Source organism: Lagopus muta, chromosome 13 (genome assembly GCF_023343835.1).
Source record: "Lagopus muta isolate bLagMut1 chromosome 13, bLagMut1 primary, whole genome shotgun sequence".
In the NCBI taxonomy this organism is placed as follows: domain Eukaryota; kingdom Metazoa; phylum Chordata; class Aves; order Galliformes; family Phasianidae; genus Lagopus; species Lagopus muta.
In genome coordinates, this window is record NC_064445.1 from 17,175,525 (window position 1) to 17,319,703 (window position 144,179).

General features: G+C 46.9%; 3 protein-coding genes and 1 long non-coding RNA gene across 5 annotated transcripts; 1 reads left to right on the forward strand and 3 right to left on the reverse strand.

The window, feature by feature from the left end:
- The first annotated feature begins 14,165 nt into the window (after nucleotides 1–14,165).
- On the forward strand, nucleotides 14,166–19,082 carry LOC125699932 (uncharacterized). Its single transcript, XM_048959978.1, has 3 exons — nucleotides 14,166–14,177; nucleotides 15,641–16,329; nucleotides 17,139–19,082. Exons 1-3 carry the CDS (start codon nucleotides 14,166–14,168, stop codon nucleotides 17,221–17,223), a joined length of 786 nt encoding a protein of 261 aa, XP_048815935.1. The 3' UTR covers nucleotides 17,224–19,082.
- Nucleotides 19,083–50,374: 31,292 nt separating this feature from the next.
- Nucleotides 50,375–51,978, reverse strand: LOC125699726 (testis-specific serine/threonine-protein kinase 6-like). The gene has a single exon (XM_048959557.1). The coding sequence runs from the start codon at nucleotides 51,203–51,205 to the stop codon at nucleotides 50,375–50,377; it is 831 nt and encodes a 276-aa protein (XP_048815514.1). The 5' UTR covers nucleotides 51,206–51,978.
- Nucleotides 51,979–70,036: 18,058 nt separating this feature from the next.
- On the reverse strand, nucleotides 70,037–74,902 carry VMA21 (vacuolar ATPase assembly factor VMA21). The gene is made up of 3 exons (XM_048959657.1): nucleotides 74,769–74,902; nucleotides 73,019–73,128; nucleotides 70,037–71,833 (listed from the first exon to the last, which is right to left on the reverse strand). Exons 1-3 carry the CDS (start codon nucleotides 74,822–74,824, stop codon nucleotides 71,691–71,693), a joined length of 309 nt encoding a protein of 102 aa, XP_048815614.1. The 5' UTR covers nucleotides 74,825–74,902; the 3' UTR covers nucleotides 70,037–71,690.
- Nucleotides 74,903–83,695: 8,793 nt separating this feature from the next.
- LOC125699892 (uncharacterized) lies at nucleotides 83,696–88,903 on the reverse strand. 2 transcript variants are annotated; one of them, XR_007379729.1, is made up of 3 exons: nucleotides 88,802–88,903; nucleotides 88,331–88,416; nucleotides 83,696–88,093 (listed from the first exon to the last, which is right to left on the reverse strand). It is a non-coding gene; the product is annotated as an uncharacterized LOC125699892 (long non-coding RNA). The 2 variants fall into 2 exon arrangements; XR_007379728.1 differs by having other exon boundaries at nucleotides 83,697–87,955.
- Nucleotides 88,904–144,179: the final 55,276 nt, after the last annotated feature.

A 144,179-nucleotide genomic window follows, 5' to 3' on the forward strand; every position in this document is an offset into this window, starting at 1 on the left:
TACCTTGTTACCTGTGACAGATTTATGACTACGTTCATTATAGCAGCAACAGCTTCAGACAGAAGCTAAGAGGAGCCCAAAGAAAATGGATTACAGAAAACAATTACACCACAAAGAAGGCTGTATCAGAACAGTGTGATTCAGCACAAAAACGAAGCGAAATGAAAGATATGGGGAGGAACAATGCTGCTGCAGGTTTTCTCTTTATTTTTTTGGTTTTGTGTTTTTTTCTTAACTAGGATATGCTGTCTTCTGACAAAGGGAAAGGGAAGAGAGATTAAAAACATGAACAGACACTTGAAAAGAAGAGATGATTACTGGAACATCGTGTTCTCTAAGATTTCTGTCAGATCCTGGAGAAAATAGCCAGCCAACTTTGTTCTGTTCCAGCAATTTGCGAAGCCTGGAAGGCTAAAGATACAACTCCAGAGAAGATTATTTAAAAATCTCCAGGGTTTCTGTAACAAGAAGAGCATGCATTTAATTAATTCTATCAATTTGTCTAATAGCCTCTTAAGATTCTCAAAACACTGCCAAAGGCAGGAATGCCCGTTAGCCCCAACAGCACAAAACCACAATTCCACTGCCATTAGCAGGGGAGGATAAAAATGAGTATGCAAATAGCCTTTCTGCAGTCGTGGATGAGTACCTGTGTTTATCTGCAGTTACTACAGGAAAGGGGAATGTCTGGTGCACTAGAAAACGCTGATCATGCATCTAACCTATAAATACGTCGCTAACACACCTGGCTCATTCAGGCACTGTACTTCCAGACCCGAACACTTAGAGCCAAATAATCCTCAAACAATAACACACAGGCAGTTCTCCCTGGTGTGGAACAGTGGCAAAGGCAGTTGTTCACGACGAATTCTCCAGCAGAAATTGAGACGTGTTCTCACGTGACTGTTTCCAGGAAAGGCACATGAAGACCAAGATGCAGTAAGACTGAAATCTCACAACCAGAACTCTTTTGAACAGAACGTTCTCCAAAATTTCCAGAAAACACGCAATTTCTTAAAGTTCTGGTTTTGTCTTTGATCCTGACAGTGCAAGGGCCTGTGGGGATGCACAGACACACAGACATATGGGGGTACTTCCATCATATTCACTTCTCTGTCAAATCACAGAAGGTAATTATTCTGTGTGTGTGGAGACCAACCAACAAATTTCAGCAATGATAAAAGCAGCTCCAACAAGCTAAAATCAACAACAAAAAACCCAAAACAAAACACCAGCTTGATTCTGCAGCTTAAGCAAGAGGGGCAACATCTGGTCATAGACCCATAGCTCAGGTTCTGGATACAGTCATAGTTTCATTCAGCATAGGTTCAGAGCAAACCATCTTGACACCTTTTCAGAAGAACCCAATGGTGTCTGGTAGCCAGGCAGTGCCAGACCTGTGCCCATGGTGGTTGTGCACAGCCCCACGCTGCCTGCTGGGCCAGGGCTCAACCTGAAGCAACCGTCCTCACGACTGACAGAAGTCACAGCGTGCTTCTTGGGTTTGGTCTGTTGTGGCAGCTGTGTAAGTACTAAGGCCAACATGCCAAAGCTGTCCTTTTGGATGTGTTACCCTTAAATATCACTCAGATTTCCAGGCTGGATGGGGCTTTTGGCAACCTGGTCTGGTGGGAGGCGTCTATAGGCACCTATAGCAGGGGGGCTGGAACCAGATGATCTTAAAGGTCCCCTCCAACCCAAACCATTCTATGATACTGCTTTCTTCACTATGGTTGAAACTCATCCCATGAAGTTTGCATGTCATTGAACTAACTTCTCTGAGGCCTTGTGCTCTCCCTGTGTGCAGAATAAATGCAATCAGTACACAGTAAAGGAAATCAGCAAACTGGTCAAGCTGAATACCTTCCCCTATACTTCTGCCAGAAAGAGGCCAACCCCCAACAACGACCAGTTTGCCGAATGAGAATAGAACCATTCATGTACTTAGCTGTTCTCTTTTTCTGCTCAATACATTCTTTTGCTTTCATTTCTTTGTAGTTCTCAATCATATGTACAAAATGTGTTTCAAGTGATGGTGGATGGTACAGGTGAGGGGATGAGCATTTGGGCTTTGTGTTCACTTGTGCTGAATGTGAATGATGAAAAAATAACAGTGAGGGCTGAGGGCTGCTTGACTTGCAGAGTAACAGCAGAAGCCTTCTTAGAGGACAGGTGTGTGTCCATGATGTTCCAGGACAACACTCCCAGACTGCTCAGCTCTGGAGAGGTGAAAAATGGGCTGCAGGACATTCCTTCAAAGCCCATCTGCGGCAGACCTTGGAATCATAGAATCTTAGAATCACCAAGGTTGGAAAGGACTTCTAAGATCATCCGATCCAACTGCCCTCCTTCCACCGATGGAACTTCCTCCTTCCCACAACCCCATGTCCCTCAGTATAACATCTAATCATTTCTTGAACAGTGAGTCCACGACCTCCCTGGGCAGCGTCTGACCACTCTTGGAGTTTGGACAGCTGCAGAAGTGAGGTACCATCCTGTCACTTGTGAAAGTAAGATGGATCTACCATCTCTTTGACAAGCAAACCTTGGGGTGCTGCCTCAGGAACAAACTAGGTGGTGCCAGATGAACAGTGGGAGACCTTGGAAATCTGGTTCTTGTGCAGTTCCCTAGGATTTTCTATTAACCATATCTACTTTTCTGATGCTATGCAGGTGGCTTGCTGCCATCCCTTTCCTCCTCTACTGCTTTTACAGTGCAGTCTATAAACACAGTTATTACTGTTGTACAAGCAAGGAAACAAGGGCACACATTTCACTGCTGTCTCTTTTTAAGAGTGTACCAGTTTTGAGAAGTTGGATTTAAAACAGTAAGCATAGTTACAGCCTAATTTTCAGTAATGCTGAAACCTAGCACAAGTACCTACAAACAAGGCACATTTTGGAAAAGCTTGACCTAAATCATTGACCAAGGTCAGGCAGCAGAGTTAAGAAGTGAATCCAGATGTCCCGACGATTAGCCCTGTCTACTGGCACTCAGTCAAACCTTCCCTCCTAAAAAAAGCTTCCTGAAGCATCAGGCTGCAGTCTTAGAATTCCCTTAAATATGCAGTACTGATAAGAACTGATTTTCAAATGAAATAGGGAAAAAAAGCCAGCACAACAGTTCATTATTTTTTCCTCAGGTGACTGCTGAGTGAGCAGTGGAAGGAGAGCTCACTGACCCCAAACTCCTTCCAGTTAAAATAAAAAATAAAAAAGAGATTCTTCTTCCCTTTTAAAACAACACGAAGAAAAAAATTGTTCTGCCTCCATAATCTTAGACCTGAGTAATTTAATCTGCTCTCTGTTGCAATCTGTTTTTCATGTGCATCACCAGCCTGGAATTTCTGGAACTCAATACATAAGGAAGCTATTAAAAAAAAAAAAGGAAATATTATGACAAAAGGATTAGAGATAGGTCTAAACTAGATTGAAAGCCTCCCTTCAGAAGAGGAGAATTCAGCTGCTGATCCAAACTTACTGCCTTCAGCCCAGATCTCCAACTGAAGCACTGCCAAGGCTGGCATTTCCCAGCGCCAGCCCACCTCTCTGCTCCTCTTTGTGCAGAAGGAAGGAGAGAAGCCCTGGGGCCATGCAGTGCTCCAGCAGCAGGAGCGCAGCGGCACTCATCATCTGAGCAGTGGTACAGCCCTACGTGAGAAATCTGCGAGAAAATTATAAAGAGCTTTAGTAGTTTAAATTCAAAGTCTCGCATGCAAGCTTGCCTAGAGTTTTATCTACTTATCCATTAAATGAATATCAAAGGATTCGCTGCGGCTGAGCTAACTGACCTCATTTTATATCTTTGGCTTCACGCATCCGAGTTCAAGCCTAAGAAACTTCCTTCCCCTCTCAGTGTGTTCAGTTCCGCAGTGTTCCAGGTATAATGTGCATAAGTAAAAAGGAATTTAAACAAAGCGCTTACATTTCAAAATTTCATCTTATCCTCATTTGGCTCTGAGAATTTCAGCTGCTTCCCTGAAATGATCTGCTCACATCTGCTCTCCAGCTGAGCTGTGTTCATGCCCCACTGACCTTGCCGCTGCCATCGCTGTAATCTTGCGGCTGAGAATAACCAGCCACGCACCCCGACCCTGCAAGCGCCGAGAGCCTTTCCGAACAGAGGAGGTACAAAAGAACCGACTTTTATGTAAGAGGGAAAGAAGGAGTTCAGAGAAAAAGCTCACTCAGGTGAGTGATGGGAACCACACGCCACAGCAGCCCCGCCTGCCCCCTGGGGAAAGGGAACCGGAGGCGTCAGCATCTTGCAGGATTGTGCGCTGCAATGGCAGCTGGCAGATATTCTCCCAGTGCAGAGTGCAGCGGCACCGTTCACACTCACTGGATTCTATTTGCTGCCGTTCCTATTCAACCCTGACTAATCCGATCAAGTTATTTCTTGGCCTGTGACTTAAAGCCGAGTAAGTAAACACTTTTCATAAGGTCTGAGCCCAATTGTTTCAAGTGTATGATTAAGCACTGGACATCAGCATTATTGTGAGAAAACTCATCTCGTTACTCAGAGTTTCCAAAACACCCTGTAGTAGTCTTGAAGCGGTAGTTTTCCATCCATGTCTTACTTTCTGCATACAAATACGTAATACGGTTACAACGGGGTCCCAAAGACCAAGCACAGGTTTGTTCTTCAGCTAGCTTTAAGAGCAGCTCTTCTGAGCTGAGAATAGCGAGTAATTGCCCAGTTGGACTGCATGATGCAAAGCATCTTCCGAGACTACCAGACTTTCTCCTTGCTTACTGTGAAGAAGACAGACGGATATTAAACACAGGCAGTAACTGCATACTGGACCAAGTAATGCTCATTGGTAGTATCAGTTTTCAGTAAGACTAGAAGACTTATGAACCAGCAAAGCTGCTGATCCAACTGTAATTCCATTATGGTTACACCAAGGATGGATTTGAGTTCTTGAAGCCTATACATTTTTTTTGCAAGAAGAACTGCTGCCACGTACACTGCTGAAAGTGCTAATAATATAGCTGGCTTTCCTTCCTTCTTTAGAACAACCTCCACACCTTCTCTTTCTCTTCTCTGAGTCACACTTAACTTCATGTCCAACATTCTCCTGTGATGCATCTTGCCTGTGTCACTTCTGAGCCAGCTCCTCAAAAGGAGTGATTTGTTCTGAAAGCTTCAGGAATAAAGAATATTTAAACAATTAACCACAACCATATTCCTCATTCTGCAGAGTACTGCAAATGTGCATTGGAAATTAAATGAGAAAGCAGGATTTTTGCCCTGAGAAAAAAAAGGAGAGGATACACATCAACATCTCTCTCTCTCTGTTTTTACTTGCTACCATTTTTAGACTACAAATATGACAGCCACTGGAGCACTTTAATACTGGGTCATTATTGTTACACATACAAAGACCCAAGTCCTCATTCTGTCATACAGATAAGATATTCACACACATTTTTTCCCTTGCAGTTTTTTTGCATGGCTGGCTGGATAATCATCCAAAATAACAAAATATGACTCAGCACGGCTGAATGTCCGCTTGGGTTTGGGGATTCTGTTGGAGGCCTTTTTCTTTAAGCTCTGTAAGACCAGAAAAGACGTGTTCCTCCCAGATGACGTCCAAGCAAAAAAGATGTGAGTAAACACAGAGACTCTGGGGAGAGGAAGGGATCAAAAAGACACGTTCCTGCTGTTGACCCCTGAAGTGGCTTGGTCTGACCCACGCTCCAGTCCTTATGCTACAGGAGGAGAGGCAGGGCGGCCACTGACGCTCTGACCCTGCCGGAGAGCACACAGCCCCTCATTACCTGCAGGCTGTCAGGAGTTCCTCACCCCTGGCAGAGGAAGGATGTGGGACAGAGATTTGGAAACATCCTAAAACGATGAGAGACCATGAAATTAGCCATGTGTGTTTTTTCTGGGCAACAGAGTGCTCTATGTTGATTGCAACAATAGTGTGAGCATGCAGAACATTTTAAAATATGCTTTATTTCAAATCTGCATTGGCCTAGTATTAAGAACCCTCTTACTCTGAGTCCAAACCAGGACTCAAACACAAGCAGCAAGTAAAACGCATGGGTCCATCCCTCTAAGGGTAGCTCTCCTCTAGGCAGGAGCTAATGGCAGCAGCGGTGGGCAATGCCCTCCTGCAGAGCATCCTGGCTGTGCGGGCAGGGCTGCAAAGGACAGTGGATCCACACCTTCGGACACAGGCGCTTCCTGGCTCTCAGGTTAGAGACCTGGCCAGCTGAAATGGCTGTGGCATCAGATGGCATCTCCCTGCAACAGACTGCAGTGTGCCGCAGAATGCAGGCCTTCATCTAGGAAGATCCGTTGGCACACCGCTCTGTGTAACGCCGGGGTGAAGGCAGAGGAGTTGGCTTGTGCCTTTCAGAATGACAGACACAAATCTGTTACTCGGAGCTTCCCTGACTGAAGTACCCTAAGCCACATAGACCAGCAGGGTCCACACTGTGTTTTACACAATAAAATCAGGCTGTCTGAGAAGATAAACATCAGAACCAGCTCATGGAAAGAAAGGTACTGCCGTGTACGTGCCCACAAACCATACGGGTTAAAGGGGATCTTGTTTCTGTCGAAGTCAGACTACGTAACACCACCAAGGCCAGCACGACCCCTGACAAAGACTTACGCAGTGGCATGAAGCCAGCTGCAGAAGTTAAACGTGTCCGTGACCTTTAGCTGGCAGTCCCAGTTTCCTCAGGATTTCACACTGTGCTGGAGAGGCAAATATCATCTGTACTCACAGCCTCCTTCTTGGTGCACTGCTGCCGTGTATGTCTCCTACAAACCACGAGCCAGCTTCACAGTGGTTTAGACTAAACTCAAGTGGGGAAAACAATCAGTTAGGCAAAAAGAAAAACAACCTCCCTCCTTCCTTCTCATCCTCACAACAGCTCCTCTGCAAAAGGTCAGCAGTAAAACTCCCTGTAAGCTCACAGAAAGCAGCATCACATCCTTCCTAGCATGAACGTTTCTTCCAGTTCCATTTATTTTTGTTGTCAATAAGTGAGAATTGACAACTGCTCATGAAATTAAAGCCGTACCCCTAATTACTGCTTAATTACCACCGGGAGCAGCGGCCGCTCTCCCTGTCACAGCCCAGCACTGGTGCCAGCGATGTCTGGGTGCTCGGATGGTCGCTGTCATGCTGACATGGAAACCTGTGCCACGACTGTGCAGAACATGCCAGTGGCAGAACATGCAGGCCCTGCATACAGCCAAGATGCCACGGCGACCCACGGACCCACACGGCTTCCTTCAACACTGAAGTGTAAACGAATGAGAAATCAAGTGCAGTACCACAAAATGCTTCTGGTCAGTGGCGGAAGCTTGTTTACCACCGCTGTAGTAGCTGAGCTGCTGAATGAAATATTTACAACTATTCACACCATCAAATTCATTTTCCTTAGGAAATAACTGATTAGGTATCTCACATCTGCTCCTGACAATGATTTCAGCCTGTGCCTATCCATTTCTAGTCCTGACACGAATGCTAATGCTTTAGAAACAGCCATCCTTAATGGAAGGGCGATGACAGGCTATCCGACGCCGGTGACTCGGGCTGTGCTGGGGACAGCCTGCAGCGCCAGGTAAGGATGGCAGCATCAGCCCACAGTTCTCTCTAACCTTGTGACCTAGGGCTTCAGGAGCCTGTCAGGAGATAGAAGCTGGAGCAGAACTTGATGTGGAATTATCTTGGGAATTATCTCCCTATAGCTGTCATAAGTTTTTAACATCTCACACCTGTTTGCTTCCTCTATGCAGAAGAGCAATCCTGCTCTGTCAGACTCCGGCATTGCACATCCTCCTTCCAGCAACACCTCCTTATCAGTGCTCTCTTCTGACTGAAGATACTGCAAGTGTTGCAAGGCTAGGAGGAAAATCAGCTGCGAGTAAAGTTGACTCAGATGGTTCCTTAATAAAACACGACATTTGTGTCAGAAAAGGCACCAAATTAAATGCCACACTTCTGCTGTTCTATGAGCAGTCTCTCAAAGCCGTGGCACTGTTAAAAACATAGGAAGAAAACTAATGCTTGGTTATTCTGATTTAATTAATCCAGCAATCCTCTTTTCCACAGTAAGTCCATCTCAAACACTTAAAAAATGGAGAAAAAGAAAGTATTTATTGGGGTGCCTCTAATGCTCTTCACTATTGGGTGCCATGCTCTTCACTATTGCAAAGACCTTCTTAAGTCAACTGCAGATCTCCTCAGTGCCACGGCGAAGATGCCAAAGACAAAACACAATTGATATTACTTCTCCTGCTGGTACTGGGCAGTGCTTGTGCTGGCAGTCAGGTCAGAAGAAAACTTTCAGCAACACCAATAATGGCTGCGGATTTTACTGCACAGTCAAGGAAGCAAATAAAAATAACGGAAGGAAATTTGCCTGCATTTGCTTGCAAAGGACCTTGAGGAGCTGTAGGTCAAACAAACAAAAGTCTATGTATCTGTCTGAGCAGTAAACTCTGGAACAGTTAGAAATGCCTCATAAAAAGTACATTTCAAACACAATCTAAAGAAGATTAGACTGACAATTTATCTCTCCTAGGACTTCAAGACACTACAAATAAGCACTACGTCAAGCAGTTCATCATCCAATTTATTCACTGATATATCTTCTCATTTGAACAACGCAAACTGGGCTATATTGGAAAATCCCAGAATAGCCTCTCGGTACAGCAGCTTTTGAAATAAGATTATTTATATTTGTAAAATTTTACTCCCTGTGCAATCAAATTCACATCGTTCACACAATTGTTAACAACAGCTTTTAAGATGCTATTCCAGCTGGATCACTTATTAATATTTATATGCTTTCCTTCAAAAATAAAAATAAAAACAAAAACATAGAACATTGTCATCCTCTTTTGAGTTAGTATTTGAGAGAAAACAGAGATTCTCCTCTTGTCACAACAGCCTACCATCAGCCATCAAATCAGCCAAAGACTTGAGATCTTAACTGCTCTATTAGCTGCAGTTCCAGCTAGGAATACACTCAAGAAATTCAGCTCTGTATTCTAAACTGTGCTCTGGGCAAGACGGAGTTGTGATCCAGTCTCATTTCTTCTTTCCAAATGGTTCAGTGCCAATTTTTGTCCATTGCACTTCATCTTCTCCCATTTTTGGCATGGGATCTTTGTCCTGTGTGGACAGTACACCTGGACTGCTGCAGTTACATTTCCTTTCCTATTTGACCCTCTTCTGGGATACTCTCCTTCCAAACTGAATAATTTCCCAAAAACAGAACACCAGAACTGCACACAGTCTCCTCACATAACAGAATTTTCAGCAAGGGTTCCTGAATTGCACAAAAGCTTTCCTGAGTCATGGACTTCTGCTCCATCCCCAGTGAGACACAGCAGAAGGACCAAGGCTCAGGTGATGAGGATGCCCCAGCTAAGAAAGGCAACAAGCTTTGTGCAGGCAGAATGAGAAGGACTGGCCCAGGGGCCAGCACATGTCCGCTCTGTGCTGCACAGCTCCGTATCACTGCTGCCATGCAGGAGGCCAACCCCAGAGCTTCTGATAGAACGAAAATAAAGTAGCTCAATTTTTCTGCGTTGACTCACTGTCTCCAGCAAATGACGAGACTCGGCTCCCTGCAATAAGCAAGACTGAACAGAAAATGTAGGTGTTAAGATTAGCACAAAGCGTTTGTTTTGTTAAAACTTCCTACTGTGTCCCTTCCATCGGAGGCCAGCCCCAAATGAAGCCATTCCAATCATTGTGAGTGAAAAGCCAACCACTCCTCTTTGACATACCCAGCAGCAGCGGAGCTGACCAAAGGCCCATCTTTTTGCCACACATCACTCACTTAATTAATACATCACCTAATAAAGTGTGATTAGAAACAATTTGATCAGAGTATTTCTAATTTACTGTAAGTCATGGATGCACACGCTGCACTTGGAGACGGGACAAACAGGTTTACAGCCAAACTTCCTCAGCGTGGCTGTCACCTCCCCAGCTATTACTGCCTGTCTAATTGCTGGTTGCTGCAACAAGCCAACACTGGGCCAAACACACAGCATCCTCCTCAACCCATAACGACGTATGTTGGGATTGGCACCTACTGCGCAGACAGAAGTGCGAGCTCAGCCCTGGCCTCCGTGGGGCCAGTCAGCTCAGCCCTTTCAGACACAGCCTCTGCCTTTGCTTAAAAGCCTTCTTAGAGTGCCGCCGTGTGTATGCAAAACAATTAATGCCAAGGGAGCTGTTATCAGCTCATCTATTGCTTATTTATTTCTCCAAAAAATGGTTTACCCAGCGTGGTGCCTATGGTCAAAACTTTATGGTCCTGAAGCAAAGTGCCATGCTGAGCTGTGAGATGAAGTCAGATTAAAGTAGGCTGAGCCCAGAAGAGAACAAACAAACCTTACTAATTTCTTTTACGCATGTGTGTATGCGTGTGTTTGTGGGCTGAACGGATGAAGCAAGAGAGGAGATTAGCATTTCTATGGATATGATTCCTGCCATTGCTACACACTTGAAAATCTTGCTTAGGCTTGGGCAGTTTGTAAACAAGAATAAATACACCTACAAATATCTCTGCATTTAGCTATTAGTCAATCAGTTAATCGACCGATGCCTGGCACCCAACAAAGCACCTCACACTGACTTATACATCACTTACAGGGCAGAGGGAACAATAATGGTGGGGAAAGAGAAGTCTGGACAAAGAGCCTGTTGAGTTGTCATGCTGCTGCGGGGACCAGAGGGGCCTGCCTAAATCCTAGCCCAGAGCCAGGGCTGAGGGCAGTGTGGATGGCAGCTGCTGACACCAACACTGCAGACCGAGCTCAGGGTGCTCAGGACCATGGGTGTCCCCTGCCTCTGTCAGGTGGCACAGCTGCCTCTGTCCCACCTGCTGTGCAGCAAGTAGCTGTTGGCCAAAGCCAGCTCCTGCATGGCTGCCAAGCAATCCCATCAGTACACGCCACCCCAGCTCCTCCCTGCCTCCTTCCCAAGGAAAGGTGCATCTTGCAGCGCTTTCTGGGAAAGTGTTACCATGGTTTTGGCTGAGATAGAGTTAATGTTCTTCGCAGAGGCTTGTATGATGCACTGTTTTGCATTTTTGATGAAAGTAGTGGTGATAACACGCCAATGTTTCAGTTGTCACAGAGCAGCGCTTACACAGAGCCAAGGACACCCAGCTCCGAGTGCTGCCCTGCCAGGAGAGGGAACAGAACCAGGACGGCTGACCCAGAACAGCCAAAGGGGTGTCCTGCACCAAACAGCATCATGCTGGGGTAAAGGGGGAGGAAGGGGGGACATCCATAGCAAAGGGGTTGGTCTTCCCAATAAGCCATTATGCGTGATGGGTCCTGCTTTCCTGGAAGTGACTGAACATCTGCCTGCCCATGGAAGGGTGAATGAGCCCCCTGTTTTACTTTGCTCGCATGCGTGGCTTTTGCTTTACCTAGGGAACTGTCTTTACCTCAACCCATGAGCTCTCACACCTTTACCTTCCCTATTCTCTGCCCATCCCACCTGGGAAGAGGGCATGCTTGCTTGTGTGGTGCTGAGCTGCTGCTCTGCTAGAGCACAGCCAGTGTTTGGGGAGCCTCTCAGTTACCATAGCGCTGTGCTACAGCAATGTCGGCAAATTAATCAATTATACAATCGTGTTTGCTAAGAATACAAGGCACAGTCAGATGATCCAACGCATTTCAGCAGCTCTGTGCAGTTGGGTTAGCACACTTCCTCGTCTGCAATCTCCGTGTTATCCTCATCTGCACCGTCATTTTTCCATATTTCAATTTCTCTTAACAGGCAGCTTATCAGCTATGGGATCTCTGCTCCAGGCTAAGTCAAGCTGTTTTCCTTCTTGCTTTCCTGCTTGCTTTCTGTCTTTTAGTCTTCCCCTTCCTTTCTTTTTCTTGGAATATGAAAATGTAATAAAATGCACATTATTGTACACTGACTTTCCTATAACGGAACTGTCCCATTAAAAATACCAACTCATCCCTAACGGCCCACAACCTCCTATTTTTTTTGCACAATTTACAGTGTTTTTACAGCGCTCACTGTAAGTCCAGCTTTGCAACAAATTTTCGGAGCATCAGGTAGCAAGGGAGCAGCGAGGACATCAAGATGAGCTCTCTAGCCTCAGCAGTCAGAGCTGTTAGGGCTGACTTGACAGCGTCTCCTCAGCCTTCAGCCAGGAGCCCCAGAACACATCCTCACACCCTAAACAACAAAGTTACACCCTATGAGGAAGTTCACCCCACCTCCCAAGAACACAGCAGAAGCCGTAGTGCGTGGGGTCAGTGCAGCACTACCAACAAAGCCAGGTCCACTCTCCTTGCAACCTAACATTAAAAATACAGAAATAGCAGAGACCAAAGGACTAACTCTGCAAACTTAATTTCCTATCTCCAGGAACTCTCTCTCCAACTTAACTGTGTAATCTCCTTCATAAGATTATCAAGATCTATCTCAAAACCACCCTAATTGAAAGACCATTACACAACTTCAATTCTTACGTGGTTGGAAGCTTTCTTCGAATTTCCCATTCAAATTTACTCACAACCAACCTACAGAATTTAATCTTGTGTGGTTGCTAACTTTTGGCTTATACAGGTTTTCCACCTCCTTGCTATTGAGTCCCAGCTGTGCGTAAAAAGACTTATTGTAAACCGTCCCCTCATTTGTTCAATTGGCCGGAGCTAAACAAATTAAGCTGTTTACTCTCACGTCATACAATGCAGAGCTCGTTGGTGTGACCACACCTCTAGCCCTCCTACTGTTCTAACTTAACATTTTCTTGCCTTGGGTCTCCAGAGTTAAGCAAGATCCCATTGGGCTCCTGCATGGGCAGCAGGAAGCTCTCGCACAGTGATAAAACCACCCTTCCTGGAATCTCCCCGTGACTCTCCTCAGAAACCCACAAATGGTGTCCCCGACAGTCCCACCACCTGCTCAAGGCAGCCCTGGCCAGCCAGTGCCACGTGTCTCTCCATCCTGCTCCCGTCACAGCGAGCTCTGCTTCACACTGGAAATTCTTGTTGGTCCATACGTGCAAAACTTGACACTGCTTTGCACGCAGCGCTATTAAACGTCACGTCATTTCTATCGCTCCAATCAACAAAGTCATCTGAAATCCTTTCACACGACAGCCTGGTGCTGTTCTGTACGGACCCCATCTTCCCAAGCTCCCCATGCTCCCCCTCGCTGCAGGGCCCAAAGCAGCAGCGCTGTGTGCTCTCGCTGCCGGTGCCTCCCAGGCTCTGTGAGCACCACTCCCCATCCATACAGCTTTATTTGGATATAGCTGCCATACCTTCTGCTTGGTCATCACCACTCAGCTCCTGCACTGAGCCACTGCTTTCATTTTATGCAACCGTGTCCTGTGGGGCATGGTATCAAGTGCTTGGCTCTACATAAATCACATTCCTGCATTACCCCACCTAAGAAATCTGTTATATAAGAAAGATGTTAGATTAGTCTGCCACAATTCATCTTCGATGAAATCTCACTGCAATTTCTAATTCTTCCTCATTATTTCCATGTCTAATTATTCTTTCCTACAAAATATGTCATGAGACACCATGTACTGCTGCATTCAGGCCAGCACGCCTAGCATTCCCTGCATCACTTTTCTATTTCTTAGCCATAATGGGACTGTGAGTACAGGATGCAAACACTTCCCGTCTCTGCAGCTGAGCAGCCCCAGGACAGCCGTGCTGTAAGCCTGGTGCACTGCTTTTAGTTTCCCAAAACCAAGATCACTGGGACTCCTTCCTTTATCTCACCAAGACGTTTCAGTTTTTCTTAGTTTGGTTTGGTTTGATTTGTGGGGTGTTTTTTTTTTTGTCATTGTCGTTTTTGCTTTGTTTTTAACTTTGCCTCAAATAGCTGCTGGTCTCCTACAGCTTTGTTGAACACCACACTCTGCTCCAGATCCTACAGAAGGCCCCTTTCATGCACAGGTTGTGTCATTATACACAGACACAAGTTCTCCTTTCAGTTTGGGCATGGTTTATTTCAGTTCTGCCTAAGCTGACAAAAGACAGGTTTTGGTTAAACCAAAATAAGTTCATTTACACCAAAATAAGAACGCCCATGCGTGAGGTCACATCAGGTTAATCAAATCACTTTAAAAATGGACTTCAGGTCAACTGATGTAATCTGTCTGTGTAGGCAAGGCCAAAGCCAATAATGGAACATGAAGTAGGTTGAGTTCCCTCATTAATTGCACGTGCCCCTGTTTTCTGACCAAACCCGACGGCTCTGAGGTGGCAGGGCTTGCTGCAGACACAGCTGGCACGGGGCTTTGCCACCACCTGGGGCTCAGTGCAGCACTGCAGGGCTTGGGGGACCTTGGTGACAAAGCTCTGTCGGCTGGCTCGGCACAAGGCCATGGGTTGCACACAAACAGAAACAGCAGAGAAACAAGGAAACAGGAGGTGTGTAAGGAAAACAGAGTTGGATCATCTTAATAATACCAGCAGTACTCTTCCACACGATTTGCATTTTACTGCTCTGGTTAAAGATGTTATTCCCTAGGAGTCCCTAACGACCCCAGCACAAGCTGGATTCAGCATTCTCGTACAGGCACACAGCTCATTCCTCCAGTTCAGAAGGAGCACGCCATGTCAGCGTTAAACCCTTTGTATCATTCTTGGGCAGTTGCATAATTCAGGCCAAAACAATGCAACTTGTGTGCATAGACAAGCCCTGCTTCCAAACTGTGGACATGGCACCATTTTCTGACATTACTGATGAGCAGAAGTTGGAATTGACAGCAGTATCTCTGAAATCTAATGCTGCTTCCAGCACGATGCGACTTTAATTAAGACCTACCCACTCGCTACTTTCAGTGCTTAACCTTGAGCTGTTTTTGAGTACTCGACAAGTGAAATGATTTGAGATATAAATGGAGTGGCGAAGAAACAGGAACCATTGCAGGCCTTTCTGCCCGGAAGTTTGTAGTTTAGCAAAAAAACACTCAAACCAATCCTACTTTTTTTCTAGATCAAATCATTCTAAGCCACTGCTCTGAACGAACAGAAGGACAGAAATAACCACTCTTACAGCCATTTACTTTTTCCTATAACATCATCCAGAAAAACTTTCAGGACTCAGCAGTGAGCACAAGGTCAGCCCAAGAGGTACCAATGCCTTCCACTCATACAGCCTCCCCACCTGGCTTCCCCACAAACCTCCCCTCTGTGCCATGGGCCAGCACTTGGGCAGCCCTGCAGCCTCGCCACGCTCTCAGCGCTCAGGATGCTCTGCTCCTCCGCACCACATCACCAACCAACACGCTGATCTGCTCCGATTAGTGCACAACAGGAGAAGTCTCCTCTTGGTTTTGGAATGTATTTTCCAGAAAACCAGAAACCTAAATGCATTTTTTTTCCGAGCGGATAACTACAGCAAGGAGCTGCAGCTCGGGAAGTGTGTAAAAATTGAACAGATTCTCCAACAAAACGGTACAAGGTGTTGCACTATACTGAGAACAAGAGGTTCACATTGCATCCTCATGAAGCAGCACCCATAGGACCGACTTATGAAGACCGCACAAGCCACAAACGCTGCTCCTTTAAGGCAAGTTCCCGTATCCACATGTTGAGGATGGGTGAGCAGCGATCCAGTAAATTAAGGAGACAGGGGAGCCGTCGTTCTGCTAGAAGCAAAGCGGCTCTTCGCACACCGAACAGCGCACGCCGGGAGCTCCGGCAGCCCCGCCGCTCTCCGGGCACACGGGGCAGCCCTTGCTGGGCACAGCTCTGCCCGCGGGGCACCTGAGCGGCTCTGGCCGCGGCCACCGCATCCTCACGGGCTCAGCCCCGCCGCAGAGGCACCCGACGGAGCGCTCGGCGCCGGCTGGCTGTTCTCCACCGCGCACCCTGAACGGGGCGGATCGGCTCCGCTCCCGGCCCAGCGCCGGCCGCCTGTGGAGTTACCTCTCGCAAAGCCAATTCGTGGGCGAACCGCACGAGGAGCTCTCAAATCCTCCCGAATTTCTGCTTCTCGCGGAAACACTTCGTAAAACCGAGTGCTCCCAGGGCCCCCGTGAGAAGAGTAACTTTTCAACCTGGCTTTTACGTTCTACGGTTAGGCGCGAGATTCAGTTCCGAGCCGTTCTTCAGCGTATTTTCAGAAAAACGCGTTTCCAAACTGACCGAAATTCACAGCAGAACGAGGAAACTCCAATGGAGCCCACGGCAGCCTGCAGCGAACTGACTCCCGCCGGCAGGACGGCGCAGCCCGCATCCCTACCGGCTCCCCGCATCCCCACCGGCTCCCCGCACCCTCGCCCCTCCCGCTGCAGCCCCAGCCCCGCGCCGCTTTTTGGGAACGAGACACGACTTCGGCGGTAAGTTGCCGCTGGATATCTCCCATCTCCCCGAAACTTCTCCGGGACCGCCGGGGGGTGTCGGACGAGGGCAGAGCCGAGCGGGGCTCCCCCGCAGGGGCTCGGGGACCCTCCGCCCTCGCCGACGCTCGGCGGTCCCGCAGGGTACGTACCGTCCGGGAGGAGGATGCGCGTTCCGGAGCCGCTCTCAGTGCCATGCCCGGCCCCGGCGCGTCGCCCCCGCTGCCTCGAGGGTCACCGCCCGGCCCGGGGCGCCGCTGCCCGCGGGACGCACGGCATGGGGCGGCCGGGGGGCGGCGGGGCGCGGGGCGGTGCGAGCTGCCGGCGCGCTGCGGCGGGACTCGGGGAAGAGGCCGGTGGCGGCGGCCGGTTGTGTAACGCGGCGGCGGGCAGAGCCCGGCCTCCCGGCACTGCACAGGCGCGCTCCTCCTCCCGCCCCGCTGCCACCGGCGGCCGCCCGCACCGCCACCCGCGGAGCCCGGCTCCGCCCCGCACTCACGGGACGGCACGGGACGGGGAAGCGCGCAGGAGGAGCGCGGCCCGCGTGGGGCCGGCGGAAAGTGGGTCAGTGCCGCCCGGTGGGGCTGAGGTACGGCGTGGCCGCAGCCCGGCACGCACCGCCCGCGGGACCCACGGGGAACGCACCGGAGCGCTCCGGCCGCCGAGCCCCGCTGGGCACCGCAGCGCTCCGCCTTCTCCAGCCGGCTTTCGGCACCGAGTCCATGCCCCAAACAAGCTGCTCTTTGACGTGATTAGTCATTCCGCACCATGAGTCACTGATTTAACATTTGCCGCTTCCTTCCTCATAGGACTGCTTTTTTCCTTCCCTTTCTCCGCCGTGAATCTCTCCCCTCCTCCCAGGACCAGGGGCGGCTCGCGGCCCCGTCCCGCTAGCGCAACATCCCGTGCGACGGCGGGGGCATCGGGCCGGGGCGCTGCGGCCGCTTCCCTCGCGTTCCTTCGAGTAACGCTAATGGACGGGACTTCAATGCCGCTTCTCTTTGCTCTGGGAGCACCTGAAGCGTTGGCACGAAGGCTGAAGGCATCGCTAGGGTCCCAGAGTTACGCCCCACCCGCTGCGGGCATCTGCGTCGTAAAAGCCCCCTCCAAGGCAGAACGCTCACACCAACAGGTCGGCTACTGCTACCTTTCAGCCGCGTCGTTGCGGTGCTGCAGACCCGGGCGTTGCTGCCTGCTATGCTGCCCACGACGGTACTCGATTCCCAGCTCAGGGCTCCCGCTCTGCACTGCTCCATTCCCCTGGCACAGCTCTGGGGGCAGAACGGAACCCAAAGGAGGCTCTGGACAATGGACTCTGCTACAGGAAACCTAATGCCACCACAGAAAGGGAAGTGATGTTACAGCGATAACCCTGAGGAGCATCTGCTGTTATTGATGAGGGCAAGGGAGTGGGTACCTCTGCATTCAGTTATTATTTCTGCTCTTTTACTGGAGAGGAAGCATGGTGTGGCTATGTGAACTGCCGCAAGTGGCAAAGCTCATTTTCCCACTGAGAGCTGGTGCTTTGTGGGACCACAAGCTGGTCCCATGAAAGAAGGCAACCTTTCTCCAGTCTACGTAGCAAAATTCCTTCCCACTTTCTCTCAGGAAAGGTGCAAGTAGCCGCCAAATGCGGGATCCCTCTGCTTATCACTTGAGCTGGGATGTGGCTCTGCAGAGCAGCCCAGCTAAGTGAGCAGCAGCCACTGGGAGGATGCTGTTGCCTGCACAGTGCATCATGTGTGGAACTGGTTCCATCCCAGGGAGAGCACCGCATGCTCTGCAGGTGTGATGCTTAAAGCTGAGTCCCCACAGAGGGATGCTGTGGGCTGCACAGCCCCAGAGGGCTGGGTTGCCTGCAGGCACTGCACACATGGGGACAGCTCTGGATCCAGCTGCAGGGTGCCTGCTGGTTCCCCCTGCAGAGCAGGGTCAAACCCGGACAGCCCATCCTGTGAGCCCGGTGAGCTCAGCAAACTCCAACACTGCTACAGTGCAGCAAAACCCTGTGGGATGTCATGGCATGTATTAATCACAGTAATGTGATGGTCTGACCAGAGCTTGTGTTGTATTTGCAGCGTTTGAATCCAGACCCCTGGCAGGTAGAGCCGCAGCAGGGAGCAGGCTGAGCGAGCGTTGGGGCTGCCCTCCCTGTGGCAAAGCTGGAAGAGTTTCCACGTGGATGGCTTTAATTACCTCATTCCAAAGAACGCACTGTCTGCTAACATCTCTCCAGAAGTTAAACAGGAGCAGTGAGGCAGATGATGGCACAACAGAACCCGTGCACTGCTCGGCACACCATGGCTGTGGCTGTTCTCTGCACTGGGTGCCAAACCCTTGGAGTGGTGGCTATTATTTTTTGACAGTGCTGCGTTGCAAGGACGTGTCAGCAGCTATAAAGCCAAAAGGTGACTGAGTTTTGCTGTAAAATAAGAACAGCAAAGAAAATATGTGTTTACATGTTTACAGCCTGTCCCTGTGGGATGTACCCAGCACTCAGAGGAACCTTACACAGTGCCAAGACCCAAACCAGCACCCAACCCTGTCTCACTGCAAAGCATGCCTGTAATTTCAACGTGATGCTCTGTTTTTTCGTGCAGCAGCCACTGGGAGGCTTGGGGTAAGCCTGGAGGAAAACAGAGGCAACAAAGCAGAAGCAGCACCCTTGCATGGATCCACAGGGGCTGGGGCAGTGCAATACACGCTGGGGCCTGGGATGTGGCTCAGGTGCTGCGCTCTGAGACTGGCAGGACATGGGGAGTATCATGCTGGCACAATGCTGGTACCTCGATACTGTGCCAAGTAAAGAATTTAAGCTCCTTCTTCTTTAGTTGTCCTTCATTTGTTTGAGCTGTGCCTGAGAAACAGAGCTATTGCACCCCTGTGTTCCAATGTACACATGTTTTTATTTGTGTCACCGAGGAGACTCGCTGTCTTTCATGATGGTGATGGTGGGCGCAGAGGAGTGAGCAGGCACTTCCCTCTCAGCCTGGCAGTGTTCTGGTGCCTTCGTCACATTTCCAGATCTCTGCTTTCCAAGATCTCTACAGGTCCTTGATCCCGGCACTGGGGCTTAGGTTAATGCATGGGGACCTATATGAAGCGATAGGCTGATTTGAACACACGCTTCATTTTTTTCTGGATCAAGAGCTGTAGGTGTGTGCTTAACACTGCTGAAGTCACTTTGATCTTCTCCGAGGACAGAATTTTCTGCAGATTAAGTTCTCAGCTCCGAATGATGGTATTGGTTATTTAGCAAAACCGAAGTTGGGAGATGATTAAATAATTAGTGGGTTGGATTTAAAGAATATAGCTAACGTTTCTGGGATATTTTAGTCACATTTACTTGTAATATACAGAATATATCGAGCCTGTCAATGTGCAGCCCTGTGCTGCCCCACAAGTATTAGTGTGCTTCTCCCTCTGTAGATGCATCTGTTCTCGGGGCCTACACAGCTTTGCCTTCACTTTTCCTCCTTCAAAAAGACTAAAATTAAACCTCAGGTTTGCACCACAGTCATATGAGAAGATGGGTAAAATCCCACTCTCATTTAGGCATAGAAAAGGGAATGGAAACTCCATTAGAGGCAGAGAAAAAAAACAACCACATTCATTCTAGTGTGAACGGGATTCCCCTTTGGTGTCCAACCTGGCAGGAGCCGCTTGCTGTCCCACCAAGCACCTGAGTGCTGCTTTGAAGCTTTATGCAACCTCTTAAAAGGATTGGGAATACAAACGAGTTAATCACCATTGAGGACAGAATGCCAGCTAAGCTTTAGGGAACCAACCGTCTTCTTTTTTGTCATCCAGCACCTTCTTTTGTAGAATCTAGTTTTGGGTGGTTCATGTGGAAGCAAGAGTGATATCCAGCTCCTCTGTAACCATGTCAAATGTGTTTGTACTCATTTGGAAACCTGAGAGGCACCAAAGTCAGAGGTCAGGTCAGGAAAAGGAACAGAAGAATATTTTAATGAGGCCAATCATACTTTGGACAATTACTATTATTTTTATAAAGAAAAAAACTGATAGTGTCTGTTGTAAATAAGAATCCTCATGGTCTGCTATTCTGACTGACAGAAGTGTGGAAAAAGCTTTGCAAAAGCAAAAGCAGGGCCACCCCCTTCTCTCCTTATTGTTCCGTGAGCATCCACAGAGTCTGGAGCTCCTCCAGCTCCATCTTAGTGGGATCCTGTACCATAACACTCCTGTGTGTTAATTTGCTTTGATCCTGGGTTTGTATCTTCTGGAAGCTGCACTGAAGACAAATTCAGGCTGCCGCACTTAAATATGGGCTAAGTGGGCATAGGCAATAGTCAGCTCTGATTAGTATAATCAGCTGCTGAGGGGCCTGAACTGGCAGAGAATGAAAACTCAATAACAATTTTGTTAAAGGGACAAACTCCCCTGGATTCCACAGTGCAAACACAAGTGTGCAGAAGGAGCACTGAGAGATGCAGAGGCCAGAGCATCACCTGTGGCTGAAAGCACAGAGGCACAGCTCTCCAAACATCTGCAATGGCCTTTTAGGACACATGCAGGAAAGAAAACAGTGTGTGTCCCTGACCCCAAGTCAATCTGGTCCTTGGGTGCTTCCCACTGTTTTCCTTCTGTCCTTTTACTGATTTAGTTGTTTTTACAAGCACAGAGATCTTCTAAATAAATTCAGATGAATGCATAAAGTAAATGATCAGATCTTCCCCAGAGATCTGATCCTCAGAGTGAGACAGACAGAAAGCACCAGGCACTGCTGGTGCCATGATGCTGTGCTCATACCTGCCCAAAAGCAAGTTAAAATGCAAGTCTGGGAGACTTTGTCACAGAGCTTACCACTAAACAATACTGAAATGTGTCAAGAATTAGACAGAACTGCGTGGGATGCACTCTACTCACAGAAATGTGCGTTTTTCTGGGCACAGAGGAGGTGCTGAGCACCATCAATGAACTGACTATAATGCCGGAGGCAAATATGTGACGGATTTCATTTACCAGCAGGGTGGCAAAACGTCAGTCCAAAGAAGTGCCAACAACGCCCGCCGACCTGCTGAAATCGGCCGGTGCCATGCAGCTGCACGTGGTCACACCTTGTGTTTCGACAGAAAGCAAATGTGCGGCTGGAGTTTCCTTATCCAAGTAGGAATACCATCACCTTTGGTCAGGGTTTGTGAGCGAGGGATAAAGAAGCAGCGGTCTGATGCAGCCTCTTGCCATGGAACTCGGGTCATTCTGCAGAGGCAAAGACGTCTGGGAAACAGACTGGGTTTTTTTCCTTTGGACAGCTTGTCTCTGTCCAAAGTATGGTGCCGCATGGGACTGCCACCTCTCACCCAGACCCTGGGGCTGCACATCGCATCCCACCTGGCTGGGCACCTCCGTGACGCCTCCAGTCTGCCCACAGCGAAAGGGTTCAGACACACGGTTTGTTTTGCACTAACCATCTGCCAGCAAGGTTCTGTGTTACTCATGAAGGCCATCCACCCCTGTACTCAATTCTGCCTTCAGCACCACATACACACAGCCTGGCTCTGCAGACCCAGCCCAGAGCTTCTCCAAACATCATCACAAACCACTCTTTGGGAAACGGTTGCTTACAACAAATTTATTTCAACGGAAACGAAAAACCCTCTTGTTTTGGAGCACAATTAATGAAGAGTTGAGGCTGTGTTATAAAGCATCTTTTATTTCCCCTCATCTTTCATCCCCACCCTGCCCACATCTGCCTACCTCTGAGACTGACGGCAGTGCTGGTTTGCAGAATAACAGTCCTTTCAACTGGGGAAAAACAAGAGAGAGACGCTCAGACAATAATTCTAAAAGCGCATTGTTTCTGTAGAGCCTCGGTCCTTTCACTCCCAGAACTCGGGCTGACCTGCATTAGGCAGTGCTTGCACACAGCGCCATACGAGCGGCCCTCCCTGCGGGTTTGCTGCCCCGTCATCCTCTCCTCGGGCCCATCGAGGCGGCACGCAGCAGCGCGCGGCACAGAGCGTGTCACTGGCACAGCAACCAGTGGGTGAATCATAACGAAACTATGAAGAGGAAACATGTCACAAAGGAAAGCTCGCTTTTCACTGGAGTGCTTCATCTACAGAAGAGTGCTCAAGTTAAGGATGCCGATGAGAGAATTAACTTGTGCCCTGGTCACTTAAGGCAGCGTTTTATGCAGTTATTTACCCGCTCTGTTGCTATGGGAAATGTGAATACTTGCCATGACAACTGCAGCAGATCGTGGCACGCAACCCACTTCAGCGCTGTGTCTTCGTAAGGAAACGCTCCCATTCATACGTCCTACAAATTCTGTGTCCTTGACAGCAGCTCAGCGTGGGGTTTTTAGGCGCAGCCATTGCTTCTCTGTGTTTTGCAGCGGGGTATTGCCTGGTGTCTAAAATTGGTTATTACCTGTTTCTTAGCTAGCTCTTCAGTATTAGACCTTAAAGCACTTTGCAAATGTAATCCTTAAAAGAAAACAAGCAAACAGCAGCAACAAAAAACCCTCTGGTTAACTTGATTTACAGATGAGAAAATCAGGCAGTAAGTTTATATGTGCCCCCACAGCACAACAGTACTGGGACTGGTGTTTACAGCCATGTCACTTAGACAAACACCAGGAGAACAGGAGAATGCCTTACTTTTATTTATTTATCTATCAGAAATGAGCTGTGTTTGTGTCTGAAAATGCTACGGGCAGCACTGGGCCTGGCCAGCACGCCCCAAGTGATTTCTGGAGGGGAGGAAATAACGCATCAAACTGTTGTCAAGAACTGTGGGTAACCTGGAACACAAATAATGAGTTGAAATGAAATACGTGGCTGAGCAAACCATCAGCGAACCAATCTGTAATCATTCTGGCTATTTACTTCCTAACCTTTCCAAACACGTTCAGAAGTGCTTAACAAGTGACATCTCTTCTTTATCACACGGCTTAGCCTCGAGGGAAACTCTTTTAGTTGCCGACGTTAACCATGTTGCTTTTGGCACTGGATCTATTACTTTGCTTTAAAAAACAGCATTGACAACTTTTTTCCACTGTTTAATTTGTGCAGTCACAGTAATTAAATAAGAATCTCCAAATATTCCCTGACATATTGCAGATTTATCATCATTGAAGCACTCTTCTGCACATTTCCATAATTGCTGCTGTTCAGAACAAAATGGTTGCGCACAGAAAGGCTGACAATTGTCTCCTTTTTGTTAAGTTCCCAGTTGTTTGCCCTCTTGGCAGTGGCGTACAGCAGTTTCATTCCATAATTAAATTATTTTCCATTGACATACAGAGGCAATAGTTTGCTCTCCAATTTTTTTCCCCTTTGTTTTGCATTGTTTCTAAAGATGTGCACTCCAGTACGTCCCGTGGGGACCCAGTGCATCCTTTCACAGCATCTTACAAAGCACTATTCACGTGCCGCTCCGGCTGAGTAACAAATACAATATTTATTTTCATTTTTAACAACAACAAAAACACAACAAATAAAAATACACAGCCCCTGGGTGGAGCTGAGGTGAGAGCCACGATTTTTCCACAAGTTTCCTCTAAAACAAGGGCCCACAGCCACAGGGGCTGAACTCACAGAATCACAGAATCACAGAACTGTAGGGGTTGGAAGGGACCTCCAGAGATCATCGAGTCCAACCCCCAACTCAGCCACCTCCTGCTTGCCGTGGGCAAAACCCGCTACCCACGTGGGCATCACCTACTGCTGGAGTGCCCACTGAGGGCCAGGGATCTCAGAGCAAGGTGCCCTGCTCCTCCTCCTCCCTCTGGAGGACAGCGGAGATCCTTCATGGTGCAGTCAGTGCTCGGCTGTGTTTCTATTTCAGGGCTGGGCTGCTGGAGCTGGCTGGCTGGCTGATCGGCTTACCTGCTGCCTCGCAGTATTGGGGCCTGAGTGAGGACAAGCTGGCCATGACCCCAGCCCAGGCAGGTCTGGGGTTGTGCTGGCATGTGTGTGGAGAGAAGGAGCTGTGAGAGCTGTTCTCCAAAGGAAACTTTGCTTCTCACTGAGGTTTGAGACCCAGCAACACTGGTGGACTGGCTTCTGCCTGATCGCTTATAGCAAGAATCAAGGATGGATGATGGTTCGTTTTTCTGTAGGTTTGGGGGCTTTTTTTTTTTTTTTCTTTTTTTTTTTTTTTCTTTTTTTGCAGGCTTGCTTTGGGGTTTTTTTTTGTTTGGTTTGGTTTTTGGGAGGGCTGCTTTTCTGGATTGCCAGGTGGTACCTCGTCTGTTGAACACGTGTCTTTCCTACACCAAATCATATTGAGAGTGGGCTTCAAATGTCAAGGCTGGGGCAAGGCAAGCTTTCCTTGGCCAGCTTGAAGCAGTGGTCTGTGTGCTCAGCATCCCCTGTTCACAAAGGCTGCAGACCTGAAGGGCTGCACAAGAAATTAAAAAGAAGAGGCAAAAACATTTGCATTCTGAGTGCTGGAAATGTGGATGTCCACAGCACAGAGTTCAAACCCATCCTGAGTCTACCAGGCAGATGTGAGGCATCAGAGATATCACTGACCTCTCAGCCTTGGATGGGTCATTTTCCTCTCTGTGTAGGGTTTCCATTGCTCACAAATACAAAGGAATTGAATGGCTCTGTATCAGGACCCTTCCTCTTAAGGACGAATATAAACAGTTGAAATTTTTCATTGATCTAACGGACAAAAGCCTAGAGAGAGTGCTAGAAGCAAGCAGAATCCATTGGATGGGGCTCACTGCCTGCTCATGATGGTTGACTTGAGAGTGACCTGTAAGACTGAAAAAAATTGCCTTAGAGAGCACTGTGTAATGATATGTACTGTAAGGAAAGGACATCAAGATTTGCTGGTCCGACAGTTGTACAAACAAAGCTGGACAAACTTTGTTTATTTTATTACAAAACTGGTATTGTTTATGCTTCTCAAAGAGAGTGGGAAGGTGTCCCTTGATGATGTCTGGTGAGGAGAGAACTTCCTCACATTTTCTAAATATCCCTTCAGAATGGCAACACGGGGCGCTGTTGCTTGTGTGTCCTCATAAAATGCAGTCTGGGCAGTGCTGCAAGGGGAACGAAGCCTTTGTGAATATCAACTCACTTCTGCAACGATTGCATGGCAATAGCTGTGTGCTTTTTTATGCTACCCTGTGTGCTAGAGCACTAAACTTCAGTCTGGGCACCTGCAGAGCCTGAGCTGTATTTTTAGAGTAGCTTGGAAGGTAAAACTCGAGACTTTCAGCCAAGCATATGACTGTGATTTGTGTGCAGTTTACAAATGGGAGAAATTAGTGCCGTATTCTTTGAGTGAACAAAAAGACAAGAGAAATCTTCAGGCAGAATCCTGTGCTCAGATCTACCCACGCTGCATACATTGATGTTAAAGAAAGCCATCTCTGTGCAGCTCATAGAATGCAGCATGAGAACAGATGCCCAAAGACATATCTTAGAAGAACATATTTAGCCTCCAAGTATCTCACACTGAGGAGTGATTGTGCAAAATATGGTTTTTGTGCCAGCATTATTTTTGTAAATAATGAGGAAAATCTCATTCTTCTCACTACTGTAGATAATCTGGTTAAAGTCAGGAGGAAGGAATAGCTTTGGGTATGCATTGGTACGAAGAAGTTCCATGAGAATTAATATACTCAGGTTCTTGGTCCTTCATTTCAGAGTGTAGGGGAGGTACGTGGAGCAGCTGGCAGCATCCAGTCCTCTCTGGAGGGAGGGATGGGCAGAGCCAATGGGTCCAAAACTTGCTCAGTGAGTTTATCAGGTGGAAATCTGCCAATTTACATGAAAAGTGATACATAAAACTTCCCAGGTTTGATTGTGTTGCTTAATGGAACTACGCAAGCACGTGAAACATTGAATACAATAGATGGAGTCCAGGAGATTTTAAAGAAGCCATCCCAAGGAGAGAGGAGACGCTTGAGGCTCCCACTGGCTGTGCTGTGGATGCACTGAGCACAGCACATAGCCTTTGGTGCTGCCAGGATGTTGGTGCACAGCCACCAGCACCTTGCAGAGCCCATCCATCACCCTGCTGTTACCACCACACCACAGAGACTTTTATTCTCACTCATTATCCCAGTCAGGAGTTGGTCACTTCTGTATCTAGAAAGTACCTCCACAATGTACAACTCTAACGTTGAACACAGCACTTTCATCTCCAGAAGTATTCAGGATTCAACCCATCATTAACATTTGTGCTGTAATGACTACTGAGCTATTCTTGTGTTGGGAAGTACTCATTAACACCAATAAAGCATTGTGAAGATGGAAGTTACTGTTCCCAAGACTTGTCACTGGCCTCAGTCCAAAATTATTAGGGGTGATGATGTGATCTCCCATAGATGCAGGACAGATAAAGACTTTCAGAGTGAATTTTGCTGAAATGTAGTGGGGCATTTTCTATGACGTTTCACAATGATATTATTATTTTGCTAATGATAACAAATAATTATTAATAATATTGTTGCTATCATATGCCAGCTGCGTGCAAATTCAAATCAGGTTAAGTTCTGTTAAAAGGAAAAAAAGCTCCACAACATTGAGGCTTCCATTATTAATGCAATTACAAAATTGAGCTAAATGACTGCATTTCATTCAAACAGTCCAGACTTTGCAATTAATGAATAATTACGTTCATTTATTTTATTGCTTTTGAGGTAGAAATTTAGTTAATGTTATTCATTTTGAAGTTCAACCCGGTATCCTCAATTCATAGCTGCTGCCCTCTGATGTAAGCTCAATTTAATATCTCTACTTCACACAAATCTAAAGCTCAAAAAATAATGGCAGTGCCGTTGCCCTCTGTCTTTCTAGCTCTTTTCATTTTATATAACCCAGCAGCACAAGCAGGCTGTTCTATTGATAAGGACTCCAGATGTGGCACAGCCGTACCTATGACTAACACACTCAACAATACCATTCACAGAATATGTCGGTCAGGAGGGCAAGCAAGCACACAGCACTGGCCTGCATCACCTCTGGACGTCAGCATCTGTGGAATACAGCCCTCTGCTTGTGGTGAAAGCACAAAAGAGGGAGATGCACCCTCCACAGCCACCGTTACACGGTGAACAAGAGAAAGCCACCTTGGCATTCCAGCCTTGGAAGAGTGCAGTCACTGAATAAGAAAAATCAGGGTGGTAGAGTAGTTTGGATCTTGATCTGTACTCATCAGAGTCATCCTCACAGCAGCAATCAGCGTTCCTTACTTTGTACCTCACCTCAATCACATGCTTCGCTACATCCCACGCCAATGTGGTAATGCTTCTGGTTTTCTTATTAAAAGTATTTTCATCATCATCAGTAAAGTGCAGTTGTAGATAAAGACACGAGAAGAAAAGTGATACTGGTTTCCTGTGGCAATAACTTAACTTGCGTGCAGTACCCTGCGCGGAGCCTGGACTCCCCTCCTTGGGCCATAACAGCACAAATTCAGCAGTGAGGAGGCAGTGCTCTGGGAAAGCTGAGTTGTAGGCATGAGGAACATCACTAAACATCTTAGCAACTCAGCCAGACTGGGGGAACATCCCTTCCTCTGGTAACAGATGAATAGGTGAGGTTTGGCCTGATAAAATGTGGCTGGCTGTTTCAACAAATACACTGTTTTGCCCAGAGGAGCTGACAATTATATTTTATCACTCATTAAACATACTGCTCAAAGTCGCTTCAGTCGCTGTCTCAAGAGATGCTCCCTCAGCCTGCTCAGGAACCTCTGCTGCTGAATTTCCTTGCTTCAAACCAGGAGCCCAGCTCCACTGTAGACTTTGCAAAACCAGAGCGTTTGGACAGTGAGGGAAGTGGAGCCGTGTTTTCTCTTCCTTTGCCAGGTCTCTGGAGATCTCCATCTCCACATGCCTGTTAAGTCAAGGGAAGACAATGGCACTTGGCAGGGAAGTCCTGCGCTTGCCCTGCTCTGCACCCATTGCACTTGGGCAGTGTCCCCACCAGCAGCACCGCTCCCTGAGCAGGTCTCCAAACCCAGTGTGCTGCAGCTCATACCAACAGCTGTCAGCCGTCATCTGCTGAGTGCAGGGTGGTGGGCATGCAGCCCGTTTGCCTCATATCAGAAATCACCTGGCCTGCAGGCACTGCAGCACGCTTTGCAGCAGCTTTGCTCTCACTGGCTGCTCAGGGCTGCAGCAGGGGATGTGCAGTGTGCATAGCCTGAGTGGGGGCATCGTGGGGCTTGCAGCGTTTCCTCACCTATGCCCAAAGTCAAACAAAGAACTTGTGTTTGGGCAGATCTGTATCTGGACAAAAAGATCACAGTGAAACATCAGGGTGGGGAACTGTGCACAAATCATCACATGAGGCATAAGCAAGTGATTGCCAGCTTCACATATTATAACATACAACTTGCTGACAGGCAGAACTTCCTTTCCAGAGCCAATTTGTCTCCAGGACAAACTCCTCCTCTGTGAGGATTCTGCAAACTCTTTCTTCCCTCCTTGGGAAAGAGAAGGAAATCACGCATCAGGAAGGCGACAACGATACACATGGTTAAAGCACTCTGTCTTGCTTCCCATACAGTGAAAGACACAAGTTCCCACAGTAAGTTCACAAAGCTCTGCTATAATAATGAAGAACACAAATCAGAGGAGCCTTTTCCTCACAACACCACTGCAAATTGCTTCCTGTCTATCACATGGTTCTGTTAAAACTAGTTTTGCTTTGGATACAGCCACTAGCAGGATGACAGTCTATGCTTCTCTCTTTAATTTTCCTGGCACGTTCAGTTGGCCAGAGTTTAATGAAAATTAATACTAGATTAATTCATGCCTGAAATTCTGAAGGAATGAGAAAACTGGAAGAAGAGCATTCAAAATAAGGACAACAACTAGATTCATGAGATCTTTTCTCATTTCTGCTGTCCAAAATTTCTTTTGAAGCTTCCAAACCTTTCTGACTTATCCAGATTGGAATTTGGAGTTAAGTTGGTCTCATGAACACATTGGGAAATAATACTTAATAATGGGCAAAACCAAATCAGTGAATCCTGCCAGTTCCTTTGGGATGTGGGTTGGCCACAAGAGCCAGCATTGTGCAGCACGCTGGCAGAGCAGCTCATGGCCCACTGCAACACCAAGGGCAGAGTCAAGGGAGGTGGCCACTTCTGCAACTTGGAGTGTCCAGTCCAAGTCAAATTACAAAGCTCCCTCAGCTCTGGGCAGCAGCTGTGCAAGTGACAACACCACAGTGGCCCGCACCGGCTTAAAAAACTACTGCTCCTTCTCACATTCCCTCTGTTTGCATTGTTGGTTTTCATATGCAAGGATATAAACCTCCCCAGCGGGTGAGGGACCACCTACACCACTCACACGTAACAACAGAGTTGGTTCTGCCACCAGCAGGCTGGGCGCTTCAGTGCACTGCACCGCTGCACAGCTCCCAGTCCAGTGCGGATTTCCAGCCACAACTGAGTGACATCTTCGTGAGATAGGAACCTGGGTTCTCACCTTCTGTAGATCACAAGGGGCTGCATTCATCAGAGGGAAGGAACTTACATGCTTCTGAGGAGGAATCTGAGTGGTTTGGGGAATGCCACACATCATTCTCTTTTCCAAGTGCACTGAGGTACAGCCAGAGAAAGTACTATGGAAAACTGTGGCCGTGTTGAATAACTGTCTAGCCAAGAGTGACTCCATCGAGTTTTTCAGATATGCCCTGTTCACACCTATCAGCAACTAATTGCAACATGACTGTAAGATCACCAGGACCACATTGACATGTAAGGAAGTGATTAAGAACACAGAGCTTCCTGAGAAGCAAGAGCTGTCCCACTTTTCACAGTGATGCTGGAGAACAGATATCTCTGCGGAGCTCTAATGGGCTACAGGGGTGAGCTATCAATAAGCACTCTTTAATTAAGCTCTTTGAGAAAGTCAGGCTCCCACTGGGCTTGTTGTGAGAGCAGCAAAGCTCTTGATTTATAGCGATTCAGTGCCCAAGCTTTCTAATGCTGATGTAGGACACCAAATCACAGAAACCTCTCCTGTATAATTAAAGGCAGGATGTGCTCGTGGTTATCACAGTTCTGAGTGGGAATGCTGGTGAGTGTATTCTTGGGTTAATTCCTGGAATTTATATAGTCCATGTTATATAATAGATTGCACTGATGACATAAAAGTGGAGTTAATTAGAAGTGGAGAAGAAGTAGTGATGGGAAGATTAATCAGGATCTTCTGAGCTCAGATCATGCCACAGACTTACTGCAAAGTGTGGAGAGGCCTCTTCTCTTCCTCTGTTAGATTAAGTGGGAAAGGTAATTAAGTTTATGGCTTGATTTTCATAAACGCAAATTTAAACTCTTTGCTGGGGCTCTGTATCTTTGAAAATCAGGCCAAACAGCGTTATATTTCTTCACAGCACTTATGAAGCTAATATTGTTCCTATATTCTAAATCCATCTTGGTTGGCTCGCCAGGACTCTGCGCCTTACTGCAGTACATACGATGCCTGGATTAAGCCCTGCCTGAACTTCTGCTCAAGCACTCTGTGTTACACCAGTGGCATGAGAATGCTGACCACTACGTGCTACCTGCACCAGTTGGTGCCAGAGCTGGTGCTGCCGGTGGCTGGGAGCATACTTCAGCTAACAGCCATTGGCACTTTGGAAAGTCAGTCTGGGCTTGCAGCTGTTCTGCACAGGAGGATCTGACCCAGTCCTTCAGTAACCACATGCTCTGTGCAAATTTAATTGATTTGGGAATTCTCCTAACTTCACTTCCTACGCACTGGCCCTCATTGTCCATTTATCTGCTAAGCAGAACTCCTTATTACGCCTTGTTGAGAATATTGGCTCCTTCCAGGCTGCAGTCGAGTCACCCCTAGACTTTTTCTCCGCAAAACCAATCAGGTAGTCCTGGACTCCTTCACCAATATACATATTTTCCACTTCCTCACACTCTTTAAGTCTTTCGCAGCATTTCATTATCTTTCTTGAATTAAGGGAAGTCTTGCATCAGCATTGCCATGAGTGCCAAAGAACAGAAATAATATAGCTTAATATCCCTGGCTGTATTCCTTCCAACTACAGCATTGTGGCTATTTAACAGTGACTATTAAAATCTTGATCATTGCTTTCAATCCTGTGGGTGCATCTATCCAGCTTTGGCTTTCAAAGAACAGCTCTGTTAATCCATGCTGAAACAAGAGCAATGTATTTGGCATGAGTAGCCACCCCCTCTGCATTGCTTTATGGGGCTAAATGGATAAAGGAAGAAAATAACCACAAAATTTGACTTGTCGTTACTCTCACATTTTCATCAGAAAAGCTATGTCAATATTTCAAAGAGAGAAAAGAAGGGAAAAGACAGGAAAAAGATGAGAGAGGAGAGGAGAGGAGAGGAGAGGAGAGGAGAGGAGAGGAGAGGAGAGGAGAGGAGAGGAGAGGAGAGGAGAGGAGAGGAGAGGAGAGGAGAGGAGAGGAGAGGAGAGGAGAGGAGAGGAGAGGAGAGGAGAGGAGAGGAGAGGAGAGGAGAGGTTTCCCACCAAAGGTAGGTCATTCTTTTACTCAAGACCGAATTTCAGTCTATGTGTGTATCAGATGAACAGGATTTGGTTCAAGAAAAGAGTCTGAAGGGAAATTTTTTCAAACTGTGATTTTCAAAAACACTTGACCCATCATGAAAAAAGACATGAAAAACACAATAGAAAAATCAGAGGTATAAAGGAGGAATAAAGACATCCTTTGGGATAAGGCAGTGGAGTATATGGAGGTGGAAAAGCACACAGGAGAGATATGGAAAGTATTCAAAGAGAAATTACTGTATGCCCAATGGTTATGTGTGCCATTGAGCTATAAATACTTCAGGACTGGAGACAAGGGTAAAATTTATACAAGGAAGTGGAAAAAATCATCTTATGTAAGGAAAAGCCCTCTAAAAGCAAAGGAAAATAGAAAAAGTTGAGGTGTAGAATAGAGAAAAAGACAGTTAATGAAGAGAAGAGAGCATGTCCAGAGACACACGCTGTTCTTCCATGCATTGTTCTCTAAGTGCACGTGTTTATGAAGGCCTGAACATTACCAGTCATGCCATCAGTTATGAAGGTGCATTTCAGGAGCTGGCTGTACTTGTCTCTCCCACAGAGGCTTAGTATAGCCCCTCTGCAAACCTGCTGGCCATCTGGCACTTCTCCTGTCACTGGGTGGCCTCCTGTTGCTTCTCATGCTGCCCTACACTTGAACTTCCACCAGGCTCTGACTGCTTTTCTGTTTCGTGTTTTGTCAGCACCAAAAGGGCCAAGTTCCTGAATGTGCTCTGAGACCAAACACAGTTATGAATCACAACATGAGAGCCAAGACCAGCTGCTTATATTTCCAGTGCTGATGTGCATTCACTTCTGTTGGCCCAGAAGCATCCCTGTCTGTTGGCACTTACAAGCAAGAGCTTCACATCTGCAGGTGATGGATGTGAGTATGCAAGCAAACTGTTGCATGTCACTACCATGACACATTTGCAAACCACCTACAAGACCTGTGCCATAGGCATGAACTGCCTTCAGCAAGGGCAAGTAGTTCTCCATGGCCTTAAGGAATGTAGGTTCCGCAGGGCAGGATTCATCTCACCTTGCTTCAGTTAGTTGAAAATCACGATGCTCATTCCTATTGTCAAGTCTAGAAAGAGTGGAGGAAATGAAGCTCCTTCAAAGGGCCCATCTCTGACACACAGATGAAGGTGATGAAGTGTTCAAAGCCGGGTTGCACAAGTTTTTGAGCAATCCGATCTTGCCAAGGATGCGGCTGTGGCAGCAGGATTGGACTTCAAAGCACCTCTTCCAACCCAAACCATTCTGTGTTCTCTCGCCATGACCTGTGGCCAAACGGCTTGTCGGGCAAAGTGTGGGTGGCTGCCAAAGAACTTCAGTCCCATTGTAGGCAAATCTGTTTCCCGTAACAGAAATGGTTACGTTACAATATTTTGAGGAGGAGGGTTGAGAGCTGAGAAGGAAAACTTTAATAGGGTGAAAATGCACCTTTAAAACTCCCTTTGATCTGTCACAAGTAGCTGTACGCTGAAGCCCTGCTGAAAGTTCATCCTAAAGGGAGACAGTTCCATTGCTGTCATCATTTCACAGTGGGTGAGTGTTGGCTTTCTTTTTAACCACACAGTGAGATCAGCCCCTGGCAGAAGGGGCATGAACCACACGTGCAGCTGTACCCCGAGCCTGGCTGACCGGGTCTCTCCCTTGCCCTACTTGTTTTGCCATAATTATTACATAAGCAGCATTTGCCTGGCTCCTACTTTCTCATTTCCTTTGCTCGTTTTCGTTTGATTTTTAGGACAGCCTTTTGCTCGAGTTACACTGACCTCTTTTGAGAAGAGGGTAACACATTTTCTTACTAAATCCTCTTATCTGTGAGTACCCGGCACATTTACTGCCCAAGTCAACAATTGGACTTGGGAATTATTTTAATTAGAAAAGCGACCACTCTAATTGATAGTGAAACCTGAAAGCCTCATGTAACAGAGAAGTAGCTATGCAGAAATCTAGACCATCCTCAAGTAAGACAGATACCTACAGCAACAATCATACTGATTTTTTCCTTTCCATTCAGCAGCGGAAAATATGTGAACATACTGCATCCCAACTCCCCCAGATACGGTCACCTGCGAGTTCTGCTTTAGCTATGGCGGAACAGAACACGGCAGCGCAGCCGGTGCTCAGGCCTGCCAAGCATCACCCCTCCATTAAGCAACGTGGTATCAGTCAGCATATCCCAAAGTGCTCCCTTCCCTCCTGCCACTGTGGTTTCACCCGGCGGCTGTGGGAGACATCAGCAGTGTGGTGGCTTATCTGCCTTCCTTAGGAGCTTGCAAAACACGAGCAGAGGGTTTCCTCCTGAGGTGTGCAGATTCATTGCATGTGGCAGCTGGTATAATGGTGCAGATAGCCAAGCTCCTTGCTAGCCAGCTGGCACAGCGAAGGAAGGATTTTTCTCTTTAACCCATGACAGAGCCCATTGCATTCAGGATATGAGAAAACTTGTCACATGGAGAGCCGGGGAGAAAAGCAGAGCAGAAGACATGTGGGGGTTAAACCAGGAGGTAGCCAAATCCACAAGGTCCCTCTCAGCCCACACGTCCCACCCTCAGCCTTCTGCAAGGGCAGCACAGAGGCACAGTGCAGGCAGGGAACATGAGTAGTGCCCTGTGTGCATCTCTGGGATGCTAGAGGACTACTGTAAAATCTTTGCAGGAGCTATGGGGCTCCTACAGATAGGATCTGGTCCCAGCATTAAGCCAAGCAGGCTCCAGGGCCTTGGCCAAGGCTGGAGTCGGACTCAGGCATTGCTTCTGGCAGCCTTGGTGCTGGGCACTGCCAGCAGTGGGCACCATGCCTGTTGTACACAGCTCAGCACTATGGTGCTTCCCTTGTCAAACCGAACAGAAGATTAATCAAATGTTACAAATTACTATTCAAAAGACATTCAGTGTCATAAATATCCAGCCTGCCAGCAGCACACGCAGCAGCATGTCCACAACCCCCTTCCTCTTTGTGAGAGGAACAGAAACTGCTTCTCAAACAGATCAGAACGAGACCTTTGTTTTGTTTTCTTACAAAGAGAAATCAACTGGTGCAGCAGACATTTGAAAAAAAAAACCCTGCTTAATTATAATCTTTCTGGAGCAACCAGGATGGCTTCAGATTATTTTACATAACTGTGTTAAATCCCCCTGAGAATTATTTGCCTCCTACACGCCAGGGTGCCTGAGCTTAAAAGATGGCCAGTTATTTAACAGGCTTGTGAATGGCTTAGAAGTGTACCAGCTCTTGCTGCAAAGGAGCAATTGCTGGCGGGTTCACTTTGTTATCTTCACAGCCCCTCCGTGATGGGAGGGAGGTTGTGCTTTGGTGGTGTGCTTTATTTTGAGATGTGTATTGATTTGTCCTGCTGTGTATGCAAATTGCAGATTGAACTTAAGAAATACATTTATAGCCAAGGACTGAATCTCATTTCAAGCAGCATTCCCCGTAGTAACCTTGCAAAACTTTAGTAGTCAGCTTGCAAAAAGACAGCACTTTTTGCTTCTGTAATTTGGAAAAAGAAAGAACATCTTTTTCATATTGCCTTCCTAGAAAAGGAGAAGCAATCTGATGAATGAACAGAGCAGTACTTCTGTGATGACTTAGAAATGCATCTGAATGCATCAGAAATGGAAAGGAAAAGGTGGCAAGATATGGAGCCAGTGATGCTGTTGTCATTCCTTCTTGAGTTGCATTTCTTTCTTGTCAGTGTTTAAGGTACATTTTCAACAGCAAATTCTCAATGTTAACCTAGCATAAATCAGGAAGATAAATAAAAAGAGAGGACAGCATGGCTGCTTCCATGAAGATGGGAGAAGTATGAAGCCAGAAGCAGTACCCCTTTCTCATCAGCTGGTGAGAAAAAAGCAACTCAAATATTCTCCAGAGGCATTAATGGGGGTTGAAGCCATTCCTGAGCATCCGCCACCAGCAGTACTCCTGGCCTGCACCCAGCGCTGCTGCCGAATCTTTTCTGTCATTATGTGAACATGAACCCCACAGAAGCAGCACCACACTGACAGCAGCTTGCCGGCCCCCACACTGCCTTTGGAGGGGCACTCAAGCAGCCTGCCCTGCTCCCAACCCTCCCTGAGGATTAGAAGTGCTGACCCATGTTCCTCCCCAGCCAGAGGGCTGTGAGGGCTGCAGTTATTGCTGCAGGGTGAGAAGGAGCGCAGCCCTCAGGCACCAGCCCTCAGGCTGGGAAAGACAGAAGCCCAGCAGTTGACGGGCACAGCCAGCAGTCAGCAGTCCTGAGGGCAGGTTTAATGATAGGGTATGGTGAAGCTCAATGCAAAGCCAACTGTACAGGAGACAGAAGGGTCACGTCTGCCGCAGGGAATCCCTTGGCACTGCAGCACTGCAGAGCAGCACCGTGCTTCCGTTCACACTTGGGTGAAGCTGTTCGAGAGGATGTGCCAAAACATGAATCTCTGAGCTCAAAAGGGAAAGGGTACAAGCAGAGTTCAAGCTGATAGAGATCATGTCACGTCAGTGAGACGAGCTCCAGGACGAATGGAAGAGGGCACTGAGGTGGGGCAGTCCTACAGTGGTGGCTCAGAGGAGCAGCCGGTGGCTGAAATGAGGCCAGTTTCTCCTGAAAGCGCTTTGCAGAGCTGGAGGTGCACGGGCCTGTAGAGAAATGGCAAGAGGAGCAGACCTAAGGCAAAACCATCACCTCCACATGTGTTGGTGGTGGTGGCTGAAGCCCAAATACATCCTGCCCCACAGCATCCTCTCTCTCGCTTCACTCCTGCACCAGACCCCTGGCCATGTGGTGCTCTGCCCCATACAGGTGACAGCAGGTCACTGCCCACCCTGCTCCTGGCCAGGGCTCTGCACCTTTTGTGTCCCACCACCCCTACAGCTGTGCCCAGCTCCAGGCAGCTCTGGGAGACAGGCAGGAAAGAGGAACTCCCATCCCACCTCTCTTTCTCTGTATATGTAAATATTTTCTTCTGAAATAACATTAGCAGACTCATCTAGAAACAAGACAGTCAGCTTTCCGAGAACACTTGAGAGAGACATAGATTTCATCAAACATGAGGGTGTAAATCTGGGCTTTGTGACTTCAGCAGAACTGTTTAGAATTTGTCCCATATAACGAAGATGGCCATTTTTGAGTAGAAATGGAAAATACGATCGCTGTGAAATCCTTGCAATCCCACTGGAGAGGGCTCTGTATTTCAGAGCTGGGATAAGTGCCGTCACCATCTGCTGTCAGTACAAAAGCTGCACGACTACCTGGTATTGCTGTGCAGAACTGTCAGCGAGGTACAAACCTTATCTTAATTGCTGCAAAGAAAGTTAAGTGTTGAGTTGATAAGCTTATCTTATTCACCTTCTGGGTTCACCAGTTAGTTCAGGGGAATAAACATACATTATTTACACTTGTAAGTACACTATGTCCTTTTTTCCCCTTAAATAAGCCCCAGCAGGGAGCACTGCAATTGAAGTGCCAAAAAGGAAACCTGGGAAAAAGTCAAAACACACAATTTAAAGCCCGAGTACATTAAAAATCTACAGTGTCTGCATGACAGATCTGTGTTTTATAAATCAGGGTCTTCAACCAGCTTTAAAACATAGATGGGTCCATCCCAACCACCGCTTCGAGCAGGAGTGGGTGTCAGAACAGAGCAATGCGCAGAGCGGGGCAACCCCAGCCCTCCCCATGCTGGGACATGGCACTGCCAGGGCCTGCTGCCACCAAGAACGGGGGAGAGAACGGGGGCCTGGAAATATCACGGCATGGGGACATTTCTACTGTGTTCCATAGCTTCTCACAAGATGTTTCAGCAGGGCTTGGAGCACCAGGTCCAGCTGTGACGGTGCAGAGCAGCACGGCGCCAAGTGCAGGTGCCCAGCCTGTGAGCATCGCTGTGACCCAGGTCTATGGGCTCTCTGCTCTCACTTGGGCAATATGGAGAAGGGATGCCAAGCACAGAGTCTGTATGCCAATGTGTGTATCACCTACAGGCAACCCCAAATTGTCTGGATGTCTGAAACAGACCCCATAGCTGGCACTGGAGTAGATCTTTTCTGGCACAGAGGTTGTTGTAATAAGTACCAAGGAAAAAGAATTCCAAGAAACATCCTACAATAATCCTTGGGGGAACCAAACCATTCTCCCTTTCCGACCACACGGGATCATTTCTGCAGCACAAAGGAGTGCTTGCCTTTCTGCAGCACAACCAAAGGAAAATGGAGCTGAAATGCTCCTGAGCACGGGTGATTAGGGGAGGAGTAGGCTAAGCAAGTGAGATTCCCATGGAAGATAAAAGGTACTTAAGGTTTATGTAAGTTAAACACTGCTGCTGTTCAATGAACTGTAGAAATGAAAGAGTAAAGAAAACCAACAACAAAAAAAAGCAACGTATGAAAAAAGCTGCACCGAGCCATCTGTGCCTCTTGTCTGTTAGCGCGGGGCAGAGCCTTAACAGGGAAAGACCAGAGTGTGGAAATGGAAAGAAGTGTGTGACAGAAACATGCAAATCAGCAGCAGGACTGCAGAGCCACAGCCAGGCCGGCTCGTGCCGTTGGTGTGTCTGCAGCTCAGCGCTGAGTGCTGGCATCAGCTGAAGCTCCTCACCTGCGGGCAGGAGGGCAGAGCGGGGCTGCAGCAGTGCTGCGGGGCTGCAGGAGGGCGTCGGGGAGAGCAGGAGAGGTAAAGAGAACCAGGGAACTGGGACCCCCGGCCAGGTGCGTGCCACCACCCAACTCCCCCAAACCTTCTGCTCACATTTCTCACTGGAAAGAAACGCAGGGATGTGCAAAGCGCCCCACTGCTTTTCTCCCTCACACAGCTCTGACCTCAAAATTCCCCGAGGGTTTCGTCCTCGACCAGGACCTGTGTTTTCCAGGAGAACGTCTCTTAAAAAGCATCTGAAAGCTGACTCTGGCTAATCGGTTTGCAACTTAAGGGCCACTTCTTTCCCTGCTTTATTTTCACTGTTGTTTATTCCCTCTCCTTACTGTTTCCTACACATCCACATTTTCTGATTCTTTCCCATTCCCCTCTCTGCAGTCACTCCTCAGTATCAGGGTGAGCAGCAGGGGTGACCCACTCTTTGTTTCTGTGCTTTTGTGCTCCATGAGAAGAGCAGAGGAAGCAGCTCTGATCTCAGAGCACAGAAATGCCCCTGTCTGGAAGAAGGGAATTTTCCTAAATGCTGAGGCAAACCCAGAACGTCGGAGCTGTTATTAATGGGTTGGGATAGCCTGGAGAAAGCTCACAGCATGTGCTTTATAAATGTGCCTAAGTGCTCTGGAGCCACGGATCCCTATTTTTAGTGGGCTGTGGGCAGTTCAGTAAGCCCTGCCTGCGGAAAACCCCAACCCACAGAGGACAGAATGAAATAATTTCCTATGCAACCGAAGCAGAGGCTTTCAGTAACAGGGAACACCCTGAGCACAGTGGAACTCCTGATGGACAGCCAGCCAACAGGGGCAGCGCCATCACCACGGCAGGCAGAAGAGAGGGGCACACGAAGGACACCACCCAGCACCTTGGTGGTGCAGAAGAGCAGCTCTCTGTAGCCATAATAATCATAAGCTACAGGCACAGAGATAGCCTGCTGGGGGCTCCTGGACATCACTGCCAGCCTGGTGCCTAACTGCATGATCGTTCCCTGTCGCGGCAAAGAAGTCTGCTCTGGAGTTCATTTGCCTTCATCGCTTTCCATTCATAAGGATAATTTAGGGTTGAAAATATACACATACATAAGTGTATGCACAGTTCAGAGAATGTGGCTGATGCTCCAGCTTGCCTACATCAGTGTAATCTAGCAGAAGAACAGGTGTGAATGTGATCTGATCATCTCACAGCCCTCTTCACCTTTAAAAGGAGTTGAACATTTTATGAAGGGCATCCAAGTGGATTTTTGCTGTCCTTTTGCTGTCCTTCTGTGCACAGAACAGGTGCTTGTCTTCATAGCGTCTCTGCCTGGCTCAGACTATAGGAAACAAGTGCAGCAGTCAGAAAGCGAGAAGGTCAGCTCCTCATCTCATTCGAAGTGGAGATTCTCAGTATGTCTCCCTTGGTACTTCCCAAATTTGAAATACTCGGGGAAGATTTTGCCCTGCAGATCTGTTCACTGCATCCTATCATGACTCCCTCCTGCCCCACAGACCAGCTGTGTCCTTTCCAGCAGAGGGACAAGAAGCTGTGCTCCCTGCCCCAGCATCGCCCCTGTGGCTGAGAGCTGCACAGGAAGCAACTGCTCAGAGCTCAGCATCACCTCTCCTGCTCTTTGTCCACCTCTCCAACCAGGGATGTTTCACAGGTTTCACAGGAGGAGCAGGAAACACACTCAGGAGCTGCTAGGGGTGGTGATGGAGGCTGGCACTGCAGTGCCCTGCTCTGGTCTCGGTGCCTAGCTCTGGGCTGAAGGAAGGCAACTGTGAGCAGCTGTGGGGCCTTTCACACTCACAGCATGCTTTCGGATGGAAAAAAACATCCCACAGCTATGAATGGATGGGAAAGATATATATAATATAAAGCCTCATCATAATGAGTGGGATACAAACATGTCTGTCTGAGTGAAACTGCAGCACTAAGTAAAGCTTTTCTTCATCCTCTCCCATTTTTCAAATAATTACTGAAAGCAAATATTTTGGGTATTTCTCATGTGCGAGAAAGAGAAGAAACGTCTCATTCTTTACAGGCTTTTGTTTTATTATCCCAACATAGCTACTGAATTAGGACGCTAGGAGAGCTCACACAACAGTGTGTTTAGCCCCAAAACAAACTCGGTGTGCACAGAGCCAGTGCTGGCTGCTCTCCAGAGGACTTTGACGTACTTCAGCTCTGCTTTGCACAGCCATGCACAGGGGAGGAGAATGCTGCAGCCGGGCCGGTGCCAGCTGTGTGCTGGGCTAATGAAGGCACGTGGCAGGGACAGGGGACAAGAGACACTCTCTCCTCCCCCCCAAACAAAAGAAAAGGCAGTAAACCTGGAACCCCAAAAGTGACACAGTGGCTCTGGAGCTGGGACTCATTTTGCACAGGCCTTGGGCAGGCATCGGGTGGTAAGATGTTCTAATTGCTGACGGCCCGCTCTAAGTGCTGATGGATGCACTGAATATCAGCACATGGAGATAAAGGACTCTGCATCCTATTATCAGTTCCTGAGCAATTGGTACGTCTTATTTAGTGTAACTAGATTCACGGGTCAGAATCCCACACACACAGAGCGCACACCTTTCCTTTGACTGGAAGCAGAATATTACGAGGGCATTTCTTCGCCATAACAGTGGTTTGCCAGTTCCTCAGCAGAGCCTTTATGTCATACTTTGATATTTTTACTTTCAGGCCACAGCTGCTGCAGCGACAGTGGCAGGCTGGAGAGCTATCTGTGCAGCAGGGCTGCAGAAAAGAGACAGATTCCTGCTCTTTATTGTCACTTCTAACCCAGAAAGTGTCTAGGTGGAGGTGCTCAGTGAGCACAGCCAGCAATTAGGGCTGAGGAATTGGGGCTGAGGGCAGCGGTGGGCTCTGGGTAAGGTCCCCCAGGAACATGGTGCAGGATGGGGCAGGCTGTGATGGGCAGCCTGCTGGGACGTGCTGTGATGCTGCTGTCACACTGCTCCCCACACAACACACTGCTCTCTCTGCCCTGCTATGTCTGCTCTGGCAGCAGGGAGTTCTCAGCGACTGAAGCAAACATTCTGGGAGGTGCAGCCTTTCCTCAAATACTGTTGTTTTTTTTTTTTCTTTCCCTTTTTAAAATTCTTTTAGATGAGTTTTCAGAAGCACTGAGTGCTCAATGAATCACTTGGCTGAATGGCCCACATAGTTTCCTCTTAAGTCAGCTTTGGCATCGAGCCACCGCTCATACCCTGCAGCTTTGCTTCGAGTAACATTTTCATTAGTGAGGTTATCCAAGTATTTGCAGCCAGGCCATCCAGCCCCGATGAACCCCACTGCTAGCACTCAGCAAGGGGGAGGAGAGCTCAGGCTTTATTAGTCAGGGCACAAAGGCATCGACCAGAAAGAAGCTTGCCTCCTGCACAGAAGGAACCTCCCTCAGATGTCACGTTGCATCCAGGGTAGCCCACCTACATCCCCTTGCTGTCTGTGCTGGATGGGGCCACTGGCATCCTCCAGCACCCAGAGGAAGTTGGGCTTGCCCACAATTAGCTCTACTTTTCCTTTCCAAAGAGGATGCCACCATGAAGAGTGCGTGCTGCAAACCAATAATCTGATGCAGGTCCAGAAGGACAAGTTCAATCAAACATCTCAGTGTTTTAGAGCACTGCCTGTGTTCATTTTAGACTCATTTTAGCATGGCAGGTCACAGCAGTATAAACATTGTGGGGAAAAAAAAAGGCCGAGCTGGCAAACAGTCAGAACTTGCTGTTCCTGACCCAGTAACCTACTTTTTGAGTACCACGTAACATGAAAGCCACCCCTAGCTCAGACCACAACGTCACCTCTTACTTAACTTGGAGGTAAATAGTGGGTCTGGCTGGGAAGAGTTAGATGACGTGGTCATCATGTATTTCATTCTGGGCACAAAAACCATTTTAGGCTAAACAGGAATATGAAGGGCAGTTTCTGGCCTTGTGTCATCCAAAGCCACTGCAGCACGGTTTGGAGCTGGGTGTCCAGGCTGACACCCACACTGACACACAGGAACAACCAGAAAAGCTGTCTGCAGCACCGGTGCCACCATCGGCACAAAGAAGCGGTCCAAGGGAGCAGCACACGAAGGAGACCTGTTCTTCCTCCATGACTCCGCTTAAGGTATATTCACTCCCCTCTCTCATCCTGACCTGATGTGATAGCTCAGAGATGATAAGATCGGTCACTGAAAGTGGAGAAGACTTCAGGACCTCTGTGAAAAGCAAAAGCAGCTCACCAGCCATCGCCCTGCTCCTCTGTTCTCCCTTCAGCTGAACAAGAGCAGCAGCCAGCAGCCCTCAGGACGGCACCCCGCCTTCCTCTCCCCTTCGCAGACCCACCTGCAGCCCCTGAAACGTGTCATGTTCTTGGGACCATGCACAGCATGCAGATGGCATAATGGGAAAGCCACTGGGAGCCCAGCAAAACGAAATGGTTATCCCAAGACTTCAGCAGGCATCAGGGTGTCTCAGCCCACCTACAGCATTTCAGGGCAGCAGAGAGCTCACTGAGGACCCAGCTCTGCAAAACTTGGGATCTTGGAGGTGTTTTGTTTGACTAAAGCCAGTAGGAGGTTTCCCATCAGGATGTAAATGGAGAGGGACTAGGCTTGAGTGAAGTTTCCAGAGAGTTTTCTATTAGGAATAAAGGAGGCAGCGAGACAGAAAATATGTATGCTCATTCTGTGGTGCCTGAAATTGTGTCTCTCCCTCCACGATCATCCTTAGAAATCAGTGTTTAATGCTAAATTATAATCAGCAAAAGATAAACAGAAAGGCTAGATATACGCTTAGTACTGGAAAGGACTCGTGTTTTGCTGAACAGGCTATCAGGGAAAACAAACAAGAGTGTTCAGGCAAAGAAATTACAGAGGGGCTCTTTAGGGAAATGACGGGGACTGATTCTGCGTGGAATAAGGCCATGTGGGCTCACAGTTGCTGCCAATGTGTCTCTCAACTGAAACACGCACAGAATAGAAAGAGGTGGAGAATGAAGGACATAATCAAACATTCCAGCTTCCTAATGATAATAATAATAAAAAGAAATATATATATTTATAAGTGAATGAAATGATCAGAGGTCTTGAAGTTGTTCAATTTCCCAGCTGACTTGGATTTTATTCTTGTTGATCCTCTGGCTTCCCCACTGCAAAATATCTTACAAATTCTAGCTACGTTTCCTTGTGCCATCACAAACCATTTTCCCACCATCTCTTTTACCAGCAATTTTAACTTAACCTAAGATTAAAAACATGTGGAAGTATTTCAGACTAGCTGGCATAAGCACAACACAAAAGTAAATGTTCTAATAGACATAAGAAGTCATTTTTCTTGACAACAATGTCTAATTTAGATCTCTGAAATTGTAAAATTAAAAACTATTCTAATCCATACTTACACAAAAATGCATTTCTAGCAGATTATAATATCTAACCGCTCATTACACGAAATCTTGGAATGACCATATTGTAAAAAGAATAATTGCCTAATTATGAAGTCCTGATGATAAAGACACCATTGTCACAGAAACATCTGGGCTACCAGCTCCCCAGGGTGGGAGAAATTTCAATAGGCAGAGAACAACCAGCAGGCAGATAAAAGAGGTCCGGAGCAAAACCATCTCCCGCTGCCATTGCTGCGTGGAAGCGCGGTGACGGCTTCCAACAAACAAACCAGTAATAACCTATTCACAGCAGCACAGCAGTTGCACGTACATGGAGATGAGGGGCAATTAACAAATGTTATGTATATTCTTGCCTCATCTTAAAAAAAAAAAACAACAAAACCCAACAAAACCCAAAAATCATCTACTCTACCTCTCCATATTGACAACCTGGAAAAATGTACATTGTATCAGGGCTTCAGAAGACAATTTAGCAATCTGACGCCTTAGATAGAAGGACAAAGAGTTGTCCGATTTGAAGGTGGCAGCAATCAGTAGCACTTCTGCAGCATTTATCTCACATAAAACACCATTTAAGTGATATTTGAAGGACAAAGCAGGAGCAGAAGGAAAGGTCAGTTATGCCTAAAGAGGAGAAGCACAGTGAAAAGCAGGGAAGTTTGATGGCCTCATTCAGCTCAGCTCAACCCCAGCGAGAAATCTGGGCCTTGTCATTAAGCCCGCTGTGAATGTTGCGTTAACAGCAAAGTTTGTGGCTGCACATATTTCAGCCTCTTACGAAACAGTGAAAACTTTTCTTGGAAAACTGGGAATACAATGAGATGATTACCCCGGATTGCTCAATGCCATAGCAAAGGGAGCCAAGGAAGAGCAAGAATGGCTGCGCAGGCTGAGGGCTGCGGACAAGGAGGAGCCAGCCCGCCTGTAGGCTCTGCCCTGGAGCCCTGCATCTTCCCTATGGGTCTGAGCCCAAGTGCTGCACAGTGCGCACCCAGCCTGTCCCTGAGCACTCAGAGAGTCCCGGGGAGCTAATGAGGGTTGTTAACAGTTAAATGCATGAATGTATTCCCTGGCCTCGCGGCTCCAAGAAGGCTTCGTTTCTTGTCTCTGAGCAGAGCTCCCACCGCTGGCAGTGACCTGGCATCACTGATCAGGCTGAACCTTGGACTCCACAACGGAAAGCTCACATGTAAGCAATGTGCAAGGCCCCAGAACCAGACTTTATGGATGAGACGCCGAGGATGATGTATCACCGATGGGATAAGCCTTTTATTCTGTTTTCCCTGCAGGGCCGATTACAATGCAGATGGCATCAAAAGTGCAGTAGCCTTCTCACATGGCTGTCATCTCTGATTCTCTGCTAGAGGTCATATCAGGGCTCCCATTCTAAAATGCTGCCAGCTGAGGTTTATAACGCAGGTGACAGCCAGGTTCTCTGCCAAGAAGTCCTTCCAAAGCAAAACTGTTTAGCCGTGGGTATTCTGCTCATGTTGGATATTTTGATTACAAGCACGATACAATCTGCAAAGCAGCATCAGCCCATGCACTGAAGTGTTTTCCATAAATGGCTCTGCACAGCAGTCAGACCGATGCAGACTCTGTGGCTGCCTGCCTGCGTGCGCTGTGTGCGGCTGCTGGGACGAAGCTCTGCCCTCACGAAGGCGCACTGCAATATCTGCATGGCACTGAGGCTCCCCTAAGCCTGGCATTTGTGCTGATGGGGGCTTTAAGTGCTGTGTGTGCTGCAGGCTGGCCTGCAGAGCACTGGTGAATGCAGTCACACACATTAGGGAAAGCTTTCCCATTTTCTAAAGAAGTGTTACTCTTCTGTTAAGTAAATAAAGATGTGCCTGTTGTTTACTTTCCAGCACATACTGCAAAGCTCGTGTTAATTAAACTTCTAAAGCACACAACAGAATAAATCTGTGTTGGTGTCATGCCAAGAAATTGCATATGAACTCTTCCCCCATGCTCGGAACAGCAGAAAACCATTTACTCCATCCAGAACAAAGCACCAGTGGGTCAGGACCCTGAAGCTAAGAGTCTCTGTTCTCCATCATAGGCTCCAGAGCTGAAGATCTGAGATGCACAAGTATTGGGCAAAATCATCAAAAAGGAGAAGGCCAGGAGAGAACTCAGAGGCTTGAGGTTGCGCTCGCCAGTCACAGCTTTGTGGCCCCGATTAGCCCTGGTACGACATCAGACACATGAGTTTCTTCCCTGGGTGGCTTCTTGTTCATAGCAGAGGGACAGCCCAAACCCTGGACCATCCCCAAAGCTCAACAGATATTGTGCTGCAGTCTCCTTTCCTTCAGAAAAACCAGCCCCATTACAGATTACTGTAATTCTCAATGTCTTTTTCTTGCTGTTACACTAACTGCAGACATTTGCCAGCTCATTCTGGCCAGCTACAGCCTGGTTCCCACCAGCTTCAGGAGAACTGTAGCTGTGCCCACAGAGCCTAACGAAACTTGTCACATGGACTGCCCAGTCAAGCACATAGAGAAATAAAAAGCAGCAAAAGAAATAGAAGGTTATTTCAAACTGCCGTGTTACTCAGACTCCCGTGCCCATCTCTGTACAAAGAAATGACACAGCATCAACATCCTGGATTCTGGTGTCGGGGTTGTGGTTCAGGTTCCCAAGCCTTGGGGAGGTGGTTTCAGTTGCTCTCTTGTCTTCTGAGCTCCACATAGGACTACAGAGGCACATAACATGACTGCTTATTGAAAAAGCATACGTGTCACTGCGTCACTGCTGCCCAGGAAGGACAGAACCATCACTGTTGATTCCCACATCAGATAAATACAGCTTAAAAGAAAGCATCTTTACATCAGTTTTGGATGACTCATGCAACAGATACAGAGATGCCTTAATGTGCTTCTTTCTTCTCCTACACACCACCATGTGCTCAGGGCTCCGTCTGCAGTTACTTCACAAAAGAATGTTGAAGGGCTTTTTGCTCCTATAGAACTGTTTCCAAACACCAATGGTAGTTTCTATTTTAACAACACCATCACCCGACATATTGCTACTGAGCAATTTGTGATGCAAATGCACTGCAACGCACCAAATTCCAGTGTTAGCAAATGCAAAGTGAATATTTCACTTTTGCGTTGCAGTGCAGTGACTTTTGTGTTTAAAAAATACTGTCCTGAATTTGCTTCAAAGCTGAAGCCAGTTCCTGCACCAACTATTGATGCGATGCAGCAAAAACATAGGTGAAACCTGAGCTTGTGCCCTACTCAACAAAGTGCTGCTGCATAACTGGAGAATTCAGTATAGCATTAAAATCTAACTTTTGTGTCTAACATTTCCAGCCCCAGTAATTGACACTCCGATGTTATTAGATGTCTGCTTTGTTGTGTTTGTTTGCTTTTGTTTTAATTCTGGATTGCAGATCCCTTAACTGCTGGGAAACTGAATATCACTGGCAAACTTCCATTAAAGATTTCAGTAGAACAGGAGCATTTAATTTTCTAATACCTACACAGCAAAGTGTTGGGGAGAAGACAAGTCAAACTTCCATTTTTTTATTTCATTTTATTGGAGAAAAAGATGATTCCTGCACTGATTATTGGACCATTGACACAGACATGAGTAGAACAACACGTCTTGATGAATTCTACTGTATGCACTTTAGAAAGGAAATATTGGAAAATAATTCAGTCTGTCTGAAGACAGATTTTTAAATAACACTTTAGAGCTAGTCACAATTTGCTCGCAATGCTTACATTAAAAAGCCCACAGAATTAAGGGGGAGAAAACCCTTCTGCCCCAAATAGCTCTTTATGATACTGCTTTGGGACATTTGTTCTCACATCTTTCGCACCAAGTAGTTCTAACTCACAGCATTTCTGGCCACTGACCTCCTGGGACACAGGGTATCAGGGAAGCAAAGAGCTACCAGTCTTCCCTGAGAGCAGACCACAGAATGAGTCTTGAGATGACACCTCCAACATTTGGCTTTGAACACAAGCTGGAAACTCTACATCAGCTGGGCAGTGAAGGCTGAAGGACCATAGTAAGCAAGTCCCAACCTCAGTGCACATGGCCTGAACCCCTTTGAGGAAGCACATTTTGGGGTGTGAGTGGGTTCCTCAACAAAGCCTTCTAGCCCTCTGGATGTGGTCTGGGAGGTGGGCTACTTTTGGGAGCATTTTTGGGGCATAACCCCCTCATTGGGTCTGTCCAGTGGAGGTCCCTGGAGGCCTCACGCTAAAGAGCCATCTAAAGAGAAGTCCCAAACTGTCCATCACTTCCTAATCATCACAAAAGCCACCCAGAATAAAATCTGAACAGCTGATGACTGCAGGGGATACACAACCCAAATGTAGAATTCTACCAGTAAACATTTTCTTACCTTAAAAAAAAGTTACTTGTACTCATGGATATCACTGCAATTAGAAATAGCTTTACCTTTTAAGAGTAAAAACGTAATTTCAATAAATATTTTCTCCTGAAGATAAAAATAAGGGTACTGTTATGGTAACAGAGCTGTGCCTCTCAGCAGCCTCTATAGAAGAGCTGGTTAAAAGCACTAGTGCTGTGCTATCCGGCCAGATGCAGCAAACTATTTGCAGTTCAGAACAGGAATAAAGCACCTTCAGCTCTGCTTTGTTTAGCATTCAGTAGCCAAAACATATCCCGAAGTAAACACTGGCGGATTTGGGCATGTGCATCTCCAGCACTCAGGTCCATGACCTCGGTTCCCTGATGCTATCACTTCATCCTCGTCATAACACTTCAAGAAAGGACATAAACATCTCATAGAATAAAATGCTCTTGACTTTTATGAACAGTCTGATTCAGAAGCCCTCAGAGTGCACTTTCATGACCGGCTCAAGCACATCTTGCCCTTGAAAAAGGCATTTCTTCCAGTCCCAGGCTCCCTTGCATGGAAAACCATGCTTACATGGTTGAAAGCTAACGTGGAAGAAAGTTATGAAAAGCATCTGCTTTCAACTACTTTGCCACAAAAATCCTTGCTCTGAAGTAGTGGAGATTGCAGAAAGAGAAAACAACTGCCTTCTTTGCTCTTAAATAGAATCAGAGCACAGCTTGGGATGGAAGGGACCTTAAAGATCACTCAGTTCCAACCCCCTGCCATGGCAGGGCTGCCAGCCACTGATTCAGGCCCCAGCTCAGGCTGCCCAGGGCCCACCCAAGCCAGCCTGGGCCACCTCAGGGGTGGGCACCCACAGCTCTGGGCAGCAGTGCCAGAGCTTCACTATCCTCTCTGTGAAAACTTTACCTGACATCTAATCTAAATCTCCTCTGTCTTAGGGCACTGAGGTGATCAGAGGGCTGGAGCAGCTCTCCTGTGAGGAAAGGTTGAGGGAACTGGGCTTGTTTGGCTTGGAGAAGAGAAGGCTGCGGGGAGACCTCACTGTAATCTTCCAGCACTTGAAAGGAGCGTATAAACAGGAAAGGGAATGGCTTTTTGTGAGGGTGGATAGTGATGGAACAAGGGGGAATGGTTTTAAACTGAGACAGGGGAGGTTTAGGTTGGATCTGAGGAGGAAGTTTGTCACACAGAGGGAGGTGAATAAGGGATCCAAATTGCCTAACTACATTCAACACAGACCAGAGGGCACTCACACCCCATGTCGTGGTTGCCCCCATCAGCTGTGCTAGCTCCACTCCTGGAGATTTCCAGCTTTCCTCCAGCCAAAATCCCAAGCAAGCCCCAAGTGCCACGGCTGCTCCCACAGCTGGCTCTGCCTGGACAAGGAACCTTGGGCTCCCAAGACGACAGCCGTTTTTACTCTTGCAGACACACAGACTTTGCAGTGAGTTAGAATTTGCAAGGGTAAGCATAGACCCGTGAAAACATGGGACAGCAAGCAATGCATACATCTGGCAATTACATTTTGGCTACTGCTGACTTCTGTTCTTCACAACAGAAGCACCTGAAAAGACAGAGCCGTGGGGGTGACCGTGATTGCTAGGCTGATTGCCTCTGTGGCCAGGATGTTTCTTTCTCATCCGGTACCTCTGGGCAGAGACTTCGAATGCTGTCATTATTCCATGCCTGCAAGACGTGGTTGAAGTTAAGGCATGGATCTGAAAGCCACCCCAGAACTTCTGGGTCGGTAATGCTGTTGGATTGCTTGTAAACATTCTGCTGTGAGGGTTTTTGTTTGTTTGTTTGTTTTTGAGTATTCCGGTGTGATCTAAAGCTCAATACAGGCCGGTGGCTACCAAAGCTGGATCAGTGGGAGAGCTTGGGCCTGGCCCCCCTATTTGCTCAGACAGCCACTGCTATGCGAGCAGCTCCATGGTGTGCTCTAACCCCTCACTCAATACAGCGACCAGAGCCTGAAGCCTAACCGATGGCAGGTTTATTCATCTGCTTTGTGAAGGCGTTTGACCAAGTTCTTGACCAAGTCTTGCCAGCACTTGAAGTTTAATCCCACCCACACCCTGCTAGTCAAACTGCTCAAGAGCTTTTCTTCAACAGCATTTATTGCACCAAAAGCTGGCTGTCCTGACACATTCTCTGGGGAGGATTCCCCTTAGATGTCCCCCTTCAGCCAGCTGTTGCTGGCCACCTGCTCCACGCTGGGCCGGGAGGATGGTAAGAACTGCAGCAGCTGGACAAGGAGGGCCTGGCAGGGCTCCGGCAGCGCGGACACCCCCCTCAGGTGCTGCACCCCATCCTTCTGATGCTGGATCGTGTTGCAGAGGCAGCCGTGGAAGGGCAAGCTGCCAGTCACCATGGCAAGAAGGACCACCCCCAGGCTCCAGATGTCCAACTTCTTGGCATCGTGGGGGTAATGCAGCCACATCTCCGGGGCCATGTAGGCTTCTGTTCCGCAGAAGGTGCTGCTCACTTCTGGGTAGCTGCTCATTTCCTTGCTGAGGCTAAAGTCAGCAATCTTGGCCTGGCGGCCATCAGCACTGAGCAGTATGTTCTCACACTTGAGGTCACGATGCACGATGTTGTGGTCATGGAGGCAGTGCACGGCCCCCACCACCTGCACAAAGATGTCCCGGGCGTCGGGGACGCAGGGCAGCTTGCCCAGCTGCTGCAGCCGCTGCTGCAGGTCGAAGGCTGCCGACTCCATCACGATGTAGACCATACTGTTGGTCAGCTCAAAGATCTCAAAGATGAGCACGATGTTGGGATGATCCAGCTCACGCAGGATGGAGAGCTCCCGGGGCAGAAACTTCTCCACAAATTCTGGAGAGGCCCTTCGCTTGTCCACCATCTTGATAGCTAGGGGGACCGTGTATTTGGGGGAGGTGGCCGCCCTCACCGTGGAGAACGCACCCTCTCCTAAGGTCTCCCCCAGCGTGAAGCCCAGCTTGTGGAGTAGCTTCTTGTCTTTGTCAGTGTTTGGCATCTTAGCTGGTCCGGATAGGACGAAAGCGTGTCCGCAGTCGACCTTCACAAACCTGCAGTGGTCCCACAGTTGCCCTGTGGGGCTGAGGGTCCACCCAGGCACTGTGACAAAGTGTGACAGTGCCTCACTATGACTGTGATGTCAACATGGTCCGACGGGTCTGCGCTGCTCCTGGATGTCCCAGCTTGTCATGCATACACACTGGGAGAACTTCCAGCACTGAATATATATATATATATTCCTGCAGAGAGCAGGAGGGGAGAGGAGACGCGGGCAGTGCCTGAGGGCTGTGCAGTCAGGCAACAGCAGTGACTTGCTTGAGAGTGGCCCCTCTGCTCCGCTTCTGCTCACAAAACACACCAGAACCTTGATGAGGCTGCGTTTGCTAGGACTTTCCTGTGCTTCTACCCAGCCGCTTAAAAAGACGTCCTCTGCCTGCTTTTGGCACAAATGCTCTGCTGCTAATGGCAGAGGCAATTTCCAGGTCTGCATGGGCGCTAAACGACACGCCGATGGTTGCCAGGAACTCCACTATTTAGGGCTGTGTATTTCCTCCGTGGGAAGACAGCAGCTAATCTGTGGGTGCCCAGCCTTTTTTGCCCGGGCTGCTCCCACAGAAGAGGGGCTGCCTCGGTTTCCCACAAACCAAGGTGTCACTCGGGCTTGATGGCCATCTCAGCAGTTCTCAGGGAGCTCTCGAGGTGCTGCTCAGAGAGTTCAGATCAAGTTTTACTCCTGCTGTGCTTCACCCTTGAGAGCAGCTGCTCACGCAGGCACGTCCTGCCAAGCAGCCATGGCGTGAGTGAGGCGTGACTGTGGAGCGGGGGATGTTTTTCTCCGGTACAAGAGACCTGATCAAACTTTTGAGCAGAACACCTGACTGCAGCTCCATGCGCTCTGCTCACAGGTATTGCATTTCTGTCGACTGGGCACTGAGAACCAGAGACAGGCTGTAGGTACCGCCTTCCAGGGTGAACACAGAAAGGGAGGGCGGGCACTGTGATGACCAGAGGGCTGAAGCACCTCTCCCATGAAGAAAGGCTGAAGGAACAGAGCTTGTTTAGCTTGGAGAAGGATCCAGGGAGACTTTATTGTGGCTTTCCAGTACTCAAAGGGAGCGTACAAACAGGAGGGAGAATGGCTGTTTATGGGGTGGAAAGTGACAGGACAAGGAGTGGTTTTCAACTGACACAGGGGAGGTTTAGGTTGGATCTGAGGAGGAAGTTTGTCACACAGAGGGAGGTGAGGCACTGGAACAGGTTGCCCAAGCAGGCTGTGGATGCCCCATCCCTGGAGGCATTCAAGGCCAGGCTGGACGTGGCTCTGGGCAGCCTGGTCTGCTGGTTGGCGACCCTGCACACAGCAGGGGGTTGAAAGCAGATGATCACTGTGGGCCTTTCCTACCCAGGCCATTCTATGATTCTATGATTCTGTCTTCATAAGAGAGGTGATCTTTCTTTTTGACCCTCCTCTGGACCCTCTCCAACAGCCCCATGTCCATCTTGTGCTGGGGACCCCAGACATGGACACAGTACTCCAGATGGGGCTTCATGAGGGCAGAGCAGAGGAGGACAATCCCCTCCCTGCCCGCTGCCAGCCCTCTGTTGATGCAGCCCAGGCTACTACTGGCCTCCTGGGCTGTGAGTGCACACTGCTGGCTCATGGTAAATTTTCACCCACCAGGATCCCCAAGTCCTTCTCTGCAGGGCTGCTAACAAGGATTTCCTCTCTCAATCTGTACTCATATCTGGGATTGCACCAAGCCAAGTGCGATACCTTGCATTTGGCCTTGTTGAACCTCATTAGGTTCTCATGAGCCCACCTTTTGAGTTTATCAAGGTCTCTCTGGATGTCATCCCTTCCTTCTGCTAGATCAGCTGTACCACTCAGTTTGGTGTCATCTGCAAACCTGCAGAGGGTGAAGCACCGTGAGGCAGTACTCTGTGATCAACAGCCCTCAAACTCTACATGCCATCTACTGTCTCAGCCTAACACAGCATTCTCACCTCACGTGGAGCTTGGATATCTGCAGTAAAGATTGTAGTATATGCAAACACCGCGTGCATGTTGTGCAATGCACAGACAAAAGGACAGTTCAAGAGGAAGAGAATGAAAATATTCTTCAACTCTACTAAATGCCACTGAGAAAAATTTGTTAGGAATGGATATAAAGATTTGAAGAAGAAACCATTCACAGCATCTGTGTTATTGTTCCATACAGCTGAGCCACTGTGCCCCATATATCACAGCATCAGCTGAGGAAATCATATCTAGTATCTAATGTATACATCTACAAAAACACTGCTGTAGAGCAAAGGTTGCCAAATATCAGGGAGCTGAAATTCAGCAACTGACCTGAACAGTGTAACGTTAAGTACACCTCCACGTGTGGAATTATTAATCTACCCAGATTCAAGGATCTGCTACATGCCTTGGCCAAATGACACGATACCAGCTGAACCTAAAAGCATTTGTGATTCCCATACAGGACTGTTTCAGCCCCTCAGGTGGCTTGCTCATATACTGTGCTGCATTTCCAAGCAATGTACAAAGACATGCTTTCAGACAAATCCTGTTTTATCATTGCTCGGGGGTGAGAGTCTACAAGCCCTCAAGCAGACACACTGATAAGAGTTTATTCAGCAAAGCTGATGACTGTTCTGCTCCTTAGCTCTCGTTGTACCTCTGAGACAACGGTTTTCAGGGGTCAACCATATACTTTAGGACAGCAGACTCAAGATTTGACTTTGGGTAGAGCCCTAAGATGGATTAGACTGTCATTCTGCCCACCCCAATTGCATGCTGTAATCAGCTTATCTGTAATATGACAGGTTTAGCAAAAGTGACAGTTGCTTGCTGTCCAATATCATTAGCTAGCCCTGCCACAAGAGCTCAGACATGGTGCTCCATCTCCTTACAAAAATCAGCTTATTAATAAACACACAGCCTGGCAAAATGTCTTCTACATAGTTAAAGCAGTGCTTTGGGCAGGGTCTGTCCTATTCATCCACCATGAAAACTCAAATTCTAGCTAAGGTAAGGTCAAAACAGCAAATAGGCTCAATGGACTGCCATATCAGAGGATGGCTAAGCACAGAAGCAATCAAGTGTACCCTCAGCAAGTTTGCTGATGCCACCAAGCTGAGCGATGCAGTTGAAACAATGAAAGGAAGAGATGGCATCCACAGGGACATGGACAGGCTTGAAAAGTAAGTGTTGAAGAACCTAATGACAGAATGGCCAGGGTTGGAATGGACCTCAAGGATCATGAATCTCCAACCCCCCTGTCACATGCAGGGCTGCCAACCTCCCATTTAACACTAGACTAACGAAGCTCAACAAGGCCAACTGCAAGGTGTCGCACTTGGGTGGTGCAATCCCAGATGTGTGTAGAAGGACAGAGGTGTGCTGGTGAACAAAAATGCTGGATGTGAGCTAACTCTGTGCACTTGCAGTCCAGGAGGCCAAGGGTATCCTGGGCTGCATCAGCAGAAGCTGTGGATGCCCCATCTTGAGGCATTCAAGGCCAGGCTGGATGAGATCCTGCACAGCCTGAGCTGGTTGCCAAACCAGCCCATGGCAGGTGGTTGGAAGTAAAGAATCTTGGAGGTTCCCTCCAACCTAAGCCGTTCTATGATTTGTTTCTTAGACTTCATTACATTTGTTACTCCAGTTCTAGAGTCTACAGAGAAAACATCAAACTAATCAAAAGACACTGAATTAAATAAAAACTGTAATAAATAGATATATGTTAATTTCTGCAACAGAACACTTGAACTAGAAAATAATGGTGGAGTCCCTCAGATCGAGGCAAACAACATTATCCTTATTCAAGACTGTATTTTAAGAAGTATGATTTGAAGAACAGAAAGCTCCAGCTTCACTACTGATGACATAAAGGCTTCAAGAGAACTGCAGCCACATTTGTCATTTCCCTGGTGTGGGCCCACAGGCAAACCTGTGTGCTGAGCTACTTGCTGCAGGACAACTGCAGCCGTAGACCTACGTGAATATAGTTGAGATGTCAGGCAGCGTGGGAGGACCAGGGGTGGGACAAGGTGGGGGCTGGCCTCTTCTCCTGCATAACTAGCAGTAGGATTAGAAGGAATAGCCTCAACTTGCACTAGGGGAGATTCAGGTTGGATGGTAGGAAATTTTTTTTCTCCCAGAAAGTGCTCAGGTGCTGGAATGGGCTGCCCAGGGAGTGGTGGAGTCACCATCTCTGGAGGTGTCCGAGAAATGTGTAGATGCTGTACTGAGGGACATGGTTTAGTGGGAAATGGTGATGATGGGTGGACGGTTGGACTGGATGGTCTTGGAGGTCTTTTCCAACCTTGATGATTCTATGATTCTGCAATTTCCCCAAAAGCCTCCACAGTAATCTCCAGACCCAGCAATTCTATAGTATTCTTCAAGTGAAGGAAATGAGATGTTTTTATGTTAACACCTACCTGTGGAGAAAAAACATCCCACTATTTAACAAGGAGCTCTTTAAAGACATCCTGGGAAATCTTCCAAGAGCTACGCTGAAACGAACGAACACTCGATTATTTACATTTTATTAATATGGTCTTTTATTTGCATGTTGGAAATTCCTGCCCTATTCTCCCATTTACCTCCCAAAGGGAATTCCTGATTTGCTGAAGCTGGAGCACTCCCTGGCCCTAACCACACTGCAGACATTTGCCTGCTGAGAGCTCCTCTGGCAGCAGCCCAGAGCAACTCTGGGGCTCAGCCTGCCCCAGAGGAAGCATAGGGTGAACAAATGTTCATAATCCCATTCCCAAGAACTTGAATTACAAGATATGGATGAACCATCAGTCAAACCCAGCTCTAAACCATCTCCAAGCTACAGCAAATAGGCAGCAGGTTTTCAGCTTGTTTTAATACTTTGAAAAATTTGTAGGCACGGGGAGAGGCCTCAAGCAGCTTCGTAACAGTGAAGCTGATAATGGGTGCTGATGGCTTCAGCAGCCACCATGGGGTGATGTGACAAGGGAGGTCCAAGGGTGGGGGAGGTTCCCCCTCCAGTCCCTGGGGACCTTTCACATGTGTGGGACCCCCCAGTGGCAGAGCACAATCAGTTCTTTACAGGCATGCTCCCATAGTCCTGGTCTGGCTTCTGCTCCTCTGCTTGGGCCCTGGGGCTCCTCAGCTCCCAGCAAGACACTTGCTTTCTCCAGAGCTATTCTCCAAACCACCCTCTCCCTTACATGACACTGCTTCACACTGCCTGTTCCCAAAACTTCTCAAGGATTTTTCTTCACCCCCCACCTCCTTGCAGCAATCAACACGCACAAACATTTACAGTTCTCAAATTCAACAAAGGGGCAACAAGGCTACTGAGGGTGACACGAAGGGCATGCATTTCAAATGTCAAGGTTTCAACAGGAAACACGCAGATACCTCCCATTATCTGAAGCCTCCTCTTTGCACAGCTGATACTATCAGGGCCCATCCCATCCCCCTGCTTTTACCACCAATGCTTTCACTCGAGAGTGGGTTAATATCACATGTTCTTAGGGTTGAGTGTTTACCACGTCTATTTCAATGTTCTGCTAATCTGGATGCTAGGCACTGGTCAATTCATTCTAGAAGCTCACAATAAATAAAAGAACTGTCCTCTGGAGCTGAGTTCCTGAAGCAGGCAGCAATGCTGCTAAATGCTGATCCAGCTGCTGGGAGTTTAAACCAGGCTAGATTTCCACCACCACCACACACTCAGGTCACAAGTGGAAAAGGCAGAGCCGAACGTTGGGAGCAAAGTCAGTCCACTCAGGGAAGAGAACAAGCATCACACAGCAGGCTCAGATAAACCTTAGAGCAGCTTTGCCAACAGGAGACTCACAGTTGAATTGCACGTCCTAGCCCCACACAACATTGCAGTGACATTTTCAATTTTTCATTGCTGTTTTATAACTCTTATTAAACACGGACATGCGCATAGAGAAATCTGCTCAGCTCAAGGCCAAGGCTCTGCAGCTGCACTTTGCCAGGCTGCCCCGTTCCCCCAGGCAGAGCACTGTGCAGGGAGCAGCCCTGGCAATGAACAGACCCTGCACCCCCCGCTGCCCTCACAGCAGAGATTTCCCCCAGGTGTCAGTGGACGGCAGTCCCTGAGGGGTGGCTCACACTTGGCTGCTATGTTTAAGTTCCCAGCTGAGGTTGCCCATCACTTTCAATTATTATAATGATTTCTGTGAGTGGTGATGTGTGTTTACTTGGTCTCCTGGCCAGTCCTATGCTGCTTCTGTTCATTCGTACCCCACCCCAGAAGTGCGGAGCCTGGGGGATGGGACTGAACCTATCTGCTCAGTTGTGGCTGGAGCTGTTCTGGTTCAGTTCCAAGTCCAGCATCAAACTGGTTTGTTAGCTTCCAACCAGCTGAAACTAGTTCACTTGGGGAAGACAGAAGCGGAAGAAACCAAGACCACAGGGAGAGCTAAAGCCTTCCCTGGGTATCTTCCAGTCAGTCTCAGCAGCGTGCCAATGACCGATCCCTACACCTGGCAGAAATGATGGGTTGCCCTGAAAATCCCCATCTGAGCACATGCAACCCTACACTGAAATGCCCTACTGCCACTTCTGGGCAAAAGCCGAGGCCAACAACACGCAGTGAGAACGCGAAAGGGAACAACAGCAGGCCCAGCCCGCCTCCTGCTGCTGCAGAACCACGAGCAGTCTGCCTGGTCTCCTCTCCAAGCAGGGATCTGAATGCCTTCTGTTCACCCGTGGCTAGGATCAGCTGGCAGCTGACCAGAAGAGACAAATCTTTATACCTGAACACCAATCACAGTTTCAAACTTGCCATCAATTCCTGGCCAAGGAGCAGGGCCCAGCCAGACCCCGAAGGAGCCCCGTTGCACCACGCACACACGCTCCCTCCTCACCCTTCTATGCTGCCCGCGCTACACGGAGCACCACAGAAACCCGAGCTGTGATCTCATGAGCACATCCCGAGCAACAGAGTGAAACGCACTGCGTTCTCGGGTATGGCAATTGCTACCCAGCCTCCATCCTCCTTGGGACAAGGGACACCCCACCCTGTGCCATGCCTGTGAGCGAGTGAGCACACAGCTTGTGGCCCTACACCCAGCAGGGCCCGGCCCGCTCTGTGGGGCCAGCAGGCACACGGCCATGGAGAGGAGAACAACGATGAAATAAGACATAGGCTCTAGTTTGCTGCTTCAGCTGTACATTGCAAGGAACAAATGCAGAAGTTGAAGTGACAGGAGTAGGAACATCAAGTAGCTTTTGGAGGATGACGAAAAAGGGAATGTGAAAATCGAGCACCAGAGACTCACAGTCCCAAGGGAGCACGGGCTGTATCTAACACAAGCTATTGTTCTGCTGCACAGTTCATTTCAGGACAACGCTCACCCCTGCAGTGCCATCCTGCAGCCTGAGGCTGCTCTGGATTCAGGCACACTGCTCCTTGGGACAAATCCGGGTCCCATTGCTCATATAGGTGCTGTGTCCCACTGCTTGAACCTTCCGAGCTCACAGCTCACCGCAGACCTGTCGCCACTCTGCAGCCTTTCTGGCTTTGTGCAGGAGCCCCGGTTTATCAGTGTCTCACACATAGCACTCACAGAGTCAGCAGGCCTGGACTCCTCCCGCACCTGGAGCCCAGCCCCACTCGGGCACCCAGCCCACAGCCACAGGTCAGCCCCAGCAGCACTGCCTGGACAGACAGATGTGCCAGCAGAGCTGCAGGCAGGCACCACTCTGCAAGTGCAACTGACAGCAGCAAGTCACATTCGAGTGACATCAACATCTTGTAAAGCATTTCAATTAAAACGCAAAGCACTTTGCTGCTTGAGCTCAGCCTTCTCTCCGAATGTGTTATTACCACTATAAAACCCAAGGGAAAGCCATTTAAGCTTAGCAGCAGCATCTTAATTGCGCTCATCTTTGAGGAATCCAGAAGCAGAACAAACACATTGCAGAGCTGTCTCACAGAGCATCAGTGCCCCAAAACGATCAGTAACAAATCAGCATGCTGCCTGTGTCTGCACTAGGTGCTGCAAGCATGCTTAATTCTCTCATTTCCTCAGCATCTTTTCAGCAGCGTAACTACCAACACACACACGTGCACCACTAACGAGAAACAAATTCCTGACTTACCTTTTAAGCAGCCAGGAGCACCAAGCCCTCCGAAACCTCCTGCGGACGAGTGGACAGAGTTGTACCTTATTACTCACAGCAGGAGTTATATAACTGGCACCATTTCTGTAGGCAATGAGTGTGCACCCGTTGCACTTCCACTTGCAGATAACGCACGCTCCCCATCCCACGCAGACGCATCTTCTCGGCTGGCAGGGGCGAGGCAAGGTGGGCTTCAGGCCGCCAGCAAAAGGCAACAGACTCGCAGATCAAAGGAAGTTCAAAAGGTCCCTGACATTTATTAAGAGAGATCTCTACTATGAAAGGATGCGGTGCAATAGTGTAATGCTCCTTGGGCTGCTGAAAGCAGCTTGGCCTAGATTTTCCTGTACTGTTTGATGTGACCATTCATGCAAACAAGAGTAAAACTTTCTCTTTGCTTTTAATTAAGCACAGAACACTTGGAAAAAGCGACGCGCACGGCAGCCCTTTTCCTGCCGTCATCTGGGTCTTCTGGGCTGCTGTCAGACTGAGACACGCAGGAGGCAGCCCCATTGATCCGACTATTATTAGTGGCAGACGACACGTCGGTGGGAGAAAGGACAAAAGCTGCGCAATGCACTAGGCACAGGAAAACAGATTGTTTTACCAAAGGCTCACAGGGTGTTTTAGCAAAGGAAAAAAAAAAAAAAAAGGAAACTCTTGATAGCAGAAAAGCGCACACAGCATTTTAATCTGGGAAAAAAAGGCAGTGAATAAGATTACTGCCTTGGCTCTGAGCTCACAGACAAAACCCCAGCAGCACCCCGCCTTCTGGAAGGCAGGGAACAGGTCCTGCGCTTCAAGTCTCACCTTAAAGAGCCCCCACATCTCTACTTATCGTTGCATACGTCCCTGCATTCGTGGACTGCTGGCGGGTGCAGCACAGCGCCTGCTGACATCGAGGGGCTGCAGCTTTGGTGCAGGCAGCAAACTCTTACGTAAGCCATAATCCTCTCAGAGGCTCCTTCAGCGACTATAAGACCTGTGCCATGGGCGCCTGCTGGCATCCCCACGGCCTTTAACCAGTTTGAAAATGGCGAGACTGTGGTTGCAAGGCAATCTCCCACCACCAGCGTTGTGCTTGCCACTGCCTCACTGGGTTTCAGAGCACAGGGCACCGCAGCACGCCGCCGTTCTACTGCTGGGCAGGACTGGTGCTGCTGCCCTCTGTGCTGATGGAATTGTAGGGATTAATCTCCCGCCGAGTTCACTGAGGCTAACGATAATCAAGTTAAATTTACACGATGTGATCAGAGTTTAATTAGGTGCTGTTACACAACCCCTATTAATTACACCGCTAATACCCTTACAAAATGCAGACGGGGGGGGGCTGTGGCCACGGGGTTTGGCTGATTTCAGGGAAGAGCCACACCGAAAGGCTCTGAGCACATCTTTCCTTAACAGCTTGCCTTGCCAGTGTTTAAGATGAAACAAAAAGCTGAAAAGCTGTAATCCCACAAAATGTCAATCTAGAAGATTAAAGGCCTCCCGCACGCTTCACAATCACCCTGTGTTTGCACCAAAAATCAAAAAAGCCATTTCAAATCCCCCAAAACCAGAATCACTGTCAGCTTGCTTTGCTCAAAGTCCTACCTGGGAAAGCTCAAGGTGACAGAAGTCATTTACTTCACACCGAGATATTAATTCAGCTGAAACCAAGGCTGCTCTCGGACACAGACACCTGGATGAGCTTCCTACATCCACGTTCCCTCTGCTCAGCACGTCCCAGGAGAAGCCCTGGCACTGTGCCACTGCACTCTTGCCTATTTAATTAAAATCCCAAGAGGTACAAAGTACATTTTTTTCTTCTCTTTTTCCTCAGAGCTACTACCCCTCAGCATCTCATCTTTGCACAAAACACAAGCAAAAGAAGCACCGTGTTCTGGTGAGTTGTACTAGACCATGATTATCTAGCCCCCCCAGCTACACAGCTATCCTGCTTTTTCTATAAACGTTAAAGCAGTTTGTCACAAAAACAGCTGAAGCGTGGCTGCACAGGACCCAAGAGAAGAGTGTGCCGTTATTGAATGCCCTCTAGTTCCCATCCTACCACACTAGGCTGATGAATTGGACTTGGAGAAGTTTCACATTGCCATACAGGAATTCCATAGCAATCTCTGTGGTCTCCACAGAGCAGCCCTTCTTCCCTCAGAAGTCTTTCACTGCGGAAAAGCAGTGACAGCCAACCTCACACAGGGGTGAGAAGCAGCTGTCAGTGGGACAAGACATCCTCCCTGGCACAGCCCAGCGCATGGGGCTGCACAACATCCCCTTGTGATTCTCTAGCAATACTTGGCCTTCATCCGTGCTTTCCTCAGATGCCTCAGTCCAAACCCCAATACTTGAGAAAATGAAGACACTCAGTACAAAGTAAGTAAATAAATATAACTAGTAAGTATGCATTCAACTTTCCCTTCCCATCCCCCTCCCCCAGCCCTTTACAGACAGCTCTTTGGGAACACCTGTAATCTGCAGCAGAAGAGAACACAGTTACTGGACACCCCCTGCTCCAGAGGCACTCTGAGTGGGGCTCCAGGCCTGTACATCCTCACGTGGTTCATATTGATGAGGGACATTCATGTTATAGTCTCCTCTAGACCTAGAGCTCCAAACCAAGACTACAAAAGGACCCTTGGTTTCCTGGAAGCATGAGGCCAGCAGGACATCTTAGCTCTCCTGCTGGGGTGTCTGCTCAATTTAGGCACGAAGGACTGTCCGTTCCTCCAGAGAGGAGGAGGCCAGCCTCTTCTCCAGTGTAAGTAGTGATGGGGCTAGAGGGAATGGCCTCAAGTTGCACCAGAGGAGGTTCAGGTTGGACATTAGGAAAACGTTCTCTAAGAGAGTGGTCAGGCACTAGAATGGGCTGCCCAGGGAGGTGGTGGAGTCACCGTCCCTGGAGGTGTTCAAGAAGTATTTAGATGCTGTACTGAGGGACACGTTTTAGTAGGAAATGTGGTGGTAGGTGGGACTGGATGATCTTGGAGGCCCTTTCCAGCCTGATGTGGTGATAATATGACCCATCTTGTACAGGGGCTGGCTACAGTCCTAGCTGGGACCATGACATCCCACCCTCCCCACCCCAAAGGGATGCCTTGTGTATCCCCATACCCTTAAACTCAGGTGCTCTGAAAGGAGACAGCAGGCTAAGACCTTCAACACTTCATCCACCATTGAGGCACTTTTTGGTCCCATTCTGCTGAGAAGAGCAGCAGTGACACACTAACAAGAGTACAGAAATGCTCCTGAAATTAAGCTTTGATTCAGGAAACAAAGCTGCTCAGCCCACTCTGCTCTTGCTAATGTACTGACCTCGTTTTGTCAAGTCTGTTTTTCTCTTTGTCTTTGATGCCATTTTGGAAGGCACATCATGAGATTTTCATGGAGGCATCGCCTCAAAGTTGGTATTGAGACTGACTTTGTTCTAGTCCATTTAAATGAACGGGGGCATGATTCCACTGTAAAGGATAATACTATTTAGAGTTCCAGTGCATTTATTTCTGCAGCTTGTTAACCACTTTCACTGTGCTCCGACTACACTGTAATCCATTTATATTTTAATGTAACAAGTTACAAGAATTATCAGCTTATAATAAATACACTCATCCCCTACAGCATTTGAAGATCCCTCCAATTTGTAGAGATCTTAACGAGTACAGGTACAAATAAACAAGGAAACTAACAGCAGTTACGTGGAACACCAAACTGCACAGTAGGTGCTGCAGGAGGTACTTCCTGGGCACCTGTATCATCTTCATTACACTGTACTTTTAAATTACTTATACTGTAAGAGAGGGTTTGGAAATCATATTAATTGGTTTACCTTGTGCTTACTTTTGGAATGATTTATATCCTTCAGTCCGTGCACAGTCAGTAGACCACTCTAAGGAAAGCTATTGATACCAGCATAGGAATACATCTGGGAAAAATGACCTACTGCACACTTAGGTCTGATCTTGATGCTGAAGCACACACGAAACCATGCTCACTGAAGACCACTCTGTGCAAGAGAAGGCTCAAATCTCTCGACCTATCAGCCTGCGGTCAACTGCAACATTTCTCCACATGCTGTCATCTTCCAAGGAGAGGAGAAACAGCACCATCATCTACTCACAGAGCTGCATCACTCTTTCTCAGAAGCGTCTCTCCTAAGCTTTCGGCGCCTGCTCTCCTCACCACCAAAACTGAACCTGGAAGCTGTGAACATGGATCACCCACGAGAGCATCCAACCACTGAACTTCAGCATACAGCTTCCATTGCTGACCTACTGGAATCTCTTCTTCCTCCCACAAACTGCTCTCCCACAAACTGATGGACCCCATCAAATCGCTTGCACCTCTGTAACTTCTTCTATTGAGAACTCCATTCACATAAAGATGTTTGCTGTGGAGAGCTCAAGGAAAATAAAAGTGGTGCAAAACAGGAATCTTTTAACAGGAATCTGCAGTCTGGCCTCAGCTGCAGGTATGCAGAAAGACACCTGTAGCTCTGGACAATGGAGAAGATGGATAAATCTCTGTCTCTCATGAACTAACAAGGATTGGCAAAACACTCTAAAAGCATAAGGCACTGGAAAAAGGACTTAGAAATGATTATAGGCTTCAGTAAATGCTAAAACTCCTGGGAGCAGAAGAAAGGAGAAAACTCCTTACAATGGCAAGTGAAGAGTTGGATTATTTATCCTAATGCTAGCAATCTAATGAATAAACTAAAAAAAGGTAGTACAAGAGAAGCCATACTCAACTCTTTGAATGCTCCCACTTCCCCCAGGGCAGCACTGGTTAGTGGGTAGCCTGAAAAATTGATGTTAAAGTAATGTAAGAACTGTGCACACGCACAGTGGCAGGGAAGGTTAGCTCTCTGGTTATTTCTTGACCCTCCAAGGGAGCTGCAGCTGGAACCAGAGCTGCTGGCTCACAGCACATCTGCATTGCAGAACTGTAGGACCATATTCAGCTTTAAACAAGCTTGGCTTCATTAGTGTGGGAGTTAGCTCCAAGGTGGGCATCTCGTAGCACAGGGCTTCAGCAGCGACACTGACTTAAAGTACTCCCACCCACTTCTGTCCTCCATGCTCCCTCCCGAGTCCCATCAGTAGGACATCTGCAGTGCTGCCTCGATCGGAACGGCAGTGGATGACTTTTATCCTAGATCAGCAGAGCACGTCATACCCCTTGATGCTCTCTACCTGCAGGATTAACAGACCCAAAGGCAAAACAGTGAGCTCTCTTCCTTCTGCTACTTATTTACGTATCAGAGCCACAGGCCTTCTGGCATCACCAAGCACACCAGTCTAGGCCCACTGTAAACTCAAGTTAACAAATTAAATGTAATGCTGATTTCTTCATTCAGGGAAGAAACTTCGAAAAGGTCCACAATGCCTCAAAATGCAGTTTTTCTTTGGCAAGGAGTCATCTTCTTGTGAATTCGACATTCAAACAAGCTCCCTGGTGAAGTAAGCACAGGCTGCCTTTTAATACATACATGAAACTCGCATTTAACTTATTAGCTGGGGGAGGAATACAGATGAGGGCTGGATGAACCTAATGAGTCATCGTTTCTGTAAGTTAAAAAGCAAGCTTGTCTCAAAAAATCAATTCATTTGCTTTCATTGTGTACTGCAGATAGAAGTGCATAAATAATAAAAAGATTAATAAAAACACTTCCACCAATTGTTCTAGTCAAATGAAAAAGCATCTGGATTATAAAAGAATGTTCTTTAAATACAGAAAATAAAACATGTCAAATGGTACAGTGTTTTGTGAAAGGCTGAAGGGGGAGACAAACGCAGATTAGTCATGCCTGAATGCAGCTCCCCAAACCAAGTGCTTAGAGCAAGATAAAGACACGTACATACCCAAAGGCACACATGAAAAAATAGGTCTATCGATTAGTTTCATTCTTTGATCTTTTACTCAGTTCCTTTTTTTTTCCAGCCTCACACCAGCCCTTCTTCCAGGCACCACCCTATGCATACTCTGCATCCTGACCACAGAACTCTTCCTAGCAAAATTCTGTGGGCAAATGAAGAGATGAAAAGCAAAGCAGGGCAAAAAACACAGCATTCATACTATTCAAAGAATCATGGAAATAAGCAAAATGCAGCATCGTCCTGCAGAAGTGTGCAAACTTCACCTAGCCTACTGCTGGAAGATTTCAGGAGCTGGGAGGAAAGCACCAGACAGAAAAGGTGTGCAAGACAGAAGCCCAGCAAAGCCTAAAGCCAGCTGAAAAAAGAAAGACAAAAACCCACTGAGACAGATGTCACTGAATACTCAGAACCCATAAAGAAGGAAAGCACGCACTCCAGCCGCCTGCACAGACTGTGAAGAAAACATCAGACTACACAAAAATCAGATGATAACATTCCTATGTTCACTGATTTGAGATATGACCAGAAAAAATCCTACAATCACCAGCACTAACAATTCTGAAAACACACAGGCTGGAAAGCCCCGTGCCATGCAAAGCTCCATGCGATCCTAGCCAGGCATCACAACAGATGTTGTGGATCGAAAATACCCATCAAGTGCTTCAGGGGGCAGCACACAGCTAGGGCAGGTAAAGAGTAAGAAGTGCCAATAAAGCATGAGGAACTTCCTGCTGCTTGCAGAAGTGTAATGGGGGGGAAACCAATGCTGGCTAAATATAAAGGAACTGGCTTAGCATAACAGATCAGTTATTACTGTGATGAGTGGAGCTATTATAATTTTATTTCAATCATAAAAAAACAAGAAAAGATCCAGTTTGTGGTTAGTAAGACCAGGAGCTGTGAAACAGCTGCTACTCAAGATTACTTCTAACATGTTTGGAACCATTAAATAGGAAAGCGAGCAGTACACACAGAGCACAACATCTGATAGCCACGCAGCAAGCCCTGGGCACGCAGCAGAACCGTCATCTCAGCTACAGCCATCCCACATTTAAACACAGCTGCACCTAACACACAGCAGACATCACAGCAGTTGCAACACTCGAATCATCAGAAGCACCTTTGGCTTGGATTTCTGGGTGAGAGCATGCATTACATGGAGGGAAAAAAACCAACACTGCACTGAGCATGTAACGAAAACTTCTGAAGGAAAGCACACAAGTTGAGACAAACTGCATCTTGAGGACGAAGAGCAGCAGTTACTAAACAGCTCCTCAGTGGTGCTGCAATACGTACCCACACCCACAGCAGTTTTTTTTCCTTAGCTTTCACTGCTGTTACGCTCACTCATAAATCACTCTTCAATTAAAGAGTTTTAGTTAATAACACGCATCAGGCATCTAAGCCATGGGGCTACATGCACTAAAACCATTGTACAGTGTCACGTGCCAACCCTGAGCACCGCCAGCTTTTTTCCAGGCCCGTGAGGAGTTAGTGCTATTTTAAATTCACAGCAGACAGCATTCAGCTGATTGCTCCAAGAAACACTGGGCATCCACAGGTTCTCAGTGACAGCAAGGACGTGCCAGCCAGGAGCCTGCAGGAAAAGACAGTGTCTGAAACACAAGAGAAAACCCACACCAAAAAATCCTCAGCCCTGGGCTCTCACCAGTCAGTCACCAAGTGAGCTATTTGACTTTTCAGGCTCTTCTCCTCAGCCATCCTCCACCACAAGGCTTCACAGTCCATAGTCCACAGTCCTGTCTTCTAGAAATGGGAACACCATGGGTTCTGCCCCTTGTTTTCAGAATACAAACTGGGAGACTAGAAACCCCAAAAAGTTGCCTTCCAACAAAATTCCCATTTACTTTCCCCATACTTTTTCATGCCATCTTAGAGGGCACTGAAGTCCCAACAGTTTACCTCTGTACTCTGTCTTAACCCATAACTCATAAGCAGTATTACACAGCACTGTAATTCATCCCTCCTAACAAAGAAATTCAAGGTACATCCCACCATCTCAGAAACTGACACTCTAGCATACACCTTCAAACATGAAAATCACTGTGGGAGCCCCAACCTACCTAGCATTTCCTTGTATCCTTTCAAAAATCAGCTGAGCCTCCCCTTGCAGGAAATATCAAGCACTGTTTCCTGAGAACTTTAAACAAGCAGCTTTTGTCTCCCTTAGAGTAAGAGTTGATCAGATCTAATGGAACAGTAAAGGCAGTTGGTCTGTGTTTAAGAAATATTTACACTCCAAGGGCTTGACCCGACCCTAAGAGATGAGTCAGAGCTACTAACAATGCTCCTTGTGTAACAGAAAGCTGAACAAATGTGCCCCGCATTTGCACAAAAGGAGATGCAAAGCTGTCAACCTACAAATAACTTCAATTGAAAGTTAAAACCAGAACTGGCTTTGTATTATGATTTACATTCAGTATTTCAGATCAATGGTTCTGCATCATCCCCTAGAGAACAACAGGATAAACACTTCAACGAGAACATCTGGTGCCTAAGCCCCATGCAGCAAGCTGTGCCAGCACACCCCAGCCCTCACCCTGCCCCAAGCCACTCGCTGGCTTTCACAGGCCCTTTCCTTCCCTTGCTCTATGGGCAACAACCTACCTCAATTTCCATCACACCCACACGATGTTCCTGCACAATGACACACAGATAGCTCAGTTCTTCTCCATGTTAGAGTCCCTGTCCTTTACTCACCGGAGCCATTACCAACAACATCTGACTGCAGGCTCTGAGTACATCCCATCAATAGTGTGGGCCATGAAAAGCCTAAGTGTACTTGATTTAACTACAATAACTGCAGCTTTTTAAAAACCACCACAATTGCAGGAACAAATGTTTTTCTGCTAACCACTAAGGGAGAATATAATTTTTCAGCAAGCACAACTCCCCCCACCATGGGAATCCAATAGAAAAGCCTGCTATCTAGTTTGTCATGCTGCTAATGTGGCATGACAAAACCACATCCTTAAATCTCTATCAGTTTGATAGTTACAAAGAACAAATTACACAGGTGGTTGTTTAAGCAGTGTATTACTATGCCCCCCCTCATACAGAAAAAAGTGGTATTTTGCTTTCTGTATACTGTAGAGACTGCTTGAAGTGTGTGTGTTAGTCTGACAGGCGATTCCTGTTAGCAATATGATCATCAACAGCACCACCTTCTCAGCCAGCTGTTCACAGATGAATTAAATCAGGTATTTTTAACCATAAACCAAAGTCAGCCATCTGCAAACTGGACAGGCTGGATATCCACCAGTGTTCTGCAGACACACACACAAAAGGGAAATTATAAAAGGCAAAGAAAATTAAACTAATTTTGAGAAGCTACTGATCTTCCAGTCCTCAATTCCACCCCACCTCCCTCCACTATTCCCACCATTTATAATCTTAGGAAACATTCAATTAAATTTCTGATACAACCTCAGTTTCAAAATATTCACTTGTTTTACCTAAACTAACAGTAAACCTACACAAACACACGATGGATCACCACTAAACAGAAACATGCACGTACTGTGCAGGCCACATCTCCCAGTTTTGTCTTTTTTAACAGCAGTTGCTTCAAATCCATTCTCAGTAACATAATGAACTTAGAGCATCACTTTAGAAGTACCACATCGTTACAAATTTTACATTGTTCTTTTATAGATAATAAAAGCAATGCAACAAAATATGGAAACTTATCACAGTTGTGGAATAATCAATATTTAAACAACAGATCACAATCATTATTACACAATAAAACGTGAGTCACCAGTTAAGTTAGCCTAGGCACTAACAGGGACATGAGTATAAACACTTAATAAAAAGCTGCAATCAAGCTCTTGGAATATAATAAAGCTTGGCAAGTTTAAGGCACAGCGCAGCTCCCAGCAGAGTATTCCACGCAGATTGTTCAGACTAGTTTCTGTTCTTTGAGCTCCCAAGTCACAGTGTAACTCCAGCACTTGACTGCTCACACTGCAGCACTTACCTCAGTGGTTGTTTCAACTTCCAAGCAAGGTAAAACGCGGGGCTATTTGACTGTTACTGTCCAGGAACTCACAAATTCTCTCTTTTCTCAGGGAGAACATTTTGATCAAAACATTATCTTCAAAGAGAAAAGATCTTCCTATGTCCAGCTGCTGAGACATTAGGATTTCTATACATAAATCAAGCCTCTCAGATTTTTGTTATTAACCGGTTTCCTTATTATTCCTAGGAAATTAATCTAGCATCTAAGAATTGTGCCCTGTGAAGTAAAACAGACAGAGCACTAGACCCAGGCAGTAAAGCACAACAATCACTTTCACACCCATACACCATTACAAGTTAACACAGCTAGTGAATAACGCCACAGCTGAGTCTTGTAAGCTGCAGTATTCCTGAGCATTATTAAAGATATTATTCAAAATGTTCAGCACACACATTTATTTAGTGCATCGTGTATTGCAGAGTATTCCCTATCAAAGTGAAGCACTTGTTCTACAACGTGCATGCTCCACACACTGGAGAACAGGGACCCAACACACCGCAGTACAAACTACATTTGTATTTCAGTGCTATGAGATGTTAACTTTCCTCATCCATAACCAGTTAAAGCAATCTGTATTAGCCTTACTCTCCTGTAAGTGTAGGTTTCATTGCTGATGCTTGACCATGTCCCAGCACACAGTGTGTCTGTTGCACACACACAGGCTGAGGAGAGGAATGAGTTCTGGGAACACATTTCTCTCGCTAGTGGGCATGGATCCCTAATTTGTTTCATTGTTGGGTACGTTTTACAAAAGACAACATAGCAACAAAATCTTTCCAAGTCCTATATTAAGCAAAACACTTCAAAAAATACTCAACTAATACAACAAACCAAAAGTTCAAATTAACAGAAAGACCTGGAGTACAATAACTTAAAAGCAAACAGCTTTAGAAAAAGTTCTGTGCGCTGCTGGAACTGAGGGGAGAAGTTTTGCCTACATGCTGAACAGATTGTAGACATCAGCTCAAGACAGAAATGAGGTTTAGGCTGCTATTCTACAACACAACAGTGTCCCCATGGTTGTACTATGGGAAGTGTCCAGACAGAGCTGAGGAAGAAAAAGAGCTCAACATATTGTATCATTTCACAGTGTACAGTTTCATGCACATGAAGAGAAGCAAAGTTTCCATAACGTGATCACTGTTCTGCTTCATAAAGGACAACATTTGCAGACGGCTACAGCTTGTTTTCTCCCTTGTATCTCACTTGTTCCTCTGCTGCTCATTAGTGCAGGTTATAGCTGTTACTGCTGTAGTTCACCACAGGCAATGCAGCTGCATCCTTCAGCAATTATCAAGTACAAACACAGAGGCAAGGACATAAATTGTGCCACTACGCCATTTCTTTTGCTTCATTGAGATTTAACAGTAGAAGAACAGAAAGACAAGCACTGCACTGATGAGACAAATGCTCTCAAAACAACAGAAAAGGAAAATAGAAATTAAATTTTATACCATAACAAAAATCACAATAGAAGATGAGGAAAGGTGGATATTCCACATTAGGAAGGCATCCCATGATCTCCTAAGGAACAGGTTCTAATTTTTAACTTACACAACCTCCCCAAGGAGTAATTCCACCTCACAGGAGACAAAGCTTGCCTAATATTTTGGACTCAAACTGTAACTGCAGGACAAGGTCACTGAACACATTTACCTCGTGCTGCTCTTAAAACAACCTATTCATCCTACACGAGTAACTGAACTGAGATGTCCTGAAAAACGAATTACTGAAGTCAGAAAGCAACATTTGGTTTCGACAGGAAGGTCAGAATACTTCAGAAGATGCTCCTAAGTGAGATTTTCAGAGATCACCCACAGCGTTTTCTGACAGCTTCCAGATGCTACAGATGTAAAGCCTCAGCCTAGCACACTGCCATAAAGAGCTGCCAGTTTGGGCCAATACCTTTATTCCACTTCTTCCAACAAAGCAAGCTCTACTTGTAGGAACCTGATGAATTAGCATAAGAGAATGCAGATCTGGATTAATCACAGAAAAGAAATCTCATCTTTTCCATTTTGTTTGGACAGCAAGTAAAGTATATTACTTTTTAAACAGCAATTTAGTTAATTTAAAACATAATGCTTGCTTCAGGCCAATGTTATTCTCAGAGCAGGCCAGAAGAAATACTAAGATTTGCAAAAATAGCTACGTGATTTGTTTTTCAAGTGTTTCATTCTGATTTCATGTGAATGCCTCCTCAGCTCAACCTCGTAGAAGCTGATTACACCCACACACAACTTCCATCAGCATTACAGAAAATACTGCTACACATCCAAGACAAGCACAGGTCTTATCATAACTGAACAGGGTTGAAATATCAGCCTGATCTCTGCATACATCTATTACACATTTTGAAGAATGCTTTTCATTTGCAGAAAATATATTTACAGTCTGTAGGTATCAGATGATGATGGCTTTCATTTTAGTCCTGCTTGCCTTCCCGCCACTGCCGACTGCCTTCGCTCCATGCTACATACACAAACATTGCAAGCACCACATGAACTGTGACCACAGCAACTATGGCAGCATAGAAATAGCTGTCTCTGTTGGACATTCCTAAGGTACCTGAGAAGATAAAAGGAGGAAAGAACATTAGTTATGAATGCTGAAACAGAAAATAGCTTCCTCCTTCCCCCCTCCCCAAAAGACCAAAGTTCAGTGCACTGCTGCATCTCAAGCTGGAGCTCAAGAAGATACACAGAAAGAATGCACTGCAATAATTACAGACCTTGAAAGCGTTTCTGGAATAAAGCAACCCCACAAAACATTTAAGATTGAACACTCTGCTTTTGAAGTCCGCAATTCAGAGTTCTACAACACCCACATTTTCTTTATTATCCTCCAGCATCAAATAAACCTCATCATCCTTTTTTTCAAAGCATAAACTTTGCAGGGCAGGAAAATAGAGGGAGAAAACAACTGCACAGCTTATTTGCCACTGTACAAGGAAAAAAATCGATGGAAAAATAATTACTAATCTATAGAACTTCTACCTTCTTAACTTCGATTGTAAAACAACTCCTCATCACTCAAGATGGTACTTCTCACAAGAAATAAGCATTCAAATATCAGAAGACAAAGCATCATTTTTCCTCATCAAGGAATAATAAAAAAGACAAGTGCTCACACACCAATAACGCATCCTTCCAAACAAGTCCAATCTCATCCATGCTGACAGCTTTGCCATTAAATGACAACAAAGTTAAGGCTCTGTTTACACTTTGGCAAAAAGAACATTTCAGTACACTACAAATAAATTTGGAAGTAATTCAGCAAATTTCTCAGCCTTGAGAACTACATACAGCAGTAAGCACAAAAGGAGAAGCATCCTGGAAGACCTTCCAACTTAGTTATAAACTGACAAAGTGCTCTTAGAAGCAGCTGACTTCAACAGCTGACGTTTATAAATGCAGGTATGATTTAAAATGCAGAAAAAATACCACTGAATAACATTACTCTGTTCTGAACACACATTTAATTGGCAACAGCTGCAGGAAGCCCATCCCTGATAATCCTGATAGTGTGGTGTTAAGATATAATTTAGGTAAGGGGAACACTGTACACAATATAAACCACTCTATAACAACAGTGAGTGTGAAATTGCAGACCATAATGCAGGGAAAAATGCACAGGATACGTATACAAGTTAGACATAACAGAGCTTTGTATAAATAAACTGACATTCTAAAGAGGAAAGAAAAATTTCCCTGTTTTAGCAATAGTAATGCTAATTGGTAGAGATGGAATTACCTTCAAATATATAAGCCTTTGATGAAAAATACAGCCCAACTGGCAATGTGATCATTAGAGCTGTGAAGAATAGAAGTGTTCTTAAAGTTGATGTTAATGAACCCTCATTTCTGAAATAAATAAGAAAAGTTACAGATAGAAGGAAGTCACAATATGCATGCCTGACACAGGACAAGAGCCTGCCTTGAACAGGAGAAGCAATCCAATTACTTCTCAAGAACTGAGGGCACTGGAAAAAAGTGCCAAAGGCTGAGCACACATTTGCTAACTGCAACAGCAAACCACAGTACTCCAAAAGATGCAGGAATGGCAGTTAAAGTTCACCAGCAAGGTGAGCAACAGTAGTAGACTGTTCTCTTCCTGTTTTGCTAATATTAACAACATAGGTGTGCTATTTTCACGTTATTAAATATCTAGTGCTAGATACACATGCACATGACATACATGATGGTATTTCACATCAAAACTTGCCAAGTTCCACATTTTCTTTGGAAAAAATAACTACAATTCCACGCAAATGAGAAGTACCACAGCGTGGGGCACAGAGGGAAGTACACAGAATGACTTAACAGTTTGAAGCTGCAAATGAAGTTCCTTTTTTAGGTATAGTCCCTGGTTAAAATAACTTCTGTTTCCACTAAGAACCTTGGAGTAACTGTAGCAGTAATTAGAACATGGAGCTAGAACAGCATTCATAGCTTTTTTTTTTTTTTTTTTTTTTTTTTTTGTCTTCCCAGACCTAAACATAAAAGACCTTGAACAGGAGAATCAGGAGGGACTGCATTGTTGGTAAGGTCTCCCTGGACTTTGCCTGCTAGAACAGGTTTTGTATTTACAAAACAACACACAGAGCTTGTTTCTCTGTGTGTGCCTCTACCAGTTTTTAATCACTCTGCTTCACTGACTCCATTATTTTATGCAGCAGTAATGAACGTGTAAGCCAACCAACACCTTCTGGCTTCCAAAGATCACCATAAACAGTGACAAGTGTCCTTCAGACCTTGAAGCACAAATCCCTACCAAAGCCAATTCAAGTCAGGGACACACAATTTTTATAACCTCTGGACATCTGCAAAGGTTCCAGGCACCTGGGGCAAATGCATTGCTTGAAATGTTTTACCCTCGATGTTTCTCAGGAAAAGTGGGAATAAAAATCAAGCAAACCCTCACTCTCTGACAGTCACAAAAAGATTTGTAGCCACACAGCTTTTGCACTAAAGCCAGCATCACTTGTGCTGATTAGGCCACATAACACGGACATACATTCAAGCAGCTTAAAGAAGAGATGCTCAGAATCTTTTCCCTTACTACAGTTTGGCCTAAGTTTTCTCTCTGCGAAAAGAATAAACACATTGAAGCTTCCCCATGCCTTTCCAATGCAAATGAGAACCTACTCTCTTTTTAGGCTCCCTGCTCAGCCCCTAACCGTGGATGTACGACAGTACGACCAGCAGCTTACTCCCCAGGCACCGACAAACCCGTCCCTCACAGTGCCATACGCTCGCTGCTCCCTACGCACGAGAAGCAAACGCTCGCCGTACCACGGAGCTCCTCGCCGCACACCCGCCCCGCTATCCAGGGCCTGCCAGGGGTACGCAGCACGGCCCCGCTGAGCCCGGGGCCTCCCGCACGCCGCGCCCGGAGGCAGCCACCCCAACTCAGAGGCACAAACACGGGGAACGCCTCCCTCCCGGTTCAGGCTCCCAGCCCCCACCACCCCGCCAGTGTCCCGTCCGGTCCCGGGCCTTACTGCCGAAACTCAGGCGCGAAGGCCGCGTTCAGTGCCGCTTTGTCGTAGCGCTCCATCACCACCTCTCAGCGCCCCGCGCTGCCGCCGCTTCCGGTCACCTGACAGCACTGTCTGCGCTTCCGTCACCTGACCACATTACAGCCGCTTCCGGTCATCTGACCGCACACCGCCTGGCTGCCGGAGGGCCACGCGCGTGCGCACAACTGGGGCCTCGCGCCGCCGTCTCCCTGGCAACCGCGGGCGCGGCCCGCTGACGGAGACGCCGAGCTGCTGCTGGGGACAGCGAGCGGGAAGCGCGGGGTCGACCAGTGGAGGAGGAGCCGTCCAGGTGTCCTCCTCTCCTGGCAGCAAAGTTGCTCAGAATTTTTTTGGAAAGTCCTCTTTGCGTCCTTTCGGCCCTCAAACATGAATTCGTCGCCCAAAGGCTGTAGAAAAATACCTTCTGCTGCCAAAGGAGGAGCTTCTGGTCATGTCCAGAGGGAAACGGCCCCTGCTGTAACCGAGACGTGACGGAGCAGCGGGTCTCAGTGCTGCAGCACAGCCAGGTCTTCCCACATAAAGCCTGCGAGCTGCCTGGTGCAGCCAGGCTCCTTGCTTTACTCCCCTGCTAAGCAGGGGATGCACATCCAGCTCTCCGGCAGATGGGTGTCACGACATGCTGTAGCAGCAGCCCGGTGTGCGGGTACAGAGTTGTTGGTGCTCACTGAGCAGCTCTGGCAGCGACGCAGAGTGCTGCAGCCTCCAGACAATAGTCTATGGAAGCTGTTTAGTTGAACACTGCTATCTCATCTAGTCTCGTACACAGCAGCAATAGGATAAGTGTCCCTTTCATGGTGAGTCCATGTTGCTGTCTTACTGCCCAGCCAAGCCAGATGTGAATCCTGTGAGTCAGCACCTCCACATGTGACTCTTCTTGTGTTTTCCTGCACACAGCCCTCATTTCTGCAGCCTGGTGCTGCTCCTCCTCCCGGCGCCATGCAGTTCATGACCTGGCACAGCAGCTTCATCCTCTTCTCAAGGTTGTCCTCCTGTCCTCCTGTGCAAGCAGCAGCAGCCAGGTCCCTTGCCCCTTCAGGCTGCTCAGCAGTGTTTGAGCAAGCCCTAGTGATGCACAAAGTCCAGCTCAAATGCAGAAGCAGGATGTGTTTATAGATTTCCTAATGAACAAAAATGATTTGGCAAAAACATCCGTGCATAGTTAAGATATGTCAGACAACTGAAAAATGTGAATGTAGGTGCCACGAGCATTTAATCAGTGGATACGTTGTGTTCTTTCCACTTCCACTTTGACTTCCCTGTTTGTTTCCCTGAAACAACAGTAACATAAGATAATTTAGCAACAAAACAAGGAAATATAGAAGTAGAATAATTTCACATAAACTTACCACAGAGATGCTATCAATCATGAAAGGGCAGCAAGGCCAAATAGCCCAGGTCATTTATTTTTAATACTGAGTTACCTCATATCTCAGCACACAGATTCACTCATTTGCTAGATGAAAAATAGTTTTGCTGAATAATTTTGTGCATGTTTCACTACTTTTCTTTCATGAGCACTTAAAGGAAATAAAGCATGATTCAAAAATTTTCTCAACTGTGAAAAAAATAGCCTTTTGTTTACATTTTTTCTTTCAATCCTTTAAAAGATCAAGAACTTACTAGGTCCTGCCTGAGCTCTTCAGTTTTCATACACTGAGTATTCTGAAATTGCTATCAGACCAGAGACTTTTGGACTATAGAGCAAACAAAAAATTGTCCTGAAGCAGAGATGGTGCTGCGAGCGCAAGAAGCTGCAACTAAAGATTGGTTTATTCGAGCACATCATCCTCCATGACAGTCATTGGTGGATGCTTGAAGAGTAAAAACACACAGCACATACAGAGCGATGTCTTTCCTGGTATGTGGTCCTAGCAAGGTGCTCCACAGAGAACACTGCCTGATGGTGAGGGGCTCCAGCAAATGGCAAAGCAGGGAGAAAGCCTGTTAGCCTAACTCTGGCCACGTGTTCCCAAGAGCGTGGAGCAGCTCCCTTTCTCTCAGCCTCATTTGTGCTGCAGTCCCTCTCTCTGTAATCTCTCTCCCTGTGAATCACCTTGCAGTCTGACCACAAAATTTTTTAAAAGCAACTCAACAATGCAAACCATCGTGTGTCTGCAGAAGTCAGTACGTTTGGGCCCACGTGGAACAGGGAGTGCATTTCAAAATCTGGATGGAGAAAGGAGGCTGTGCAGACTGAGCCCTCTGAACTTGCTGGCGTCCAGAGGCTTCATCTCAAGGATGGTGCAGAGCAGCTGGGAAGCGCTGCTGGAGCAATACCATCTAGTGGCAGATGGAGAAAGAGAGTCCCACATCACGAGCAGAGCTGAAAAAGGGAAGATCTTAAAGATAGTTTTGAAAACCAGAACCACCTGCTTGTGAGGATGTATGCATACATGTAATAATCAGGGTGGTTTTTTCCTTGATGATTTGTCAAAGCAGAGCATATAAGTCAGATGATCAGAACAGGAGATGACATGGGGAAGGAATGATGGTTACGGGAACCAGAATAGACACAAGTTAGAAGGGCTGATCCTGCAGAAGTGCCAAGCGGTCCCCAGGATCCAGATTTTGAAATGACATTTCCTAGCAGCAAGCAGTGCTGAGTAGAGCCTGCCTTGAGGCTGCTGAGCTCTTATTTAGCTGTCGGAATGCTCTTACATGTTTATGAAGTAGCCCAGAGGTGCGGATGAATAAGAGCAGGTGTGAGACACAGCTTTATTTCAGGTCATGGTTTGCCACGGTCAGGGGAAAGATGCGTGATGCTTGTGACTGGATCTCAAGTGCAGAGGGACAATTCCTATCTAGAGAGCTGGCATTTGTAAGGCACGATATCATCTTTATTACAGCACCTGAGAGACTGAGAAAACAAATTGATAATTCTAGGGGCTGTGAGTCTCTTTTGCTCTATAATAAAGGCTTCTGTGCCAGAAAACTGTCCCTTTTTTCCAGTGATGCCAGTTGACATATGTGAAGATGTTATCTCTTTCTACCAAAGCCTTTCATTTTCCTTAAGTTATTACGGTTCCAGCAGTACTGCAAATACTCTCTGACTGTTTTTGAACTTCTGCACTACAGGAAGAAAGAGGTGTTTATTCCCAATACTGCAGTTCAAAAGTCCATCTTCTCAAAGGAAAACATAGAGCATGTTGCAGACTTGGGCACCAGTTTTAGATTTAGAACCAGCCTATCACTAATGCTGTGGTTTAACAAAGAAACCATATATATGGGCTTTATGGGAGTACAGTCTCTGTTACAACCCTGTTGCCCGTTCCTAGGATAAATCAGAGTAAAGAGCTAAGATGTTCTTATTAGCTAATGGAGGTTAGAAGTCTCCCAGCCTGATTTCCACCTCCAGCTATAATTGCTGTCATTTTTCAGAGAAAACATAGGGCTACTGACAGAAATGGCTGCCTTCCACTCACATTGTGAAATACCTGAGGCAACTACACTAAGAGTGGGAAAGGCTCCATTCCCACAGCTGATATAAATCAACCATACTTACCAATTACAAGTGAAACTGTAGATAATGAACTCAAGTGAAGAGGAAGAAATTCCCTTTGTCTGTTCTGGCAAATGGAACGGATCTTACATGTTACAGGAATTAGGTCAGGATGTGACATTATGGTGCTGCCCAGGCAATACTGACTATGCAGTCGAAGTTGTACATTTGTCTCGCAGGTTTGAGGTGTGCTTTTCCAAAATGAAGAGGTGCACAAACACACACAAAAATACGTACACACAAACTTCCCATTTCTTTTTGGCTTATTGCTAGCTTTAGAAAATAGAAGGGGCCATTGTGGAAATGGAGAGTTATGGAGGCGATGTTTCTCTTCTACAGAGTCATTAAAAAAAAAAAGAAGAAAACAAGAGTCAATCAGCCCAATCAGGATGTCAGGAAGCATGGGAAAGTCCTCAGAATCTGGAAAACCTCAGAGAGTTCACCACGATAACCTCCGAGCTGCAGACTGACAGGTTTGTCCCTCGGGCGGGCTGCTGTGACATTCAGCACCCAAGTTCTGCCGCAGAGCCTGGAAGGGCTGGGTTTGCCACCAGCACCAGGCTTACCTTGGAGCTTAGGGCTGGGTGAAAATCCGTTCACTGACAGTAACTCGATCATGGGAGCAAAAACAAGTAAAAAAAAGTCACATCTAACTAATTTCACAGAAGATTATTAGATAAAAATTCACAGCACTGTTTAAGCACTGTTTAGCTGAGACAGACTACAAGCTGCTTTCCACCTTTGCCAAAAGGATTTTATCTCAAACAGGAGATTTTTTTTCTAGGTAATCCATATGATTGCCAAAAAAAAAAAAAAAAAAAAAAAAAGAATCTCCAGCCAAAACAGTACAGCTGGGACGCTCCAAGTGCCCAAGAAAAAAAGCATCAGCAACAAATGGAGACTTTTCTACCTCCATATCCAACAGCAGAGGCATAAAGCAACAGCTGCGCCATCTGTGTTTATCCTGTGTTATTTTATCTTCACTGTCCGATCCTCCGGCAAATTTCCCTGCCCCTGAACCAGAAAACCAATTAGTGGCAAGGCACAGGCAAGAGCCCTCCCTGCCATCATCCCTGTCATTTCGTTGCCAGCTGGCCCTGGAGTTGGTTTAGGCTGCAGCAGCCAGCACTCTGCAGGCACCCGGCGTGCACAGCTGAGCAGCACCAGCTCCCAGCAGGTGACGTAGAAAAGGTTGTGTTTTCTTGCAGCGTTTGCAAGCACCACTGGAAGCAAGATGCTGGTTGGAACAAATACGTCTAAGGCAATTCCTTGTACCAGCAGAGCAAGTTTTGAGGTTGGAATGTGCACCACTGGACAGGGCAGGATGAGGCCAGGGCTGGAGCGATGGGGAAGAGAGATCTGTCAGCATGAAAAGCAGAGGATTCTGTGACAAACATTAAATGGAGTCCCCCACTGTACAAACACAAACAAATTGGAAAAAGCAGCTGTTTCCTGACCAGTTCTAGAGATGTGTTTTAGAGCGTTGGAAATGCGTGTGTGGCTTGTGGCTTGAATAATTCCTGCTCATAAAAAGGATGTTGTTTTATGCAATGGGAACTGAAGACTTCATGCCTGTTAGCCCTGCTCATACTGTGCTGCTGTGAGCTGACAGCCCTTTCCCTTCAGAAGATAGTTTCTATGGTAGGCTTACAGCCACATTGTGCTTGCAGGGGAGCACAGAAGGAGCAGGAAGAGTCCAGATCTCCAGTGATTTCTTCAGAAGTGTAAACCATTCCCCTTTGGCTTCAAGACTGAGACTGCTAGCATAAAATTAGAGGGAAGACCTCTTTTGTATTAGGGCTGGATTATGGCCATACCCATACGGCTTTCCTTCTGTCACAGAAGGTTTTTCTGCTGCCAGACAATCAAGATGGCCAAACTGTTATGTTACACCCTTCTTACCCACTGCGTGTGGTCATATGGCAACAGGGCAGCACTGTTAGCATTGTCTCCCCTGCTACCTCTGCCAGTCTGGGGAGGTTCATGGCTTCCCAGCCCCTCAGCCTTTGTCTCAGGGAACTAGTCCTGTAATTTCATCAAAGAACCATCTGCATTTTACCCTCATCTTGCAGAGGCAGAAACAAAAGTAAAAGCCCCACATGCTTAGTAAGGCTATCTGTTGGTTATGAAAGTAACACAAGGAACCAAAAGCACAGCTCAGTGCTGTGATCCCTACACCTGCTGTAGGGAACTGCTTTGGCAGGGGGTTGGACTCGACGATCTCTGGAGGTCCCTTCCAACCCCTACAATTCTGTGATTCTGTGATTCTGTGACTGTGGTCCATCCAGAATGGCTGAGAATGGGAGTGAGAATATAATTGTTACCATCATTCATATGCATGCATGTGCACTGGTTGAAAACTCTTCCGCGTGCCAGGTCTGGGCTTTTTTGTTTTGCTTTGCTTTGTTTTGTTTTTAATACTACAATTCCTTCAGCTACTTTCAATGTTTAGTCCTCAAAAGGACAGTACTGGGGTAAAAGTACTTCCAAAGCCCACTGAGAGACATGAATGCAAATTCTCTGTTCTGAATATAATCCAGCTGATAAAATATAGTGCTCATTTTGGTTAGGAAAAGCTCTCGAAGTCCAAAATTCCTTCAAAATGAGTTTCAGAATTCAAAGGTTTCAGACTCCAGCCAGATCCTGGCAGACCTCACAACATCCTTTGATAAACGGCTTGGAAATCTTTGCCCAAGCACTGTGAGCAATTGGCAGGAGAGAGTAGAGATTCTGAGAAGGTCTTAGTGGAGCAGTTGTACCTCACCCTATTTAGCTGCATACCTCCAGGACTCCTACAGTATTATCCGACTTCAGGTGAACTGCAAGACTTCTGCTAAGCAGAAATGCTGCCTGTAGAAAGATAGATAGATAGAGGAGTACATATACAAGTACTTCAAATGAGAGATAAGAAATAACAGTGTTCAGGATGAATGATCCATCACCACCACAGGAAATACTATACAAATATACTGTGTGGGAAGATTTTAAAATCTGTCATTTCTCTGCTGAAACAGTCTTTAAAGCGCATGATTTCCGATGAGCTTCGCAGCAATTACAAGAAAATTACTTTCCCTCCTCCCTGTTCCTGAAAATCTCTGTTTTATTTTCATTGGAACTGACACAGCAAATGGTCCCTGTTCATCCTGTGTCCTGGAAAGCACTGCAGAGATCCAGTAAGCTGCACCAGCCCCATCACAGCATGCATACAATTTGTTAAAATTTACAAAATTACCAGTTTTCCCCTATCTTGTTACACACTGAGCCATCTATCACTATGTCACTGATGTTATTTGCATTCTCCAATAAAACAAATAGCAACATACTTGTAGCAATAGAAGATGCCAACAGTTTAGGATGTAAGCCAGACTTCTTCAACTCAATTAAGAGAGAGCTAAATTTTAAGCAAGACTGTAGCTTCAATCTGCCCTTTGCATGTGGCATCTTAATTAGCTAATAAAAATCTCCAAGGTTAGCTACGCTGACAGGAGTTATTTGTTCTGATCCAGTATTCACCCACAAGACATTTGAGTCCTGCTGGAGCCACAGTTTGTCTTTCAGGTGACGGAACACTGCTCGAAGGAGGCCAGCATGGCCTGCCTCTAACTCGCTGAGGGCACAGCTCCTGGTTTCTCTGTCAGTGCAGACAGAGAAGTGCAAACAGGGCCTCTCTCTTTGCCCAGCTTTCCTGCTGGGTGCAAGGAAAAGCAACTTGAAATTAGAAAACATCCTGTTCCCTCTGTCAAGCATTTCACCAATCTAATGTAAGATTGCTGCTCCTTCCCCAGATCTGCAACTGAGCTGACTTGTGGAGCAGCAGTGGCACACAAGTGGTTCTCCACGGGGCGCGGAGTGAAATGTCTCTCTCAACCCCACTCAGTAAAAATTACAGACAAGCATTAAAGTTAGGAATGAAACAGATTAGAAATCGTGAAACACAAAAAGCTTCCAAGAAGAATCACTGTGTGCCAGTTATGCCTGGAGGCTGCAGGGGCTGAAGCGAACGGTACGCATGAGAGTACAGCGTGTGCAGCACACGGCAGAGTGAGCATTAGCTCAGCAGTAGCCCATGGCTACATGACAGATGCTTTCATTTCACTGATGCTCGCCAATGATAGGGCAATTATTTTCTAAATAAATAATACTCACATTTCATTGAATCTTATGCTGCTTTGTTGCAGGGAGGTGTTTCCCTTGCTCTGCTTGTGAATGTGTCTGCTGAGGTTAGTAGGGATTTGGCCTTTGATGGGCATTTAATGAAATCTTGTGTGAAGACATGGTAACTGCTGCACACAGAGAAAAAAACATGCTTTTTGCTGGCCGACTCTCCTTCAGTTTAGAAGATCCCATTCAAAATTAATCTGATATGCTGAAAAATTGATACCATCATGATGTGTGGTTATCAGGAAGCTCAATTAAGGATCATGGTGTTCTGGCAAAACGATGATCTCTCCCATCAGTGCACAAACTAGCAAACATTGCTGCGTTTGGACTGAAGAGCTGCAGCTGAAGAGGAGCAGGAGGACACCTCTGGAAGCGGTCTGAGGAGTAATGACTAACAGCCTGTGAGAAAGGAAAAGGGTCACGCAGCAATAGCTGATGTTAATGCTGATAGCTTATCTCATATCTGTTGGCTGGTCACAACATAAAAACTGCTGTTAAATGTCCTTGGGGACTGAGTCAGCTCCAGTGTAATATTCTTCTTTGGCAGGGTTATGCATCATGGGAACAGGCTGCCCTAAGAGCGACAGAGAAATCCCTACTCTTGGATGTTTTCAAGACTCAGTGCAGTAAGGCTGCAGCTGAGCTGGGCGAGTGGTGGTGATGATCCTGCTTGGAGCTGCAGTGGGGACCAGAGCTCCCTTCCAGCCGGCACTGCTCTGGATCTGTGACTGAGGTCAGCTCCCGCGTTACAAACTGAAATGGACACGCTGGAAATCCTCTGTAACTGCAAAGGAAAACTACACTGTCTGCACAGCGTACAAAACTGCAGTCGGTGATGGCTCAGGGTTAACTCCGAGTCTTGTACTTGAACTCTATGGCTGTTGAGCTGCTTCTGAAGGCACAGCACCAGCAGACACTGTCAGCTGCACCCAGGCTTTTCCTAAGTTATACGTTCAAATATTACATCCCTCCATCACTTACTATTTTAAATAAAGCCAAACGCATACTGGCACAGAGGAATTTTTTCTTCCGACTACCTGCGAAGCCTCCCCAGCGGCCAGCACTGCGTTCCGGCCCTTTCCCATCGGGACACAACAGCACCGAGCCCCACGCAGATCTCGGCCGTGTGCGGCTCCTCCCGGCGCGGCGGCGGGCCGTGCCGCCTCTAGGTGGCGCTGCGCAGCAGGGAATGGCCCGCTGGGGCATCGCGCCGCGTTCCAGCGCACGCACGGCTGAAAGGCCCGACCTCCAAGCGAGCTGCCCGTTTCTTCAAATCGGTTTCTTTCGGGCTGTTAAGGTGCGGGAAGATAGCTCAGCCACGTCGCATGCCATAATTTACTAGCCACTGCGTAATTCCAGGTTGTATAACCTCCCAGCCCCTGCCCATGTCCTGGTGAGGACCTCACCGTGGCAGAGATGCTCTGCTGCACCATCAGCGATGTCAGTGAAAGGTTGCACAGGAGTCCAGAAACAGCAGGAGGTGCAGGTAGTACCAATTTAGACTTCAGTTTGGATGTGGTGCTCAGGGACATGATTTAGCAGAGGGTTGTTAGAGTTCGGGTAGAATGGTTACATTGTGGTTGGACTTAATGATCTTTAAGGGCTTTTCCAACCTGAGCAATTCTATGATTCCATTCTATTACCCTCTATCTGAATAATCTGTGTCTCGCTGGGATAGTTTTTGTTTCTTTTAAAGGTAATGCAATAGTGCTGAAATTACAGGCTGAGGTCTGTAAAATCTGTCCTACTAGCGTTAGCACCATTTGACCAGCCAGAGCCTGACCAAAAGGCAATAAAAGCAGAAAAGACTGCCATTGCCTTGGCTGAATACTGTCAGATTACTGTGACCACACTGCAAGGGGAATCTGCACCCTGCAATAGCTGTGTGCAGGCAGCCAGCCCCAGGGTGCCAATTTCCCAAGATGGAATATCTCATCTCCCCAGACACCAGGTCAGTACAAACATGCTTCTCCTTTGATACACAAAAGCATAATTACAGTTTGTGGAAGTGCTCCAGGAAGAGTGCTGATAGTTTTCACCTGCAAAGAAAAGGCAGCTCACAGCCTTTTGCTTCCCCCTTTCTTTCACCAAATCTCTGAGGAGCTCCCCCAGAGATCATTTTTTCACTCAGATGTCACTGCAGACCAGCAGAGCAGGATCCACAACAGGCTGAACAGTTGGTGCTCAGCCTACGCAAAATTCCATCCAAATTCACACATAAGGTGTTCCTCTTTTCTCACCTCTGGGACTTGACTCAGCTGGTATTTTTAGAGCTCACAGAAGCCAGAGCAGCGACTACCCTGTCCGACCCATTTACCCCATTTTAGCGACTGGAGTCACCATCCCAGATTGGGAAGAAGTAGGTTCTCTTTCTGGAATACATGATAAAAGTTTAAATCCCTCCCTGCCTTGAATATCCAGAAATGATTGAGTCTGGGATAGCTACTCATTCACGTATGAAATGAATCTAAATTCCAAAGTCTCACAATTCTGAATTGAAACTCAAATTAACTTGAATAGCGAGTCTCCGAGGAATGAAATCACTCAAGGGGGAGTATGGTATAAAATCCATAACCATCATTGACACTCAGTACTCCCAAACAAATGAGTTAGTTCCTACAACAGAGAGCCACGGGGCCTTTTCCTTTCATTGATTTACCAAGTACTTGTTCTCCCCACAAAAAGCAGGACAGTTTAAGGGGAAGAGACCAGAAGCCTTTTCCCGCTTGGGGTCTCATTGGGGCAGCAGGACTGCCTGCACACAGCAGGGGGGTTGAAACTAGATGATCACTGTGGACCTTTTCAATTGAGGCCATTCTGTGATTCTGTGACTGGGGCACGGAGCTCTGGGGCTCTGCCATCTGGTGCCAGCGCTGCCTGGCTGGAGCAGCCAGGGCTCCTGCGCGAGGGATGCAGTCAGCTTGCTTGAGGGAGAAGCTGTGTTTTGGAACAAATCTGCTGATGGAAAGCCTGAGCTGAGGGCTGAGGGCCCTAGTAGAAAGGGATTCCCATATAAAAAAGAGGTTGGAATCACCGCTGCACTCTTAGGCAGTTCCCTGCTTTTCTCATTTTATGCAAGGAAAGGTCATTAATACTTTTAAAGTTCTGCTCGGTGGCTGAGAGTTACAGCAGAACTCCAACTAGCTAAAAGATTTTCAAAGATTCAACACTGGTCTCTCACATGCAAAGGTCTGGATGCAGTGCTGTTCTTCCAGGCATCTCCCAGGCATGGTGGTGGATACTGCACACATCTGGGAGCTCCTCTGCAGCCACCTCCAGGGCATGCAGTCAGGGCTGTGCGATGGAAATCACTCATGGACTACAAAAGCCAGGGTGGTTCTGCCCATTATGACAGTGTTATGTAACCAAACCAGAGCAGTGAGATAAATGGACCCTTATTCTTTTTCCTTGCCATATGGCTGTTGTGAAATTTTTCATTATCACAAGTAATCAAGGTGATGTCACGCCTCATTCAGTACACCATGCCCCAAAATATCCCAGCTTGCTCCTCTCAACAGCCAAAGAAATATTGTGTTCTGCTACTCGAGTTTTAATTTTGCAGGCTTAGATCCCAACACAAGTCTGGGCTGGCTTTATGAATTCCGATGAGGATGCAGCTTAATGTGGCAGTCTGATAGAAACAGACTGAAGGGAGGCGAGGATTTAATAGCCATGGCCCAAGTGCTCAGCTGGTAATGAAGAAGGCTTGTTATTACTCATTTGCATTGCATAAGAATGAGATCCAGGTCCAGGCTTAATAAATTCCTCCACATATGAAATAACCTTCCTATTTTCTTTCAAGGAGCTCTAAGTCCAAATTCAGAGACAAAAATGCGGGCACTGATGGATGAAAGGGATGGCTGAGCACCAAACAGCCTGGAGCAACTCTTCTGGGCACCGGCTACAACCAAAGGCAAAAGCAGTCTCTCAGAGAAGTTGTGTTACTGCACATGGAAAAAAATCCCTGCAGCAGTGGGGATGGTGTGGCTGCGAGCAGCCTGGCTGCGAGGAGCTGCAGGTGGGTTTGCAGGAGTCTCCCCACAGTTGCCTCTCTGGTGTTTGCCCTCAGAGAGCAGCAAACGTCCTGTCCTGAGGGCAGTGTCTGCTTGATACGCAGGGCTCCAGGCAGCCTGGCTCAGCAATGGCTCCTGCAGATCCTGTCTGGATGAAAATAGCAATTATTTTTCCTCAAAGACAAGTGCTTTTCATACTTCTAGGTGTTCAGGCTCAGGCATCGCACTGACCTAGGGAGAGGCATCGCACCGCAGCAGGAGTGTGAATGCTCTAGGTAGGTACTCTCAGAAACCAGCCTAGATACCAGAAGCAGCGTAAGTGCAGACGCAGTACTGCTTCTGAGTTAAATGAACCTCTCAGAAGGCACAAACCGCTGCAGAGCTCAGTGGGCAGCTGGCAGAAGCTCGGATTTCTTCACACGGCACCTGCTGTGCCATGTCAGCACTTCCCTGAATGGAAAGGAGCAGCGAGCAGCACACCTCGCCTGCCCTGCTGTGGGCAGTAACAGCACAAACCCTTCGCAACAGCTACTGCAAAGCTTCAGACTTTGGGAGAGACAAAGCTACCCAAGAGCAGCATTGCAAACAGGTACCCATGGAAACGTGTCAGTGGCTTACATCCATCTCAGCAAGTCCTGGAGCAGCAGGGGACTAGGGGAACAAAGCAGCAGGCAGAAGCCTGCTGGCATGACCAACATGTGTGCCCCTCACAGCTGCAGCCCTGCACAATCAGCACCTTCAGTTCTGCAGGCTTTTGGTCCACGATATCCACACGATGCAACGCAAAGTTCACACACTGCTACTTTTCTCATGTGCACGAGAGATAAGAGGTTGGAGTTTATGTGATGCTTCCCTCTTGTTTGACTGGGAGCTGTTCAGCACAGCTGCGTTTCTGCATGGAGCTCTGTTGGCAGGAGCAGCCTCTCACTAGCTCAACTTCTGCAAGCCAATGTCTCCAGTGCAGGTCCTAAATGGAATTTCCAAAGTGACTTCCTCCACAGCAGCATGCTGCTGCTCCACAAGCAATGAAGGGGTTGATGGAAGGAGTCCCATTAGCCAAACCCTGGGAGTCTGCACTTCACGGGGCTTTCTCCTGATGCCAAGGGGAGCCTTAATACCTGAGCCCATTCTGCAGGGCCTCCTCACAGAGGGAACAATGCCACCAGTTACCTTGCTACATTCTTTCCTGCTGCCTGCTTTGGTGCAAGGTTTCTAGAGGGAGCAGCCCCCCCCACCTGCTTAGCCTCCCCCCACCGTCAGCCAGTCCAGCTGTGGCTGATAGAGGGTCAGAAATGCCACTTGTCCAGCAAGCCTTCCTTCTCACCACGAGAACTGAATTGCTCTTATGTTTCTCCCAGATCCATCTGCTTTTGGAACAGCCTAGCCAGACATCACAGGAGAAGAAATAGATCTGTGCCCATTGCTGTCAGGGTCTTTCTAATGAGCAGTCTATTATGGTCAACAGCAGGAACAATCTGAGAGGCAGAGAAAAGCACTTTTGAAGCTGAGGCTTAGCTAGCAAAATACTCCTTTCTACAAAGATTTCATCCATCAGATCTAAACTCAGAAGTTTGGACTGTTCTCACGTTGCAGACATGGAGTATGCACAAGAGCTGAATGGGAATAAATAGCCACCCGTGAGAGCAACAAATCACTGCAATCCGATCTTGATTTGTACTCGGGCTTTAAAGACATTTTAATTAAAGAAAATGTAGAAATTGTAAGTACTTACTGTTTCTGCAATGCCAATATGGAACATCATTTATGGATGTGTGGGGAGATGCAATAAAATATATTTGGAGATTGAATTTATTGCTGATTTATAGCTGTGGGTGCAGAACAAGCCTTACCTCCTTACTGTGCAGCTGCTCCTGCCTCACATCACTGTTTAGGGACTGGCTGCATGGAAGATTTCAACCAGGCTAAGGCAGAGAGGCTCATTGAAAAAGAAAGTAAAATGCTTTCAGAAGCAGTGTACTAAATTAGTGTTCCAGGCAGTTTAGAAAGCATCTGTGCTTGCTCACTTAAAAAATAAGACTGCCAGTGTTGGAATATGCCTCCTTCCATCACACCTTCGTTTTGGGCTTAGGAAGGCACTCGCTCCCAGCTCCAGGTGCGGTGGTGCCAGCAGAGAAGATAACAGATATCCACAGCTGCATGAACCCACTTCTCTCAGCTGGGCTCTGAAAGGATGACAAAGCCACCAGCCTGAAACCCACTGCTGGGAGAGGCCTCTTTCCCAGTGTACAACCCATAGGTGTACAGAGATTAGGCTAAGTAGGCTCATCACCATGGAAAGATAATAAATGAAAAATGCTCACCGGTGTTGTAGGCTCACACCAAACTCCACAAGAAGCAATCTCCAGAAAGAGAACCTTCCTTAGTGGCAGTCAGCTGTTAAATGGGGTCTAGGAGAGCTGCAGCCAGGCTCCACCCCTTCTGGTAGCACAGGTGAATTGCCTTTACCCCTGATCCTGTGGCTGATGCATTGCTCGCCTCAGGTGGTCAGTCAGGTTCAGGCTGTGACCAACAGTTCCCATACGCCCAGCCCTTCCTGCTGAGCAGCCCAGGTCTCACTGCAGGGAGCAGCTGTGGCCACGCTGCCAGCCTCTGCTGTGGTCAGACACCTGCAGGGCTGCGAGAGGACACAATTAGGAGAAGCGAACCTCTTCCTACTGTAGTCCTACAGGACTGCTGATGTTGGTCTGGCTAAAAGCAAGATTGAGGTGAAGGGCAGAAGGGCTGGCAGCCAGGGCACAGGAGGATGGAGGGGACAACTCGCAATTGCAGAACAGCCCTGCGTCCTTACAGACTGTGCTGGGACTTGGGTCACCTCCTGGCCACGAGCTTTCAGATGAACGCATTCCCTTACTCCTAGACATGGAGCTGTCTCTGCACCAGGCTCAACACCTCCAGGTGAGCGTGAAGCAGCTCAGCTGTCACCCAGCCCGCACCTGTGGTCACTCCAGGGATCCGCACAGATGAGAGCCCAGATGGAGCAGAGCTCTCCTGGTCTCATGCCAGCTTCACTGCAGTTCTGCATCTTGGAAGCACTCTGGTTAGTGTGTCTGGAGAGAAACATTTCAGAGACGTAAGCTCTGTACCGTCTGCTCTTCCAGTTAGTGTTTTCCACCAAATATATCTCCAACAGCCCGTGAAGTTTCTGGGCAATGTGATGAAAGCATACATGTTCATCAAAGCAATCTTTGATTAGCTTTTTAACAAAGTACTTTTACCGAGGTGAAAAATAGACCACATCCAGGTTTAAAAGCCATTTTCTCCAACCCCTGATGTTGCCTTCAGGTGCCACAATACTCCAGTAACAAGGAGATCATCCTGCAGTGGCACAAAGCTCTTTGGGAGGGAAGCCCAAAAAGCTGCATGTGCACCTCCAAGCACCTCACCCTCCTCTTCCCACTTGAATTTCGGCAGAATTTTATGGAGAATGTGGTTACTTCCATCTGTCTGCGGCTGGAAGGAGAACTGCCCAAGAGCAAAGCCAGCTGTGAAGGCGTCTGGAAGCAGACAGACTGAATCCAGCACTCTGCCATAAACAGACATGCTACGTCCCCAATATCAAAAAGCACGGGTGTTCAGACAGGCTGCGAATCACGCCGCAGACAGGAGAAATCCATTTAGAGGCTCAGAGCGCTCTGTCAAAACTACCCCAGCCCTGCACACAGCACCCCAGCCTGCTTCCGACCTGGGCAGCCAGCTCTGCTCCTGGGAAGGACTGTCCCAGAAGACCCATGGGCAGCGGCTGTGCTGCAGCCTGCAGAAAGCACTGCAGCTAATGCAGCATCACGTAGCTGTGATCAGATGGGGACACTTGGTTGTGGAAAAAGTTCATCCAGCCTGGAGATCTGAAATCATGTGGAGCCAATATAAGTAACTGAAACTTTCCACTAATGTTTCACGTTCTGCTCCCACGCACCAGACAGTGCTGTGTATTTCTGTGTGCTTGTTTGGCTGATTTGGGGCAACCTGAGGAATTATAAAATGAAAGCTGAAAATTTCCCTGGATAATCATGAGCTACAAAAAGCCGTGAGCCAAAGGGAAGATTTTCAGGCTGTCCCAGAGCTTGGGAAATCTTCCCAGGCACACAGCACAGTGCTGGCAGAACACATGCTCTGGATTTGGCTGCAGAATGTAGATGTATTTTTTAAACGTACAGACATCTCGTAAGCGCATATAAGGACACAGCGGGACCTGGAAGATCACAGCAGCTCAGCGGGGCCAGGCTGCAGGAGTCACAGCTGCCTGGGGTCTCTGCCAAGGAGCAAAAGCAGTGAGCCAGAGACCAGGTGACTGTATAGGGATGCTCCCACCACGCTGACCAGCACAGTATCCTTCAAAAGAGTGAGAGCGCAGCTGCAGTCACATATATTCCACCTTCCATGTGGAATACACCATTCTCCTTAAAGCAGGGGGTTTGTGGCATACAGGGAGAATAAATCATCCTGGGCATATTTAGGGATGTCCTGCACTCCCTCACCACTCCCTCAGGAAACTGAAAGTGGAGAGGCTAAAATAAATTGCAGAGATGAGCAGTAATTTATTTTCCCGTCTGGAAAAAATAATTTAACTACTCAATTAAATATTGCCTACAGCCATACTATTACAGTTGCACATCCCATCTGCATTACAGACAGATCTTGGTCCCTTATTACTGCCCTTCTTGCTGGCTGGTACTTAAAAATTCTAGTTTAATTAGATGACACCTTCCACAAACGCTACACTATTGGCACATGATAATTAAAATAGTATGTAAGAATTTCTGCCATCCAAGAAACCTTCTTAGGAATCATGTGTTTTCTTACGTGCAGTATGGAACAAGTAGATGACACGTTATTTCTTAGCTCATGTTGTTTTGAGGCCCAGGACTTCAATCTGAACTCCTTTCTCTCTCTTTCTTTCCCCCCTAACGGTTTTTACCCAAGACCAAATCAATTGTTTGTGCAATTTAGTTTCCATTGATTTCTCTGAAGTGTTTATCCAATATTGAAATAGACCGCTTTAATACTGAGTTAAGAAGTAAGTATCCCCATTAAAAGGAGCTTTAATTCTGATTGCAGCTATTACACCTAATTATAGCTGTCTTGAAACAACCCAGTGAGTTGGGGAGGTTTGTGTGCGATGCCTGTGCGTGTGTAGTCAGCTCTCTGATCTACTGAAATGTATTCAGTTATTTCCCTGTCAAACGTAACACTGCATGGCACAAAGATGTGCCTCAGGCACTTGTTGCAGGAGTGCTGTTAAGGAGGTGGCTGGAGCAGCAGAAATGCACCTTGCTCCATGTACCACCACCTCCGTAGCAGGTGGCCCCCCTTGTAGGCAGCCACCTTCAGGTGTTCCCGCCAACCCCACGTGTGTTAACGTCTCTTCTTCTTGCACAGGGGAACTGGGAAAATGCAGGTGAAGAATTTTCCCCGTGAGCAACCCAAGTCATGATCAAAGCCTGCTGACTCACCTTCCCCCACCTTCCATCTGCCTTTCCCCATCAGTAGTCCACCCTCTGTATGATGACAAAGTGAGGTATGCAGAACGCAGTCTGGAATGCATTTATATTTATGGACTAGCTCAATTGGTTCCTCCATTAGTTTTGTCAGATGATTTTCCATCTCTTCACCCTCTATCCACCTCCACCATCTGCCTAAAGCTACCATCTGCTGAAACGTTCGGGGGAATTTACATGTGATTGAGAATTTTGCGCCGCAAATACAACAGAAGGAGGTGGATACTTTGCATTTACATGTGCTTAGAAAAAGCACTTCATGCTCCAGATCCCTGTGAGGGGCTCCTCAGGGGCTGCATCTTCCTAGCTCAGCTGGAACCACAGAATCATCACTTTACTCACTGAATTGTAGTATTTCCTTGTACCCTTTGCAGGGATGAGGGATTCCCTCCCTGTGGGTACTGTATGAGCAGACATAGGAGAAAGAATCTGGCGCTCTGGTCAATACCTTCTGTGTACATGGCTTGCTCATGAAACCATCAAGGCAAAGCCAAGAGACTGAGTTCTCTCAATGAGCTTTACCCACTACATAGTTAAGGCCTCAAAGATTAAAACGTGTGTGTATGTATCTATATACACATATATCTATATATATATATATACACACACACAAATCCCAAAGATAATTCTTCCACTGCTAGATTTGTAACACAAGCTCCCTACACATATCAGATCTCTGGGTACATATGCAGATGTTTCAGCCATATGCAGCAACATATGGCGTGCTTTTTGCACTAACTAGCCTTTTTTTTTTTCCTGTGCAAGGCTATGAAACCATGAAAAACACAAACACAGAGCATCCCAGCTCACGTAGGATGAAGGGAACATCTCTGCTGTCCCTGTGTCCTCCTGCAGGCAGAGCACTGCGTTCAGCTCCCCCCGGCTCCTGTCCTGGTGCACTCCAAACTCTGCAGAAGACCTCTCAGCACTCTGGCTATGGGCACACACCATAGGAGCTCGTACTGCCCTCCATCTGAGCCCAGCACCAATGTGCAGTCACTGCACCTGGTGCCTCAGCGAAACGCTGCGTCTCCAAGCAGCAGGCATTTCTCCATTCTGACCAGTGACCGCCTTCCGTGTTTGCAGAAGTTATTTGTAGGGCAAAGATGTTTTTCAGGATGCTGAAAGAAAAGTCCCTTCCTCAGACAAAATTCAATACAAGCACTTGGGATTGAAAAGGTCACGGCTGTTAGGCTGTCCAGAGTGTAGTTCCTCCTGGTTACAGCAGCCGCAGAGCAGGAAGAAGAGGTCTGGGGATTCCAGCCTGGCTTGCAGGAAGTGTGGAAACAGACCCAGGAGATGTTGAATCTTATAAAATAAACAGCAGATCGGCGTGTTTACAGTGTTGGATCACAAGGAGGTTTCAGGTCATCACAAAATTCCCCAGAAAGAAAACTCCGAGTACCAGCAGGGACCAGGGGGAGCTTAGCCCCAAACCCAAAGCAGCCTCATCCCTCACGTGTGGGGGCAAGGCCACAAGCTTCCATTGCTGTGAAGCTACAACTGAACCACAGTAGGTAGAAGAGGCTGATGTGACAATCAGAAGGCAGATCCCTTTCAAACTGAAGCCTTTCTGGATATGTCGATGTACAGAGCAGCTTCTATTTAACATATGCCTCCCACTGCACAACGTAAGTTCTAACTCTGGCAGCTTCCCTGTGGCTCAGGGTTCTGTCTCCTGTGTGCTCTGCACAACCTGCAGTTGACCACGCTTTGCTCCACACAAAACCAGTTTACCAATCCCTTAAATGCAACATCATCACTTGTGATACAAATATGAGCTGAGGTATAAGTGGAGCAATAAAAATCATAAATTACTGAGATTCCGATTCTTCAAAGAAACGCTGCATTCTCTGCAGTGCAGAACTGGGGCTGCCTCTTCACAGCCAAGTGTACCTCCCAAATGCCCATCAGAAGTAGGAGGTATTCAAATAACCTGGCTTTCTGGAAGGACACAACTATTTCAATCCTCTGCTGGAAGCTTATTGAAAGAAATGTCAGTGTTTACATGCAGGAAAGGATGTTTGCCTGGAGGAAAAAAAAACCAAAAACCAACAGAGCCACAAAGATGTGAAAGGATAAAAGCTGCTTATTTGGGGGTTCTGGTTCTCAGTTCCTTGTGTAAATAAGAAGACTGCATCTCCAAAGCAAAACCTGGTTGTGAAGCTCTGAGCCTCTGCCCACTCTCTCCTTCTGATCCCAGCATGAAAAGCAGCTGTGGTTGGCACTGAGCTGTGACCAGTACCTGGTCATCTGAGAGCACAGGAGCAGCCTGCAGTTTCCTCAGCTGGTCCCTAAGCCATCTGCCCCAGCCACAGCATTGCTGCTCACACATACCTACCCTAGAGGAGCCTGCCAGCCTAGGATGTGGGGCAGAGCCAGAAGCCATAAGTCACACTAAATACACTGAAAAACACAGCACAGAAGTATGATTCCAGTGCTGCTGTGATACCATCTAAAATACCTGCCTCGCTGTTATTTTCATCTGCTCACTCACCTAGCCTATGAAATCCCACAGGGATGTATATGCTGTGTTTTTTGAGAACAGGGAGCTTGAAAACTTGCCTGTCAATGGACTTGACCCTGAGGTCACTGCTGCAGTCTTGTCTCCCCGCACCCCGAAGCAGCTCTGGCTGAAAGCAGAGGACAGGCTCTAGATGTCAGGAGGACAATTGCTTTTAAAACAAGAGAACAGCTCAGTAGGAAATGCAATAGCACTTCCATCTTCCTGAGCGCTCTCGTTATTCTTGAAGCTGTCCTACTGTATGGATCTGACAGCTCAATAGCTCACATTAGTGCATCTGCAGCCTACGCCGAGATAAAGCCATTTGGAAATGAAATGGCAGAGGCTGGATTTCCAGTCCTGGTGCAGCTCAGATAGATGCCTGAGTGGAGACAGAGAGAGCTGATGCAGAGGTACAGGTGGCAGCCAGCGCTGTTATTGCACTGTGGGCTGAGACAGCTGTGTCCCTGTGCCACTGGTGGGCACGTGCTGCACGGCCCAGGGAGGGGGCAGCTCTCAGATCACTGCAGCTGGGCCCATCCCAAGGGGCTCTGCATCGAAACAAAGCTCACCTTGCTGTGCTGATGCTCGGCGTAACTTCTCATTTGTTTCCCACGAGCAAAATCTCACAGCAAACTTGCAAGAAACAGCTGGAATACCAGATGTATGTTAAGTCCCTAGGACTTACTAATTTTGTTTCCGTCTGTTAATAATTGGGTTTGATGTTTTCTCCACTACAAGTTCTACCTTGAAAAGCTTTTAGATAAATGATTTTCCTATGTAGCTGATTTGAAGGATATTTCCACAAGTTTTCACGGCCCTCACCTAGACAAGCACATGGAACAGATGAGAACAAGAATAATGACAGGGTCTAAAAGACAACACGGAAGAAAGATGAGATCAGCCTCCCTTGGAAAATTCACTCCAGAGATAAGGAAGCGTATGGGAGGAGCACAGGAAGGCGGCAAGGCAAGGCACTGCCTTGATCCGTGCCTTGGCTGGGAAGGGAAGTGCCCCAGAAGCGGGGTCCACAGCAGCAGGTGGCAGCAGAAAAGCTAGACACAGCCCAGCCAGCCGGCCTGCAGGGCTTGCTTGTCCCCAGCGCGGGTCAGCCACGCTAATTGATCAGTTTGCAGCAGTGATGGCAGGCATCGGCTTCCGGCCAGGCTTATCACTCTGCCCTCAGCACAGATCTGTGACCTGAGCACTGCGGGAGCTTGGTGGAGATGTTTGATTGAAAAGAGCTGTCGCCAGGGACCTCGTGCCTCCAGGTGCTGCACATCTGTCCCTCCTAGTGCTGCTGCCCTAAGCATTTCATTATTTGAATTGTTCCTCTTGTTTGTGGCCTAGAGGCTTCACAGTTTATTGTGCTAAATGAAGAATGCCTCCATCCATTCAAAACTGGGGGGAAAAAATAGCACACATTTCAATTTTTTCCCCAGGTTCCCCTTGGCTGCCGTCTCACTGCAGATGCGTGTTAGAGAAAGCCAGAATCCTCTCTTTTTGGCAGGAACAACCAGGCAGGAGGAGGTGCCTCAGGAGCAGGACCCCCTGCACGGACTCTCCCAGGGCTGGGGCTCCGCAGAGAACAGCTTTCAGCATCACCAGGGCCCTGGGCTCTGCTGTTTGCCTGCAGCCCTTCTCCTGCTGGGGCAACGCCAGGTGCCGGATGCACACCTGTACAGCTGCACAGCTTTCTTTGGTTGCAGGTAGCAGTAGTGGGGGGAGCTGCTCTCAGACAGAGGACACCGAGCAACCCTGAAGTTCCAGTTTCCTTTTTGTTCTGCCTACAGAGTTTGAACGTACTGAATCCAGAGCACACAGAACAAAATCTTCATTCCAGGCAGACAGATACATGACATGTTTCTGGGCTCACTGACAACCTTGACACACTGTTAGTGTAATCATTTATATTTTGGCATTTTAGAACAAGAATAAAGCAAGTCAGTGACCCCTATTTGACTCTAAATTGTTTTCTACACCGTCAAAACACACAGATTTAGAAAGATAATTATCTCATTACTTCTGGATGACAATCTCAAATTAAACTACCACATCTCCGTGATCTTTCCCTTTGCAGCTGGAATCTCTCCTGACACACACAACCCAGATGGTGACAAGCAGGATTGTAGGGGCTCTGCTCCCCTCCTGGCAATACAAGGCTGGGTAGCAGGGGCATGAAGACTCACGTTGTGTAGAGGAGTGGGGGGGCCTCTTCCTCTATACCTCCCTCCACTCTGCACACTGGATGCTGCTGGCTGAGCTGATCTGGATCTATGGTGCTGCTTGAGGGTGGCAGCTTGCAAGGTGACAGCACCCAAAGTGCTCGGAGAGCCAGGAGTGCCTAAGGCACTGCCAGAACAGGGCAGTCTGGAGTGGTCAGAGTGCCCTGGAAAGAAAACTGCAGCCAGCAAGCAGAGCTCACAGCCACCCAGGCCTGTAGCTGGCTGAGCAGCACTGATTTAACAATGAGCAATGGGCTTGGTCATGAATAGGGTAAACTGGGTAATGGTGTGAGTCACAGAATCATAGAATTTCCTGGACTGAATTGTACCATAAAGACCATGCTAGCAAGGAAGAGAGGAGGCTGGCAGCTTGGATGTATTTGGGAATGTGACAGAGGTTAACATCAACATCATGCTTGAATGTTTGCTGAGGATCTGGTTTGCCTTGCACATTCTCTGCCTTTCCCACAGAGAGCTGAGCTGCCTGGTAACAATGGCCTTTCCTCAGCAGATGGAACACTGCATACCAAGCCATGCCTCCAGCAATGCTTGTCTGCCCCTCTCGCATTTTCTTTCTGTCACTAACACCTCTTCCTTGTGTTTTCCACAGTGGGTCATCACCAAAGAGTGTTTGTTCCATCATCTTCTAATCTGTAAGAAAACATCACATGCTCTTGCATGTAACCTGGCCTGCGCACGCTCTCATGCAGGAGAAGCATAGCCTGTGAGCTCAGCACTGGTTGCCCTGTGCCCTGGGCCCAGCTGGGTGCACCCATCACACGCAAGTCATGCCCATACCCCTGCCTTCCTGCCTTACACACGAGCATGCATCGCTCTCAGCGTCACGCTCAGTCTGCCATCATCTCTACCAAAAAGTGCTGACATGGAAGGTGACAACTCACTAATTGAAAAACCTGAGGAGCCCAAGATCTGCACCTGTAGCCTCAAAAGATGGTTAAGCACCAACAGTAACCTTGCTTGACCCAGAGTTCACAGATGCTCTGTGTCGGTTCACTCCTCTTCATTTTTTCTATCGCAATTAGGGTGCAATTTGAAAATAGTCCAGGCACATTTTATTCTAGGTAAAAGCCAGCAGCTCCCACTAACGCAAGCAGGTTTGATGTGTCTTCCAGGACAAGGCTGGTTTCAGTCTGGGGCTTCTTTTCAGCAGAAAATGTATTATTTCTGTTGCTTTGGATCCACATGGAAGCCAAAATGAGCTAATCCCCTATATTTACAGTGCTTGAGTTAGCCCATACCATTATATATTAATGCAGGCTGCCTCTTAGCCAAGGCCAAGATTTAAGGTGTTACTGCGTTTTCCTCAGGCTGCTAACTGGGAAATGCTTCCCAGAGCATTCTTGCAAGCACTGCACAAATAAGGTGGTTCATCACCTGCAGCCAACAGTGCTCAGAGCTCCCTGGGTATTTGCCACTTTTCTTTGGGCTCTGTGATCTTTTTAATGTCTAAGGCACCATGCAGAGGTGGGGTACAGCAGAGACAAATTGAGTAATTTACTGGCCATACAGCTAGAAGACATCTGTTGAAAACCAATGCAATTAATCAGTGGAAATCGTTGCCGTGAGACCTAACCAAGGAGAAGAGCTGAGCGAGGCTTTCAGAAGAGGATGAAACATTTCACCAACAACATCAGCTTTGGCTCTGACGACAATCAAAGCACTGTAAGCCCCGTGCTCCAGAAGGAATATCTGCTTCTAAGTTTGGGGGCTGAGGAGTCCAGAAGGTGAGCCAGGCCCCCTGGGCGAGCTGAGCAGGCTGGTCCAGATGTGGGGCAGGGCAGGGAAGAGGCTCCAGCACTGTGGTGGTGGTCCTGGTGGCCACCAGCCCACTGCTCCTTCACTGCACTCAGATTGCTGGGAACATCAGCACCTACCTGCTGCTCATTGATGGAGGAATAAATTTGTACCTGGTTGGGCTTTTTTTTAAATTCTTTTTGTTTTTTTTTGGTTTGGTTTGGGTTTTTTTGCATCCCTTCAGCTTGCTTTGCCACCAAATTTCCTGCTTTCTTCCAATCTCATCTAAAAAAATACTTTTTTAAGGCAGGGAAACATCTTTACTAACCCACTCAATAATCAACACAGAAATTTTCAGCAGGGAAACCAAGAAAGAATAGGTCAGATGAAGATCACTGGGTATGGTCTTGGGATCTATTCCAAGAGCTCGGCCACTGTCCTTCATTAATGAGGGATGTGGGAGAGACCATCATTCCCGTGATCACAGTGGGTCTGAGGGACTTGAACACCAGTGAGAAATGGGCTCCACATCCTCTTCTAGTACCCACCTGTAAATGAGTTTCTTTATTATAAGCTCTAATTACCAGTTTCAGTTTTGCCAGTCATGCTCCTGAAACAAATGAGAAATTTTCATGTTTCATTACACTATCAGCAATTTAGCTCTGATTAAAATATTCTTTGCTGCAAAAAAACAGGCATGCCTTGAGTTGTCACTCCCTTAGTTTTCAAAAATGCAATGGAGAAATGTCCAAGCTGCCTGCAGAGAGCACCTTACAGATTTAGCAGAGATGAGCACAACTCCCATGCCCTAAAGCCATCCATTTAAGCAGTTGCTGATCCACAAATAAAATCCGTAACGGCTTTTAAAATGTTGCTCAAATTAGAGCTTGATTATCAGCCCTCCTCTGCGAGGTCAGATCGCGTGTTTATTTAAGTCATTTCTTTTGCAAAGCTTTGGATGGATGGTCTGGCAGCTGGGGCTACTGATGCCAGCGGACATTTTGGTTTGGAAAAGAAAGAGAGAATGAGACACAAATCGACGAGTGAGAGTCCGGGCCAGGTGTAAATGTGCCATGTGAAGTGCTGCTGGAAGACTTCAACATGAAACGTAGCAAACAGAAAAGGCTGTTTCTCATGGCATTCCTGCAGTCAGGTGTTGCTGTAGCACGTGTTGCAGCAAAGCCAGGCTGTGCTGCCTGCTCCTGCCATCCTCAGCTGGGCTCTTTGCCTCCAAGATTCACAGCAAAAGGGACTGACTGCATCTGCACAGCACCAGAGGAGCAATGCCTGCCTCACTTGGAGAGAAGTGTGTTTGAGCTCCCAGGAGCATCAATTTGCTTGCCTCTACCATCAATTTGCATTAGATGTAGTAAAGCAATTGATTTAAAATGTTGCTTCACCTTCTCAAGGAGAAAGGAGGAAATCTGGATTTGGAAGGAGAAAAAAAACTTCTTTCATGAGCTGGCAAAGGAGCTTGGAGCTGAAATGAGAGCCTGTGATTTTTCCATGCTCTGGTGAAAATGGAGAGGAATGAAGTGCAGTAAAGCAGACAAGAAACAGCCCACTCTTGAAGAGTTTCATCAGGGGAACGGATCTTGTGTTACCTTTCCAGTAAGAGTCAACGAGGTTGAAACAACCCACGAAAAGACTTCAGGGTGATTACACAGAATTACAGAAACTGGAAGACTGAGTGGGCCAAGCAAAGAGACCTCCAGAATTCCTGCATGCCAGGCTCTGCAGAAAGCCCTGCTCTCACCAGGAATGCTGCCTGAGTGGGGTCTGTTGGACCTACAAAGCTATGAGTTTGCCATGGATGCTCTTCACTGAATCCACATTCCTGTCTGCTCCAACACGTGGAGTGAAGCTTTAATAGCTGTGGCAGTATTCTGAGTATTAATCAGTGGGAAATGATCACCCTGTAACATGTGCCAAGTCCACCTGGAACTATCCATACGTCTCAGTAGCTTACTCCTTGAAATCAAAGCACAGATTTCATTCCTGTTTATAGAGCCTGTACATTTATTTAATATAAAACTAAAAAGGTTCCAAGAAGAACCAGTGGAGTTGTGTGTTTCACAGCAAAATTAGTTTGTGTGACTAGATTGTACTCAAATTAAACACAGAAATAAAATCAAGAACGTAATCAAAATCATATTTAGTTGACTCTCAGGTGATTAACCAACACGTTCACAGAGCCAGACCTCTGTATCACTCCTTTAACCGGCTCATTAGTTTCTCTTGGCATGAACAAATTCATAAACCTCTAGCTGACCTTGACATTTGAGGGAAGTGATTGCTGACAGTACCTTGACTTATACTGGGGAAAGCTATTTGCCAGTGAGCACTTTGAAAAATGGATTCAAATGTTGTTGCATTTTTTTCCTTTAAACTGGAGTTAGAGTGAAAGCACTGCGATACACAGAGCCTACAGTGCTATGGAATTGAAGTAGCTACGAATTAAAGAAATGAATGCAAGGGATTCAAATGGATCGGTTTTCTTGCTCTCAGTGACTCCCATATGAAACTTCACACTCGGACGCAGCACTGATTGAGGAGCTCTGAGGTTTCATGACGGCAGACTCAGAACTCCTCAAACGCATTAACAAGGTCTGTGCCTGTGCTCATGATCCCCAGACGTACAAAACTGGTTCTGTTCCTCACTTGCACGGCAGCCGCTGACATTCAGGGTGCTGTTATAACCAGACCACTTGAGCTTTATTTTCACAGTGGTAGGAAAAGACCCATTAGCTGGGAACTCAAATTCAAACGCAGTTTAAGGCTGCCATGCTGACCGCGCTCTTCAAGTGCATCTTCTGGAAACGCTCAGCAGATTGGCTGAGCTTCCTGAGAATGAATACAAGTGAAGCTTGTGCTTGAATTAATGCAGTTCTACCCCAGATCAAACCCTCACGAGCACGAGGTACCCTTGGGTGTTTAGAAAAATCTGGACCCAGGTCCTGCTGCTGTTCCATTTCTGTTGGCACCATGGTGGTGTTGGGTTGACGGTTGGACTAGATGATCTTAGAGGTCTTTTCCAACCTTTACAGTTCCATGATTCTATCATCAGTTCCATGATCTTATACTAGTTATATTACTTTGATAATGTAAAATCATTTTACATTAGTTTCTCATAAATATAAATTGCATTAAAAAGCCAAACCCTTCATTTCAGTTAAGGTTCCTAAGTGACAGTAATATGCTGCCCTATACAAAAATCCAGGTAGTTATAAGCAGGAAAATTAATTATTAAAAACATAATAAATCATAGACCGCCAACCTAATAAACATATTAAAAAATAGAAAGCACATTTCATCACAGTAACAATCTAATTACAATTTAAAGGACTGGGTATGGGTGGAGGTGGTGTTATTTCTACCTTGACTTTGGTTCTCCCACATCTGCACTGCCCGTGTAGGGCTGCACTGCCCCATCCCAGCAGGGCAGATGGGGGACTTCTGCTCTCCTGCCTCAAGGAGCTGTTGAGAAAACATACCTCATACCTGACACACCTGAGACACATACCTGAGAAAGCATAGCAAGTGAGAAAGGAGTGGGACTTGCTTTTTTGTCAGGCATCCCCCTCAGTGACCCATATCAGTGTCCCCAAGTGCTGTTGCCCTGACCTTGCAGCAAGACAGCTTTCTTTAAACATTTCTAAAAGGTTGGGGCCAAAGGGGGACATACAAGAGCATTCTGTTCCAAGGCGCAGAGCTCCTTCCCCTTTTGTGCTTGTGCTCGAGGGATGCACATCAGCTTTCCTTATCCATGTGAGATGATCCTGTCACACAGAGGATTTTGGATGTTGACATCATGAGGGGAATGAAGAGTATTGCAATGGAAAGGCTACCAGGAATTGTTTTGAAAGCACTGCTACCCTTCATAAGGCTCATTGGCCTCAGAAATACGTTTCAGACCCTGTGAATCAAACCCAGCAACTAATGAAGCTTTATTTTCTGAGTCATTCCTGTAATTAAAGATACATATGTTCACCCAGAAAAGCTTTTAAAAATACCACTGGCTAATGTGCTTGTTATGTTTAAAATCACAGAATATCCCGAGTTGGCAGGGCATAGATGGACGATGGAGCCCAGCCCCTGGCCCCACACTGTACCACCCATACCCAAATCCCAGCCCAAACCCTATGTGTGTCCCAGTGTCCCAGTGCTCCCTGAGCTCTGCCAGCTCTGGGCTGTGCCCATTGCCCCCATTGCCCTGGGATCTGTGCCATGCCCACCGCCCTCTGGAGCAGAACATTTTCCTAATGTCCAGCCTGACCAGCCCCTGTGGCAGATGCCTGTTAAAGCTAATGCATTGCAACCACACATTCATCCCTATGGGCAAACAAAAATATCACTGTGAACGATGATACGAACGATTCCACAACAAACAAACTGCAAGGGTCCCCCTAGCCTGTCTGGGAAGAGATTTATGCTTTAACAAGCTACTTAAGGCAGAAGAGGCTCTCTGGAGGCCAGTTTTGAATGCTCTACTGGGATTCACCCTTACTGAGGAGCACTCGTGGACACTGCTACAGTTCTAGAGCCAGCTGCCATAAATATGCAAAAATAATCTCTTTTATTTGTTTATTGGTTTTGTGTGTGTCTGAGCCAAAAGTGCAGCCCCTGTTGGTCAGTGGGGCCAAATGTGGAGGAGCACTGCTGATATCTCGGGGCCAGGCTAATTTCCTGCAAGAGAGAAGGGATCAAACTGCAGGAAATCTCTCCAAGATTTCAAACTGTAGGAAAGCTCCAAGATTTAGGTGTATGGAATAGATTTCTCTGACATAATAAATTGTACCTTCTCATTGCACTGATGAAGAGGATTTCTTTTTTGAAATTATTGCTGCTGGACAGTTTCATTTTGCTGTAACAAATCATTTCACAGTAGATAGGATAAGGAATATCTGCTGGGTAATTTCTCTTTCACAGAACTGTTCAGGATAGTTTTGAGCAAGAGTTTTCAGTTCAGCGTGATGAAGTGTTCAGACTGAATTTAAACATGAATCATTTTTATATCACACTTAAGCCTTTTGAGGAAGGCATGTGTAAAAGGCTGACCTACGTGCTCTCACCTAGCCAGCAGGCACTTAGCAATACTAGTGCTGTTCTAGTAGACACCAGGAAAGATATTAAATGTCTGGGGTAAATCATGCTTTGCCAACACCCTGACAGCCACTTAGGCTCCATTCCAAGCCTACTTTGGGAAGGAACCTTGGGCAAACACATGTACCAAGGCATGTTTCCCATGTCAGTAATTTATTTTGGAACACGAGGCAACAAAAAAACCCACAGAGAAAGGACACATCTACATGGACCAAATGAGAAAGTTGATTGCTTGCAGAGAGCAGCCCAACTCAACAGCATCCCCTCTTCATCATCATCTCTTGTGAGCTCTTTTCATAAGCAGATGGAAAATTAGAAAAATAGCCAAGTGCAGCTTTGACAGCACAAGAGCTTATTAAAAATGATGAGAAGTTTACAACGTAAAACACCTTATTAAACAGAAGGGACAAGTCCTCCTGGGGGCCTGCCACTGCTCCTGACTCATCAGCAGATTTCCTTTGTCCTCAAGCAAGGCTACCCCGCTACTCCTCACTCCTCAGCAGAATGTGCTCAGCAGCGATGGCAAAGGGCCACTTGATTCATTGCACAAACATGGTGAGCTCCTCATGCCCAACTCAGTACTGCATGCAGCATTCACTGAATGAACTGGAGTAAATTGAAGCCTGGCATAGAAAACGCCTGCGCAGAGAAGCACAGGAGCAGTGCTGTGCCAGCAGGGAGGTGGCAGGAGGGACGGGAAGGCTGCCATGTCCTGTCCCATGTGTGGTCACAGCACCACGTCCCATCCCGCATCTGGTCAGAGCTCAGTGCATTGTTACAGCTGCAGCACCGGCGATGACAGCATCGATAAAACAGAGGCAGGCAGAAGGAAAACGGCATAAATCTTCTAATATTTCTCTAAGGCCAGGCTATGAGCAGCTTAATTACAGCATCATCTCTAAAACATTCTTTATATGAGTCAAAGCAACCCTGTATGTGTGCAGAGCGGGATGGGAAGCACCCAAAAATAGGCTTATCTCGAGCTGGCTGCTGATCCCTCACATCTTCCCGCTCCCTCTGTGCCTGGGATGCCCTTGGCAATCCCCATGCTTTCCAAAATGTTCTCATAAGCCAAGAACATTTCCACTGGAAAACGTCTCCTGGTGGAATGCACAGTGCAGTCTCAGAGTGCATTGCCCTGGGGCTGGATTTCTGCCTGGGCCCTGGGTGGTTGGTGCTGCAGGAGAAGCCCAGTGCAGCCAGGAGGCCCAGCATGCCCCACAGCGCCCAGCCCAGGCTAAGGATCACAGAGCAGAACTGCTAGCAGCTATCAGGTACTGTACTTACCAGCTGAACACTGCTCTGACATATGCTTTCCAACAGATTAGTCTCCATACATTTTAATCGCTCCAAATTACAATAGCACTAAGTCAGCTTTGAGCCCTGGCTCCATGCTCTGACTCCATGCTCTGAGTGGAATATTTAAAAGCAGGTTGGAACGATGCATGCATTTTAGAAAGGCTTTTCTCAAAGGCTCAGTTGCAGTCCCTTTGTCAGCTTTAAGATGCTGTTTCCCAGATAAAAGGTGAGAAGGATGGAGGGGGTCTCGTCATATAAATACTGCTAAAACTAGATGATGTAGTTTAACTCAGCAGCAAATCCTTTGGTGCCCAATGGTGCACCCCAGCAAATGACTTCAGCAAAGTTTTTTTCCCTTCTGCTAGCCCAAGTCCAGCCACAAGATTCAGTCCTGTCCAGATGTCTAACATACAGCTTTCATTTCAGTAAGGCAGCTCCGTGGCACCGCGTCCTTCCCTATATCATTGCAGTAACTTTCTATGGGTTTAATATTCATGTATACTAAAGGTTGCCATTGAAGGGAATTTAGGGCTGTTCCAGAGGCTTCTGCCTGGTGTAGCAGAACAATCTCTGCCACACAGAGCTCCAACAGACCTTAAAGCTCCAGAGCCCAGCAGTTGGACCTGGCCTTTCTGTAAGGGCACGGCCAGCAGGATCCCACGAGGCTGTGCAAACATTTCCAGCCCATGTGCAGCTGCCAGCAGCAGGATTACTCGCTGTTTGGTTCCCCCGTGTTATCGTTTTACCTTGCAGCATTGTTTGAGAGCTAACAGGAACCTTTGGCAGATGGTCATATCATATTTCTTCAGTGTCCTAAACATGAAATCAGTCTGATTGCCGGGGTGTTCCCTTATTTCAAGTACAATTCCAGCCGTGGGAAGCATTTCTGTTGCTGCAATTGAGGAAACTTAATGTTTCCAGATGACTGCTTTAAGTCTTATCACCTTATCTCATGTAAAAAATTATACCTGAATGGCTTTTTGAAAAGCACTGTTCTTCTCTGGCATTCACATATACTCACTTTCAGAGCACCATAGTTCAGCCTTCAACTCCGTGGAAACAACAGTAATTCAAGAATATAGAGACAGTAAATCTGTTAGGATACGATGCTGTTACTACTACATAAAACACAGAGCGCCCTCAAGTTAACTGAAGCAATCCTGAAGGCTGGAGTTCCTATTTGCCCCAGCAGAAGGGAGCCCAATCACTCATTCCCATCTTCTTGGGGACAGATTTCCCCATGCTGCTGCTATCGCCGCTCCCATTGCTCCTCCAGGGACCCCTGGAATGCAGCCCTCAGCCTCGCATCACCAGTGAGCTGGGACTATCTTCCTAAGCATCCCCTGAGCTGCAAGGAGCCTCTTTGCCAAGGTAGAGAATAATCTATAGGTGAATCATTGGTCAACTCTACCATTCAGGTTCCTCCAAGTTGTCTTCCCAAAACATGCAAATCTCCCAAAGCAGCTCCTAAAGCAGCCTCAGATGCTGTGCATCTTGCTTTTCCTTGCATGTTTTTGGTTCAAAAGGAACGGTTCATCACATAGCAACCCTGCTTGAGGGTCTATAACGTATATAAGGCAATGGGCTAGAAATCTGTTCAGTGCAGTTAGGGATATAAACTGCAAGTTAGGAGCTTAAATTGCAAGAAGGAAGATCCAAGCATCATTGGGAAGAAAGCTAGCGAGGCAGGCAGGCAACAAGAGGAGCAGATCGCTAAGGGGCCCTGCTCAGTGTCCTGGTGCCTTTCTGCTGGGGGTGGGAGCACCTTCACAGGAGTTCCTTATGGCATGTTTAAGCTCTCACTGCAATGTAGCAGAGATGTGTGCCTCCTCTGCCAGCACTACAATCAGCTGAGTGATGTCTGCTTACAGAAACACCCTGTCAGTCACTGATGGCTACTGGGATGCTGCAGCAGAGGGAGCGCAGACTTTCTGCAGGATTTCTGGTCAGTTCAGGCAGGTATCAGACAGCAAAACGAGGTGGCTCCAGCACCGCAGCTGTCCTGGGACAGGCTTCCAGCTGCTGATTTGCACTTGCAGCAAATACAAAAGCATGGCCTCACACATACGGCTTGCTGCCTGCCATATTAAACATTTACCATGAAAACACCACGATGAAAGAAAGGCTCATGCAATGTAAACCTGCAGCTTTCCTCATCCTGGCCCGCTCTTTTGTTCCTAGCCCCATTCCCACTCACTCTCTTCCCGGTGCAGATCATTTGCAGCCTCTCCCTTTCCCCACAGCACACCCAGCCCTGCTCGTAGCTCACCTGCTGCCAATCTCCGTCTCACAAAGCTGGGTGTGCGCCCTCTCTCAGGCAGAGAGGAAAACAGAAACAAACCTCAGCTGTCCCCTGCTTGCTGTGTGCTGCCCAAGACTCAGGGAGCCACCCTGCAGCCTCTGGATCTGCAGTGAAACTCTGAGCAGGAGCTGGCCCCGTCCTGCTAGAGGTGTGAGCTCCTCACCTGGATAAGAAGCCTCTCCTGCAGCAGAACCAAGCAGCTGTTTTCTGCTCTCCCACATCCCCAAAGACTCTCCGGGGGGCAGTTATCAGCCTCACACTTGCCATCTGCCAACAAACCTTGCTGCTCCAGCGCGCAGATGTGCTGATGCCGATCTAAAACAAACACAAATAAAATCCAATTTGTTTTCTAACTGCCAAACTAACTCATTTTCAGACTTGGCTGCTGGTTTTCCATAAAATTCAACCTGCCTAGGGGCTATTAATGGAAAAAAAAAATCTTCCCAGCTGATCTTCAAGGTTATCAGCATGAGGGGGGGGCATCTCCTTCAGCTGAAGCTCTGCCAGGCACTGACAGCTCCAGTGCCAGGGTTGGGTGGGAAAAGGTTTTTTTCCAACCACATCACATCTGAGACATTGAAGATTTTCCACGTTCTGGAACAGAAGACAGCCGAAAACTTCTGAACGCTGAAAATGTCAAGAAGTCTCTCACAGTCTGAGTCTGATTCATTCCAATTGAAGCCCTGAAAAATGACTGAACACTTTGATTTTGACCTTGGAAGCGTTCTACGTGACAGAAGTATTGCCAAGGAAACATTGTTCATACTTCAAATTCAATATACGTTTATTTCCATGGCTTCAAAACCTTTTTAATTTGAAAAGTTGGCATTTCTTCCACTCACTGTCTTGGTTTTGACAAACTTGGCATTTCCCAGTGCTCCATTTTTTTCCTAAATTTCCTTATCATTCAAATGATAATAATCCAAATAGCTCACATGCTTTATTTTTATTTTGCAGAGATTGAACATCCTTCACATTAATGGATCTTCTAATGTTTTACTTTGGCTCATTCATTTTCCTCACTTAGTGAATAGCAGACCACTCAGAAATCAACACAGCTTGTTAGAACAAAGACAAAATGCCTATTAAATTATCAAGTGCGCTTCTCATCAGAGCGCAGCCATCATTCTCTGAAAGGAGAACTAAAGCTTAATTGACTTCTCAGCAAAAGCAATGTTTAGACAGATGGCAGTAGGAAACATCCTACTGTGGCATTCCCTCAGTTGCCATGTGTAAGTGATGGGGATGGTTTGGAAACACGGGTGGGCACGAGCCGGCGCTGCTCATTCGCAAAGGCTGCGGTGCCAGGGGAGGATGCTGGTGACACACGTGCTGGCCCCTGCACAGCCATTTTTGGGCAGCCCACCTGCCACCTCTGATGTTGCCCACCTGTGAACGCCGTGGAGGCTTCGTGCCCCTGACTGCAGCACGGTGCTGGGCAAAGAGCAGCCAGTGTGGGCCGTGAAGGGGATGCGCCCACCGCCAGGGCTCTGCCTGCAGATGCTCAGTGAACTTTTTCAGAAAAAACACTGGGGGAAAAAAAAAGTCTTCTTCTCAGCTATGAGAAATGATTTCAATGGGCAGGAGCTGGCATGGAGTGGGTGCAGAGCGGGCAGGCTGAATCTCAGCTAGCCGAGCATCCTCCACATCCAGCTCAGAGCAGGAGCATAGCTGCAGATGCCGGCTCAGGAGCCCCAGGTGCCCTGCAAGGAGCCTGTGTGCCTCTGCTGCTGCACAGAGACAGCAGGAGGCATTTCCCGGCAAAGGATGAGTGCTGTGATCATCTCCAAGCTAAAGATGCTGCAGAGGTAAACTGAGCTTTAAGACAGGAAATACAGAAATGAAATCCTTCTATCAAGTTTCCCAAGTTCAAACCTTCTGTTTATAAAATAAATATCGGTACGCTTGTTGTTAGCAGACTGTTGTGGAAGCAAAGCCTATTTGATTTAATTCCTTTTATGCTTAATTTTCATTATTTTGGTACTTGGGATTTGTATGTAGACAAAGCTTGGCTTGCGCATTCAAATTGCACAGCAAGAATAAACAAGAACAAATCCTGAATAAGTTTAAGCTTGTGAGCTTTGGAAAAGTGCAGATATTGGTGGTCATCTCCAGGGGAGCATGGTGGATAGGGCCCTGAAGCTGCCTCCAGAAATCTTCCTGCCTGACCTACTTCACAGCAATTTTGGCTGCTCTGGGAAAGTCTGCCCTTGATAAACGCCCCATTGGGCTCTGCAGTTAAAGGTTTGGTGTAGCTGGGCCTGCAAGATGAGGGCCCAGGGTCTGCTGCAGGAATCGGGGCAAGCCAAGCACAGAGCTGGAACTTGTGGGAGGATGCTGAGCAATCTTTGGTGTGGGGACAAGGAACGATGAGGACAAGACAGGGCTTGCTTTGACCCCAACATTTCTATTGCAGTTCAGTGAGATGGCAAAATGAGATTTTCTTGTGCTGGCTCAAGCTCTTTGGATAAGAATATACCCACACAGGGAACTGTGCTATACATTTGTAAGGTGCTGCAGATTACCAGGGAAAGGGGGGGCTTTGCATGGAGCCATCTCATTGATTTTAGAGGGAAGTGCTGAGCAGGTAAAGTGGCTGCCAGGGGCGTCCCCGTGCAGCCTCTCGCTAACAGCAGAGGCACCGATCAGCGTGCAGGCACTGCCTCATCGCTGCTTTAGTCAATAAACCCCGCTGAGTGAACCTGCCAGGATGTTTATTACCAATAATATTTGACAGAATGAAATTAACACATAGATGCTCCTACAGTGGTTAATGAGGTCTGAAATGTATTGCTATAAATCATCAGCAACAGCCATCTAGTGACAGACACATGAAAAGAGAGCAGGTGATTAAAGCACACCCGAATCACTACAGCAACCACAGTTTAGCATTGCAGCATACCTTCATGCAGCACACCGGTGGGGCAGATTAGGGAACAAACTGTTCTGCACTCTGCGTGCATGTTTTCCTTGCAAGCAGACCTGCTGGGAAGCTAGAGTGAAAAACAAAACTGTTGTACTGACTGAGCTTCCACTGCATCAAAACATGGTGTTATGGGTCCTTGGAATCACTGCTGCCAAGTAAGGTCTGGTTCTCATAGAGTCATTTGAGCTGGAAGGGACCCTTAAAGGCCCTCTGGTCCAACTGCCTGCATTGAGCAGGGATACCCACAGCTTCATCAGGTGCTCAGAGCCTGGTCCAGCCTGAAACTGGGTTTCTCCTGGGATGGGCATCACCACCTCTCTGCTCAATGTACCAGTACCTCACCACCCATGGTGTAAAAAAAATTACTTCCCAAGTTTTCCTGAGACCAGCACTGCAGCCACCACTGTTAGAGTCATCTAGAGCTGGATTTAGCATCCAATCTGTGAGTGTTTCCAGCCCAGACTGGGCAAATGCAGAGGTTGTATTGTTACACAAGTGCCCTGCTTTGGTATCAGTGGAAAAAAAAAAAAACAACAACAACAAAATCTAGGTTCAGTCTAAAATTGTTGAACAATTAAGACAAATGCTGCATTAGCTTACAGTATTTACTGTTGAACAGAATTCCTCCCTCTCATGACTGAGGAGGAAACCAGGCTTTCCAAACGCACATCTATTTTTGCCCAAGGCCTATAGTAAAACATAGCAGAACTGAATAAACGACTTTAGTGCAGCAATTTACACTTACTGCCCACTGTTCTTTATTTAGCATGTAAATCTAGTTGGATGAAGAGCACAGGTAGCGGGACTGTGGGGGAGACACCACAAAATCTCTCCATGCAGCTGCGAGCCCACCTCTGCAAACAGCCCTCCCAGCAGTGTGGCTCACTTGATGGCACACCTCCAGCTTTACCACCCAAACCACAGCCCGCTGCAGCGCTGGGGAGAAGTGCCAGCCCTCTGTTTATGAACACAGACATCACTGTGTGCTGTATCCGCCTGCTCTCTGCAGCCTTCTCCTCCCAGAAAGCACTGCAGTCTCCTGATGGAGAGTAAATAAGCCCCTCCTGGCCTGTCATCTTCTCCCTTGTACAAACATTTGCTAAAGAAGCAGAATATTCCTCCCTGAAATCTGTGTGTATACTGTGAGCAATTGATATACGACCAAGAGCGGTGTGAAAATGATGGCTCTAAGCCTTTTCCTTTTTTGCCACGTGGCCACTTACAGTATCGCAGTCAGTGCTTTAAATTATCCTATGATGGAGCTTTAAAATATAAATGTGTATTTAAGCTTTTTTATTTTTTTTAAGCATATCAGCCGTATTCCTGTGGTTTTGGCCTCCATTTCATAATGCTCTTTTGATTTCCCCACCTATGCAACTTTACTGCTAATCATCCAGCTCACCCCTGTCACTCCCACGTTTATGTCTGTGTTTCACCAGTGCCCGTCTTACACCAGCAAGCAAATGAAAGCCAGACTTGTCCTATAGAAGGAAACTGAAGGTTGTGAGAAACGCTAAGCCACCAGTGAGGAGCAGACCCCCACGTGCTGGGAGAACTGCAGAATCATAGAAGCGTCGAATCACAAGGTTGGGAAGGACCCACACGATCATCTAGCCCGACCGTCCAAGAAGACACGGTCCATCCACCTCAACAAAGTAATGCGCCTGGCTGCAGCCCGGGGACCGCTGAAGGCAGAGGGAAAAGGCATGGGGAGAGTTTGAGAAAGGAGGTCTGTGTTCTGAGAAGTTCCTTGTGATAAAAACTGCTCCTCAAAGATTTCTGCACCACATAAAGAATCCAGGATTCATTTGGACTTCCAATATCAGAGGCACTGTCAGCAATGGCAGGACACCTCTGTGAGACAGCTGGGCATTAGTACGAGGCACAGAGCAGAGTGCAGAATCTAAAGCTACATTTCTCTTCTCTAGAGAAGTGCCTAGATCGCAAACTGCCCTGCAGTGCACAAACAATAGATTCTGCCCAGCTGCCCACTCTGCTGATGAAACCTCATCACTTCTGATGCATGAAGTGCACAGTTGGCTCTCCTGCTGCAGCTGTCGTTCTTTATGGAAGCAGAAACGCAGCACAGGATTGATCTGCCTGCCTTTTCTGTAAGCCTCTTAATGCAAGTAACACACACCTTGCAGCCATCCTGTAAAAAAGATTAAGTTTGCAAACAGATGTAGCACTTTAAACACTTCCACTTCTGGTAGTCCACGAATACAGTGTGTTTCTAAGTCAGAAAGCAGATGTACTGTGCAAAGAAGTGGCAGCCAGCCCCCCCTTATACTTTTAGAGAACTAAAAAAGGAAAGCATTTCTCGATGTAAGGCTTGGGGGGAATGTTCTGCTCGAAAACACACTGCGCTGTGTGCAGTAAGGGCAACTCCCAACCTGCCGAGTGCTGCACGCGGCTCAGTTCTTCCTGTGCCTGCTGGGATCACAGCCCCAGAAGTGAGAGTCGCTGCTCTGCCAAAGCCACGCGGTGAGGTGCAGACACCAGAAGGGCCTCCACACCACGGCATCCTTGGTGCGACATTGACTGCCTCTGTGAGGAGTAAAAAGCAATTACTGGAGGCACGCTGATGGCAGAGCAGAGCGGAATGTGTAAGGAGCATTGGAAGCTTATCAGGGAGCTCAGTTGTGTGACTTGTTTTCAAATTTCCTCTGTAAGTCATGCATCAAAAAAAAAAAGAAAGAAAAACACAAATAAACAGGGAGAAAGATATTGAAAAGCTCATTTCAGTCAGTGGTAAAATGAAGCCATACAATGGAAGATTAATTTCAGCCCAGAGCGTGCTGAGAGATGACACGAATACTCATTGCAAAAGATGCAAAAGGCACCGTGCCCCAAAGACGGAGTGTGATTATGAGCTTAATGGCTTGTTTAACTTGATGAAGCTCCAGTTTCTAAATAGAAATTGTGCCTTAAATATTTAATCATATTTTGAACAATCTCCCATTTTTTCTTGGCTAAAAACAGACACAAAACCCTGCATTTTTCTTTAGGCCGCCAAAAGGCTTGATACAGCAGATAAGTAAAAGGTGGAAGATGTAACAGACTTGCACCTGCCTGGGTGCCCTTAGTGAAAGCAGCGATGCCCTGGTGCACATCCCAGCCTGCTGTAAGCCACACACCGACAAAGAATGGGATTGGCCAGTGCTATTTGACTTTGATTTATTCAGCACAGGTGCACACAAGGGGTCTTTCCCATCTGTGCCCACGGCCCCAAAGCCCTGCAGAAAGTGCCGGTGTGGTCCCACATCACCTGCAACCTCACCCCAAGAAGCAGGTCCACCCCAGGACCAGTGTTTTGTCCTACCGTGAACAGCAGCTTGGAGGAGACAGCTTAGTGATGGATATTCTACGTCTGGTGGCACACAGCAAGCCAGCATCCCTGGTACGTGCTCCTGATGAGTGAGGATGGGAGCAGCCCCTCTGGTAGGTGTGGGGGCATTCGGCTCTTTGCAGAGCTGGGTCCTTGGCAGCCAGGAACAAATTAACATTCGAGGGAGTCTGTTTGGATAACAGAAAATGCAAAAACTTTGCATGGCAAGCGATCCCGTTCCAAGCAGCATGATAGGCCTGGCAGGCATCCAGCTGGCACAGCAGCGTGGAGCACCACTGAGCTAGCGATGTGTAAAGGGCACTTCCTAACAATTTCCGCCTCAAAAACTGTCTTGTGAAACATTCCAACTTTGGTTGTATCCATACATCACCCAGATCAGCTGCATGTCATTCAGTGCAGCTAGCAGTCCCAGGCTGTCACTGAGCCCAGCACCTCTGTCACCTGCCAGCAGAACAGTGTGGCGGTTCTCAGTTTGCTGCGTTCCCTTCTGTGTGGAGCAGATGGCTGTCGATGCAGACACAGATACTCTCTAAGTGCCTGTTTTGCACCCTTTGCTGCTTTGGTCCTCAGAAGCTGCCCACATTTGGAGCTAAAATCCTACTACGTTCCCATCCATAGCTTAACCTTCTCTTAGCTTCCTTTTCTGGCTGTCAGAGATGTGTCGATGCATCGTTTTATCACAGAGCATTGAAACCAAGTGAAGGGTGATTCACAGCCCAGTTTAACCTTTTCGTAGGGAGCTGATGGGACAACACCTCTCCCACACTGAGATTTATAGGCACGAAGGGATGACTCCAGATCACATCTCTCCAAAGTGCCTTTCTTGGAGCCACCTCCTTCCTCAGATGCCAATGTACTTTCGGCTTGCAGGGAAATGTGCAGTGGTGCTCAGAGCCCTGTGCAGGTTTGACTTGCTCTTTGTTAAGGATCACTACTTTCAGTTTTCAGGTTTAGGTGGATTTGAACTAATTTGAAAATCCAGAACTGATGGTTGTCAAAGCGATGCGGTCTGGAGACCCTGCTGTCATTAATGGGAACAAGAAAAATCCAGGCCAAGAAACTCAAAGGAACTCAGTGCATGTTCTTCTGTGAGACATGTAGCACTCTTTGTACTCACACTGACATCAGTGAGGATTCTTGCAGAACACAATCCTTTATCAACGTGAGCAAGGGGGACAAAAGCTGCCCCCTGGTTGTTTTTTTTGCACCGTTCATCCTACGGGGATCACCTTTTCTACTTCTGATCTCATTACTACTGTCCTGAAACCTTCTCTTGGCTTCCAGCTATCCTCACAACAGCTTGCTTGCCAAATTTAAAATGAAATCTAAATAAATGAACAAATAGATCATTTTTAACAGCCAACAATCCGAACCACAGAAAAAGCGTAACGAAGAAACTACAAGCAACTAAGCATACTGTGCAGGTAGCAGAAATTGAGAAAGAATAAGAAGAATGTGTGCAATAAAAGGAAAAGATCTCTTGATAATTGAGGGAGGGCAGAGGAACAGCACTCAACCAGCCCCATACCTCTCCCTCCCCGGCCTTCCTGCAGCCTCCTGGCACACTGGGACAGTGATGCTTGCTGCTGCCCACAGCTCAGCTCAAGCTTGACTTGTGGCTTTCCCTCATTACCTGGAGAGACCAATGGCAACTGTTGTTTCATTAAAGGCGTCCGGTTCTGTATATCCCTGTGGGCTCAGTCTCTGAGCCATTCTGGCCACCACAGACCCCAAGGCTGTGTCTCCTCATGCAGCAGCATCACCACGTGCTGTGCTCGTCCTTTCAGCAGCTGGCTTTGCAGGGCTCAAACTTCCTCAGGACACAGACCCAGCCCACACTGCAGCTTCTGCACACTGGCAGAGACCACTTCACCACACAGACAGCATCTGAGCAGAGCAGTGGGACCTGCTGGCCTCTCACTCCTCCCTTCTGCAGACCCAGCAGCAGCAGCCTCCATCTGAGCAGCTCCTTTCTGGACCAAAACAAGCCCAGCATATGCCAACACAAGGAATATTTCAGATCAGTACTCTCTTGGTTTTGTTTAAAAACAAACAAAAAAGATTGAACATCTAAGGACCTTGTTGAGCCTTCCTGACCCGGTATAGTGAGAACACGATGCAAACTGATCAGAAGGATGTGTTTTTGCAGGCACTCAAGCTCAGAAGCAAAGTCTGCTGTAAGAACTCACTGGGGGGTGGATGTAGGGCACAGAGGAGGGGGGACATGCAGGGGTGGCACTGAAGGAACACTCAGACCTGCTGGCAATGCACCCTGTGCAGAATTCCCCGCGCCGGGCTCAGGGGAGGAGGAGTGGGGCTGCACAGCCCAGTCCAGCACCGCCTCCTGGAGCTGCAGCCCCTCCTGGGAGTGCATTCTGAGCTTGTTTAGCTAAGTGCATCAAAGTGAAGAGCAGACAAAAGCGGCAAGAAAAGAAAGACAAAATTAGCTGGGATAAAACCTCTCTGATCAGGGTGGTGTTATAAATGCTAAGAATAATCACATAGTCCACCCAAAGCATATTTTCAAAGGAACGCCGTGAGGCTTTGATGCCTTTGGAGTCCAAGGACTTCAGCTTTTTATTTAAACTCCTACCGTTGTGTTTCATGTTCTCTCAGGAGAAAACACAAGCACCAGAAAAGCACCCTTCTCCTGAAGCGTGCTGCAGCTAAAGAGGTGGCTTCTCAGAGATAAGAAGTACTTTGCTTTTCAAGAGGTCGAGGCAAACAACAATTAGCAATCAAGAGAATCAGAATGCCCGAAGCTTTGCTCACTGCTCATCGGTGCTGCATGAGTTCTATCAGCCGCCAGCAAACAAATCAAACCTCAACCACAGCACTGCAACAGGTGTTTGCTGCTGCTGCCTCTGGCTGCAAGGAGAGCCAGCAGGAGGGTGCTGAGGTGTGTCACCTTGCCCACAGAGCCTGGGACTACAACTGTTCTCCACCAGCATGTAATGAACACACAAAAACTACAACCACAATTAGCTGCTGTGGTAATTTCATATTTTCTTCCACTAAGTGAATGAAAAATAAATTACTCAAGGTATTTACATAGAGCCTCACAGCACTCCCACAATTGCTTGACTCAGTGATGCTGTGCTTCCATCCAACTGCCCAGATGACATGGAGAAGAGGCCCTGGGGCATTTTACAGGGAAACAAAAAAAGAGGCAGTTTTGCCTAAGTCAGGAGTTGAAGATTTCTATTTTGGAGGTAGGCTGCCTTCCCAGCATCAGCAAGCCACCATCAGGGTCTCAGCTGGTACCAGTCTTACCAACAGCAGCATTTAAGCTGCAGCTTCACTGACAGCATGAAGTCAGGTCCTGTCCCACTGAAAATCTTCAGTGAAGGGTCTCCTGTGCCGCTGTGGTACCTGGGCTGCACCCTGGGGTGAACCTCCACCCAACCAGGAATTTTCTGGTGACAGCAAACCCTGGTCCAGTCTCTGGAGAAGCCCTGGTACCAGGCTTTCCCTCAGCTGGAGCTGCCTCAAAGCAACATCTCCATAGGGCCCGGTGCAAAAACATATCAACGTATCACCATATCACCCGGAGAAAAACTGGACTTGATTTGATGATCCCCAGAGGTCCCTTCCAGCCCCTACAATTCCATGAAAATACCCAGGTCTTATTTTAGCCTGTAGGATATCTCACAGATCTACATGGCATCCCTAAACAGTCCCCTATATATTTCAACCGAGTGATCTACATCCAGACCCTTGCTTCTGCCTTCCACCGTTGGCTTTCTCTCACCATCCCCACCAGATCCATGCCCTGCAACGGCTGGAACTCACCAGAAAGCAGCCCTGCTCTGCTGGCACATGTGTGCCATGCTCATCTCTCCTCAAGCACCATGTTACCAACCAGGAGGCCTCCACACATGTCCTGCAGCAAAGCCCAGCAACCCAATGGTGTGGGGCTGTGGGAACAGCAGACAGGCAGCATATTGAGCCTGCTGGCAAGTCAGGCAACAACAAACAGCAGCTGCTATGAAATTAGATGGAAACGCAATAAAATCCAAAATGAGAAAATATGCAGATCGATACGAACTTTGTCAATTTGCTGAATTAAAGTGTTTAGCAACAGGGCTTGTTTTAAATGGGAAAGCAATAGACTTTTCTGTATGGCGTTGCTGAGATCTAGACACCTGGGAAGTGAGGTGAAAATAAAAGAGGTCTTCTGGAGGCTGTTGCTCCCTTTGCTTCAAGGATCTGTGTTTTTAGAAGAACTGAAGCTTTAATCAAAGTGCTCAGGTTTGCCAAATGCAGGAGAGATGACAACGGCTTGTTGGCTGTGGGTTCGTGCTGAGCCAACCCTCGGAATATTATTCTGGTTGATTAAATTTGCATTGCTAATCAGGGGGAAGCCATATGCCTCACACACCTGTAGAACACAGCTCTGGGCTTTCAAAGGTTATTAGCACACCGTTGCTTTCTGGCAAGCAAGGGCATTTCAGCACAGGCACGAGGAGCTCCTGGGGCACAGGGGGGATGCGCAGGTCCTCAGCACTGCTCCCTGCTCCTCCCCGAACCCCAGCACTGCACGGCCCTTCGGCTCCAGCAGCACTGTGTCTGCCAGGGCAGCAGGAAGCCTCACAGCAAACATAAAGAGCATGCAAAACTGCAGAGCGGTTTATAAAGTAGCTGCTGCTCTGTCTGGCTTCAGCTGAATTTGAAATGGATGGGATAAAAAAGTAGCGGTTTGTTTTTGCTGTTGCCTAATTGAGGATTCTGTCATCGCTGGAGATTTTTGAAATTACTGCTTTCTCCTTCAGGTTACATTCCAAAAATTAAACAGACTTCTGCCACTCCCCTTAAGACTTTGTAGGGGGATTTTATCCTGATTAAAGCATTAAAAATTAATGCCATGCAGACGATCCCTTTTGGATTCTACAGACTGCAGCTACTACCTGTCTCCTCCAGGTATTCCAGTACACGTTATCTGTAATTAACATTACATGTCTCAGTCACCGCCTGCTCTCAGCACTGCAGGGCCAGCGCAGCCCCCCTGCAAAGCGGGCTGCAGCACCGCCTGCCCTCTGCCTGCTGTGCCGCTCTGTTTGCAGCGGAGCTCAGTGCGCTCAGATCTTTCCACGCTGAGGGATCACCTCTCTGTATTTCCTTGCCTCTTTGTACTATCCAGCCTCAGAAACACCGCTTGCTTTTTCCTTCTGAAAGCCATTGCTTCTAAGAGGACAAAGGCCTTCAGGAAGGCTAGCACTAAGTGCAGGACTTGTGGGAGACAAGGAGGGTGTTTGGTCTCAAGATGGGAAACCTCAGCAAGGAAATTCCACCAAATCCATGAGACGTGTCGTCCTGGGCAAGCACTGTTCCTCAAGTCACCAATAATCTCTGGCACTTCCTCGCTGTTTGACGACAACAGGCTCCGTTTTCCCCTGGACTCCCAGAACCTTAAAGGATCTTCTGATAATAGGTGGACAACAGGGTGGCTGTGAGCCAGCAGTGTGCCCTGGTGGCCAGGGAGACCAATGGGGCCCAAGGACATGTGCACAGATCTCTACCGTCTGTCCTCTAAACAGGGAAGGACCTTGAAAGCCGCTTAATTTATAGACAAGAAACCCAAAGTTTCCTAAAAGAGCACGTCAATAAATTAGCAGCAGGTTTTGCTGCCTTGTCAAGGATTAGCAGTTTTAATCCACTTCAAGCATGAACTGGGAATTAAAAAATAGTGCTGAGATATTAATAACAACTAGTTCACTGTGTGCCCTTAATTTGCTTAAGTTTAAAGGGCTGGTAGGAAATTTTATGCAGAGTAGAAAAGATGCTGAGTAGATAAGAATAAAACTGCTGTGACGGTGTAGCAGACCTCAAGTTCTGGGCTACAGAGCTCCATTCTCCAGAAGGGAGAACTTCTATTTTCTGCATGTACTGTTAATGCAGCACATATCTGCACAACTTACGGAATGCACTGTGCTAAAGAAGTAAAGTCTACTCATAAATCAAAATAAAGGCAGAGAGGCTTTTCCAGGGCTAAGGAACTGGCCTTGGCTTCTAACACTGAGGCTCATGTCTCTCCTCTGTAGCCAAATGTGCTCACAGATCCCCGTGGGCTCCTCATAGCCCACAGCTCAAGGGCCCCAGCAGAACTGTAGCCATCTCCACATGGGCTGGGGCAAGGGCAAGCGCTTCCCAGATGGGGAAAAAGTCAGGTATGAGTTTTGGGGGGAAAAAAAAAGATGGAAGTCATAATTTCATGTACAATTTCATTTAATTATTTATTTATTTTCATGGAGCCACGGGGCAGTGCTCAAATGCAGGAGGTGAGCTGTCTCCTAACTTCAGCTGCCTTTTGCCTCACCATCTGGGTTCTCCACACCAGCCCAGGCAGAAGCTCTTAACACACCTTTTTCTCCCAGCTGTGTCAGGAGTCCCTTTTGCCATCCCTTCAAAATCCATATACAGTTTCCAATTAGATTTCCACCTAGTGCTAGATAGCCCCAGAATGAATGAGGAGCTGCTCAACACGCACACATAACAAAGCCACCAGATCACTCTCTAGACACGTTCTCCCCCAAGCTGCATGGCTCAGCAGAATGTGCAGCACTTTGTGTGCTCAGGATAATAAAAACCCAGACCTGAGGGCTTTCATCCTGAGGAGCTGCACAGGCACGAAGCATGTGCTCACACAAAGCCCCAGGCCTTTGACATGCTTGGAGTCAGCAGCAGCATCACTCTCCGGGTGCCACATCATACCATAGTGTCTCTGTGCCATCGTGGATGGAGCTATCAACATGCATGCAGACTGGGAATAAGCTCTGAGCCTGTACTAACTCACACTTGGTCTGCAGGTGAACAGCAAACAATGTAAGGCCAAGACTGGAGATCTGCTGGTGATGGTTGCTGTGTGCACAGGGACCTCCAGACAGCGAAGAGCAGTGAAACAGGTGGGGATAAAGTATGCCAGAGGCACTGAAGGGCTTTTTAACTGGTTGTCAGTGCTACAAGGAGAGGATGAATGTACTTCAAGTGATGTGGAGAACGCCCACCACACCTGCTCCCTTGAACAGCCCATGTATCACCAATTTAATGGGTGTTAATGGGCTGGCTCCTTCAAAGCAATTCAGCCAGCACAGATTTTTGTCCCTTGACAAACCACTTTGATCTCTTACACTACTAATTCTTTTTAATTCAGAAATGAGCTGTACCATGGTATTGTTGATTACCTCCCCTAAACTTGTGCAAAGCAACAAGCAAAAGTTTGGTCTGGTCACGCTAAAAGGAGATGCAATTAATACAAATTGAGCTGTAAGTTGAGCTCCCTTTTCTCCTCCCAGATAACAGTAGATGACATTAGGACAAGTAGTGCAGAGAAACACACTACATGACCACAGTATTACAGTGATCCATCGCAGTACCTTGAGATAAACTCACTCAACACACACACCCATGACCTGTGCTGTAACAAAGCAAAAGGCATCGAACCCCAGGACAGTTTGCAGGACCAAGGAAGGGGTAGGAGGATCTGCCCTTTGCTTACAGCTACTCCTGACCCACTCACAGCTGGACTTGTGGCACACGGAGAGCTCTGGGAAGGCTGTTCTGTGGAAGATGTGCCTCTCAAAGCACAGCATGTGCAGCTGGTAAGAGGCAGGTATGGAATGGTGGTTTCTGCTCCCCCCAGAAGGAAGCACGTTCTGGACCCGCATTTCCTTGGGTAGGAAATGCTGGCGAAAGCCCACCGTTCCACAGAGCTGGAAAGCTGAGTGGGAGCAGAATCTCATCTCATTGCTGAGACTCTGCGCAACGAAGCACAGCACAATGAAGCTGCCCCTCTCTGGGCTCACAGGAGAGCTCCTGTGACACATCTTTGCTGTGCAGTAAGAAAGGTGAGAGCCTCCAGTGCTCCATCAGCAGCTCCAGGTGTTGGCCAGGAGATGAGCTTCCAGCATGGACTGTGCAGGACTGCTGACTTCATCCCAACAGCCACCAAATGGAAAAGTGCTTCTAGAAGGAAGAGGAGATGGGCAGTTTTCTTCCCTAGCAGATCAAGTTCCAATTCTTTTTTTCAGGAAAAAAATTACTATCAAATAGAACTTTTATGATAATGAAGAATTTTTCCCACTAGAATTAAAGCTACTTAGAACCAACTTCCCCACACTCGTTTTGCCTGGATAATTTGGCCCAAGACAAAAGAAATCATAAACCTGTTCGGAAATAGGGAGAGAAAGTGTTTAAGACTACATTTCTCTTGGCCTTATTTTGGAATAAGTCATGACAAAGTGAAAATTCATGTTCCGAAATGGAGTTTTATGGCTTCATCACTCTAACTACAAAATAGCTGATAACAATTGATTTGAATGAAGCACAGCTTGACCAAACAAGTGCCAGGGGGATGCATTTCCTCCCTCCTTCCTAACAGGCCAACTCAGCTTTCTGTGCTTCCAGTTGTTGACATTACCCCAGCAGTAATCATGTTGCTGTCTCACCAGGGAGGATTGATGCCTATCTGTGCTGACAGACATGCTGATGCCTCTTTTCTTAGGTTTCCAAGGTTATGGTTTGACAGTCAATTAAAAAGTTTTCCCTGACAAACTGTTGGGCTCCGGTGACTTTTTACCCCTCTTCCAATCTCATAAAACACCTTTGTGTTCTTCTCCCGTAGATCACAAGGATTTTATGAGCTGCTTGTTAGAGCCTCCTCTTGGATGACTTTGTCCACGTCCTTCTGTGAGGCTGGAAGGGTGGGTAGCATCTGCATCTGGGACCCGCCGTGCGTCCTGCAGAGGTGACAGAGGAACAAACCTCACAGCCTCAGTGTGTCCTACTGCCTGCACAGACTGGTGGGGTCTGTCCAAGAGCTCTGCCCTCACCCTTCACCCTGGGCACTGCTCAAAGTGGAGCCAGTTGCCACCATAGTTCGGCATGAGAGAGCAAAGCTGGACTGCATAGATGTCAAAGTTGCAGGTTCCCAGCTTCATGCTTCTACCTGTAGATGGCATGGATATACCTTGCTATTTCAAGCTGCTCTCCACCTCATCTCACTTGCCAGTGAGCAGCATTCTGGAGACCAGCAATTTTAGATGAGAAGCAGGTGAAATTAGCTCTCAGCAGATGATACAAAACATCTATATGGAGAATTTATTGAAGCATCAAAGATGTTTTAGTCTCTAAAGTACTATTCAAGTGAGAGCCAACTGTAGAGAGTGCTGCGCTTTGATTTGCAACGAAGTCTTTGTGCAGTGAAGATTTCCCATGGCAGCTGGGGTTGCCCACAGAATGAAAAAAATGTATATCCAACAAAATCCAAAGAAAAAAGCAATCAGGAGGAAACAGTTTCAGGGACACTCAAGCTGTACAAGGTATAGGACTAAGCACAGAACTCCTCTGAGACATCTCTCAGCAAACAGTGCTGCTGAGACAAGATGTAGGAGGATGTTCCTATGAGGAGCAGCCCACCTGGCTGCATTTCTGTTATCTTTGGGGTGGTTATGCAAAAAGCATTAAATCACCTAAAGTGCAAAGAAGTAGCTAGTCAAAATGACAGAGAAATAGCAAAACCTTAACCAGCTAAATATCTTGGCAGATGAGATCCGTAGCATCTTTATTTAGACACTCTTGAAATGCTTATCTGTAACCCTAACTCAAAACACTCAGATTTTTTCCAAAACCGCATTAAAACAGGAGTTATACTCTATGCAGAAAACAACTCTGATTACAGAACTGCCTCAGTAACTTCAGTAACTTCTCTAAAAGCAACTCTGAGTCTTTGTGAAGCTGGAGGTTACCTGCAAAGCTCTGCTTGTTGTCTTGCCTCTATTACAGAATATTTCTATTGCAGAAAAATAACCACGACAGAAATGCGGGGCACTGCTTTAATCTGCAGCACTAGGAAACCACAAAAACTTCTGACATGGTACCATTAGCACCTATTTGCAGTGCACAAAATCGAGCGCGTAGGCAGGAGTGTGGAGAAGTACCATCAAAACAACTGCTATATGCACATAACTAGACACTGCTTAAAGACAGAACAGAGCTCCTGGAACTCTCAGCTGTTTCACTGAGACACCAACATTCTGCACTAAACTCAGAGCCGCTCACAGCTCCAAGTCCCCTCTGCTGCTTGGACATGTGCCTCACCTTGGAGCAATGGCTGTTTGTGAGCCTGTATCCTGATTTCATCTCTCCCTCAAGCTGAGGACAGCTCTGCTACTCATTGCAGGACACATAAACTGCACACCCTTTTGGAGACAAAAAAAGAATTTGTAACCTGGCCAGACTTCATAGTCTGAACGTGCCAAAAGTTTGAAGAATTAAGTTAGAGAAGAAAGAATGAGGATTAAGTCATGTAAATGTTTGGGACAAGTGCTTTCCGTTGCTTAATTTTTTGCTTCTTTCTGTGGTTGAGGAAAGGGGGATAAAAAAGTCAGATTAAAAAATGACACAGAAGATGATATTTTAATAGTGGCTTCTGTATTCTGAGCTTTGAAGACATGCCCATACTCTTCAATCAGAGTAACAGACATTAACCACCCCTCTTAAATGACAGAGGAGATATCCTGTTCGTATTCATAAAAATCCTGACCTACTCTCAGGCACGAACCACAACCAACTATGTTTATCCCCTGAGAAAGATGAAAGAAAGCAACTGGAAATGCAATTAGCTTCTTCCTAAAGCATAAGAATTTACAAAGGCAATTTCCCTAGTAGTGCAGACATATTACATGTACTTTAAAATTCAAACTTAAGATAGATTTAAATGGGGCTGCAAGCACAACATCCTCCTACAGATCCGTGAAACATTCAGGGCTCTGTTTCAGCCAGGTGAGAGGCTTCAGCTCAGGACATTACAGAATGCTGCCAGCAGCTCTGAACTGCTTTCCTTTGGTCTTGTGCACCCAGACTTCATCTTAATTTAACCAAGACAAATTGGCACTGTTTTATAATTTACTCAATTTGAGGGCTTCCTCACCTCTAGCTCATGCTGTACTATGCAAGTTTAACAAACATGGAAATAGAGATAAGCCTCTCCAAGATGTTCCAAGCACTGAAAGGAATAATTCCGTTTGATCTTAGCTCCGTATATTGGTGCTAGATTTCTCGACTTCTAGTATCTAATAATATTTTTCTTCCCCCTCCCCCCCCCCCCCCCCCACCCAGTTATAAATCACATATCAATCACAGTCACTCTCCAGCTCTGTCCCTCATTAAGTAATTGCACAAGTTGTTGTCCTCTGCATTCACTTGCTGGAGAAATGACTCCTAGTTTCATTTGTAACCCCAGGTGATCAGTGTTCTCATGCCTTCTCTGCCACAGCATAATCTGTCTGTCCAAAAGGTCTTCTCCTTGCTCCACTGCCCTCAGCTTCCTATAACCATCCAAATTCTTCCAGACTGGGTTCTCTGAAGTAAGTCCATTTTCCTAGAAACAAATGGTGATTCAGCTGAAACCATCCAGACCAAATAGCTGCAGATTTACTTGGGAGACCAGAGCCAAATCGTCCATGTACGCTTAGCAGGAGTATTGCCAGCAGCCTTTGGCCTTGCCATGGCTGTGTGCACTTCTCGGCACCCATGCCAGGTTTCACACACATCCATGCCAAGGTGCTATCAGAAGAAAGCCGGCAATCAGCACTAATTACTCCGAAGGTTGAATGTGCACCCAGGGTGCAGAGACATCTCACGTTACTTATGCTAAATGTTCGTTTTAATACATGGTAGCTGGAAACTACATCTCTTCTGTCCCTCCAGTGCCGTCCAAAACTCATATTTTAAATACACAGACAAGTTGTCCTGTCATCCCCCTAGAAGAACTGCAGAAGTTTTGTGGTTTATTTGATGTTTTTTTTTTTAATTACTATTTTTAGCAAGGTACAGAGAGTCCTTTGGGCTCAGCCGCTCTCAAACACTGCACATTCTCTATTCTCAATGCAGCTATACTGAAACAACACTAAGGGCATAAAAGGTCTTGACTTCTTGGGATAAGCCCCAAGCTGTAACTTGCTTCTCCCTCAGACACATCTGTTTCTAGTGCTTCGTGATACTGACAGCCACATGTGCAAGGCTAGCCTTGGGTTTTTGAAGAGGTTGACCAGCACATCCAAAGCAGCTATGAACCTGAACAGGGGATGTGGTTCCCTCATGGTAGCTCTCGTACAGAGTGCATGGCTTTTAACACCACTTGTAATAGTCACATTTTACACCAGTGTCTCAGCCTAAGGAATGTTGTGGGCAGCCAAATGGCAGTGATCATCTCCACAGCCATCACTTGAGTCAAGGTCTTGCCTGAAAGTCATGGTAGGCCTTCCAAATTCAGCTGCAGGCCTCTGGGATAAAACAAACAAACAATAACACTGATACTCAGGGATTCTTTCACGGAAAATAAGTGTCAAACTTGGGATACAAACACCCTTATGAAATTGTTAAGCTAGAGTTGTCAGGCAAAGAAAAGCTTAGAAAAACTGGCTAAAGTAAGCAGATACTGGCACTGATCACTAACACCCCAAATCAAGGGACAGCTCTGAAGTTCACGAGGCTCAGAGGATCTGTCTTGCACCAGGGTTTGTAGAACGAGACTGCCAACATTGTTCTCCTCTGTGCCTAGCCATTTCTGGGTCTCAGAGCAGAATAATGCGTGCTGAATGCCGATAAAACAGAACTCTGTGCATGTTCCAGAGGGCTTCCAGAAGAAACAGACGGCCAAAAAGCCATAATCTTGCATGAACCCAAAGCAAAATCACAGAAAGGAACAAACATGGAAAAACTTCAAAAGAAGGAAAGATAACTTAATGCTGATCTAGAGAACTCGTTGTTGTTGTTGTTAATTTATTGTCTCTGGCTAATAAAGATCACCGTGTTGTTCCAGCACACTTCCCCACAGTTTTTCACTTACCTGCCTTTACGACTCCTGCTCTAGCAGGATGTTACCATCAAAAGTCAGCACCATAGGAAAATCAATGTAGATCAAAGCTGATTAAAAGTCCATTAACTGATAAATCACATGAAGCAATGGTAACATCATTCATCATAAAACCTCTGCAAGCTAAGCTCAGGCTAATCACTCTTGATTTCCTGTAGAGATAAGAAGACTACACAGGGATGGATCGCCAGGCAGATGGCAAGTAGCAGTAACCCTGCCGGGTCTGGGATCCTCAGGACAAGTCTGCAAGATCACATGTGAACTGAGGATACGTCTACATAGCTTGGTACTTAACACAGCCCTTATTCACAGCAGTGGGCACTCATTTTTCTCTTGCTGCCAGTTGTGCTGCCAAGGAAGGAACTTTCCTAGAGCACTGCCTGGCTCTCTTTCTAGCATTTCTCTTCCTAGAGACGTGTTGGGAAAGGTCCTGTGCAGAGTCTTTCCTTGTTGAGTCTGCTCAAATGCATCCTTTCCTCTTCCCTGAAGATACAAAGGAGCACTAGAACTGTCAGCCTCGTAACCAGCCATAATTTACCATCTCATGCTTTTTTTCTGGTTATCATATTCAGACTGAGCCTGAGTCCCACAGACTTTCAGCACAGTCTCCCTTAATGCACAGGCTTTCCTCTATCTCCACCTAACCAAAGTCATCATTCAGAGGCTGTTTCATGGATGGATCGCCGACATATTGGCATTGCCTTCCTCCTAGCTGGGAAAGCATGCAATCCTTTTTATTCTACATGCCTCTGCAAAATATGACCGCCTGATAATGATATGCACTGCTGATTGCTATTGTCCCCTCCCCCAGCATGAGGCAGGGTGGCTGGAAGAAGCACCAAGCAGATTGCAGGGGCAGGCCCGTCAGTAATAGTTTATTACTTTAGAGGCACATGGCCTTACCGTGGTAAAGCATCTTGGGCTAGCAAAGGCTCTGGTGATACCTCACTGCTGTCCTCACTTCCTAGTGTACATCTTGTCGCCATTAAAATCAGTGAGAGCAGAGAGTAAACTCACATAGCCCTTAAGGAAGAAACAGTTTTGCCCAAAAGAAAAAGGTAACTTTTTCTTTTAAATTAAAATTTAAATTAAATATTATTATTATATATATTATATTATATTTTTATTATATTATATTATATTATATTATTTATATTATATATTATATTATATTATATATATTATATATTATATATATTATATATTATATATATTATATATATTATATTATATTATATTATATTATATTATTATATATATTATATTATTTAAATTAAAGGGGAAAAAAAAAAAAAAAAAAAAGGAGCAACTTTGTTCTCAGCCTCGTGGCTCACACTGTCAGACACAGTGAAACACATAGGATTTTTTTGTTAGTTTTTGGAAATGTTTGGAAACATGTAATCAGCGTGGCACGAAGATGAGTATGTAAATGCAATCCCTTGGACACTATCCACTGTTCCACGCATCTGTCCAGATGCAGCCCAGGACCTCCATCACATCAGCACCCCTTCCAGCAGAGAAATGCCCTTCCCAGGAGGTCCCAGGCTGAGCCCTGTGGCTCTGCAGCTGCAGATCTGCACTGCCTTCAAAAATCGGGAAGACAATACTTTTTCCTGTCCTGATAGAAACAAACTCCCATTTATTTACCAACAGCTACTTGAGGCAGGATTCAAATCTACTACCGTGGAAGAGAGCAAAGTCAGCAAACAATTTCAATTACTTGGGTTAGGCAACCCATTTCCATTACTGCTAATGGGATTTATGCATCTGTTCTGCTAAGCATGGTACTGAAAATCTGTGCCTCATTCTGACCCCAGAAGTTTTTCTTTCCTCCTTTAGCTCTAAGAAAATAATAATAATAAAAAAGAATGAAAGAAAATGCAAGTAAAATGAATGCCGCATTAATTGCTGTTTTAGTTTAGCACCATTTCCACGAGTCTGCCTCTATGGAGCTGCATATTTTCATTTCAGTGCTTGTCCCCATTCCACTGGCAAAGCTGCTGATGGGGTACTGCTGTTCTGTGCCGGGTTTGTATGCTACCAGCAAGTTCTGGAGGATAAACAGCTCTGCCTGACTGCTTTGAGCTCCCAGCCTTCGGCAGTCATCTTCAGGTCCTCGGTCTTTCATTTCTGTTCCTAACTAACACCACAAGCTGCCACTCCTGCAGCCAGACAGAACAGCAGGGAAGCTGAGCCTCCTCCACGTGGCCAGGTCAGCCTGCAGGCACCATGCATCCCTGCTGAGCCCAGCCAGGAGCAGGCAGTGTGGTGGCAGCAGCTCAGGCCGCTTGGGTCACACCGTGGGAAGTGCTGAAGGAGAAGGTCTGTTCAATGAATGGCACTGTGCTGCAAGTGATGCTCAAAAAGCTCCTCGTCCTGTTTTATAGTGCCTAGAAAGAGTTAATACTCTAAATGCAACAGTGAAAATGAGAATGTCAACACCTTTGTCTCTTGGATGATGTCCAGGCCAGTTCTGTTTATTAAACAGGAAATCTGACATAGCCACCTGTTTAGCAAGGGCTCCGTAAGCCTCTTTCTAACCTTTTTATTTCATTTTTCTTAAATAGTTTGTATACACAGGAGGGCTCCATTCCAACCAGAGCCTCAGGGCACCCTGGTAATTTTAATAAAAAGGTCAAACTGAGAAAAGAGTGATTGTGCATTTCAAGCCAGCGGTGAAGCTCACAAGAATAGCACTCCTTCACAGGCTGCACAGGGCAGAGTGTTGTGGATGAAATTCTGGGGATCTTGTTCTTAGTGCTACTGAAGACCCTGGAGCAGCTGTAGGAAAAAACTGCCTCAGTTTGAATACTTACTTGATGCACATAGGGAAATCAAATCGCTTGGGCTCAGGGTTTTACTCCAGGTAAAATTCCATTTCTAGGGCAGCCAAAGCAACAGACATCTCCTCTTCTGTAACAGCACAAAGAAGAGAGTCTTCTAGCCATAACCTGTAAGTGAATGTGATCTGGACTCATTGGTCAATCAATTCTGCTTCAAACCCTCCAGGGCCACAAGGAGCCCCTCAGCATTAGGCTGAGCAGTTGAGTTCCCTCAATGAAATCCTAAGGAATAATTAAGTCCCACAAAGTGATACCCACAGAAGCCTGAAGCAGAACACAGAGTCACAAGAAGTGGGTGAAGCAAATGTAAGTAAGTCTGCTCTGGGAGCTGCTCCCTCTTGGATGCTCCCAGCAGCACAGTATGGCTGCACATGAGGCTCATCCTGCTCAATGCCTTCCCTTGGCCCTCTGGACGGCAGCTCCACGTGGACCTGTGACCCACAGGTTGGATACTGCCACCTGAGCTGCACTCTGAGCAGCCCAAGAAACTCTGCTTTCTGTGCCTTCTTGCAGCTTCCAGCAATCCAGTTCAGATGAAGCTATAGCAAAGTGCTGCTGGAAGAAAAATGGATGGCCTCTGCTATCTGAGAACTCAGTGATCACAGCATTCCCCCAGCTTGCATTCACTTCTCTCCTGTAGTTAATATCTGCCTCCCTCACCTCCTAAATACAACACTTATTTGGTGTTTGGGGAGACAGCAGGCGTCTGGCCCACAGGGTTATCACATGGAGAGAGGGATGAGACCTTGGCATCATGGATTCATAGCTGAGCCTGCAGAACTGGCAGTGGAAACCATGGGAATAGGGCTCTTTACTTGTCATGAGGAAGCTTCTGTGGTAAAAGCTTGAGAAATAGCTGATGTCTGGAATCACCACGCTTTCGGGCACACCACATGTGTTCTGTCCCTGGTCCCCTGCCCAGTTGCCAGCTCCGGTGGGCAGAGGCACAGCACAGCCCTGGTGAGTGCTGCAGAGGGGCAGGCGGCTGTGGAACCTGCTGTGGGCGATGCTCCTTGGGCTTCCTCACAGCCTTTATAGAAAGGGAAATGCTGCTGCACTGCAGCCTCAGGCTGAGTCCACTTCTCAGTCATGTTTTGTGCCTCATTCAGAAAATGAGCATTTCAGTGGAGATGTAAAGCCAGATAAGCAACGGCAGGCTCTTGATTTGCTGTTCCTGGTGAGGAAGCACTTTCACTCAGGCTTGATTTCAGCAAGCCCTGCATTGTTCAAGACCAGGAAAGAGCAACTGCTGCTGATCTCTTAAGGATGGGGATAATCAGCACTCGCCTGCTTTTCCCTTCTGACACATGGTGCCCAATGAAACCACTGTGATCCAGTGACAGACTTGTCTGCAGGACACAGGCAGAGGCCACCAAGCAGGGACTCCTGGTAACACATCACCAGTTAAGTTGCTTGATGAGATGCCCAAATTAAAGTGTCATAAAACTGCCACGTCCGCTAATGGAGACCTGCACCCAGTTATTGGCTTGGTGCTGGTTTTAGAGATTTCTGAAATGTGAGGCAGTTGCTGTGCAGATCAGCCTCTATAGCCCCCAGCCCTCCTCACTCTCCTGCCCTTCAGGTTGCAGTCAGCAAGCAAAAAGAACTGCCATCTACTCCAGCATCTAAATGGGACATGCCTGAACACTGACAGCAAGATTGAACACACTCTGCGTGCACTGTGAAACGATAAATCCCTTTATTGGCACAGATTACCAACCTGATTGCTTGCATACAGATTAATGCAACAGCAAGAATCCCCTGGGTAACAGCGGAACGGGAAGCGGGAGGGGAAAAGTTGTTTGCTCAGATGCCTGCGATATTTATCTATCAATTACCAAGGAAAAAAACATTTCATGACACCTTTATTCCCAAAATATCTTCGCGCTGGGAGAACAGAGAGCCATGAAAATCTCCTTCAGTAAAGGCAGCAGCAAGTTGCAGAGATGCACACACAGAAGCCCCCAGTGTCTGCCCCCATCCCCAGCACTAGGCTGACTCTGCAGCCAACAGACTCCCCTCTGGCAGAGGATTCCCCCGCTGGGCTCCAGCACCACAGAACAATGGTGAGAAGAGCGTGACTGTGAGAGGAGACATACCACATCAAGCAATCATCTATCATCTAGCATCATCTATCTTCATGAGACAGCCCTGGCAAATTCTTTCCATTTCCATTTTTAATTCACCACCAAATATGGTGAATTAAAGGGAGGCTGCAAAACCTTTCTGGGTGCAGGGTTGATGAAGAAAAGCTCCTTCATGTTTTTAATCAACTCTGCATGGAGTACCGACAGCAGAGATTTCATCACCCTGTGCTCGGGTGCTCCTACCTAGCCCCTCACTTTCTGCCCCAGCAGGATGCTGCTGTCACCCCGACCCCACATCGCTGCTTCCAGGGACCAGAGAGGAGACAGCCCAGAGCTGGGGGATTCCACACCACTGCCAGGAGCTGGGCACCTGCTGCTCAGCCAGCTCCATGATGAGACCTGCCTGGTTAGTGGGGTGTTGCGCTGATGCTCTAAAGCACCAAGCAGTGCCTGGCGAGACCTTGTCCCATTTTGGGGTGCTGGCCCTGCCTGATGCCAGCAGCTTTTGGCAAGCGGGCACATCAGCTTAGTGCATCCTGGAAATTCAGTCCCCACCTTTAAAAATTGGCCTCAGAAATGAAACTGCGATAAAGAAAATAAACACAAACTGTGCTAAGCTGAGGCAGCAGCAAATTACTCCCCCCCTCCTTTTTTTTTTTTTAATAATTTTTCTGAGCTTAGCTATCCCTGAAATCTTTTACTAATGAAATTATTTGAGCAAATTTCTCAGGAGACAGTCAACATCAGTTTCATTTGGCAGAGGGAAATTCTTTTAAGCTGAATTGACTCTCCTGCATTAAAATTGAGCTCTGCTGCTAAATACTCTGTCTCCCTCACAGAGCAGAGCATAAATCCAATAATAAACACAATGATATATTTACCAAGGAACTAGAGGGCAAAAATAATTGAAATGATCTGTTCCTAAATATATTCCAGTGTTGGGAAAGCAGAGTCTTTGCCTCCCTTTCTGATGAAAGTATGTTTCCCAGTCCTGGGGTCCTTCAGGGACCAGTTTGGCACGTAGCAGCACCCAGCAGCACTGCAGGCACCCCTTGGCTGCACGGGGAGCACCAGCTGCCAGACCCATGCTGTACCACTAAAACTATGGCAGAAATCAGCACAAAAACATTTCAACCATCCCCTTGATTAATTTGTGCTAATTAGGCCTGGGACTGCAGACAGCGTTTGTTTTGTCTTGCTACAGACACTTTGCGAGAGCTATTGAAGTGGAATACTTGGAGGAAAAGAAATATTATCTATAGGAAGTGCTCCTGCCAAAAGCCAAAAAATTCTTCAAGTGACTTCAAAAGATGCGGGTTGAGGCAATAGGTCACCGTCTAAGTAGTTTAATTTGAAAAGGAAAGTAGTAACACCATAACAGCACTGTTTGCACACAGCCCAGTCACATGCATTTCACTCAGGACTCAAAGTGGAAAACTTGAAGTCAAGAATTGGTATAGGCTCGCAGGACGTAAAATCATTTTCCTGCAGCACCTCCTTTCACTGCCACCCCCAGAGGATGGGTTGGCACCTGGCAGAGCCGGGGCTGGGCTGCAGGGATGCTGCAGCTCTCCCAGCCCTACCAAGCAGCAGAGCACAGACCCTGCCCCTGCACAGCTGAGTTGTTTGCTTTATGACAGCAGAGAAACTCGTTTCCTAGAAGGTACAACTGTTGTGTGCTAAGAGCAAGCCAGTGCCTGGCACAGCTGCATGCAACAGAGCAAAGTGCATTGGTGTGAAGAGTCCTCTTGTGGAAGGATGATAACCCCACGACCTGAGCATTCATCATTTATTTCTTAATTGTACTGCCCAAATGACACATTGAAAACCTGAGCTGAAATCAGAACGCGTTAGGAGAAAACTAGATTCCCTGCCAGCGTTCCTGAATTCAGAGAATTTAACTTCGTCTTTCTCTAAGTTATCCTTAAAATAAAAACAACCACATGCAAGAGTATCATTCAAGCCCGTGCTCATTTTTTAGACAAACAGAGATATTCATTTTTTGGTAAATCCAGTGTTTCCTGCTGATTGTGCTGCAGTCCCCCAGTGGTTCTCCCTGCAGCCCTAGGCAGAGGTTGGCACTCACTCCTACACACACACGCATTGATGTTTGCTTGTCAAGAGCAAGTGGGGCTCTGGGAGGTTTCCTGAGCAGCAAGCAAACGTATTAGCATTGGATCAAAGGTTGCATGTGCAGCCCTGACATGCTGGGGGACTCAGAGTGCACAGCAAAACCACCACAGGCCTCTTTAATCCTCTCAGAGATGACGTTCCTTGTGGATGTGCTCAGTCTGTGTCGCGTGCTGGCAGCCAGCAGGGCAGCTCAGCACACAGCCACGTGCATTTGCTTACACTATTACCACATGAGTGGCAAGAGCCAGCACGGGATTTTCTTTCGTGTTCTACTCACAAACTCACTTGCATCACATTTGCAAAATGCAAAGCAAGAAACGAACATAAGCTGCTTCCAATTCCAGGTTATTTGCTAAAAATCTAACAGCTACAGCAGTAACTACTCTGAATCTCAGGTAATTCCAACCACTGGAAGACAGAGCCATCATAGCACTGACATCTCACTTTCAAATGACTGGTAGCCCATAGAGTAAATGTTATGCATTTTCTCACCCTGTGATATTTCATTAATTTATTTATTTTCACTTAGAAACAAGAGCAAGAATATCAAATATTGGTAATTGTTTAAAACCAAGAGTCCAAATTAGTGTGAATCCATGTCTATTCAAATTTTATTTCCATAGCTTCAAGCAGGACATTTTAAATTCAGTGTTTTCCTGTTCTCATTGGACCTGAGTGAATACTTCACCCAGCTGAGCCTGAAGCAAGCTGATCTTTAAGCCCAGGAGAATCTCCCTATGCAGGCTGCATGCCTTCATTCTACAAACTTGAAGTACCACTTCATTTTCCAGACAAAATCTCAGCTTTGCCCTTAGCCATGCCAGGTGAGTCAGCCCTACCAGTTCAACTCTGGCCGTAGGCCGGCTGTATTTTATTCATCACCTACTTTGCAGTAAGCACTGTGGCAGTGCTGGTGCTTCACACCCAGCGCAGTTCCAGCACTCCCATCCAACCACGACCTCATGTGCCCTCCCACATACAGCACAGAAACAAGGTGTGACCGTCGTAAAGCTACAAAAGCCATTAAGAACCTAAAATTGGTGGAAGTTGGCTGCCTGGACATGGTTTTCCTTTTGCAATTTGTCTGACAGTGGATTCAATTCATCTACTGCTGCAAATAAAGAAGCAATATTGTGGCCAAATCCAGTCGTAAAGATGTGATCGCTGATACTGCTTGGCTGATGAACAGAGGGCCACCAGTGATACACACAAAACAGTGGTGTTGGAGATGCAGTGTGCTCTACCAACAGTCCCACTGCTTCCTGTGCAACACCAAAGGGCTTGCAAGTGGCTGCAACTGGTTCGATTAAGACACTTCACATGGAGCAAGCTGGGTACAACTCCAGCTTTATGGTAGTTTCTTTGATTTTCTTTCAAGGAAGTAATTCTGTCTACAGGCTGCCTGTCTGAAGCTGTACAAGACATTGCAAATACAAACATCTGGGAGAAGCTTTGTATTGCCAACAGTGAGATTCAAGCAGGTACTGCATTAACTGTGGAGGGATACCCTTATTCCTTGCGTTGAAGTAAACCATAGGTAACAGCTAGTACCAAAAAAGATGGGGACACCTGGAAACTGACAAGGGCTGGAAGGAGGAACTGAGAACAGCCTAGCAAAGAAAGGTAGTCTCTTTGGTAAACCTGTCTTGGTCAAATAAAGAGCTGTACAAACCATCCATCCTTCAAGTGAGCACACGCCTATGGCCTCCAGATGGTGAAGGTCTGCCCGTGATGGAGGGAATTTGCCCATGTCAGTGTATCGCCACTGTCCAAAGAACAAGTTGACCCCTTTGCCTGTCTTTCCAGTCCCACACACAATTTATTACCCCACACAACCCTATATATTTCTACCCCAAATTACGACTCAGTCCCCACAAGAGATATGAGATGCCAGCAGGATTGCATACCTGTTGTGCAGGTGCAGCCCAAAAGCATCTGGCCCAGGTCTTCGTGTGCCTCTTTACTACATTTTCATCCACTTCCCCTCCCAACCACACTCTCAACTAATGATGGACCTTGCCCCTGGAGTTCTTCATTGCTCCATGAGGTGGAACCATAGAGTCTAAATGCTAGAAATGACAAGTGCCTGTACATCCCAAATGTTTTTCTTCATCAGAATTGTAGCCTTATGTGGTTGGATAAAAAAATAATTCCTGATCATGAGGATGCAAGAAAACACACACCTTAAAATGTAGCTTAGACTGGGCTGGTTCCACACAGACCTGCCTGATTCCCTGCCTCAGAGTTTTTCTTTCTTGACTCCAAATTCCCTGGCCTTTGCCAGTTTATTTAAGTGTGAAGAAGAAGAAGGCACAAGTCCTCTACCAACAAACAATATCAAATTAATAATTACTTTTTTTTGGCTGAACTTCAGTGGCTGTTATTTTTATACATTCTGCGCTTTCCCAGAGGCCACATTGTTTTTGCAGTTCCAAAGCTCAGTCCTGGTTCACAGTTGTATTTGTTTTTCTTTTGCCTAAATGGATGTAGAAGTCATAGAAACAAACAAGGTAAGCGATAGCCTGTCAGTAACTAATGAGGGAAAGTTTCCTTGGTGGTTCCAAAAGTCTCTCATAATAATCCTTCATAATTTCAGAGAAAATCAACAACCAAACCTTTACATTAAGTTTGAGACAGTTAGAAATCCGGATGTCACTGAGAAAGATAGAAATATAGAAAACTCAGTATACAGAAGTACTGAAAACTGGGAAATTAGTTGAATAAGTCATTATTTTTTTAAATGACCCACATTTGTTCATGACAAATGCCTCCAGCTCGAGGAAGCATTAATGGATCTGCTCTGTACATGGTCTCACAGCGCCCTGCTTGGCATTTGCATGAACACTTTGTGGAGGTGCCGTTACCAGCTGGCTCACAAACACAACAGGGCTGTTCTGCTGACGTGTGTCAGCCACGTTCTGAGATGTCAGGCTTGGTTGTGGCCCACGCTGTGCCTGTTACAGCACAAGTCCTGGGTGCTACACAAATATAGATCTGTACTCCCGCATACAAACAAGGTGCTGCCCCTGCTCTGTGATTAGTGGATATCCAGGTGCACTAGGGCTATGTGCAAGCAAGGGCTGACAGGTCAAGCTCTGTGCAAAATGGAAATGTAACAAAGTCAGGAAGCCTCGTGCCAGGCTTCTCAGAAGCACTCGGGCACACACCAGCTACCTGGTGCAAGACAGACATTGAAGAGATGTATCAGATAGCTCTAGAATTTAACAAGCCAGTCCAAGCCACAGCAAAACCTATTACATAGACTTGGCTGATAACCCCTGCTTCATTCCTGCACTTCACTGTAACTCCACTAAACCTAAAGGAGCATTTCAGTGATCTTATCAGAGATACAGCTCACCCTGATGCTCTAATGCCCTCCAGCCATTTCTCACTGAAGATATTTCTGGCACAGCCCTGACTTGCTATTGTTCAAAACAAAAACATTAATCTGCTGGAAAGCAAAGACACAAAAAGTGAACTTAAAATAAATGTCATCTTCTGAACTGTACGGCTCAGCTTGTTTGTAATCTCTGCGCTACATAAATCCCGTTAGACACCAGAGAATCTGCAGCCACATCCATCTTCAGGACTCAAATCCACACAATAAAAGGGTTTCGCAGCCCACCGCCCACCTCCCTCCCCTCAAAATAAACAAACAAACAAACAAACAAATAAATGAAATTATATCTGATGCAGAATAAATGCCTCCACCAAGTTTGGAATATCTCCAGTAAACAGAAGAGACAGGAGCCATGTAGCAGTTACAGAGCACAATGCAGCCAGTGTGTGAGCCAGGCTTTGCACCAGGCCTGAATTCAGCTCCCTTGATCTCATCCATGCTCACCTGAGTGCCTCCTGCCCTGCAGTGCAGCAGCCTTTTACACATACCAAACACTGCTCGTGAACTGATGGCGCCTTCAGAATGTCTGGCAATCCCACCAGATGTGCGGTGTTACAGCACTCTGGGACATACAACAAGGGGTGCTTGAGCACTGCAGTGGGCTGCCCAGGGAGCTGGTTGAGCCACCATCCCTGGATGTGTTTAGAAACCATTTGGATGTGGTGCTCAGGGGTGTGATTTAGCAGAGGGCTGTTAGAGTTAGGGTAGAATGGTTACGTTGTGGCTGGACTTGATGATCTTTAAGGTCTTTTCCAACTTGAGCAATTCTGAGTCTACAATGAAGACAGACACTTTTGTTAAGTTAGCTCTACTAATTTAGGTTAGAAAGATTATGCAGAAAGCCACACGCACTTGCACTAAACCAAACTCTCAGTTCCAAGGATATCATTTAAACATGATTTAAACAGTCACAAAGAACTTCAGTACTTGCAATTAAGCATGAGTTTCTGAAACAACAATTCTGTGGCTGAGCACACAGTGGGCTAAAGCTCCAGAGAAAGCAGACTCTGCATGGGCCCTCCTTCCTACAGCCTGGGATCTAAACTCTGCAGCTCCTACAGGTTGAACCCTTAAACCCTTAAAGCGCTATGGGAGCCCTTTGATAAAAAGCCTTGGAATTCCTCCTTGGCATACAGCTACAAAAATCCAGGGATACTGCGAGCATCTTTCAAGCCCATTGAGTTGCAGCACATCACAAGGAATCATCTCAGTCTGAGCACGACCCCAGATCCTCTGGCAAGAGCCCTGTTCTGCCCAAAGACACCACCACCCCTAGCACACGCTGTGGGCTCCGGCAGAAAACAGGCAGATGGATGCTTGGCATCCAAAAAAAGACAGCTAGTAGGATCATGAAATACACACTCTGAGAGACAATAACTAAGTGACCAGGTAGTGACGGACAAAGCTACCCATTGCTGTTAGCAAGAAGAGGCAGAGAATAGATGCTCGGATACAGCATTATCACTTCTGTCTGCCAGACCCCTTAGAAGAAACCAGTCCTCAGACTTCGTACTTCTAACCAAGTTGTGGAGCAGTTCCCTCCATCAGGATAAAGCTTTCCTTGTAGCTGACGACACTGATTGATTCAACTCCATTAATATCTTTTTTTTCCCCCCTGAATTTCTTCCATTTTGCTCTTTCTTCTGGGATTTATTGCTATATCATGTGCCTGTAAGTGAAAACAAGCAATTTTCCATTAGGGAGCAAAGAAGAGGCTGCTACTGGCTTGTTTTCCACACAGATAGAGGATTTTTCTCCCTTTTAAAGAAAATTGGATAGTCAATGGTACTGATACCAGATCCAGTTCCTATTTCACACAAGCCTGCTTTCTGCCCTCTGATCACATCAAGCAAAGCACACACTGCATATTAAATCCCAGGAGACTTCAGGCCCCTGTCACTGAGGGTCCGGCATTGGTTCTGATGTCCTTCATTTGAAATCTAGGCATGTGTCAGGCACGGCTCAGATTCTGCCGTGCTTAAAGACTACTTGCATGGAACCAGAGCAGCTTCAACCTTCTGTTCCACAGCCAGCTCATGCAGCCACCTGCATTAAACCATCACATCATGCAGAGACACTGGTTGCAAGGTACAAGCACACAGAACAACCAAGAAAACCGAAGCCTCCCTTGTCACATTCATTGAGAAACTGAGTGGACAGCACTTGAGGTAAACTATGCTCATTCTTTTACTGCTGAAAGATGAGAAAGCTGTCAGATGAAGATGAGATCCACCACCAGAGGTTCCATGCCCAGAACCTTGAATCTTGCTTCATCTCAACTGGTAGAAGTCTACTTTGAGCAGAATTAAAATAAAAGCCAAGGAAAGCGGACATAAGCCTAGTTGAGGCTATTTTGTATTACAGAATTCACCCAAGTATCAGTCTTCCCTTTTTCACATTCCCAAATTGAGAAAAAAGCCTTCCCAGATTCACATCTGTGGCATGAATGTTGCATCCCAAGGCACTGAGCATGAGATTAAGCAGAGGTGGAACAGGTACCTGAAGTCTGGACATGCAGAGAGCCCCCTCTGAAATCACTGGTTTTCTACAGGTAAATATAGTCTTTATGGCGTTCTCAAATCTTCTTTCCCTTCCTTACTGGCCACCACTCCACTCGTGGGCTTCATTGGATCTATCTTCTCACAGAGTGCACCCAATGCTCTACTATTGACTCCAGCAGGGGCAGAAAGAGCTGCTGGTCAAAAACCTCATCTCTGAGTTAAGGAGTAGCCTCATCCTCTGAAACTGCAGATGCTCCAAAAAACCAAAGTCTGGTGTTGCAGCCCTCAGTGTGGTTACAGAGCTGTTGATATCACCCCTCCAGCTTCCGCGTTTTAGCTTTAAATACAAATATAACAAATCATGAATATTTAAACATCCAAGTTTTCCAGATCCATAGCCTAAAAACGTTGAGCCCATTTCTTTCTAACTGCAATGCTTTTCTATAAACCTTATCTTTGCAGCATCAATTATACATTTTGTACACTAGAACTTAAGATTTCCGCTTTAAGTAAATGTTATTCTCTGTAATTGAAACCATTTTAGTAACCCAGTTTGTTTGTTTCCCCCAAAACATCTATTTTCTAATATGCCTCAGTAAAACAGAGCTGCAAACCTGATGGGGGATTATAAAGACATTACCCAGCTCTGCCAGGAAAATCTGTAATGTTTTATGCCTTGGCAAGATCTATCTGTGTCTAGGGCACCCACTGCACACCCACAGCACGCCTTTCAATCACTACATGCCACTTCAAGCTGCTATCTACAAAGTCTTTAAGCATTCTGGATTAGAAGAGAACTGAATGTTTTTCAAAGACCCAAAGGGCTGTAGAAAATTTTAGTCAAACAAAAACAGATTGTGGTGGTTCACTCCAATGTGTCAAAACTACTTATGGGCTTGCCTCCCTATTAGATGGTGGAATTCATGAATATTCAAAGTTAATAGCTATTATGCTCTCAGGGCAGACTATCCCGTCCTTTATAAATTATACATAGACTCTTTGCAGACAGCTGAGAAAGCCAATTAACCAAGCTACATTTGCATATCAATTGAGGAGAAAGTGTCTCTTGTTCAGCTGCTGTACAAGCAGTATCAGCTTCACATTCCACATCTGTTGGTTGGTTTTGCTTGCTGTGGCTTTTTGTTGCTGTTGTTTGTTTTTGATTAATATTTGTTGATTCTGTTTATTTGCTTCATGTGAAGCTTCTCCACAGCTATTTGTACTTTTAAGTAAAGCTTCAACTGAATGCCCACCAGGGAAAGAAGCACCCGGAACACCCCAACGAGTCAGCATTGCTGAACAGCCACCCCACTCAGCCCATGGTGCCTCACACAAGTGAGGGGAACTCTGGCCTTCTCTGCCCATCACCACTGTGCTCTTCTTCAGCTTGCATCCACTGGCACTTGCGATGCATCATTCTGTGTGCGACCCCATGCCCCGTGGCCCTAGGACACACATGCCAGTTTTTTCCTCCTCCATAGCTCCATGTTTCCCTCTCAAATCCCCAGCCAGTAGGATCTGACCAACTCTGAGCTGTATTCACTGGCTCAGCACCAGCTTCCATGGTTGAGCCGTGTGGGCTGATGTGGGGATATATTTAGGGCACGAAACTCCTGTCTTACTTCTGTGACTGCTTTCAGTGACTCATCATGGGGAAATTAGCAACCCTACACAAACATGAAAATAGAGGGAAAGATACTTTTAGGAAAATTGCCAACACTCTCTTCAACAGGAATTTAAATTGCCACCAGCATTTCTGTTCATATTGATCTACACTCTTTTACACTCAACAGTGGTTCTCACACTTAAATGTGTGAGAAGGCGTAAGAAACAGCACAGATGAGCCACACGACTGTGAAAGCCATATGGGAAAGTGCCGATTCCTTCTCTCTAGTATCAGCCTATATTTATTGCAGTGTCTGTTTACAACTCATTTATGCAACCTCAGAGTGCAGCCTAGCACCCAGATGGTCAGCTGCTACATCTCAGCAGCGGGCATTAGCATTCACTTACACCAAGGCTGTCATTTTTGGAGCATGGCTAAACAAGGCCCTGCTCAAAGCGCCATATCCAAGAAGATGCATATTGAATGGGAGATGCCCATTGATGTCAGCAAGAGACAGCCATCCTTTGCAGGAGACCAAAATACCTGGTCCTCCTCCCTTCACTAGGCTTAGGGGGGGGATGACAGTGTCCACAGCCTCTGGGCCCATCAGCACATCAGGAGAAGACCCCATTCACTGCACAGCTATTTCACCGCAGCTCTTAGCTAAGCAGAAACTGTAGGCATCATGAAACTTAAGGTTTTAGTGAGATTCTTTTTTGTCAAGCAAAAGAATACGTAAATAAATAGGGAAATAAATAGATAGATAGATAAAAGCAAGTCTGGCAAGTATGGTCGATGTTCACAATTTAAGTTTGTTTTGATAGCAAAAAGATACTTTGCAAGAAAATAGCCCATTTTGCAGTCCAGTGAGTTTTGCTGTTTTCCAAGGAAAAAATAAATGCACTGGAATAAAGCTACAGCGTAAAACTGCCCGTCTTGCTTATCCAGTAAACCATATAGATGAAATTTCACACAGAGTTTGATTAAATGCACATTTAAGGATTACAGCTATTACAACCTGCTGGATATATAAAAGCAAGATTGGTAAGTGTGTCTGTGCTCCACCTCAGAATTCCTCTGCTCCAGATGCTGCTGCCCATGGACAGGGAGGCTGTTTGTGCTTCTGTGGGCATAGCAGACCCCTTAATTAGGCCTGAATACACACTTGTACTTAGCTATGTAAACAAGGATAACTTACTGAAGGAAAAAATAAAGTACAAACTATATATTGAGATATTCAAGGTGGAAGTCCAATAACACCTATTCTATTTTCTATGTCCAGGTGGAAGCTGATGTTGAGTGGTTTCCTTCAGGGGTCCATCTGGTGCTCTTCAATATTATCAGTGACGTAGACAGGGAGATCAAACACCCTCAGCAAGTTTGGTGATGACATCAAGCTGAGTGGTGCAGTTGAGACAACAGAAAGAAGGGATGTCATCCAGAGGGACAGGCTCTAAAAGCAGGCCCGTGAGAAGCTAATGAGGTTCAACAAGGCCAAGAGCAAGGTGTTGCAATTGGGTCAGTGAAAAGCCCAACACGAGCCAGCAGTGTGTGCTCGCTGCCCAGGAGGTCAACAGTGTCTTGGGCTGCATCAACAGAGCGTGGCAGCAGGGAGGGAGGTGATTTTCCCTCTTTACTCTGCCTTCATGAGACTCCTCCTGCAGTACTGTGTCCAAGCCTGGGGCTCCCAGCACAAGGAGGATGGGGGGCTGTTGGGGCAGGTCCAGAGGAGGGTCAAAAAGGTGGAGCACTTCTCCTAAGAAAGGCTGAGGGAAATGGGTTTAACATGGAGAAGAGAAGGCTGCAGGGAGCCCTCAGTGAGACCTTATAAGCAGGAGGGGAACCAACGTTTTACACAGTCTGATAGTGATAGGACAATGGGGAATGGCTTTAACCTAGAAGAGAGGAAATTTAGGTTAGATGCTGGGAGGAAACTCTTTACAAGAGGGCAGTGAGACATTGGCACTGCTGCCCAGAGCTGTGGGTGCCCACCCCTGGAGGCAGGTGGGTCCTGGGCAGCCTGAGCTGGGGGAGCAACCAGCCCACAGCAGGGAGTTGGAGGTCAATGATCTCCAAGGTCCCTTCCAACCTACCCCAATCTATGATTCTGCCAGAGACAGCCAGGATTTACTCCTTCAAAGAACAACTCATTTACCTAGGATGGCTGATGATGCACACCTGCCCTGACAGAGTCCTTCAGCATCTAAATGCTCCAAAAATACCAGAGCTCAGCACCTGTTCTGCTCTCCCACCACCATCTTACCCCAGTACTGCAGATGCAATAACACTGAGCAGGGGAGCCATTTTCACAGGCAACCATCATTGTAGATCCCACAGCAGGAAACCCTGGAAGCAGCAGCTCTGGGAGCACGGAGTGGTTGCAGCCCCATACACTTACCTCACTGTCATCGCTGATCATAACGAGTAGACAGAGACAATTAGCAGCTGCTGAAAGCTCTGTGTTTTCAGTCAGCCCTCAGGAAGAAGCAGCTGAGGCAATTTTTTTTCTTTTTTTTTCCTCTAATGTGCAGCAGTGATGAATAAGTGAATAAGCTACCACTGTAAGTCTAGCTATTACAAGAGCTCCTTTGGTTGTGTTGATCATCTGATTGCCTTCACCAAACACTTCCATGAGTGAAACCTTTCAGCAGGAGCAAAGTCTGGAAAGATGAAACATTTGTACATAACAACAGATTCATGGAATAACATGAATATTTATACACACTGGCATGGGACCACTGTGCTTCCCATTTAATTATTTCTGCTTTGTGTTTAGGCACATCATTCATCTCAGATGCTTCAAACTGAGCAGCTTTGTGGTTTATAGAGACAGTCAACAAACACAACCATGCTTTACTCTCCGTTATCCATATCAGTGCTGATGCAGTGGCTCTGCTGAACCATGACAAGGCCAAGATTTCAGCCCAGTATTATCACGAGGACCATAGCCTGCCCCACAAGCTTTGCGGGCCAGGCACCTCATACTCACAGCTCCACTTCCCAACCACCTTTGCATGAAGTTGCAGCTTTCCCTGACATCCCTACAGGACTCTTCAAGGACAAGGATCAGGAGACAGAGCTCAAGACCCTGCAGGTTTGTCTGTGTGGCACAGGCACACTCTGAACAGGCTTGCGTTGGATGCCAAAGCAGCATTTCCAAAAGAGCTGGGCCAGCTGCAGAGAGGTAGTAGGAAAAAAGTAGATACTGTCAGACATGGGGCTTACTCCCAGTACCGTAAACCACAAGAAAACTCTTCACTGATGTCAATTTTGTTAA

Excerpts from the sequence above, each read along its gene's own strand:
- LOC125699932 (XM_048959978.1), top strand. Across the intron at positions 16,330-17,138 it reads AACGAGACACGACTTCGGCG|GACTGCTTTTTTCCTTCCCT; the intron begins GTAAGTTGCCGC and ends CCTTCCTCATAG.
- LOC125699726 (XM_048959557.1), bottom strand. The coding sequence starts at position 51,205 with ATGCCAAACACTGACAAAGACAAGAAGCTACTCCACAAGCTGGGCTTC.
- VMA21 (XM_048959657.1), bottom strand. The coding sequence starts at position 74,824 with ATGGAGCGCTACGACAAAGCGGCACTGAACGCGGCCTTCGCGCCTGAG. Across the intron at positions 73,129-74,768 it reads TTCGCGCCTGAGTTTCGGCA|AAATGAGGGTTCATTAACAT; the intron begins GTAAGGCCCGGG and ends TATTTATTTCAG. Across the intron at positions 71,834-73,018 it reads AAAGGCTTATATATTTGAAG|GTACCTTAGGAATGTCCAAC; the intron begins GTAATTCCATCT and ends TTATCTTCTCAG.